This window comes from Prinia subflava, chromosome 2 (genome assembly GCF_021018805.1).
Source record: "Prinia subflava isolate CZ2003 ecotype Zambia chromosome 2, Cam_Psub_1.2, whole genome shotgun sequence".
Lineage (NCBI taxonomy): Eukaryota > Metazoa > Chordata > Aves > Passeriformes > Cisticolidae > Prinia > Prinia subflava.
Genome location: NC_086248.1, coordinates 23,511,535 through 23,648,845, shown reverse-complemented (window position 1 = coordinate 23,648,845; position 137,311 = coordinate 23,511,535). Strand labels below are relative to the sequence as shown.

Genomic DNA, 137,311 nt, shown 5'->3' with positions numbered 1-137,311 from the left:
CCAAGAGCTTGAGATGATGAGTGCCAGGAGCAAAGCTTGATGTGACTGACAGGGACTTCCTGCCTCAGCTGTCCAGTCTATAAAATGGGGGTAATATCTCTCTCCAGAATGGGAGCATTTCTGCAATTTCCTTATAGCTCCCCTTGCCCTTAGGTGATTGTTTTGGAACCCCCTCTGATTTGAGTGTTTAATCAGTACATTGCAACAACCCCAGATAGGCTGGTGATGGACTTATTGTAGGTGTCTTTCTTTTCCTTTGCAGGCTCTTAATACAAAAAGCATAGACCAGGGAAATGGGTTTACACTTGGTGTGAAAGTCTCAGAGGCTTCATGTTGTGCTGGTCTCCTCTGGGAGGGTGCTCTGAATGCCTGAGGTGGTTGTTAAGACAGTTTCCTCTTCTTCACATGCCAGTTCAACTATGAAAATGTGTGTGTTTCTAAGCAAGGCTCAGTAAGATGTTGTTCTTTGGATGTTAAGGCAAATCTCCAGGAAGTACCGAGAAGGCAGAAGCCACAGCACCAACCTGGCCTCCTCATGTGAGCCAGCAGAGATGGGGCTGCTGCACTGCAAGCCTCGCCTTCAAGGGTAATGGCATGTGGTGACAAAACCCAGTGACTTTGTCCAAAGCTGGCAGGAGATGTGACCTTGTGAACATCAGCGGTGTATCTTCACCTGTGTGGCAAAAACTGTTGCTCCTAGATACTCTTCTACAGTCTCAGCAGCAGCTGAAAAGCGTCTGAGAGCTGGATGGGTTAGATGAGACATCATCTTGCCATAATTGGTGGACCAAGGCAGGAGCCTTGGGTCTGCCCACCTGGCTCAGCTTCCAGTGCATCGCCTGACCTGAGGCAAGTACCAGCCTTTGGGTTGCCTCAATTCCCCAGTCACATGTAGTTTTCCTAATAGCTGGGATTGGTGCTTGGAACTATGAGAGAGTCCTCAGAAGGGACTTTTTTAAAGGGAGGAGAATTGAAAAAAGATGAACTGCTGCCAACAGGATGGAGAGGTTTCATGTAAAAGTGGCTGAGGAGAACGAGACAGTTCAGTTATTTGCAGAGAGAATGACCAAGCTACAAACCATTAGGTTAAGATCTTGTGCAGTTCATGAGCTGACCAAATCCTTCCCTTCACTGAAGCTCTACAGCCTCAGTGATGAAAAGAAATGTTAAGCTTTTGTTCAGCTGTGAATGGGATAGGTAAGCTCTAATGTTAGCAGCTTTTTTAGGGTGATCCTGCTATGAAGACACTGAGTGCTGCATCATGGATGTGCAGCCCACCTGTGGGACTGGGATCACTCAGGAACTGCGATTCTTGTGCTGGCAGGGAGAGGAAAAGCAGAGAACAATTCTGGAAATCTTTGTGGTTGATTGTGTATTTTATTTGATGCAGGAGAGATACGAAGTGTTGGAGCTTATGATAGAACTTACATCCCCAAAACTGGAGTAACAAAAGCCCCACACCTCACAGAGAGCTGTTCTGGGGGTTGCCTCTGCCTTTGATACTTGGTAGCTGTCTTAAGTTGGTAAAATGTGTGTTCCTTGAATGAGACTGGGATGTATGTTGTTAAAACCTATGCATTATTCAAAAAAAGATGTAAATGTAAGATGGATGGTGAAGAGAGGTATAAATAAAATCAGAGGCCAAATTACTTGAGCTGTGTGGGTTTTGCAGGGAATCCCTTTGAGGCAATGCAGGGAATGATGAAATACAGATAGAGATCTGTTAGAGAAATGCTGCTGTAAGTTGTATTGGTACAGAGAATTAATCTGTATTGTCACTGTCATCCTCTTGCCAAGAATTACTGCACTAACAAAAGTGATCAGTTGTGATCCTCAGGATGTTTCACAAACTGATTTATAAAGGAAACTTTGATTCCATTTCCAATTTTTAATTAATTTACTTTAAATGGATGGATAGTCAAAACAAGGTCCATATGTTTCTCAATTTTGGAAGCTGCAGTCCCCAGGGCCTCCCATGACATGACAGTAGCAGAGGCATCTCCAACAGAAAGGAGGGAAAAGAACAACAAATGTCCAGTTAAAAAGAAGGAAGTGTATTATGTTTAAACCAGTCAAACTGGGATGTGGAGAAGAAAGAAAGAGACATCTCTTGTATTTCAATGACATATAATGTAGCTACTGTGTTTTCTGTTGGAGGAATGTAAGAAGTCTCTGGTAGATGGTAGACTTGATAGTCTGATTTCAGTATGATCATAGGTTTCAGAATAAATGGGAAGAATGAGTACAAGGAAGTAAAAAGAAAATGGGAGAAAATGTAATTGCATTTCTGGAAGTAATCATATCTGATTGACCCATATTGGTTTTTAATAAAAAAAATACAGTATAGACAAAGGAAATACCTCTTCCATCCCTCTGGGATAGGTAGTATTTTAATCTTGGAAATTATTATGTGAACTAGAGGGTGTGGTGACCAGCAACAGGATCCATGGATAAGCAAGGTCAAGCTGATGAGCAGATGGTTTGTCTCAATGCTTTCAGCCAGAACAGAGCTCATTAATAACGTTTTAGGAGAAACCCTGGTATATAAACCAGGACTATTTGCAACAATGTTTGGAGATGACGACATCAGAAAGTACTGTCAGTGCCAGGGAATATTACATCTCCTACAGCAACTACCCTGATGGCTGGAGTAAGAAGTGGGATTACTCTAAATCTCCCTTAGGCACCAGAATTTCAGGTGCTTAAGCTCCCTTAGGTAATTTCAGCTGTTTCCATTTCTAGTTGGACATGACTGAAGAGAAGGAAGATACATTGTGAATCATCTTTTCAACAACTTAGAGCTGCTACTGTGAAAAAAAAAAAAGGGGGGGGGGAGAAATATCTTATTGGTCCATTTTTAGTAGGAGGAATGTGCTAACATGGGAGGATGAGGATGAGACTCTGGCAGGACTTCCTTTTGATGAATACATCAGCTCTCAAGAAAACCGTTTTTAAAAGATCTGCTGTACAGAAGAGTTACTGAGATAGTCAAAGAAATGGAGAAGTTCTGCAAAACAGATGTTTAACAAGAACAATGTTAAGAAGGAATGTAACCTCAGCCAACACAGGCATCACATCAGTAGATTGAATTTTTCATGAAGGAAAAGGAGCTATTTTACATATATGACACAAATCAAGTGGGTATAAGCTACCCAAGAGTCTTCCTAGGCTAGAAATAGGGAGGGTGCCTTTTTTAGTTTAATATGGCTCTGGAATATTTTTCCCACAAGAGTAGTGTGAAGGTCTGGGGGATTGCTTGAAGATTGGTCACTGACCACTTCTAAAGCTGGTAAGACCAGGGATAGGACACCCTGGTGTACTGCTCTGCATTCCGGCAAAAAGCAGCTGTTGGCGCCTCTGTGAAAGTATATCTGAGAAAGGGCAAAACAGAGAGGAGTGATGACAAAAGAGTGAGAAACAGCCCTGCAGACACCAAGGTGGCAAAGGAAGGAGGGGGAGGAGGTGATGCTGGAGCGGATTCCCCTGCAGCCTGTGGAGAAGCCTATGGCAAAGCAGATATCCACACAGGAGCCCATGGGGGACCACGTGGTGGAGTAGGGGACATGCCCTGAAGGAACTGCAGCCTGTGAGAGCCCATGCTGCAAGTTTTTCCTGAGGGACTTCAGCACATGGGAAAGACCCACACTGGAAAAGAAGTAGGAAGGAGGAGGGAGGAGCTGCTATGGACTGACCTCAACCACTCCCAGGCTACTTGGAGCATGAGGAGGCAGAAGGGGGAGTGAAGGAGTGAAACAGCTTTGGAAGAAGGGGGTAAGGAGTAGGTGTTTTAGGTTTTGTCTTTGTGTCTCACCATTCAGCTCTGTTTTAATTGGAAATAAATTCAGTTTTTGTTCCCAGAATTCATTTGGGCCATGACAATTGTTGCTGAGTCACCTTCCTGTCTTTATCACAAACCTCAATCTTTTCATCTTATTTCTGCCCCCAATCCTGTTGAGGAGAGGGAGAGAGCAGCTGAGTGGGTGTCTGGCAGGTGGCCAAGGTCACCCCTGCCACATGGACACTTTATCTTCTAACAAATCGCAGGTCAGGCAGAAAGAAGCTTCCTTGATCAGACGGAAGAGCTGCCAAAGGCTACAAGGTACCAGGCACCAGAAAGCCTGAAGGCCATGGTACAGCTGGAAGTCTTGTAGTCAGGGAAAACATGCTCCCTGGAGCGAACCAACTGCTTTGGTTTTGTTTGGTTTTGTTTAAATTTTTCTTATTTTTTCCATGTTTAGCACATGTTCACATGTTAAAGCAACACCTTTTCCAGGAATCTTAGCCATAATTCTTGGAAAGTTTTTAAAGGCAGTATAGGAGCCTCCTGTTGCTGACGGAAGGTCCCGCAGTGGTATGACGTGTGAAGGAAGCCTGTGTTCAGAAGAAAAGTCCTGAATTCGCTCCTCAGAGGAATTGCCTCACACCCTTCAGAGGCAGCTGGAGCTCCAGCTCAAACAGAGATGGTCCAGCCATGTGACAAAAAGAAATGCAAAACTGTACTCATTATCGTATTTCATTTGGGAGCAGGTGAAACTTCAAGTGAACTAAATCTGTTGATATAAAAATGCAGTTCCACAGATTTGATTACACCTGGGCATTTGCTGCTCCTGCGCTGCTTAATGGGGAATGCACAACCTCTGTAGCACAATTGCACTTTTGCTGCCTGAGATTTGCCTAAGTGGATATTCACAGTGTTTCCAGTAGGATTAGCCAGCACCAGAGGTAATTTTATGTGGTGATAAACTATTTGGTAAAAATACTTACAGTGAAATGAAGTGGATTTTTTTCCATGCATACTGAAGCAAAGTATTGTGGTTTTTGTGTAATTGATTGGACATACGGTGTCTCATCCCACTTAGCAAGCAGGAAGCATGTCTTTATCAGCTGTTCTCTCTGCTGCTGGAAGCAAAATGTTTACTAAATGCTACTAATTCAATTTTTACCAGCTATTGTAGAAAATCAGAATCTCAGCTCACCTACCAGAAGAACTTTATGAAAATAATTTTTTTTAAATCTGTAGCATTGTAGATATGTAAGTGCCTTTCTTCCTTTAAAATCAATGGCATCTCAAGGCTTCAGTGCCTTTCTAAGTCTAACACCTTTCTGTGTATTTAGAAAGGATTTCCTCTCTGAAAGATCTTCTGTTCATTTATCAAGTTACTTTGTTTCCCACAGCACTTGAGGTTGGAAGGGAGTGTGAGACCAGCTCTTGGTGTGCTGGGCTATTACGGACTTGAGACATCTTGGATGCAAATGCACTTTTGCTCAGTAGAATAGTGATGAGTTTGTGAGAAAGACCAGGAAATACATCCCATGCATATAGATGGCATAACTATTATCATCTAACTATTATCAGCTATGTTTCCTTTTAAAATTGTTTGCACAGATTTTTTCAAACCAGCATGAAAAGGACTCTTCTGTTCTCAGAAGTTTAAATAATAAGGGAAGAAGTAGTCTTTACATCTGACTGGTTTCCATGCTAAGTGGATGTGAAGAATCACTGCCCAGTCCTACTGTTATAAAGCTGTACAAGTAGATTTTTAAATGAGTGGGAACTCCTGAAACCAGACCAGGCAATTTGGTGGTGGATGCTCTGCTTCGTTTCCTGGTATTTTTGCAATGTGCAGTGTTTGCCAAAAGTTTCCTTGCAATATAGGAAAATATGAATAATTAAAAACTAACTCTCTCTTGGTCAGAAAGGAGCAACATACAAGGTTTCAGAAACGTCCAAAACTATGGGGCCAACTACCTGGCTGCATCCATCCACAGCACTTAGGAAAAAATTATAGTCAATGTGAGATTTTACTTTTTGAAGTAAAAATAAAAAAAAGTCCCAAAAACTAGACAAATACCACCCCCCAGCCAGTCACAACCAAACCCCATCCGTCTCACCTTGCCAGAATAATACTAAAACTAAATAAACAAACAAAACCCACAAACACAACTATGTTCAGCTTTGTCTTCTGGCCTCAAAATTGGAGAGAGCAGATACAAGCAGCATCTGCAGAGGTGTATTGTCTTCCATGCTGATGATTTTAAGGAGGTCCAAGAATGGTATAAGCGAGCACTGGGGTTTTAAGCCTAATCCTCCAATAGTCAAGTTTGGTTAAACCCAGGGCTGCTGTCAGCCTGGCTGGCTGAGACGTGGGGGTGGAGGAGTTGGCAGCGGGGCCCGATGAGTACGGGAGCATCCAGGGCCGGGAGCGGGCTGCGGGGGATGCCCGGGCGCTGCGCCCCGGGGGATGCGCTGGGAGCCGATGCCCTCTCCTGGCGGCACCTGTGAGGGGACAGCTGGGGACACGCTGCTGCTCCTGCACCCCGGAACCAGGATAATTTCATAGAAAGATGCAGCTGACACTGTGACAAATATGGTAGCATTTAGTACAGGCAAGGATGACACATCAGTATTTATACTGAGATAGAGATTTCACAGCCAGAGACTTTTCCCTTGCAATTGCACTGTAGTGTGTGTTCTTTGAAGACCATGTTTAGCCCCTTCTCAAAAGAGGAGGACTGGGCAGAGAGGTAAGAGTTACATCAACAGAGCTCCTGACCTGTGTTGGAAGCATCTACACAGTAGTTCCTGGTAGTAGTACAGATGATCAGAGTATAAATGCTTTTAAATACCACATACAAGAATAAACCACTGTGTTGTCTTTTATTTCACTGTCACAAAGACTTTGTAATCAAGAGCATTTCCTAGTGTGGAAAAGGGGGGTGGGTCATAAAGGGAGAGGAGATTAAAAACAAGCATTTCCTACATAATGGCTTTTATGGTGCACCTGACCTTGATTGCACAAATAACCTTGGGAACTTCGGCTTTCATGGAAAAGCAGGAGCTGTTTTGTTTTAAGTTATCAGAATACTGATCTGTGAATTCTGATACCCAGGAATATTTCAGGGCATTTTTTAGGTAGAGGTGAATTTATGCATTTAAGCAGGGAAAAAAAAACCCCAAATTTATTAAACTCAGCCCAGACCTCAAATCAAATGTATTTTCTCATTAAAGCTTAGCCTGTAATAGTTATTAACATAATACATCACCAGCTGTCCAGCACGTACAAGTGATTGGTAATTATTTAATAGCACTCGGTATTTATCATGCTTTATAGTAGATAAACCTAGGTGAGCAAACCCCAAAATGTCTGGCCTTGCAAGAAAACCATGAAGGGCCGTACTAGAACAGCAGCTCCTCTGTATTACAGAAGACAGCATCCTCCCTGCTCTGACGCCTCAGTAACAGGAGGTTAGTTTGGAAAAAAAGAGGTAACAGTTCAAAGGAAAACATATACAGGAAGCAGAAAACACACAAAATGCCAGGGAAAAAAGCTAATGGGGGGAGAGAGGCTCTGGCAGGCAAGAAAGAAGGATGCCCTCATGGCAGTTTTGAGAAGAGGGACAGGAAGAGAAACTGGAGAATATGAACCGAATTGCTCTCATTTTCAGCAAGGCAAGGGAGATTGTGCACAGCTGAGAACGCGACACCAGATCAGTTTTCTGATTGGCCGCAGTTACTGTCTCTCTCAGCAGTAGGTGTTTGATGAACACCCAAAACCATCCCTGCTCTCTGCAGAGCAGCCACAGCTCTGCTCGATACAAGGGTAGGTTTCCCTCCAGCAGCATTAAGAAATGTGTTCCCTGTCATTACTCCTTTCTTCCTTTAGCCTTTGTCGGAAGACCACAGTCTCCACCTAGGCATGGATTTGCTTCTCGTGACCTCAGTCTGGGTCTAAGGATTGCCAGGTCTGCTGGCCACCACGCTCCTCTCAGCCTCCTCCTTTCATCTGCACAGAAACATGGGGCTGCACTTCCACCACACGTGGGGATGTTGCTGTTTGCTGCAAGCATCTTCTGAACTAGACTACCTGGTCATGTTCTGTTTCGTGGGAGCTCCTCTGCATTTCATAACCCTTGTCTCCAGTCTTGATGGCTCTTGTTGAGCAGAATCATTTAAAGTATCTGTAGAGGGAGAAATAGTTTGACACTGGAAAAGCACGAATAGCATCCTAATACTGGTGTTGAAACAAGTGCCACAGATCTTTGTGGCCGTGTTAACCCTTGATGCCTTCAACAGCGCAGATTTGTGGGTTGTGTGGGAACATCTCTCTCCTGGCACCTGGCCTGTGTCCTGGGCAGTGGGAGCTCAGTAAAAGCTGAGACCAATCCTGCAGGAACATCAAAATGTAGAGCAGTATGGGAGCAGTGGAAGAGGTAGAAAAAAGTTTACTGGGCTTCCTCCTCCCCTCATTCCCCCTGATCTTCCTGGACCCATCCTCAGCACTATGCTGTGCTGGATTATCCCTGAGGAAGTGAAGATGGCCAATGTTTGGGAGTGAGTTTTCAGTCTCTCTCTTCGCTGATGCTCCTGCAGTAACATACTGTCCCTTCAGATGCTCTTGCTGCATTGGTCTGACAACTTCCCTGGGAACCCTTCCTCAGGGAATATCACATCCATTGCCTGAACACCAGGTGTCACTGAGGCCCTCAGGTGACATTTCCTTGCTTTTTATTTCAGATGGTATTTTTCAGTTATTTTGTTGAAAATATCATCGTTTTTTTTCCCTATGGAAAAAATACGTCTCCATTTCTGTAAAAGTGATTTATAGAAAAACACAACACAAAAATACTCTCCCATAAGCATAATGAAACATAACTTAAAAGAGACCACACAGACTTCAGTGTCCAGTGGTCCACTTGATGTTTGTCATACTAAACAGCCATTTATAAAAGTAAGCCTTGTCCCAGCTGCTGCTGAAAGAGCAATAAACTTCAGTGGAGCAACTTTTTTCTCAGAATATATAATGATCAGAAATATATTTATGACTGGACCAGAAGTGCACCTTTGTTGCAGAATTGTAATAACTTTTTGGATTGTTGAGATGCAGGATCCTCTCAAGGGAAAGGTTATACATTAATCATTCATAGTATAACATGAAGAAACCAGGTCATAAGGAGACTGAACAAGTTCTAAAAATAATCTGGTTAAGAAATGAAGAAGTCTGGAAGATGCAAAATTAGAGGACACTCTGACTTGACTCTTTTGTCCTTTGAAACTGAAGATCCCAGATCAAATCCTGACTGTGTCTTTAGGAGTATAATAACTGTAGATGTAAAGGTAGCATCCCAGGTTTCGCTTTTAATTGAGTGAGGCTGTGTATGCTGCCCACCAATGTTCAGCAAGGGTGACCTTTTTTACTAACTCCACTGAGCTTTTAGGCAATTTGAGATATTTGGAAGTGGCTTGTCTGTACTGAAGATGTCTGAAGTCTTTCAATTGTCCTCGCTTTTTAAGGCTGGCAAAGCACCTGTGTTTCTGGGTCCTCTGTCTGCCAGAGGGCACTGAGATTCAGGGAGCTGCACAGTAAAGATGGGGACACCTCACTGCTGTTCTCAGCTGCCTGAGGGTGGTAAGGAGGTGGATGGGCAGAATCCTCTTGACAGGACACAGAAGACCAAGAGGTGCAATGAAAGGACAAATGCATAAGTTGCAGCAAAGGAAAATCAGATTAAATGTACAGAAAAAAAATCCTTCAAGAATGAGAGCAGTCAAAGAATGACACAGGCTTTCCAGGGAGGCTGACCTCCACCCTTGGTGATGTTCAGCTGGTCAGGCCCTGAGCATCCTACTGTAAATTTGAAATTAGCCTTGCTGTGAGGTAGGTGCTCTCCAGAGGGACCCTTTATCCCAAGTTTTTCTGTGATTATGTCAGTGCGGAGAGACAGAGAAGACATCTGAGATCTAGTTTACATGGGGGAAGCAACTGTGATAAATTCACTACTCTGAAGAACTGGAAATGCAGTGCCTTGGACTCAGCCCAAACCAAGCATGTCTGAACAGGAGTTGCTGGAGTGGAAAACTGGTGACATTTTTGTAGATATGAACTTGGCATAGATGAACTCTGAGTGTGACTGAGAGAGAGCTTGGTTTGTAACCAGCACTACTGAACTACTCATTAGTAACCCAGTGGTGCTTTTTTGTTCCTCACTCCTACAAGGATTCAGTCAAATAGAGGAACAAGCCTTAAAGAAAGGCAAACACCTTTTATAAATATAAAAGAGACAACAAAGCTGGAAGAGAAGTGTGTTGCAGACCTGGGGATAAGGAGAGAAAATATTGCCAAGGGCTTCGGGAGATGTTTTTTGGAATTCAAGGGAAATAAAGGCATTTATCAAAGATATGTTGGGTTTTTTCATCAGTGTTCTCTTGGATTGCATCTGGGAGATGGTGCTGCTCTTTGTGTCAGAATCACGGCTGATGGGACCTATAATTCCCTCTGTTACTGATTACATGGTGTGCTAAACCATGCATGTCAACCATTATACTGGCACGCCTCTCAATGTCCTGACTGTCAATACTTGCTGTCTCCAGGTTAAAGTGGTGCAGAAGACAGCTTTATTCCTGCCCTGGGACACTTTGTTCTCCTGCTCTGCCAGAGCCCTGAGGGAACATCATTGCTGACTCCTTCCTGTAATTGCCTACGCATGGCAAAGTCAAAGACTCCCAAGATTAGGCAGACCAAATCATGTTTGGTGGGGTTTTGCACCTTTTTTTTTTTTTCTCTTTTCTTTCTGTGTTCTCGTTCCATACACAGACAGTAAAATACTCAGATCTCTATCAGTTTAATACTGTTAGGAAAGTAGAAGCACACAAAGCAGGACAAAGAGAAGAGAAGGGCCAGGGGAGGGGGCAGGTTGGGTGCGGTTCATGTTCACCCATGAGCACAGGGCTTGCAGTGACTCACTGATACGGCAATGCTGAGGCACGGGGAGCCTCTCCAACACTTCCAGCTAGCGAGATCATTTATTGTAGTGAAATGATTCAGTGACCTTAAGAAGCAGCCAGAGGCTTCCTCTGGAGACTGCTGGAGAGGCAAAGTAATCTAATAGATGGGAAACTGCACTGAATATTTTTTCTTGGTCTTGTTAATGATCTCAGCATGTACAGCTCATTTCAACACTCTGAAAATAGTTGGCAAGTTGTTCCTGAGACTTTCCAATCATTTTAGGGCTGATATTCAGTTACCACTGAAGATTATAAGAGATATTTTAGCTGTGTAATGTTAACTTCCCAAAGTGATTTTTGAGACTTTTGTAGCATAGGTGTCCATATCTTACTTATGAAGGTCACTACAGAACACTGTCCTCTAACAAAATAAAAATCCACCCTAAGGCAAAGCTGGAAAACCACTGTGAATTTGGGCACAAACTGCACACAGCTTGGAGCAGAAAGAAGCAATTCAGACAAGCAGTGGATTTAGGTGACTTCTGAAGTTTGTTACTCCTAATTTTACAATTCTGGAACATATTTTAAATTTCACACAGCAGTGTTAAACCTGAAACAGTGTTAAACAGCACATGAAATAGGAGCTAGTAATATCCAGCACAAGCAGACAGTGTCTGTCCAGAGAACAGTTTCTCCTCCTTATGTATGTTCCTTTCAAACCTGTGAGTTAGAGTGGTTGTCTGAAGTTCTCACACAATTCAAATGGGAATTTGCCCTTTGAGCAGCTCAGGTGACGTGGTGATTCCTAGTTATGCTGGAGCACTTGCAGCATTGTGGTGATGGTTCTCTGTTCCATCTCTGCAGGAACTGCTGATTTCTCAATATCCTGAAAGTCAGGCTAAGTCTTCTGCTGTCTGTAGACTACAGCAAAGCTCTGGTTTCATACCAATGAAGAGCCAGTACCAGGAAATGAATGCAGGAAAACTGACACAGGGAGGTGACTGCCCCACAGCATTTTACCTGGGGATACTCTGAGGCTGTTAAGGTAGGGTTTGAAGGTGGCTGGAAGTCTCTTCACCTTGTGAACTATTTCCATAGTTTGTCAAAGACAGGGACAGAAAATGGATGGGAGCAATGTGTAAGAGCATGTTGTGCATTCTGCACCTGCACAAATACCTTTCCCATCTTGTCCTCTGTTTTCCCTCTGTGTTTCATTACATGGTGGGTAGGATACTAACAATAAATATTTATGCCAAATTCAGCCATTTATTTTATTATTTTCCCTAAGAAGTTGTTTGCTCCAAATGAAATGACTGATTCAACTTTTTTTTCCCCCTTTTGAAGAGTTTGCTGAATGGAAGTGAAAGAGGCAGCTTAAACTTTGCGTTCCAAGTATCTTCATGTTTCTACTTTTTTTTCCTACTGTTGTGTGACTAATAGATGTTGTAATGATTGCTATAGTCATGGCTAAAAAGTCCCTTTCCACAAGCTCTTTGTATATAGATAAGTGAGTTTTATGGCTAAAAAAAAAAAGCCTTGGTGAGTTCAGCTATTGCTGTCAGCAGCAGTCCCCACCTCTGGGATGGTCACTCATTAAAGTGATACTCAATTTTCACTTTTCCATATGGGCCTCAGAGAAGCTGCATGACCATGTCTTAATGCCAGTAGCCAGTATTGCCCCTTTTCTTGATGTTGCTTTTCTATATTTTCTTGTACAAAAATCTTCTAGGGATTAATTTCTGTATTTTGACTGCCTTAAGGAATCAATACATACTAGTAATTTTGTGTGCTCACATATGCATGATAGCAGCAAAGTTAGAAGACACCATTTTTATGTCCAAGGTAATTTATAAGAGCATCTCTTCCTTGTACTTATTTAAAACTTAGATAGTTCAAGTATTTTACATTTTAAATGAAGAGGAGGGAAAGCAAAATTAAGTGTGTAAGCAGCACCTAAGAATGGAAATCATCATTTGCAATGCCAGAGGACTAGACCATAGTCAATACGTGAGGAAAAGAGAGAAGACTCACCAGATGAAGACAGGATAGTGGGAATTTGTTTCAGAGCAGGCTACAAAATTAGGTGACCCCCAGAGAAGCAAGAAGCTAAAACGCAGCAAGAAGAAAGGTAATTCAGAAAACAGCAGTAAAATTATTCTGGTCTCAGTGCTTTGAAGTGAGTTGCACAGCACCATGGGGCCATTGTTTCCATAAGGTTAAGATGAATAAGTAACACCATAAAATAAGTAGGAGTTCCTGCCATAAGCTGTGTGTGTCCCTGCAGGATTCTGCCCAAACACACAGATTCCCTGTCTGCTGCTTCTTCTCATTTGTTGCCTTCCTGTTTCTGGTGGCCCCATAAAAAACAAGGTCTGGGTTTTCGGGACAGTCAAGGACAACTTGCTTCTGGTCAATGGATACTGTGCTGTAACTTCTGTCCTTGGTCTCTGCTTTTCCATGTCGATGCCAGTAGCATGGTCCCTGTGGCACCAGGACCACATTGCACAGTGCCCTCCCTCAGTGCTGTCACAGACACAAGTCCAGAGACTTTTGTTCAGTACAGTGGATTAAAAGCTGCTGGGCTTCTTCTTCATGAAGGACAAATGGACAAGCAAAAGGAAAAGAGAAAGAAAGACAGGCTTGTCCTTCTGTGCTGAGAGGAACATGAGGTGTAAGGAAACCCAGTGGTGCTTACCACACTCCTGCTGCAGTTTGTGCCACAGCACGACAGCAGATACGTAGGCAATCACTGGAGTGTGTTATCAGATTACCTGAACATTGCTGCACTGTGTTATTAGATAGGCTGAAAACTGTACTGTATCTAGTTTCAAATGCACAGTCCATCTCCTGAGAGGGCAGTGGTTTGTTTGCAGCAGTCTCAGAACAACCTGCAATACCATGCCACTCATGTGGTTGGGCTTTTACAGCAAGGCTGGTCTGACATCTGTCCAGCAGAGCAGCGTCAAGAAGACATTCTCCTGCCATGATGCAGAGCCAGACATAAAAACTAGAGCCAGTAGAGCTAAGTAACCTTGGCAGAGCAACCTGGTAATGCAACTGCACAGCTTCCAGTACCTCACCAGCTATCTTGCTTTATGGAGGCTTACCCACTACTGGTGAAGTGGGGGATCAGGTTGCAGGAGTACCTGACAAGTTAGTCAGTCATCCTGCAAACATGATTCAATCATCACAAGAGCGCAGGTCAGCCTCAGAACTCAAGTAGAAACCAAGCATCCTGGGCTACTAGCTTTGCTGCCTATTATTCTATTCTAAAAAAACTACTTGGAAAATTTGTAGGTATTGTAGATACTGTATTGTGCACTCTTCAAATAGCTGGGGGCTAGGTGAGTGTGAATGGAGAAAGAAAGTGAGGCAAGGAACATGACATGGGGAACAATGCTGCTGTCATCACTTCTAGGAAGATAATCTCAGCATGTGAGGACCTTAGCTGCAGTGGAGAGTCCATTGTATTTTCAGAGAACAAGGTGTTATGCCATTGCATTGCATTATTGGAGTTACAGGTGTCCTAATATGAATCCATGCTGCCAGCGAAAAAAGTTCTGCAATGTGGCTACCACAGATAGAACCAGGTGAAAACACAGGGAGGGTGCACAGGCAAACATGGGAGTGAATTCCCACCCACACAGGTATTGTAGGTGTCAGACCAGCTCACAAGCCTGAGAAACCCAGTTGTGTTCCTTCTCCTGGAGGAGATACAATAGCAAAGACAAGCAAAACTTATAAAAAGAAGGATTTTCTCAAGCCAGTCTTGAAAAAGGAGTAGCTTAGATGTGCACTAATGTGATAGATGAACACCGAATGAGTAAAGAGCACACTGACCATAATATTGACAAGGAAAGATGCAATAATTTTCACCTGATCAGTACAGGCAGGGACTGCCCATGAGAGTGGACATACTTGTCTGGATTTGGCTTGTTACCAGTTTCCATAAGGCACAAGTGCAGCTGGCCTTTACAGATTTTGCGAAGGATTTACAGAAATAGTTGCTGGGGACGGCTATGAAGGCCAAGGAGAAAATTTTTGAATAGAGGATACTGGAGCAGCTTATGTTGGGTTGTAGCAGATGAGACCAATGGCATGGAGGGAGCTGAGAAATTCCAGGCTGTGACAATATTAGGAGGCTACACCAGACTGGCAAACACAGGCTTGTAGCTGGGATTCTTCTCTTCTAAAACCAACTGAAATAGGACATGGAATCAAATAGATAATCATGTGTGATCTGGCACTCCTCAAATTGTAAAAGATCTGATCTTGTGTCACTGTTAACATTTCCACCAGCCTGCTGCATACTGAGCCCAGACCGATAGGAGGAGTAGCTATGATTTCTGAGGAGCAAAGAAAGCTCTGCTCTGTTGCAAAGCAAGTGACCAGAACAAAGCTCAGCTTCCCCCGCATAGCGGTCCTTCCAGTGCCCAGGCTGTGGAAAAGTTCCTCTCATTCTTGAAAGTATGGCAGACCAAATTAGTTAAACTTTTACAGTTCTGCCTGAACACTTGAATCTGTGAGATAACATAGTCAGTAGAAAGAGGAACACACACAGGATCTCCACAGCAGCTGATGATTCCAGAATCTGGCTGTTCAAACCTAGGGCATGGTTAACTGATAGGAATTTATTTTGGAATTAACTGCAGCTGAGGATGGATTTGGTAGATATGATGCTCCACCTGACCATGGAGAATAACAGAGCACACTGTCAGAGATATCAGAAATTAGTCAGTTCCATCAACTCAAAAATTAGAATGCACATTGCAGCAACAGAGCGGGAACAAGGAAAACAGCAATCATAGTGACATACCAAATTCCTGTTCTGAGGCAGAGGGACTTGAAAGACAACTCATTTAGAATTACACAGTCTTTAAATCACAAAAGGGAAAAATCACAGAATTGTAAGGAAAAAAAAAGCACTACATTCAATAAGTGAGTGTCAATCCATGAAATGAGATTTTGCATGCACGTGATGTTTATGCCAGGCAGGACTGCGAAATTAAATGTATTTATACCAGATGCAAAGGCAAGATGAGAAATGGAATATCAGATCAAGAGACAAAAACACTGAATGCCTTAGGTTTTGAATACTAGCAAAATAAGAAAGCAGAATGTCCATAAACTAAGGTAATTTTTAAATTGCATCATAATACTGTCACTAAGAGATTGTAATTTTTAAACATGGCTCACAAAAAGCATTCAAAGTAAAATTTTAGATAATCCATAGAAACCAGCTATTCCATCTAAAGCATCTGAATTTATGATCTTAGTGAAAAAAGCCACAAAAACAACCAAGCAAACCAACAAACCCCACAAAACAGGATAGATAGTTTATATGGTCAGAAATATGAACAAGTTAAGCCAAAATTTTACCCAGACCCACATTTTTTACAGCATTAAAACATTAATGCTGATATATTGCCCTGGTGATTTTGCATCTGTGGAATAGCTATCATGAATTTTACCCCAGTAAATTAATATGATGTCTAGAGCACCACATGTCTTGCAGAGTGTCTGATATGTTAAGACAGAAAAATTAAAAAGGTCAATAAAGTAAATAAAAACTTAAACTTCACTGATAAGAATTATAGCTCACAGCTTTAAGAAAGACCTATAAATAAAGTGAAATATGTATTTGCATATACTTTAATAAAGTGAAATATGTATTTGCATATATTCAAGCATTCCAAACAATGATTAAAATGAACTCAGGCCCCAAACTTTTCACATGGAGCTATGTTCTTCACATGGCAGAAAAAGACACATTTCTAGAATTTGATACTAAAACACTGTTCTGGAGAAAAAAAAAAAAGTAACAGAATATTGATACTATTCTGTTCAATAGTACATCATTCGACTACAGGCTCGCAGCTGAGAACACAGCTTGGGAGGTAATGCAGACGTGGATGAATATCAGTTTCCTCCAGGAGAGAGACTGAGAGCCCTGGCAAAAATATTTACTCTATGCAATACAAGTGTGTGGACGTGAACCTCATATGTCAGAGCCTCTGAAAAATTATGCCCCCAAATGCATCTCTCTGCTGAAAATAGCCAGAAAAGTAAAATAGAAAATGACAAATGAGAATATTGCAGCCAAATGACTGTTCAATTGACACAGAGGAAAAACTGAGATGGTTGGAGGCTGTTGAGTAAGAGCTGCTCAAGAAATTACTATCCCAAGAGCAGGATTTGAGAATCCCTTCAGTAAGGTGCCACGATGGTCCACGTGTCCATCCTTGGTCTGTGCAGTACAGCAGGAATACATAGCACCTCCCAAGTGCTCTGGCAGAGACACCCCGAGTGTCTGCACTGAGCCCATGAGTGATGTAAGATATGTATCTGTAGCCTGACAAAAAAGAGGCCAAGGCATTAATCAGTGTTTGAGCTCTGAGGTGAACTCTGTGCTAATCTGTCTGGTTTACTATCTGTGGTGTAGATATGTCTGTATTACGTGATGTGACAACCGGAGAAGCCTGCAGACTCTGCCACCTGAGACAGTGCTCTAGAAAGAGCTTCTTTTAAAAAGCATTTTTTAAAAATTGATCACGGGATGTGACTGAAGCAGCAAAGCCAGAAGATGTACACCACCTACAAATGACTTCTTACCCAGAGCAGTCCCGAATTCAGAAGTATGGTAACTGAACAAAAATATGAGCTCATCTGCTGGTTCAGATCTCAAGGGATATTTAAAAAAACAGTTTTGAGAAAAGAAATAAAGAGAATCAACATATATATAAAACCAAACAAGGATTTAAAAGTACTTCCATGTCAAAATAAGTGCATCTTCCTTCTAAGACCCTGATCACAGGGGAGAAGCTTCCACTTTTGGATACTGAATGGTGAAGATAGCACAGGCATTTCAAATGATGTTGAATATAGAAGTAGCCAGTTTGAGGATATGTCAGGACAAGGTGAAAACAAAAGTTTGTCTCATTGCTTATTGAAAATAAGCATCATCCCCAGTGCATTTTTTCTACAGATGGAAACTGTCTTCTGATTATAAATGACATTATATGGTCTATTTGCAGTGAGTTTATGATCCGCATCTGGGAGATAATCCTATTGCTTCATCCTACTGCCACAGTTATCAAATAGAAAGGTTGAACTGGAAGATAAACGTGTTGTTGTTTTTAAGTTTATAGAATGTATTTGAAAAAAAAGAAAAAAAAAGGCCAGTCTGGAGGAATATTCCTCAAGGAGTATCAGTAGCATCTTGGTATAAATATGCATGCTCCTTGGTTCCTGTGGAGCAGCACCACGAAACTCTGGAGTGATGAAAGTGGGACAAGAAGCATGCAAAGGCAAACAGCTACAGTGGAGGAGAGGCAGGAGAGCTCCCACAGCAGGGTGAAACTTTCAGCGTCAGAGAAAATCACAGACTTGAGGCAAGGCACAAAGGCAGCCACAGAAGACAGTGCAACATCGGCTGTTGGTGGGACAGGTCACTCAGCCCATGCAAAGCGCCAGTGACTGCACCTGACACCATTTAAAGGTTGTCATCACTGAAAGATGACACCAAAGAGCAAAAGGAAGACTGATGGAAGCACTGACTGAAGAACCCTCTTTGTGTGCTGGTAAAACAATACAAGAAAGGAGCCTGACCTGGTGACGGCTCTGTGACAGGTGACACCCTCGTGCTCCTGCGCAGAGCCTGGCAGCTGGACAGCAGCGGGCAGCCCCTGCAGGGACAACTGCTTTCCCCAGGTGCTGCTTGGCTGGGTTTGCCTCTCCAAAAGGAAAGAAGTCTTTTACAGCTCCAGGTCTTTTCACAATCCTCAATATCTTGTTGCAGATGGTTGCTGAAGAACTGCTTAAATCTGTCTGTGCTTTTGGTCTGCCAGACTGCCCTTCCAAATAAGATTTCGCAGATGATATTGAATTAATTTAATGTAGAGGCTCATGTAAATTGGTACTATACATAATTTCTTTTAAAAATTCATAATCTTTTCCTTAGTAGTTAACACCCATTTCCATTAAGGAAAATAGAGGAAATTTTGCAAATCCTTTCTAATTAACCCATAAAATATATACCTTAATATCTCTTTCTAAATGCATTTTAACCTATCTCAGACATTATACAGAAATAAGAATTAAATAGCAGATCTTCAAGTATTATTTTTTCCCTATGTTTTTGATTTTGTTTTGCCTGGTGTTCAACTTCCATGACATATCACATCAACACTGGTAGTAATGCTGTAGCACAAGAGTCTAGAGAAAGAAGTAGTGGAAGGCTTTACCTGAAAGTAGTTAAATATGTGTGATGCTCTTGAACTTCATTTTTTGCATTATTTGCAAAATTATTTGCATTATTTGTGTGAAATTATCTGTCTTTTGTTAATCTTTAAAGTAATATTTCATTATTGTTTTAGCTCTATTAATATTGCATAAAGAAGAAATATTCCATCTTCTCTAATGAAGAAAATTAAAATTCAATTTCCAAGCCATCTCATTTAGAAAAGTAATTTTAAAAGCAATGAGACTATAATTTTGAATTGTGTAACAGATCCATTCATGTTTCAGAGCACACAGCAGTCAAGGGTGATTTGTTTATCAAATTCAACTCAGTTTTCTAATGCAGCTTGTATTTTGTTTGTCCTGACTTTACTATCTCCATTTTCATTGTAGCACAGTAGGAAAATAAATGAAGATCTAATGATTTTTACAGAGGTTATTTCTGATTTACTGTGTTCTCTTCTCCTTTGTACTAACATCTCATTTGAACCTGTTGGTTGTCCTCCCAGTACAGTGCCCTCAGTTCAGATTCCTGAATCTGGTGCTGACTACCAGGCCCTCCTCTGTGGGAGCCTGTTTCCATGGGGGATGTTTTGCTTCTTTGTCCCCCACAATCTGAGTCACAGCATGGGACAGCAGGGCTCAGACTATGCCAGAGAACCACACAGCCAAAGGTCTCGAGTGCTCTGCAAAAATCTGCAAAGTCTTCCTTTAGAGGTGATAATATAACATGAGGCAGTAAGATCACAGATGTTTTATAAATAAGTAAACTAAGGACATGGAGGCTAAATCACTTTCCAAGGGCCATATATGCAGAGCCAGAAATAACAATAAAATATATTATACTTTTAAAAGTCTAAGAACTAGACTATCAGGTAGATTTTACTTCTCTCAGTAGTCTTTAATAAATCCTTAATTGGCATAACTATAGTGACCTTCCTGAAAACACTGAAACTTTCCCAGTTTCCAGAAAGAGAAAACTGATTCACCTTAGCAAAGGAAACAAAGTTTTTCATGCATGGAATCCCTGAGGATCCAACCCCAAAACATCTCTATATTAATCAACCCTGTGTTCAGAACAAATCCAAAACAGCCCCATATCAGCCACCGTGAAGAAATGAAACTGAAATTCAGAGTAGGGCACCCACATACTTTAAAAGATTTTAGGGAAAACCTGTTGGTTTTAACAGACATACCTTGGTGGGTTTGGGATTTTTTTCAGTCTGCCACTGAAACAAGAAAATACAGATAGCTCAACCTCCTTTTCTATAATTCCCTGGTGCAACTGGTAAGCTCTCAGAGATACCAGCAATATTGGAAATGGCTGAGCACCATTTCTTCTGAAGTGATGGAGCAGACCCCTCTTTTGCTCATCTTTGTTACACACAGAACGAGAAATATCTAATAGGTAAGCAGCAACTCAAAGGTCCCTCAACAGCTGCTGAGTTGTTCAATCAGTTTGGCTCTGGGAATACAGAGCCAGAGTTGGATCAGATATACAAAGAGCCTGTGAGCAGAGTTACTTGGCTATAAACTTGGCACGAGAGGAGATTGAGCAAAGCAAATCAGATGCCACAAGCACGATTTGCTCGCTGCTAATGATGTCTCTGTAACATCATAGGCTATCTCTAAGCTATATTTTCCACTGCCTTGCTGGCTTGCAAAACTTTTAATGGAACAAGTTTTTCTGGCAGAAGAACACTGATTTTTATCTTTAATGAGCAGCCTCTCTATCATTTAGCTTCAGGGAACAGCTTCCTGGTTGTAAACTGCTTGAGACTGCTGACAGCCAGGCAACTTCAAAAGCAGCCAGGAGCGACTTCCTTGCTAACTTTGGGAAGGAATTCCAAAATGCTGAAAGGTGCACATGATTTTGTTATGGAGCAGGAGGACTCTGCTTCCCAACATGGAGAAATGATGAGTTGGGATATCAATGATATCAAACTTCCCCAGGTATGTGTCTGTGTCTTAGAAATTTATTTAGTTCTGACAAGTCATCTCCACCACTAATCTTCAATGCTTTCTCAGTCATCTCTGACTCATTGCCTTCATTCTCTTTGTCACCTTGAGGTACAGAGGAGTGTTTTGCTAGAAAATGTTGAGAAAATATTGACATTTCCATGTATTTCTCCTTAAGTGTATTATTGAAAGAGCTGTTGATGCATGAAAAATAGCAATGCTGCAGAAGCTATGTTTTCACTGGTGGATTAGGTGCAGAGAAAGCAGAGGGGAAAAAAGGTGCCTCTTGCTGTGGGCACTTAATTAGAGCTGTCCAGGACTTGCTTTTTGTCCTGGGTAGTGCTTTTTGAGAAGGGGGCACAGCACCCACAAGTGCCTTGCAACTGTGGGTGTTCAGTCTCACTGCAGATTAGGCTCCAGCTCCAGAACTGTCTTCCCACATGGAGGCAAGTCTTTTCAGGAGCACTTAAGGAAACCTTGCTTCATGTTTGCAGAGGTTTGCTGAGAGGCACAATAGTGATCTTCCCCTCTCTCTGTCCTTTTCTAGTTCTCTTAGCTGAAAGTTTCAACCTTGTTCTCCACTGAAGGCACACCCTGCACACCAATGTCACCTCTCTGTCCCTCAGCTCTGCATGTTTCTGCCAGATTCCTCCTGCTGCACTCCTTCAGCATCCAGCTCTGCCTTTCATCTCACAGCCCTGCCTTCTTACTGGATGCCAGCATCCACCCTACTGTGACAGTGCTGTTTGCCCAAAGTCTCCATGTTCCAGGATGTCCCCTTCCCTGCCCTTCAGCCCAAGGTCACTTTCACCTGCATTTCAGTCTGGAGGCTTCACTGACACCCTGCCCTACACTATCCAGTGGCTACCAGGGGAGCATGGGAGTTTTTCTCTTCTTGTTTTATGTTTTTACTGCTGTCATGGGTCTCAGTCCTGGGATTAGCAATTTAAAGGACATTTCTACTAAGCTTTTGTATCCCTTACTACATCTTTTCCCTCAAAATCATCATCAGGTATGGTAGATGCTTTACAGCTTACTGCATTTTACTGTATTGACTGTACCCACTGACGTACACTGATATGATATGTATTTGGGTCTTTGGGGTTTTTTTTTCACAGTTTTATTTTTATTGCTCCTTACTCTATTGTCCTTGAGGCTTGGTGTTTGTTCAGGTGTTTGTTCTTATTCTTTTTGGTTGGTTGGTTGGTTGGTTGGTTGGTTGGTTGGTTGGTTGGTTGGTTGGTTGGTTGGTTGGTTGGGTGAATGAGAAAAGCTCCTGGCCAGGCCTTCCTGATGCCATGGGCCTGTGGGGAGCCACAGAGATCTGTGTTTTTCCTGCCTTATCTTCACTGCTAGAGTCACCTAGGCTAGAGGAAAGCCAGCAGAGATCCAACTCTGCTCAGCTCCTGGACAAGTTCTTCTCTTCCCCAGCCTAACATGTGGCTTGCTTTGCTCTTTCCACAGCATGTGAGCCAGACAGACTGGTTTCAAGAATGGCCAGATTCCTATGTAAAACATATCTATAGCTCAGAGGATAAAAATGCTCAGAGGCACCACAGCAGCTGGGCAATGAGAAACACCAACAACCACAACTCTCGCATCTTAAAAAAGTCCTGCCTCGGGGTGGTGGTTTGTGGTAACGACTGCTCTACCTCGGATGGGAGGAAGATCTACCTAAGACCAGCCATATGTGATAAAGCCAGACAAAAACAACAGCGTGAGTATGAACACGGCAGTTCATTGCATGGCAGTTCATAAGTGAACACAACATAGCAGAAATCAAAGTACAGGACACCCTTTGGACTACCCACCCTTCCTCTGCCATTCCTTATATTCCAATGCAACTCTTGATTTGGAACAATGCATTTTACACTTCTTACTGTTGAGATGTAGTCATCTGCTTGTTTATTTTCTGGGTTTTTTCCTAACCATTTTTTAATCTCTATTTCTGCTGGTTAGGGATTGGTTCCCAGCCTTCCCAGCCATGAGTGAGGGTCCTGAGAAAGCTGTGCAGTGCAGGCAGCTCCCTGCCCTGCTGCTCTTGCGCACCCAAGCATTGGCTTCATTATTGCACTGGCCCAACAGCAACTCAGGAGGCAACTCCTGCAGGAAAGAAGTTGCTCACAAACTGTGATGACTGGAAAACAGGCCCCACAGTCACATCACTGGAGCAAGACAGTGTAAATAGAGAACATGAGCTGCACACACATTTTTAACAAGACCATTCCAAACAATTGTGATTGCTCAGTGGAGCTAGCACATACTGATTTCTGGATCTGATGCACATTTAGCTAAAGAAAGGTACTGCTCAGGTGCTCACTGAGGCCAAAACAATGTTCTCTGGAAATACATATGACATTCCAAACACTGACAAGAGAAAAACTAAAACTAAAACCATGATAATAAATGACAAAATTTTTATAACATTGCAATAGAAATAATTTCTGAAAGTCATATTTAATAATGGACAGAATAAAGGCAATGATTTGTTTGTTTATATTGATTTTTGCTTATGTTTGGAAGTTTTTTGCAGTTTCTCTCAGTGTAATTTCTGAGCACCAAACCAGTAGTAGAATCTGCCACCAATGAACCATTGGATCACATGGGATTCATCTAACTGGAGTTGTATAGAAACTGTTTCCCTCTATGCTTGCTCCAGGGAAATGCTGCCCAAACTGCAATGGTCCACTGCGACTCCTTTCCTGCCGAGGCCATGGTGGTTACCCAGTTACCAACTTCTGGAGGCATGAAGGCCAGTTCATATTTTTCCAGGTTGGTATAAAATTAACTAACATTATGCATGTTAATTTTAAAGACTGGTATTTTATGTTTTATTTAGCAATATTTTTTTTTGTTCCAACAAATAGGGGTTATTGAATATGACATGGTCAAATGACTGTAAGGAGAAAAAATTTTCACAAGGTCCCGAGCAACCTGATCTAACTCTGAAGTTAGTCCTGCCTGAGCAGGAGGTTGAGCTAGAGGGCCCTTCCAGGGCTTCCTAAATTAGCCTATGCTACTATGATTTTACAGCACAGTGTATGTTTTCTTTAGGCTTCTGTGAAGACTTGATGATTTTGAAGTGTTTTGCCTCAGGTACATAGGAATCAACAAATCCTCAGAAGTCCAAAATGCCATGTTATCTCTTCTCCTTCTCCAAGGCACTACACATAATCATGAGGCAATCTTGGAACAGGAAATGGTTGTACCCAAGGGACTGTCTATGGAAAATGCCATCTGTGTATTATATGTAACTTATATCTGGAACACAGTGTTTGCAAGTGTTTAAATAGTGGGCACTATTTCTGGAAGCTGTAGTCCTATTTGAGTGACATAAATACTTTCCTGCTTTCCACTCTTTCACTTATGTGCAGGCTAAATAAAATTAATTCTCTGTGGAAGCTAATGGAAATTAATGTTCAGATAAACATGTCTAAATTGTGAGAAGAATTAAAGTGACTGCAGGGACAGTGTAGCCAAGCTGCAGAAGACCTCTTAGATTCAGCTGGGGCTCTACTGGGGAGACTGTCTTCTGCAAATAAATGTGGTGCACTGATTTCATGATTTCAAAGGGTTTCTACCCCATTCCACTTCATCTGGGATATGTTTATTATTTGATCTCACAGTAACTAAATCCTATTAAATACAAAGCATTAAATTAGGCCATAATGTGTGATTTTGGCCTGTGATGTAAATTCTGCTCCCTTAAGGTTATTAACAAGATTGCTTCTACCTTTAATATACCACAATTACTTTCTAAAGTCCAAAGGAGCTCATGACCACCCACGTCCAGAAACAAAACTGGAAGCAGAAGCAAGAAGATCAATCCAAAAAGCAAAGACAGCTTTTTCTCCACCTTCTCTAAGACTAAAAAGAGTCCAGGAGATTGAGGTAACTCTTGCTATTGGTCAATGAAATTTTGGTCAAGTGCTCTGTGGTTCAAGGCATAGTGGGGGCTATCTGGGCTGTGGGTGTGGGTGGGAGCAGGCTTTACATCTCCTCATTCTGCATGCCCATGGTCAGCCCAAGAAGGACCAGGGCTGTCCTGAGCATCCTGCTCTCCTTAGTGCTGCCATCCACTGCCAGCACCCCCTCTCCAGAGCAGATTTGCACCTGGTGGCAGCAGGAGATTACGTCTACACTGGTAAACAAAGCAGGGCTGCAGGGCAGGCTAAGCTTCATCACCATTCATGTGGAACTTCCTGTACATGAGTTTCTGCCCATTGCCTCTTGTCCTATTTCTTGGCACTACCAAGAAAAGTGAAGGCATCCTCCACCTCTGCTTGCTCCCCTTGAGTTTCAGCAAGATTAAGAAGGGGAAGGTGCATAACCTGGACCTGGTTTGCCTGGTTTGAAGGCAGAAGAGTGCTTTGAAGGAATTTCTGAAGCACTGGTGTTAAAACATCAGCTCTTATGGGTGTGGAAACGCTTGTGAAAGCATCTCCAGAGATCCTTGGGATTGCTGCATGCCTGATGGAGGGAATCCCAGTGACCTTCCTTGCAAAGGCTGTGTTACCCTCAATTGTCATCACTGTATTCACATGCAGTTTGTCTTTTGATGTATTAGAGGTGGTGCATTCCCCCAGCCTGGTGTTAGGGATAGTGATCCATGCTCTTTCAGCCACAGACAGAAGGGACAATTGCTCTGGGTGGGGACAGATTTCTCAAGTGGATGACATGCAGAAGCAAGGGGATTTGGGAACCCAAGACGCAGATAAAATGTGCACACGGGAAGTTAAACCCATTTGAATAGAATGTGAATTTAGAAGCTGCAGCTATTTCTACTGGAAATACTCAGGAGGACACTAAAAACCAGAACCTCTTGACACAAGTGCCTGGGAACAAAAGAATGTCTAACAAATACAGCAACAATGTTTTTCCTATCACTGGTTTAGTTCTGTCCCCATGAACACTGAAATAGTTTCCACCTAGGAAATACTACTGAGCCACGTGGTTTTCTTTCTTTTATAACTGAGCCTACTGGTCAGCCTATTTGCTTAGGTCAAGTTTCCTGTAGACTTGCCTTCATCTTTCCACTTCTAAAACATCTTCCTGAGGCTTACACTTTCAATTGTGTGGGAGTAGAAACAGACTAAAGATGTCACAAATGTCCAATAGTAGAGCCTGCTCTTTGGCTGTTCTGACTGTACAGTCAGACTTAGACCATTTATCTTCATTGGCTTTCCAGTTCATGGCTCTCCAGCAGGTTTTCCTTGGGGATAACCCATCATATTTGTACTTTGCCAAACTGGCTATGATATAACTAACTCAGGAGTCTGATTTGACACACAGAACCTGTGTTGCTCAATCTGCAAAAATATATTTCAAAAAGATTCAGTTTTAATGTGTTCAATGTGCAAAATGTATTCTGAAGAGATTCAGCTTTAATGTGCTCACAAGAGATCAGGGAGGAGATCTTTAGAAAAAGGTACGAGCCCAAAATAGAGCAAGTTATATATAGGATGGTCTCTCTATGGCATCTATGGCACATCTGTAGCTGAAGGTGGGCTGGGTCCTACACCAGATTGTTGGAATTTTTTGTCATGGTGAGTGGAGAACAACTGAAAGGAGTTTTGCTGCTCCAGCAGTCCACAAAATCACTATCATTAAATGGATGAAAAAGCAGAATTATAAAGAAGAGAGAACTGCAAGCACTCATCAGAAATGAATGTTCTGAAAGGAATTAAAGTTTGTATAATTATAATCCAATAATTGGGGCAATTAAAGAAGTTGTGAAATATCCAGAACAGAAGACCCAGAAGAATAATTCTTGTGTGCTAATCCTTACCTGAATGAAATTTCTGTTTGTGAGATTAAAAAAACATAAAGATAGGAAAATTTATTAGTTAGAAATAGACTCTAGAAAAGCTGAAGAAGAATATTTTTGTAGTGGAAAGATCACTTCAAAACAATCAGTATAAAAAATCATACTTAGCTTTTCCAATCTCCACAGGAAAAAAAAAATCTGTGGTGTCAAATGTATTAGCACAATTTCATTTTTAGGTCCTTCTCCAGTATATGCTGGCAGTGGACCCTAAGGGCTGTGAATGCAAGGTTGAATTAACTCTTTCAGTGTAAAACAGGCTTTGGGCAAAACGCGCTGAAACAAACCCAGAGCCAAGAGCTGGGAGCCTTGTTTAGTTTGTCCCTACAGCCCATGGGATAGCAATGGGGGAGGCTCTGCTGTGCCATCTGCTTTGTTACCTGTGTTCACAGAACCACAGAGCGGTCAAGGTTGGAGGAGACGTCTAAGGTCATCAAATCCAACCATCGTGTTAGTTGAGTGCCTTTGTAAGCAGCTCACAGAGAGGTGCTACACTACATCTTGTTTTACTAACCCATGCCTTGCTTTCCCAAGTCTCTGACAGGTGCAATGCCGACACAGGAGCTTTTGCTTCTTTCCAGCCTGGATGCTCACATGCCACCTGCGGATTTCAGAGGAAATTTAATCAAAAGCTCCCACGAGCCAATGCTGAGCAGCTGCTCTGGGCAGCTTCCACACCCAAGGACAGCCGGGGAGGATGGGCCCTTCAGGGAGAGACCAGCCTGGAGCCGCAGCCTGTCCCTCAGGAGGGCCCCCAGAGCCGAGAGGCTGTGCAGTGTCCCTGCCGTGCCGTGCCCGGCCCCTTCTCCCCAGCAGTGCACCCACCTTAGCCCCCCGCACACCCTGCCCGTGACAAAGGGTGGCCGTGAGCCCTTCGGGTCTGACGCGGGCCCTTCGGGAGATGGATCCTACGGGGAGAAATCCCCGCTGGCCTTCGGCGGCGGCTGCCTCTCCCTGCCGCCCTGCCCCGCGCCTCAGGCGGGGCCCAGCCCCGCGGCGAGTGCGGCTCAGCCCCACCGACAGCTCTCGCTGCCTCCGAGGGGAAGCCAAGGAGACACAGGCGGGGGAGGGCACCGAGTCTGTCTCAACTGCTGCAACGACGACATGTTTTTTAACCTGTACCCATTACGGTGACTGGATTCAAACATCCCTGCTCGCCCTCCTCTGGCAGTGGCTCCCATTCTCCACCCCTGTGGCAGCACAGACATGAAAGTGCTACCACAACAGGTCTCACTTTAGCTGCTCTTGCAGGCCCCAGAAGGGGCTTTCGTACCTAAAGGCTTGTCTTTGTTCCTTTTTATTTAACAGTCTTCTTTCCGCCCACTGTTTCGTGGATCTAATAAAAGCTATCAGCTCCTCTTACAGACTGCTTCACTGCCCTTCTGGTTTGGTAGCATTTCAACGCTCCTCGATCCACGGCTTGTTCAAGCCTGTGGGACTGTTGGAAGGTGTAGATGGATGAGCTCAAGGACCACAGCTGTCATGTGCAACCTTCTGCGCTCTTCCAGCTCCTTCAGGCAGTCCCTCTCCAGACCTAAGTCCCTACACTGCACCAGCCTTGCACACGTCTCGTATAGAGCTGGATGCAGGACTTCACATGGCATGTCATGAGAATGGAGTAGATTCCTTTCTTTCATTGCAGACTGTAAAGAGCCCTTCAGCATCCATTCCATACATCACTCCTGTTGCTGACCACTACCATAAGCTGTATTACAGCAGGACCCATCAGTTCTCTGCATCTGTTTAAAAAATTAGGGCACCAAATAGGAATTTTCTTGCCTGAACTTAGTGGGTCAGACACCTTTGGCAAAGATTCCTTTACCTTTTCCCATAACAGACATCTGCACGATTTTGCTGCATGACTGGCCTCTGCTGCTCTCTGTGCTGGGTTTCAGGGGCCACCAACCTGCCCTGCAGAGGCAGGCACTGACACACACCCCTGCTGCCACATCTACAAGGGAGAGCTGAGGGATGTCATCTACGATGTATGGAGCCACATTTCAAGACTGGTTCCTTTAACCACCAAAGAGAGAAATATACCTTTCATTGGGATGAGTCTGGGAGGAAAGCGTTACAAAACAAATGGTGATAAAACCTTCATAGTACCTCAGAATGGGACGTATCACATGTTCATCAAATAGGTTCATTCTTAGCTTATTTATTTTTTTCCCCTAGTTTTATCTTTTTGGATTCTCCCTTTATTTATTTATTTGTTTGTTTTTTTAAGTCTTTGGAACATATTAGTTGCTAGGGAAACTACTCTCCTGGTGATGGGTGTAGTTCCGAGATATTTACAAGACCAGAATGAACTGTATTTATAGAGTGTTTCAAAATGTGTATTGGAATTTGTGAAACTGGATGCACAGTGATTTGTTTTAAGTGGAAAAAAACCTAAATGTAGATCACAAAATAACAGTGTACTATTGTACATGAAGGTCAACTCACCAATTTTTTTTTTTAGTCTGAGAGTTACTCCCACGCTAATTCCAAACTTGGCATGTTTTATGATTTTTCAGATCATTAACTCAAAGTAGGAAACGTTGATCAACATTTGTAACAACATCTAAGACAGAAAAAGAGAAAATAACAGGAGCCCTGAACACTTGTGCTCCAGGAGGCGAGCTGCAGGATTAGGGACAGGCAAGGCCCCTGGGGCTGGTGTCCCATAGCTGGGATTCCTCAAACCAGCCACACAGGTGAGAGATTGCATAGGGCACGGCCCCTGCCAAGGCCATCCGGCTCTGTCTCATCTTGTCTGTCCTCTGAATTCCTTGCCTCTCCACTGCAATGCTGCCAGCATCACCTCTCAGCAGTGGTGCCATTCAGATGTGTGGCTGGGAGGCTCCTTGGTAATTGTTTCCACACCAAAGTTCTATCAGTTCCCCTCACACTCACCAACCACTTCCTCTATTTTTAGAAACTTCCTGCAAAAAGGATTTGATAACCAATCCTGTTCCATGGCTTCTCTGTTCCAATTCCAGCTGTTAGCATTTTTTCACTAATCTGATTTTCTTTCCTGCAAATCAACAATTTCTTCAAGTCTTTTAAGATGGGTAGCATCCAGTTACTGTTTCACAGGCTTCCTAAAGGTGCATTACAACTAAAGCTCCCTAAAAGATAATTACTACCAACCTTTCTTCCTGCCTGAGAAGGAAGAGCCTTTTTGTTGGTTTGCCTTTGAGTCTGAATCAAAGATTTCAAAGGTTTCCAAAATGAAACCTACTCCTGTGATCTCAGCTCCCCTCAGTAGCTCCCTGCCATAGAAGAGCCATGCCTTCTTACAGCTTCCATGCTTGTATTCCTGCACAAGCAGGACTGTCCTGCAGTTTGGGGGGACCCCCAGCCCCTGTTCATGCAGTGTTCATCATGCCCAGCCTGTTCACAACAGAAACACATTGCAGGCTCAAGGAGGACAGGTTATTCATTTTTTAAAAGGAGGAAACTAAACTTTTATGATTTTTCTAAGGTTAAACACAGAAAGCCTTTCCAAATTTATAACCTGCCAGGGTCATTTTGACCTTTCCAAGCTCTTGAAGCAACTTCTGTGCTGGCAGCAACTCCCTCCACTTAAGGTACATTCAGCATGTTGGGTCTATATAGCACCAAATTTATCTCTGTTTGGCTTGAAATACAAAGATATCAGTCCCATATTTGACCTTCACAAAAGTTAGTTTTTCAATGTGTTTGGGATATGGGAAAAGAAGCATATATGTATCATTGCTTTAAGCCTCTTTTAACCAGCTCTAAGGTACTGTGCCCAGCTGGGCTGTGATAAGAATAGTAGATTCATAGAATGGTTTGTGTTGGAAGGGACTTTAAAGATTATTTAGCTCCAAACCCCACTGCCATGGGCCAGGACACCTTGACTAGAGCAGGTTACTTAGAGCCCCACTCAGGCCCCCTCTAGGTACTGGAAGGTGCTATAATGTCATCCCAGATCTTCCTCTTCCCCAGGCTGAATAGCCCCAACTCTGTGAGCCTGTCTTCATAGAAAAGGGGTTCCAGCCCTGTGATCAGCTTAGTGGCCTCCTATGGACTCATTCCGACAGGTCCATCTTTCTTGTGTTGGGAGCCCCAGACCTGGATGCAGTACTCCACTCTGGGTGGAGTCTCACCAGAGGGAGAATCAGAGGTGAAAGAACACTGGATGCATGATCCTCTGATCTTATATTTAAGAAAATATAATGAAGGCTCAGGTTATTAAGATTAGCTTCATGAAGAAACACCAATTGATCTGTGAGGCTCCATCCATAGGTAAGCCTGCAACCTTGTTCTCTTCTGCAGAAAATGGTTTTCTGCAAGGCCCAGTGCAGCAAAGCATTAGGATGCTAGCAGAGATGCAAGGAGGGCAGAATGTGGATGATTACTCAGGCAAAATGGTTTGTTCTGGCTTATTGCTGTTTCTGACAGCTGTAGCTACTGCCAAAACAAACACAAATCCCCATACATGGCATAGATGATCTACACTACATTCCCAAGGTCTGAAAGCTCTGAAAGCACTGCCCTCAGTATCTAAGGGCTAATTCTTTGGGAGCAATCTCTGTGCCTGCTCTGAAACTTGTATTTTTATATATAAGGGATCTTTTGAGGCCATCAGAGCACTATAATGTTCCTCAGAATCCTACATTAGCCAGGATGTATTTTACAGAAACATAACTTTTATATTTGGAGGATTTTGGCTCATGCAGCATTTAAAGGTGAAATAGACATATAATAATAAAGAACTACCTAAATCATACAAGGTAGCAACTGCATTTATCCTGAGAACATCAAATTGAGAAAGGGTAATGTTTTTGTATCAGTCACACCAAAGGGGAAATGAGAAAGCAGAACAAGGACTTGACCCACATCTCTCCAGCCCTGTGAACATACACTTCTGGCCTTGCTCTCCCCGGGACTCTGCCTTTGCATGTGAAAAGAATTGCAGATCAGACCGAGCAAAGGGAGATTTTCCTTTTCAATCCCTTGTACAAAGCTCCTGCCCCTGGGGAGACTGGCAAGGGTATGGACTATTTTCTACAATATGGTCCTAAATGCATTCTCTATATTTTTAAATGAAACAAGGTTGTCAAACTTCTGGTGGTAGAAAAGACTCCAGCTGAGGAAGCTTTAGGGGATACACCTCAATTCATTGTAGAGAGCTTTTCTTTCCTTGTGGTCTTTGGGATGTTTAGCAATCTGAGTGTCCTGGCAATTTTGCTCTGCTTTCTCTGAGGGTAATAACTTGTAGCATTTTAATAATTATGGTCAAGGAGTCAGTGTTTTACTTCCTTGCGAGTAATATGTAGAAGTGACCCCTGTGGTGGACCTCAGCAGGGATATGGCCAGGAAAAGTCACTGTACTGAATCAGGGTCAGTCAGCACAGGTTGCATGAGTCAGGTTCAACTGCTTCAGTGTTTAGATGTGCAATTCCAATTGCTATTCATGCTCTGCTTTGATTACTGATTGCATCTATTTTACTCTGGCAGCAACAGACTTCCTTAATTTTTGTTTTTAAATTATCTAAGTCATTTTCCCATCCTCCTCTGCCTCTCCTGGATCCCCATGCTGTGTAAATCCTCTTCCTCCCTCAGCTGCTGCAGTCCCTAGGCACTAAGGGGTTTTTGTGTTTTACAAGGTGACCTTCCCCAGCATTATGCATCTCCTGAAGCAAGGAGAACTCACCATCAACACAGGGGAAAAAGGTTAGGGAACACTTCAACAAACCCAACATAAGTAAGTCCATGGGCCCTGATGGGATGCACCCATGAGCACAGAGGAAGCTGGCAGATGTTATTGTGAGGTCACTCTCAAAAATCATTGAAAAGTCATGGTGAATGGGAGAGTTTGAAGACTGGAAGACAGCAATGCAACTTTTGTCTTCAAGGAGAACAAGAAGGAGGATCTGGGAAACTATACCCCCCAGCTACACCTTGAAGTGTGCAAAGGTAATGAAAAAAAAATCCTCTTCATGACTCTTTGCAAACACAGGCAAGACTAAAAAGTGTTTAAAACCAAAAGATTAAGGCCAGTCAGCATGGATTTAGGAAAGGGAAATTGTGTTTAACCAACCTCAGAGCAGTCTACTGTGAGAGGACAGGCTTGGTGGATGAGGAGATAGCAGTGGATATTTTTTATCTTGTCATTACCCTGCCTTTCAGCACAGCCTTCCGAAACATCTTCAGACACAAGCTGATGAAGTATGGGATTGTTAAGTGGACAGTGAGGTGGACTGAAACCTCTGCTGTTCTGTGATTCTGTTAACACTTTGGATCAGCCATAGCTCTTCTCATACCAGAGAGCTGCAGTCTCCAGATGTTTCTGTGCAGTGTAGCATATCTGGAAGGTCATCTGAAATGTGGCATATGGAAGACACCCTGGGGCAGCAGGACACAGCCTTTGGGGCCCTGAAGACAGCAGCATCAGCAATGTGATTGCCACAAGCATGCTTTGCACTCCTTGTTGGATTATTTGATTTCTGTGACCAATGTGAGATGATCTCCTGTACAGCACAGATAATCTCTTAGGGGACAAGGCAAGCAAGGAAGGTCTTTGGCCAGCTTTTCACTCAGAGCTCATTTCTGCTGTTTCCAGTTAGTAAGTGAGGAAGCAGAGCTGTCTTGGAGGGTGTGTCTCAGATGAGTGTTTTTCATTTCTCGAGATCAGTTGTGTCAAGATTTAAACTTTACATCTTTTGGCAATTGTATAATCAGTGATGTGGCTTAAGTATTCTGTTTCCAAGGATTGCCCAATCTGTTTGTTCGTCTGAGGACAGACAGTCATAAATAATACAAACCACAGCACAAGAGTGTCCTCTTTGCTCAGTGCTTTCTGGTGGGAACTGTTAAGCAAAGGTCAAAGCCACATGGCAACTGGCATCCAGCTCCTTTTTGCTTCTAGAGGAGATAGCAATTTCCTGTGGCAGGATCAGGTCCTTCACTCCTAAACCTGCAGCAGAATGCTCCTGCCAGGACATGGCATGGACCAGTTGGTGGGGCCTTCTGCCCCAAACACCAGGTGAGGACTGGAGGCACAAGGACATGCTGCTGACCTCCTGCCTGCAGCCTCTCCCCTGGCACCTGCGGGTGGCAAGGTGAGGTGGTGGCAGCACCTACAGCAATGAGTAATGACTGCCACAAGAACAGCTGTGACCAACCTAATGTCTGTGGATACTGTAGACATTAAGTGTCATGTCTGTTTGCCAAACATCCAGACTTTCTCTGCTCTGTACAGCAAGGACAGGAGGTAACAGCCCTTATCTTCAGAGCAGAACTTCAGTTCAGAAGTGTCTGTGGGCAGAGCAGAGAGGGGACAGGGCCCTCCAAGCTGACAGCAAAAGCAGCAGTACATTTAGGGCAGAGAAGGGCTAGTTCATGTTCACTGCCTATAGAATTCCCTGATTCCCCACAGAGAGGAGTGGGATTCCCTGCCTGAGAGGCTGGAGACGGTAGGACAAGGTGGTACACATGACATGACTAGAGACTCACTGACTCCTGCACTTAGAGGAAAATCTAGGGGCAGGAGGAAAAACAGGAGAAAAAATAATTAATATCTGGTCTTGGGATGGATGAATACAGGATGAACAAACAGATCTTGGCCAAAGTGAGTTAAAATAAAAAGTAAATGGATGGTGTCTTGCCAGTTTACTCCACTGAAGTCAATGATACATATTGATCTTTGTATGCACAGGAGAAAACTTTAGGTGACACTGTAATCCTGCCCCGACCTTCCTGCACTTTAATGCATTTTATCTCCCCACCAAGAAGGACAGAACTTTCCAGAAGCTCGAAATACCTGCCAAGGGCCACTCCTGGACAAATGAAACCCAAAACCTGTTCCTCTTTGCACAGATGAGTTGGTGCTCTGTGCTCCAAGGCAGGCAGCCAGTGGAAAGCCTCAGCCAGCAGAGCAGGTATGGCAGCTCCCTGCTGCTGGGGGATTCGTGGCAGAGTGCAGGATCACCAGCACAGACCACCACACCACCGGCACTACGGAGAGTGACAGATCAAAGCAGTGAAACACACAAAGCTCACCTGAGGAGCATCACCCAGCAGGTTACTGGGCTGCTGGTAACCTGCTTTCCTCTCTTCCTCTTGTTCAACACACAATGCCCCAGTGGGAGTGGGCAGAGAGAAATTTTTCCCTCCAGTTCAAGCAAGGTATGTTCTGGGGGTTTATTGTTTTATAGCTCAATAGTTAATAATAGTTGTGTAGCTAATTTAACAGAGATTCTGGTGTTACTTGACTTGCTCTAACTTAACTGAAGCACTTAGACGGAGTACTTCATTGCAATAATACTAAAATTCTTGTCCTGCACCAGCCTCCTCCTGTGAACTTCCAGAAAATGCTCCTTCAAAGATACTGAATTATTTACAGCTTAGCCCTGCTCCCTCCCAGTGCCTTGGGGAACCTTTCCTTGGGGACCAGAGGAGTTTGCCTTACTTGTTAAATTCCCTGTTAACATTCACGGTTAATGCCTTTATTACTGACAAATGCCAGGAAGAAAGGTTCATCTTCAGCCAGAGGAAACTAATCCCATAACCATGATTTGCACGAGGAGACCACTCCCAAGCCTGTGTGTGTCCCTCCTGCAGCATGGCAGCGAGGCCGGGAGCCGCAGCGCCGGCTCGCAGCCCTGGCAGCAGGAGCAGAGTGCTGCTCCACCACATGCAGCAGCTGGGCTGGGGTGGCCTTGGCAGCCTGCTGAGCTTGCAGGCTCTCCACACAGCACATCTTGCCTGACTCCATGAAAAAGGTCTGGTTTGCTCTTTCCTGTAAAACGAATGCTTTCTCAGAAGGTCCTTTCTAGGTGCCCACCAAGGAAGTGCTTCAGTATTTTTAAAAAGTTCATCTCTTGAAAGCCCTATTCTTGTAAGAGAAGAAAACCTCATTATTCAGCAAGAAGCCTGAAGTTTTTCTAAATAGATCTTTTTAACCTTGTCAGTGGGCTTTTCTTGGCCACCCACACCCCCTCAAAAAACACATAGCTACTCTTCTCCAAGCCGGATCGCTCCTTTGTACGGGAAACCTGGTGTCATGAATTACAGACAGCCTCCTCCCTCCCTCCCTCCTGTCATTGCACAGAGTGGATTTATGGTTTTCTATACTTAGTCTCAAAGTTTAATTCCACTTTTAAAAGCTCATGCAAAATTTTACCTACTTGATTAAAATCTTGGTCTTACATGGCAGAAATTGTGAAGCTGGACTTGGCTTCCTGTCCCAAGCTCTCTCTTGTGAATTCCTTGGGTTCTAGTAATTGAACTGTATTGAAGTATTATAATTTGTGATGATATAAATCAACTTGAAAATAGATGTTGTACAGCAGGCTTTCTTCCCATGGAGATACCAGAAATGTGTCCCTTTTTCCTATTGCCTACTTTCATCACCAGAACTTGGTGCAACTAAATCTGTCAAATTCATTTCAAAATTGGTCAGCAAGTTCAAAAGCTTTTGGTGCAATCTGTCAGGCATGACAAGATGACTGCTTAACATTCACTTTGTTAGAGAACTGTATAAAAGGCTCTACAGAGGGATCTGGACAGGCTGAATTGATGGCTCAAGGCAAATGGTCTGAGGATCAACAAGGCCAAGTGCTGGGTCCTGCACTGGGGTCACAACAACCCCATGCAGAGCTACAAGCTGGGGGCAGAGTGGATTGTTCTGTTAAGTCTTTTGGAAAACCTTAACTTAGGCTTACTGTAAACCTGGGGTAACCTTTTCTCTGTTCAGGAGCCATAAGTTTAAACTTGTTTTAGGTTACAATTTTTCTATAGCAAACCATCTTTAAGGCCTGATGAGAAGCTGAACTGCAATTTTAGGACAAGATGATCAGGAATGCTGCTGTGCTGAAGCTCGGTGATCACCAGTTGATAACAGTGCTCCTCGTTGTTATTTTTAAAATTCCTGTGGACATTAGTTATAGCAGGCTGACAATACACTGTATGATTATGGTCTCACAAAAGACTCAAATTAGAGTCCTTCAAGAAGAAAGAAGAAAAACTTGATTCACTGTGTTGCACACACCCAGACAAATATTCATCTTATCATCAGATTACTTTTCGTGGTAGTTTTTCAGGTTCTACAGACACTGCTGGGTTTTTATGTGAAATGTTTAAAAAGGCACACTTTTTAAAGAGGGAGCAGGTTTCAAACAAAATTGCTGGCAATTGTGTTAGTTCCCCACAGTCTTCCTCCTCTATTAGCACTGGGAAATGTAGCTGACTTTAGTATCTGTAAGTTTACTTTTCTCAGAATTTACTTGTCAGATCACCATCTGTCTAGACATTGTCAATTGCTAATATGTGTACTCTAGGGAAGTGTAAGGATATTCAGTATTTTCTTTCTCAATATTTTTTTGATTAAATTTACAGGGTGAACAGATCTAACCCACTATATTCATGTTTGTCATTTAAGGCAGATGCCAAATCATCCAAAACAAATTAAAGACCTTTGTATTGATTCAAAGTACAGAACTAGTGATAAGTACTCTGAATCTCAAGGATCTTCTTGAGGGTTGTATAACAGGAACAATATTTTCCTTGGGTATCCTCTCCACCCCCCAAAAAATCAGTGAGGTGTGGGTATGCCACACCCATTGGGATAAATCAGCTAGTAAAAAATCCCTAAAGATCCCTAAAGCCCCTGATAGATATACTCTTAATGAAAACTGGTTATAACTGATTATTACTTTCATACACATTTGTCAATTTTCCTTTATATGAAGACATTTGTGCATTTTACTCTAACTAAGCCATTGAATCCTACTCCTCAGCCCTGAGGTGTCTGCTCTTCAAGTTGTCTTGAAAGCAAAAGTCAGCTCTTTGTGTGAGCACTGTTTGAGTTAGGAGGCAACAGAAAATGGGTTCAAGGGAAAAAGGAGAAAAAATATTTTGTAGAGTTTTTTCCTTGAAATATGTAACTGAGAGCTAATAAAACTAAATATCCCTACAGAATACCTTAACTAGCCATCCCAGGTTAATAAACTGAAATCTGAAGTACTAAGAAATCTGAAGACCTAAACCAAATTTCCTGTCAGCATAGATAGAAAGGAGCTGCCTGAACACTTCTTGCAGTAAGAAACCCCTACAGTATCCTCTTAAAAATATAAGAAAGAATTGCTCATTTTTGCTCCCCAAAGACAGCAGATGATGCAACATCAAACTTTGGTGGAGATACACACCTTCAGCTTATGGATTCACTTCTCTGCTCTCACAGAGGCATCTCATTCATATTCATGTTTACCAGTTTTACAGGGGTTCTGGGGAGCTATTTGTTATTCCTTATTGCAGCTGTTCTATAACAAATAGATTACTTGCACATACTGCAAGGCAGGATGTCCAAAACCCCCAAAAGCATGTCTGCTTGGCCCTGGCTGGGGCCACCAACCTTGCCCCAGCAAACTTAGACTGAACACAAATGTTCAGAGCAGGGGCAGGGACTGAAATGATGACCCCTGCTTTGGGAATGTACACTCTCCTAGTGGCATGTCTTTTCAGTACATCATGCTTTATCATATGAATTTACATGTTAGCTGCCTCAGATCCCATTTGGAAGCTATGATTCTGTGATTCAGACAATTGAAATCCCTTCTAAGAACTGGACCTTCTCTTTATTCCCATTCAGTTATGTTATTGTAAATGTCTTCCTAGTGCAGGAACATCAGGAATGTTTGCCAGACTAAATGTAATGTGTAACGATTGCTTGGTCCATTTCCTCTATTTTTCCTGGAATGTTCTCCAACTTTAAGTTGTAGGGGAAAATAAATATGCTTAGTTTATAAGTACAAAGGAAAGTTTCACACTGGGGCAAGCCACTTCAGCACAACAGCAACAGTGTGCACCAGCACCCTGGGAAACACAGGAAGCTGCATCCCAAAGCTCTTGTTTAGTACTAAGCTGCAACAACCTGCAAGGGCAGCACTATCTCAGGAATAAAATAAAATTTAAAAAGAGGAAAAAATCAAGCAGGCAAATTCCTTTAAAAAAAGAAAAAACAACTTTGCAAACTAAACCAGGCAGAACTTTTGTTTTAGCAACTTTAGCAATCTTTTACCCTCATGGAAGCAGAATTAAAAGAAATTTACTTCGTGTGTAAATTTAGTAAACATAGGGGTCATGGTGCTTCTATGTAAGGGGAAATTCATTCCTTCAGAAATAGAACGTGTGGAAAAATTGTCTAGTCATCTTGGCCTTTCACATTAGAGAAGTATTTAATTTGGCAGGATTTAATAGTCTTAGTTTCCTTACCTCTGAATCATATCCAGCTGTTTCTCATAGAGCATTCTGAGGCTAAATTAATAAACGTCTTACAAGTATCTTCAAAAGATGTCAAAAAACTTGCAGTTGCCAAGGAAGGATGCCAGTCCCAAATGATGCAGGTATGTTGTCTTCAGCAGCAGTCATGTTCCATGCTTTTTTTTCTATTCATACTCTGAACATGTGTTCCATAGAGTTGCTCTACACTGTAATGTTAACATCTGTCTGTTACTGCCTTGAGTGAGAGCAGTACAATACCAGCATGATGCACCTTTCAAATGGGCTACACTACCAGAGCTGAAAGCAGTTTTAGCTAAGAGAGAATGCCACTTTCATATATCCTCTGAAGTTCTATTCAATAACAGAGTCTTGTTCCTTTTCCCAGTCCTTTGTTTCAGTCAGTATTATATAGGATTTCTAGCTCCAACAGTTATTTTAAGGACTCAGGAACTAGACTCTGGACAGGCCAGAGGCAAGGCAAAGGTACTAACTGTTCCTTTTAAGCAAACAATTATGCAAGTCATTTTAATAAGCAAGCTGCTAGTCTTAGCATAAAGGACAAAGCTTGAATGCAGATGGAGCAACAATCAAATGGAAATCTTTGATTTATCTACAGGTGCTAGTAATACTAAAGAGCATAGGTAACAGTGATTTCTGAAATCCAAATTTCATAAATGTATAGCAGCTTTTATGTTTTTTGTATACTGGACCATAGTAAAAATGGTGACCTCAGTACTTCAGCCAGTTTAAAGACAACGAAAGTTTCCAAATACCCTGGCACACATTCCAGGGAATTCTTTTGAATTAAAAAACACCTCCCAAAAAACAGACCCTATTGTTCTCTTCCATTAAAGAATCTCATGTAAACACCATATGTTTTTTATATCCTGACCAGCTTGACTCAGACAGAGCTGGACAATGCCTACTTGCGGTCCCTTGCTCAGGGTGCTGAGGTTACACAAAAGGTTTAACTGATGCTAATCTCCAATCAGACTGAGACAAATCAGTGTAACCTCTGATCAACTCAGCGTCCTCTCTACATGAAAGTGTGCACTCTGCTGTCTTTAATTCAATGCATACAAGAGATCTACAGCTCCAAGAATGATGTTTCTGTCACCTTTTGTAGCCCCGCTTTGATTTTTATAATGAACTTGTCTCAACTCCTTCAGTAAATCCTTGGGAAAAAGGACTGTATAGATGCACACCTTATTCTTTCAGTCAAGTAAATAACACACTTAGTAAAGGACAATTTCACAGCAATAAACTAGTTATTCCAACTAATGTAATTATATGATCATTACAAGGACAATAAAACTAAATTATAAAAACATAGAGCCTCTAGTAATTAGAGTCTTGGATTACTGAAAAACACTATAAATAATGAAGGAAATGCAACTAGTCACCAATTCTTTGCTGAAACAGGTGGGATTTTGATAGCTGCACATGAACAAACAGTAATAGTACCTGCTCGTGAACCATTTCAAAACAAAACTAGCTCAACTCTTAAATTGCTTAATGCAAGCATATTCATAACACCTCAGTCTCATATACAGAAGGCTCACATAATTTTCTTGGTGAAGGAATATTTCATATAATCACAAAATAATCATTACTTGAGAATTCTGTTGAATCAACATCTCTGTTTGTAACTAGCTATGTTTTTCTTATGCCTAGGCTAATATATGGCCAAGACAAGGAAAACACAAAAAGGTCAGAAGCAACTAAGTCTTGGTATAAAGAGCTCAGAGTTAAAAGGCTCCTCTATTACATCCAACTTGCTTGCTGGACAAGGCTGTACCTAAACTAATAATCAGTATCATCACCTGACTCTTGTGGCAAAACTTTTGACACCTCTCAGCAGGCAGAATCAGACCTTTACTTTTCACCCTCAACAAAAAGTGTAGGTAATGGACAGATTTTCCTGTTTACAAACTTTGCAATATTTCAAAACATGAAGCTGCTATTTTAAGCAGATGCTTTTCCTCTGAGCAGTGAGAACACAATAGACTCCTTATTAAACATTCTATTGTATTAAGTGATAGTGAAGCTGCACTCTAAGGACACAGACCAAAGTCTTGTAGACAGACCCTTATTATAGTAGCTAGAAACATCAACTTTCAGATATACACATCCTTATTGAGAACTCATGTACCTGAAAACTTCCCTACTTTTTTCAGATAACCTGTAAGCAGTGTAATAAAAAGTCATTAAGAGGTTAATTCTACCTGTCAATCTCGCCTGGCACGTAGTTTATGCATGGCAACTCATAACTAATCACCATTAACTGTATGAAAATAAAGATTTCTTGGGAAAATAAGAAATTGCAAGGGATTGCATGTTCAAAATCATGATTTATTGATGTATTTTTTAATCATGTAGCTCCTTGCAAAGATACAGTTTATAAATTATAGAACAAGTATGGTTCTTTCCACAACTTTCACATTTTAGTCCTCAAGTCCAGGTCAGTACTTTGAAACAAGATGGTCAAAGGTAAATGATGCAAAATGGCTTAAAAAAAGACACTAAAAAGCTTCAGTTCTTCCAGGATCCAAGATACACACATAATAAGCAGCATTACAATGTCTGCACTACACCCCCAAGCGATATATGCAGGAGAAGCAGCGTACAGTACCTGCACCAGACCTCAAGGAACACTTCATGATTAGCAGTACACAGCACCTGAACATCTACAGCAGCCTCAAAATTTATCTTAGTAAAACAAATGCTCAAAAGGTTTACAGCATGTGTGGCAAGGTTAGATGGCGGGTTGCAGCACATTACAATCATGTCCGAGTGAGCCCTGCTTACCTGTTTATTCACACCAGGCCAGTGCACAAGCAGCACACACCAGCATTTCACCCCTGCACTGGGACACTCCCCCCAAACAGGGCCACATGCCTGCAAACTCATCCTACAGTACAAGGGAACAACTCACTGCCTGTATCCCTCTCCCCTCCACGCACATCCCATGGGGAAGGCAGGCTCCACTGAACTCCTACCAAGATAAAATTACACTCATCACCAACTGACACCACTGCATTGGTGGGAATGTACCTCTGCCATTACATTTTGTATTTCATGCTTGCTCGCCCCTGACTGTTTTTCCTTAAGGTTGATATCAACAAAATGCCAGATCTTAAAGGCAAACAAAATAAGTTTAATTTATAGAAAACATTTATTTGAAGTTCTTTCAAGACACACAAACAGATAACAACTCTCTCCCTTTTCACATTTAAAGTCTTCACCAGAGACCATGCACACTGTCCCATGGACAATGAGATTTTCCTATTGATTCCTTTTGAATGAATCGGTGTCTAGGCAGATGACTAGCCACATTTTAAGCAAACTGATTTAAAAATATTTTTTAAAAAAACCCAACACAATAAAACTGTTATCAAATTCTTTTAACAAATAAAAGGTGAATAAGCTTGATCTCAACAAAATCTCAGCCATTCACAATCAAATAGAACATACTGCCTTCAAAAAATTTCCCAGAATTTTAAAATGCTCCAAATATATATACAACTTTATAACTTAAGTGCTTATTAGCTACAACCTTTTACTCATGCAAAAGTTGTGAGAGGAGAAGGTGTTTCTTAGAGTGGCTTTTCTGAATATGCAGTAAAACTCTTCACTCGTGCAAAGAACAAAGGGGTGTACATTTTGTCAATGTCGAAAGTAGTTACAGCTGTCTCACCAGTCGATCTGCAAAGAGCATTGTAAAAGTTAAATTAGACACAAGTTGCTGCTTGAATCCCTCATGCAATCATGTTCCATCGTACAGTGTGTGCATCAAACTACAGCTGGAATAGTCTTTTGTAATGCCTTGTTCTGAAAGCATTTGAGAATTAGCTGAATCACACTACACAGAATACACTTCTACATTCATACCTAAGAAACCAACTCCTTTCCACTCTTATGATGAGCTCCAAGACCTGAGCAGTACAGAAACTTCACACTGAAAAGTGTCTGCAATATAAATTAGGTATGACAACATCAGCTTTTACAAAAGCAATTTTTCTATTTATAGGTTATCTATACTTCCAACCCTCAGTAGTTTATTTTCTGCATTTTATATTCCCACAGCTCAACAGCTGAACTATGTTCCTATAAAAACACTGAAAATTAAGAACACTGGAAGACAAGGCCTAAGTCCACCCTAACTGCCAAAATCAAACATCTAGAAAGCCAAATTGCCAGTAATTTGAAGTGTCGGGTGCAAGAACAGTGGTAATGGCTCCTGCCTGGTGATCAGAACAGCTGGTCATATGCCCATATTCTGCACTGCTGAATTATATAATTAGTAACATTAGAGTTGTCACATAACAACATCTTTAGTCTGCACATCCACAGAAGAAAAGATACATATCTTAATGCAGACATGCTTTCCACACCCCCTCACTAGCACCACATTCAACCTTGATTCAGTTCTGAAATCAAACACTCAGTATAAATCCTTTAAAAAGCTAAAATATTACAGTTACACTACTTAGGAAACTTCCTATTATCATTAAAACAGGTTACTAAAATCTTGGGATTTCTTTACGTGAAAGTTCATGATGGTATTTCAAATCGGGACCAGTTACTGTTTTCATGACATTTTGTTAAAGCCACCTAAGTCTCAGACTCTTTACATTTTCTGTACTTAGTACTGAACAAATGAAGGTCACCTTTAATTCTACAGTTTAGTATCCCTCTTTGCTCTTGTTCTCCAGTCACTCACCTGCAAGTGATGTGACAAGAATGATGTATCCACACAAGTTTGTTGAACCTCTGGCGCCCACTGGAGCACAGCTGCAGTCCTACATGGAAACTGTGATCTGTTTCTTGAGCAGGAACTCGGCGGAAATACCTGTATTTGTGGTAATCAACTGGTTTCTGTACAGAGAAATAAGAACTTTCATGACCTACAAAGAACACATCGTGCAACTATTTATCCTAAGTAACTGTGAGACCAGATTGGTAAAACACTCATGCTTAAACACAAGTACTACTGCTCCTTCAAAATACATAAATGTATATATTAATGATGGAAGAGGTTTTCACAGAAAACAAAAGAAGCATGCAGGACACCACCCAACTGTGCATACCCACTGTAGCACTTCTTAACTCTTCACAAGTTTCTCTTGACTAGCACTTTGGTAATTAGAACAATTTTTAAATAAGTTGATTAAATCATTCAGTGTTCAATTAACAAATGCTGCTTATCTAGTTTTACTAAATGTAAGAACATAACTGCACACAGTCAAATCTGTTGTCAGAAAATGACCTATTCATCCTTCCTTCCTGTTAGCTATGTTGATACCTAATAGCACCACAAATGGAAATTAAGTGTAAGGGGGAGAACAACTGTTTAAATTCGAACCAGATTTTTATTTGCCTCAATGAATTATTACAGATTTGGGGACAAATGTAAGAGATATCACCATGCTTATTTATGTGCATTTCATTTCTAACCGGTTTAAAAAGAAAATTAATTTTTCAATCTTTTGGTGTAAGACAAACCTTTGGCTCCCTTAAAACACTCCTTCTGAGTAAAATCTTGTTAATCTATTTCTCCTCTATTCTATTTTTCTACCTACCTCTTCCTTTTTCTTCATTATTACAGCAAATACTTTGGTTTGATTGTCTGTTTCCTGGGAAAGGCGATAATGGCCAAGCAAGATTGCATCTGTTCTGGAATATTAAAAAGGAGTATAATGTCAAGTACATAAAAATATTCTGTCTCAAAAATGTGATGTTATAATACAAGTCTGAACAATGAAACAAAGACTGACTACACAGCATAATGATATAAACAGTTTCTTATTTCCATTCAGTAAAGGCTCACTGATGGTACTAAATGGTGAAAACATTTTGGAAAGTTGCTTCTAGCTTTCCCAAAGAGGACAGTAAAGGTAAGTTAGTTGGTTCTACCTAACCTACTGCTAAATATTTACAGATTTTTGGTCAACAGCTCAAACCTGTTTTCAAGTTGCACGCGATTTTCTATGTTTTTATGTCCAAACATCAAAAAGTACTAATTTCAACACATCCCACGGAAATCTTCACTTTCCTCCAGTTAAGGAAGTGTGAGAAGGCAGTCAGCAACAAAATAGTATTTTAAAAGGATTGTTCCATCTACTTGTCTTAAAAAATTCAAATCACGTAACCCACAAAGTATCAGGACCCTAAAATGAAAGATATCTTTGCATAGAGATCAAAATTTTTTGTATTTCTTAGGAGAGAATTATAAACATCTGTAACACAAGATAAATAACATTGCTTTGCTAAGCCAGGATACAGAATCTGAGACAAAAGTAAATAGAAATTGCTACGTAAAAGCAAAATGAAAACTGTAGACCCAAATACTTTATTTCAATAACCTTGTGTTTTTAGTCCGTAAGCGAGGAACTATAGATGGAGGATCTTCAGGAGTTGTTAGCATCATAACTTGACCATCTGGAAAGAATCTCAAATACCTGCAAAACAATAATTACACAATGCAAACCTAGAAAATATATCCTTTTCCTGTTTTGTTTTCCTGTTTGTTTGCTTTCTAAATCACTGAATGTTACCCAGAAGAATTTAGAACTTAATTTGTAATAGTATTTTAAAACACATTTCTTCACACGTAACAGAAAAATAGAGATAGAAATCAAAAGAGAGTTATGAATATTGAAAGGGGAAGTTATGAAGAGTTATGAAGTTTTGTCACCTCTGTCAAAGCAAGGTGGCTTCCCTGGGATCAAAACTGACCTCAAGTTTCTCCATTTCTATCCACTGTGACCAATGTAACAAAATCTCAATTACAGTATCAGAACAGAATCAGCAATGTCATACGGACTTCTTCAGGTTCTGGAATCTGATTGCTTTTTACAGTACTCAAGTACTGTGCTAATGTTTGAGACTACAGCAATAGCCATCAGGTTCAACAGTTTATATGAACAGCTTCCAGCCTCAGAAGGGACAGCAGAATGAAACAGTAAATGGTGGGAACAGCAAGATGAACAACAGCAAAAATCAGGCTGAGGAAACAAATGGCAAGGCATTTACAGCAAGATGAGAAAGCCCAGCCTCTTGATTTTTGCAGCTGATTACACATATGCTAAATGACCAGTCTTGTATAGTCACATGTATTCTCTTTGCTGAACTGTGTCATGTGTTGTATCAGACATGTAAAGCAAAAGCCATTTAGGAAAAGAAATCTGTAGATAAGTATTAATTGCTATAAGTGTTCAAGCTTTTGCCACATGACATGGTTTAAGTGAGGATGGAACATGTTTCTAGGCTCATTTCTAATTATCATAATAAATCCTATTTCTAAAACCCATTCTCAAAAAATACACATTGCTTTACACACTGTAGCAGTCCCATTGAGTTTTACAAAATTATTATTGTCTGTGATAGCCAGGGGTGGATTTAAAGAACTTAGAGAGAAACATTTCACTCACTCATTGTACTACAGCTCTACCTGTAATATTCCACTTGGTGCCATGCTCTGTAGAAACCATCAAGAGACTGCTCTCCTTGACGTATGTATTTTGTCTTGCTGACATATACACCTAAAGAAAAAGAAGATATATGAACAAAAACTAAGAACATAAAATATTTATGATGAAAAAGGCAATAATCTAAAACTTTTGAGTTTTGTTACTTAAATACATGGAAGTTTTTATTTTCATCCCTTGCACCTTTCCCTTCTCTTTGCAGATAAGCTACAAATTGAAATGCTCAAACAAATTCAGATTAGGTCTAACAACAATGTCATAAACATCAAACCCACCTGACTGTTTCTGTCACACACAGTTAGAACCATTTCCAGAAGTACAGCTTACCATCAAACCGAACACGAGGCCTTTCCAAAAACATGTCTCTCCAAGATGCATATGGAACAAGTTTATTGCAGCTCCTGCCCCATATTTTCAAACACACTTGATGCCAGATTTCAGGATCTCTAGTGAAAACGAGAAAAAAAGCAAACCCCATAACTTCCCTACAAACCCTGTTTAGCTTTTATATATCAAAGTAACTCTCTTAGTTTGGATGCAACTAAAAGAAACTTTCATGAACAAGAATAGCTCGTAATTTAAAACCCTGGACTAATTTACTTAATCCTGGAGTGTTTGATAGCCTTTTCCTCTCCCCAGTGAAACTGAAGAACAAAGTGTCATTTTTATCCAAGTACAGAACCACAACAGTGCAGCACCCTGGCACTTCTCTGTGTGTCTATATGAGGATGACAGCATAACAGACCATATTTTGGAGACCTGGAACACTAATTTGCAAACAAGGTAGAGCAGGTAATACTTTCTGCTAGATTTTTACTACAGTAAAGTCATCTATCTCACATACCATTTAGTAGTGTATTCAAACACTGATTAGCACTGAGCAGCTTAACATGAAAATGTCCATGGGAAAGAAAAGCAGAACAGAGTTAGTGCAAAGAGAAGTTTCACTCTGGATAAATTATCTACAATACCTGGCACAAATGTAAAATCCTCGACAAACAAGAGATAATTGCTCCAATGATCTCAGATCCAAGTCACTTGAAACCACCCACCGGAAAATGTACATTAGTACTTCCATAGGCAACGCTAAAAAGAGAGAAGAAACCCTTGTTAGATGCAACCTGTAAATCAACAGGTTGTTTATAATTCTAGGTTTGGCTTTTGACTTTCCATTAAAAAATCCTACTTTTCACATTGTAGCCCAATGCCAGACAACAAAAAAAATTAACTTAAAAGGTCACTATAGATTAGATGTGATATCCTCAAAGGATCCTTTTGATCCTTTGCAGCCTACTAACTTCTGAAGCAGATGTGATTTTTTAAAAGTTCTCATTCCACTAGAAAAAAGTCAGTAAAAATATGCTATAACACAGGACTGGCTGGAAAGTAGAATACAAATCTAGAAAGAGACCAACATTGCTGCACAAAGGACACACCTCCCGAGATCATTTTAGAGTAATGTCTGCAACATCTTGTGTTTACTGGCAAAAAAGGAAAATATATTTTCCCAAGTGTTCAATGCACCAGTTATTAAAATAAAATAATGTTTAAAACCTTGTTTTCTTTATGTTTGGATTTGCTTCACTTATGTTATTTTCTTTCCTTAACCAGAACAAAAGAGATCAGACCAAGATTTCCAAGTGCAACTGGTAATTTAAGATGCAGAACAAAGGCATCTGTTTTCAAGAGAGATCATAGCTCACATACACTCTCTAGAATTTAGATCTCATAAGAAGTCTCAGGATAACTGTCCTAGAACTGAAGCACTGAAAGTCATTAATCTTCAAAACTTTCCAGTTTTATTATACTGTCTTTCTGACCCAGGAAACACTTGTTGCAAAAATTTCATACAGAATCGGATAAAATCAAGAAATGTAAAAATGCATAGTCTACAAAACAATTGTCTCTTACTCACACTTAAAAATTGTAATAATAATTGTATTTGGAAACCAAAGCAAAAGAACTGGAAGGAAAACTGGAATACACTTACTTCAGCTAGCCCACTCCTAGAAGTTGCTACTTTTAAGTATTCCTCTAATCCTGAAAATTCTACTCAGAAATACTACATGGAAAAAGGTTGTGTGATAAAGACAAGATCTTGTATGAGAACCACATTTGTTTACCTACTTGATCATTTTTCTCCTTTGTGTCTAACTACAGATGCAAACAAAGTGATAATGTATGCACCTCTTCAAAGGTGGCTTTTGAATGAAAGAGACAAACGTTTTAATAAAGTGAAATGTCTATATAAATTCTGCCTCTCAACTCTTACAGCGTATCTTAACTCTTACCTGAGATGTGGGTCTGGCTGACATAAACTTCAGGCTGACAAAGTTTGACTGAAGATTCCTGAAGAGCTAACTGCTGCTGGAAATCCGTCAGGAGATCTGCCATTTTGTCATCCTCTTTGCTGTCCTCAGCACTAGAAAAGGGGCAATGCCAACACTGTAATATTGGGCAAAACACACCAACAGATGTCCTCATCTTGGCATCAATCCTCTGCCTTACTCTCATTCAATAGAGTTGTTTCCTGTATGCTTTTAAAGCAATCTCATTTCATCATACAATAAAACAGCTACTGAAATGATCAAGGTCATTAAGACATTGCTGGAATGCCTCTGAGAGTAACAACTGGGGTTTTTTTATTAAATTCCCATCCCAGGTTGTTGTTGTTGTTGTTTTTCTGTTTGGTTTTTTTTGTGGTTTTTTTTTGTTTTGTTTTGTTTTTTGTTTTTGTTTTTTGTTTTTGTTTTGTTTTTTGTTTTTGTTTGTTTGGTTTGGTTTTTGGGGGTTTTTTTTGTATTTGAGAGTTTTTATTGAAATCACCAAATAATTTCTTGACCTCATGAAAAGACAAATTTCATCTTTTACTCTGTCTAAAATATGGCATACGCAGAAAATAAAGTGTTGTTAATGAAAAGTTGTATTTTATTATCCTTCTCATGATGTAAGATACTGGAAACAATTAAGGATTATTTTTCACGCTTGTGTTATTCACTGAAGAGTGATCCTTGTGGGTTTATTCAACAGTAATGAAGGAAAACTACTTTTGTACCTATTCTGTAAATAGGCAGAACAAGAAAATTTCAGGAGCCAGAACAAGATAGTAGAACAGTAACAATAAGCTTGCTACTCATCAGCAAATTGGAAGGACTACTAAGTGATAAAAGAACATTACTATATTATAAAACAGAATCTAAATTTAAGTTGTATGTCATAATATGATCTTTTAACAGCTGCCTGCTTGCTTGGTCCAAACAAGAAATGACACAAAACTCCTTGAGCACATCACAAAACACTTTCTTTCTCTGACTTGGTATACAAGCTAATTAAGGAATCTTCCAGTCACTTTTTAATACTATTTAATTCTACTCTAAACAAGCTACTAGAATGAGCTGAGAATATAAGCAAGCAACTAGTAGACCTACCAATGGGTTTTGAAGTATCATAGAGAAGACAATTAGGTTTGGACCTGTCCTAACTAAGACTACAGTAAGATGTTGCAATGAACATGCTTTCTTTTATTTTGATGAGTATGATGGTCAGTCCCAGTACCTACAGGCCACACTGTAATCTGTTTTTTTCAAATCTAATTGTATCATTTGTTTTTTCTCATCAAGACTGTATGAAACACCTACAACAGTAATTCAGAAAGCACAAACACCACAACTAAAATCTCTCCAAAAAACCCCACATCTCTACAAATACAGCTTTTAAACAGTAGAGTAACAATAGAGACTACTGGTTGTTTTTCCCTCACTGCCACAAAGTGCTAGGAACAGTACAGCAACGTTTAAAAAACCAAATAAAAATCCACAGAATTGTAGAATCATTTAAGCTGGAAAAGACTTCTAAGTTCACCAAGCCCAACCATTAACCTGGCACTAAATCATCTAACTGCCACATGTACACATCTTTTAAATACCTCCAGGCACAGTGATTCAACCTCTTCTCTGGGCACCCTGTTCAAGTGCTTGACAAGCCTTTCTGTGAAGATTTTTTTCCTAATATTCACTCTAAAGCACACCTTGAGGCCATTTCTTCTTGTCCTGTCACTTGTTATTTGGGAGAAGAGACCAACACCTACCTCAATACAACCTCTTTTCAGGTGGCTGCAGAGAACAATAAAATCTTCCCTGAGCCTCCTTTCCTCCAGGCTAAACACCCCCAGCTCTCCCAGCTGCTCCTCACAGGACTTGTGCTCCAGACCCTTCCCCAGCTCCGCTGCCCTTCCCTGGACTCACCCCAGCCCCTCCGTGCCTTTCTCACAGTGAGGGGCCCAGAACTGGACCCAGCACTCCGGGTGTGGCCTCAGCAGTGCTGAGCACAGGGGGACAATCCCTGCCCTGCTCCTGCTGGTCACACTACACTGATACAGGCCAGGATGCCACTGGCCCTCCTGGGCACCTGGGCACACACTGGCTCATGTTGAGCCAACTATGAACCAGGACCCCCACCTCCTCTTCCACCAGGCAGCTTCCCAGGCACTCTGTGCCCAGCCTGTAGCTCTGCATGGGCTTGCTGTGACTAAAGCACAGGACCCAGTACTTGGCCTTGCTGAAATTCACACAATTGGCCTTGGCTCATTGATCCAGCATGTCCAGATGTCTCTGCAGAGCCCTCCCACCCTCCAGAAAGAACCACTCCTGCCCAACTTCAGGTCAGAGTCTCAATGGAGTAGAGAAAATGATACTAAAGTAAGAAAACAATCCTATGAAAACCAAGGTTTTTACATGACTATAGCACAAGATTCAATAGTTTTCCTAGTGCACAAATGCACAGCAAAGATTTCATACCAACCAACAATCAGAAATGAAACTAGTGGATGTAAATAAAGCACTTAGCTCATCTTGCACTCTTTTATATTAAGTCAACAGCTGCACTGGAGCTGTACTGTCCTGGGGCAACAGGACTGAACTAGTAATACCATAGGGACACGGTTGTGCTTTCCTTTTTCATTCCCCATGTTAAAACTCTTGATTTTTTGATGTAGCTATCAGCAGCACCAATGGCTGCTATGAGAAAGCAAGAATTTGGAAAGCTTTTCCATAAGCTTGTCTATGTTAGGCTGTGGGGGCTGGAACAGAAGCTTTGGCCCTCCTTAAACTTGAGTCTTGGGCTCAAGTTCCACCAGCTGTAAGCCACTACACATCAAATGTACTGAGGCTAGGGGCATTCTGATGTGTAAAGACAAAAGACTAGATACTCAGATTGCAATCTTTGACCTTCTGAATCTATTGCTCTACTGGAAATGCTATCATCTGGCTGTGTTAGCACAAGAACAGATTATTCCTTTGCTTAATTAAGATGCTTACTTTATTAGTATGAAGCTTTAACTAACTCATCTTTCTGCCATCTACAACTTTGTATATGATCCTAAATCTGAGAATCAAAAATCAAAATTGTGACTGATGGTTTTTTTAAAATTAAGCAACAGCATAACTATTTGTAATCCATCCCTCTGAAATTAGCTAGCTCCAAATAAGCCTGTTACTGTCTTTGAAAAATATAGTCTGCTCAAGTGAGAGTGCCTATGTTTTCCAGATGCTAAGAGACTTACAACTGCATATTACAGCAGAATATTGACAACCTTCCGAAACATGTCATCTTTCAGTACTCCTATGCACTTCATTAGTAAAACTTCATACTTACCACCTCTTTCCAACTCCATCAGCATCTGGAGATCGTGTGTAGGTGATCTTAAACTCTATATCAGGTACAAGCTGCATGGCTAGACGATAAAACTTGATGGCTGAAAACAAAGGTTTGATGTTCAAACATATCTGATGTCCATACTAGTTTATCAAAGCAAAGAATGTTTTCAGAGAGATGCTTTCTGCTAAAGTCACTAAAAAGGTGGAAAATGTCTTTGCCTAGGAAAGCTTATTTAGTCTAAACTGTTAGGTTTAAATTCAATACAGAAGAGAGGAACAGTAAGTAACTCTTTTCAAAACTAAAACCTTCATGTACTTTTTCAGAATAAAGAGTTATCTCAGATGTGTTTCAGCTTTTACAAATTTACCTTAATTACCACAAATTCAACTATGGATTAGAAAATTTTACGTTAAAACATTACTAACTCCTGAAGGAAAACCTGACAGCCTGGATTCTGCACACTTTTCTCACATACACAGAAATCCTTCTGCCTTTAGCACTACAAAGATCATACAAACACTGACTACAGAAAGGGGTTCAGGACTATCACTGTGGCAACAAATTGTTATTCTTCTTCAGCCTGCACTCTTAAAACCAAAACTCAAATAAAATGTCAATGAGTGTGGAGCTCAGAATTTGTCTGATGAGTCTGAGAAACTCGCGTTTAGGGCTAGTAATTGTTCCTGTTTCCTTGAGTTCATGTCAGGGCCAGTGACTGATAAATAGTATCCTTTGGCTGTTGAGCATGAGAAATACCAGCAGCCAGCTAAATAGAGATCAGCCTCAACTTTAGCATTTAATCTTGCAGACAAGGCCTCTACTGTACTTAAGCAAGAACAAGCTGCAGCAAATGACTGTCTCACAAACGTCAGGTAGCAGATTCCAGAAGCAGGCTGGATTCTGGTGACCTGGGCCAGGTCAGCAAATAAAAGCCTGGTCTGAAAACAGATGTCCCAACATGTGCTCAGTAATGTATCTGTGCCTGGTGTAGGACCATGCCTCTAAGGTCTCATATAGATCTATGTGCAGAGATAGTTCAGTTTAGTTTCTCTAAGTCTCAAATCAAATTCAATTGAGAAAGATGAATTCATATTCATGTAATCCAGATGTCTGAAACACTTTTGTGAATGGAACTGCTAGATACTATTTCTTTGCTGCTATGTTTAACATACAAGGAGTGCACTGAAGCAGATGAAGCCACAACTTTCATTTTATATACACTGTGTTTAAACAGACTGCTTTGCTCACCTTTTTAAAAATTTATTCAGAAAGAACCTTCACAATCTATGTGATTTCCTAAATATGTACCAGATTTTTAGTTCTGACATACTTTTTACTGTGCATTTAATCCTTTACTGAACACCCACATCTTAGCCTGAAGTAATTTTGCCCTGTAAAAACATATAACAAATTAGAAACTGAGACAACTGATTTTATTAATTACAGGGGACTCATATTTCTCTCACTTAATATGAGATATGAAACAACAACCAGAAATCCCTTGAAAATGAAGGAAAATTTCCATGGTGGAGTGGAAATTTTGTATTCAGCAGGTGGCTGAGTTCAGGAGCTTCCAGAGTTCTCTCAGATTTCTGTATCTTAACTTATTTTGCACCTGTACTTTAAACACGGTGGCCAAACCCTCTGGTGGATGAGCAGGATGGCACATACATTCTGTTTCGCTTTCTTTCTTGCATGAAAGGAACAGAAAATTGGTATCTCCACTACTGACCTACAGGACTTGGAAGTTAGGACAGACTTCTTACCCCCTAGATTCTGAAAACTAAATATGAGAAAGAAAACTTTAATTTTCCATTTTTACTACTGCTGATAGCAAGAGTGCAGGTAAGCAAGCTAAGCACATTAAATATTTATGACCAACCTCAAAGACTACCAGATTTGAATGTTCACTGCAGGAACTCTTGAAAATGCTATTTTAACATGCTGTGTTAATACAAAAACAACAAAAACACCCAAACCCAAACAGACCTCTCAAAAAAAAACCAAAAACAAACAACAACAACAAAAAACCACAAAAAGTCCAAACCAAACCAAAAAAAAAGGGCACCAGGAAACCATCACAACCAAACAACAAAGAATTAAAGCATTCCACAGATTAAGTAGTTTTGTTCACAGAGGAATGATGGGAACTGTGAGCACAGGAAATATTGTTTATTGCCTTGATTAATTATTAGGCTAATTTCATGTTACAGAAATCACATAAAGAGAACTTCTATATGAAGAAGCAATCCAGTGCTCCATTCAACTGCAGTATTTCAAGATACTGTTATTTTGCCTTCCTTGATCTCATTTTTGCTTTACCTCAACCTTAGAGTTGTGATGTGATGGTTCCTTCTATGGCATGTTTGTTTGCTTATCTGAATGACAGAGCTCTCAAACCACTGTTAGCCTGTAGTTTAAGTTGACTGCCACCATGCAGATTTGCCCACAAATCACAGGGTGTTAGATTGCTTTACAATAAGGGTGTTCATTCTAGACTTCCACATTACCTTCATAAAGGGCTCCATTTCTTTCTTCTTCCACTGCCTTCAGGAAAAGTTCTTTTGCCTGCACAATAAATTACACAGAGCACTTCTTTAATTCCTTATAAACACAAGTGCAACATCACTTGACTTAGAATTATTTTTGATCTTACCTACTGTACCTATGACAGAGATAAAATAATTCCATAAATAGAGAAGACATACCCATGAGCTACAAGACATAACTGAAATTCCCAGTCAAACAACTGTCTATATTCATGCTGCTCCCCCCTACCCACAGTCTTTCAGAAAGCAGACTGTGAAGGTGACACCAAGGCAAACATAGCACTAGAAAAATCAGTGTACGATTATGTAGACATTAGTATGGAAAGAACGAGATAGTAATTTCTGTTGTTTCTCCAGATTTAATTCATCATTAGCTTTTAGGAAAATTATAGTGGAACAGTAATACAGACAAATAAAACCTCAAAATTATGGATATTTTTCTGTACCTTTTCCTCTTTTGCTATCTCCTGTTTTCCTCTGGCATCAACAGACTTTAGTCCAGGTTCTCTCGATGATGCTTTGCATGGTACAGGTTCCAGCCCACTAGAACTCACACCTGGGGCAAGCTCAAACATCCATTGAGCTCTGAACATCTGGAGCTCTGCCTAAAAACATGATTAATTCTACTTAGTATTACATATTCAGACAGTATATCTTCTGAGAAGAAATTATAAAGTACAAGCATAAAGAAGAATTTCAACTAGGCTTTACACTTCCAAGACTTAGATGGCTTTAGTGAATGTAGGCTCTAAGAGTTAGCAACTGTTTTATGGTAAATTAAAACCAAAAAGTGCACAAGTAGTTTTTCAGACTCATTCAACAGCAAAAGTGCTTTTTTCTGGACTGTTCACCTCAGAAGAAAAACTTATGTTTCAAGAAGTGGTTGTTAGTACTATGGTTATGATCTAAGATCCGACAGAAAAGTGATCTTTCCAGGCATTATCGTGTCTGTTCTTGTTTATGCAGAATTATCATAATTATCATAAGAAGTCAATTAGCTCTGATTTTAAGAGCTAATTTTAAAATTTAGAAAATCCAGGGTTTTGTACACAAGCATTCTAAGATATCTAATATAAAAGATGGTCCTTTATATTATATACAAATAAGACCTTACTCCTTTCTCTTTTAAAAAGTATGGACTATGCTCTGTGAAATAATGCAAGTTACAATTCCTGCCATGCTTTTTTTTCAGCATCTTTGAAGTTACATTTTACATGTCTCTTGCAAACATCACAACTTTTGGGGAGCAACTACACAGAAATCTAGTCTTTAAGAGAACACATTTTTCTACTACACCGCTTTTATCAGCTTTCTGGTCCAGTAGAGAGTGACAACTTAAACTGGAGTTTGATCACAGAAACTGCTGTCCAATTTCTACAGCTCTTCAAAGAAATTCCAGATCTGTCACAAGCTTTCTTTTCATCTACACAGATAGCTGAAGACTGAATTTGACACTTGGAACACAATGCAAAATTTATCTCACTTTTGGAGGGGCAGACAGATTAAGCATTTGTCAGATCAACAAATGTGTGGTAACCAAATGAGGATACGTGACGCAGTTTAAATCACAGTAGTACTATGTTTGTAAAAACCCACTAGCATGAGAGACATACCTGAAGATTTGCTTCACCAGATCTTTCACTGTCATCGGTTCTTACCAAATCAGTGTGACAATCTTCTTCAGCTTCTGCCTAGTAGAGAGCAGACAAATGTGATTATAGGGTCTGCATAAGTCCCTACAGCACATTCACAAAGAATGACTGTCATGGACTCATACTAAAAAAAAAAAAAATAGGCATACTTCCCTTTCCACGATAAAAATTAATTTTAGAACTACTGAGATCAGTTGTACTTCCATTTTAACTCAATGAAGATGGGTTTTGCATTTTAGACATGTTAATCCAACACAGATTAGCTGTGTATCACTTGAAGGTTTCCATGCTTCAATACACTGGCATACCTGACTAAATACACTCAGTGTCTGTATCAAAGCACAGAGCAAAAGCTTCAGTATTAAACAATTATGTGCTTAGTTCAACAAATTAAAATTTAAACACTATCTTCTTATTGTAAAGATAACCAGTAGTTTTGATTTGTTTCATAGTTGCTACAGAAAAAAAGTGCTTTGAATAGCAATAGATATTCTATATATACATGTGTAACTAAACAAGAAATGTATTGGAAAATAAAACAAAAAGCTAGCATGAGAGCTTGACAGTTGGTTTTATCTACAGTACAGCTGTGAGACAGGTTAAACAAATAAAACCTGAAATAAGACCTTTGACTAAACCTTACATGGCTCTACCTAAGGAAGTTAAGCCGACTAGTTTAAGCGGAAAACTTAAAAATATGCACATTAATTATCATAGTGAAATATACTAAGATTTATGGAATCTATACTAAAACAAAAGAAAATTAATTCTGAGCATCAGTGACAAGCCACTACAATGACAACAGCAAGACGCCAGCAAGGGGGAAAAAACACCCCAAAATCTCAACTAAGATATTTGTTAAAGGTACTTCCTGCAGCTGAAGCAAACCAACTTTTCTACCATTCTGCACTGAAATTCACATCTACAGTTCTGCAAGTAGATAATGCAAAGAGACATTACAAGAAGGTAAACCTGACATTAAGATTATCACTACTTTTTCCCAAAACAAAACTTTTTCCCACTCCTTCCTATTGTATTCAGAGACTTCAAGCGACATTGTCAGTGAGATTCTACCAAGCTCTCAAAAAGGAAACTCTACCTCCTGCACAAAGTGCAGAAATCAAAGTATTCTTGTATTCAGAAAATTTATACCATTTTTAGAGCACCTGGAAGTTCTGATCAAACTACAGAATACTAGCAAACATGATGGCAAGGCAACCTTTAATCTCTTTGTCTTCCTGACGACCACCTCCCTGGAGTTAGCACGTCTTCAGATTTCCCAAGGACCACAAAGTTACTGGCTCCTCATCTGTAAAAGTTTTCCCTGATGTCCCAGATCATTCATCATTTACAACTGATAGACATGGTTGGTTGGCTGAAGATAAACAAACACTGCATCTATTTCTACATTCTCATTTTTAATTTTCGTGCATTTTTAATTTCCCAGTAGAGGAAACAGGTAAGCCAGAACACTATAAAACACTAATGACATTAAATTTCAGCAAGGAGTATAAATAACTTGCAAATTTCATGGGCTTTGGTTCCAGAATTTAATTGTAGACAGTTAATGCCCTGTGAGTTGTGACAGACCTACTACATTATTAGCATCCAGGAATATTTTGTTGGCCAAGCAGAGGCAGCCTAGGAATGAGGTAGCTCTGAAATGGGTGTCTGTAAGTGCATTATTATGACACTGGGCTGACAGAAATAAGGTCTAATTCTGTCTGTGTAGAGTGCAGCTTCTGGTTTGCAGCTGAATTATGACCAGTCAGCTCTCTAGTTTGGGCAGAATAAGCCTGGTTTTATCTGCAAAATGCAGAAACTAGCAATTTCTAAACTAAATCAACACACTATCTTCTTGTGCATAAAGGCACGCCCATTAAAACCTTTAATTCCTGAAGTCTGTAAACAAACTGATTTAAGCGTTGAAACTACTTAGAATGTTAGAAAGCTGGATGAAGTTTACCTCATTCAAAAACTTTATATTTCACTAATCTGTTCAACTCTTGATTTTCAACCTCTCCTCTCCATTAAGCTGCCCTACTTCTTAATTTTTGAGTCACAGTCAGACATGGTAGTGGACCAACTGCATCCAAAATGTCATTTGATGCTCTTTGAAACCTAAATACACTCTCAACTCAAACCAAAAATACTATGAAGACCTGGCCCACAGTCTAAAAGCTGTCAAAAACCATCATGAAACTGATAACAACCGAAGTTTTGTCACTACCTTCCCTATACTGTGTACACATTCTGCAATCTCATATCAAAGGTCTGTCTTGTGGCAGTAATAGCAGCCTAAGTGGCCACCCCTTTAAATTTACCAGTACTGTAATTCACATTGCTACTGCATAGGAATGAACTAGAAAACTGATCTCTATTAATAACTTTTCCACTATTTATTTGACCTGCTGAAACACTACGATTTTGCTAGGACAAGTGAGTAAACACAGGTACTATGAAGCAAGGACCTTCACCAGCAGACAGCTCATGAGATCACACCTAATGCACTTTGCAATGTGTACAAATGGGCTCCTTGCCCCCACTCTGAGAATACCTGCATTGTGCTTATAGTTCCTAAAATTCACAGAACACTGTGCTCTAACTGCTACTTAAGGGATAAATCTAGATTGTTCATCGTTGTGCTGCTGGCCTTTCTCCTGACACAAGTCAGCTGTCACGGTGACTTCATCCTGACTGACAGGAAGACATCCTAGTGCACTGGCTAATTGGCTTGATTAATTTTCCATGAGGAAAGCAGTCAAGCCACCAAAAGGTAACATGTCAAAAGTAACCATCTGATTTAGGCTGCAACTTGTAAAAATTGAAGTCAGCTGAGTAGATTCAATTCTGATTTGCTTACAAAGCTTTAGAAACCATTTGCCAAATGCAGAACTAGTTTATTTGCACAGTTCAGTTTTGTTTTGCAATCAATAACTGCATGCTGATTTCCTCAGAGTACATTAACCGCTCACTAAACTGCCTGTAACATCGGGTCCTTTAACAGTTCTGATCTCTGTTTCAGTAAAATAAAACCAAGATCAGAAAGAGTTCGAAGCTGAGTGTCACCAGTTGAACAGGGCTATGTATTATGTGTGAACCATCCAGAACTCAGGGGGGAGCAAGCATGGCAAAGCGAAATAGTGACTGCCAGGCAACATTACTCCTGGTTTTATAAAAGAAATGAGAAAGCCACCCTATTTTTCTGTAAATGTGGTAGAAACAACACGGTGTTGAAAAATACGGGCTTTTAAAACCATGGTGAGACATTTTAACAGTTCTTGTGTGATATAAATGGTTTAACTTTGAATGATCGAGTTCTCGTCATGGATACTTGAATCCATATTGAGACGCAGTCAATAAAGCAATACTGAACCAAGGAGTATTTCTGGTATGTGAAATGACTAACTCAACTCGAGTCCATGGCCCACGGAGTCCTTTATATTACTGAGTGATTTTATGGCAACACGGTTTTTGAGGGAAGAAAGCGAAAGGAAGGGCACGCTCCCCTATAATGACACAGGGATTTTGTTCAGGCGCTCCTACGGAGGGCTAGATCGCTCCAAACCCAAGCAGCCCTCATCAACATCTCTGCGGGAGGCGGCCGTGTCTCACCGCGGTGGGGCAGGATCACGGCACGTTTCCCACAAGCATTCCCCGGTGCCCGGGGACGGACAAGCAGGGCAGGGCAGGGCAGGGCAGCCTGCCAGCGATTCGGCCAAGGGGCCGCTCCTACGCACACACCCCCTTGTCCCGGTCCCGTCCGGCCGTCCCTGCAGGGCGGCCGAGCCCCCGCCGCCCGGGCCCGCTCACCATACTGCCGACGCTCGGGCGGCGCTGTTCCGTTCCGGGGGCTCTGCCCCCCAGCTTGGTCGGTGTGTCCTCCCTGCCCGCGGGGGGCACTTAGCAGAGTTCTCGGTCGGAGAAGCGCACCACGCAGCGGGAGTCCCTGCGGGCCCTGCGGACGGCAGCCATCTTCCCGGCGAGCAGAGCCGGCGGCGGGAGCGGCGGGACACGGCCCGGGCGAACCCGCCAGGTCAGAGCGCCGCCTCTCGCGCGGGCCGCTACGACGCGCGACCACACAGACTCCCCGCCCCAGTGCGCACCGCGGCCCGTGCTGCCTCTGCCGCCCGTGCCGGCGCCGCGCAAGGCCTGCTGGGGAGCGTAGTCCGCGGCGGCACACCACGGGAAGGGCGGCAGAGCAAAGGCTGCCGGGAACTGTAGTCTCCGTGAGTGCCAATCCTGGCAGGCGCGACCCCAGGGGCGGGAGCCGAGGTAAAGAGGCGATGTCCGGGGGCCGCGATTTCTGCTGTGACTGCGGTCAGGCCGGGACCCTCGCACAGGCGAATTGCCGACGGGGTAACGGGAGAGCGCTCAGTGCCGCGGCTGTGGAGATAACAGCTGTGCCGAGGCCATTGAATCTGGTGGCCCTGGTGATTTGCCCGTCCAGTTCAGTGAGCACAGTTATCACCTGCTGTCAGCACACGCCTCCTCAGGTTTTCTAAAAAAAATTTTTTTAAAGCGTATCACAGTCTTTTTGTTCCAGAAGAAAACCACGTGCATGGATCTGTGAACCTTTGTGCATGTCTTCTGCCCTGAGCGTTTGCAGGAGGAGGATGAGGAGACGCGTCTGCTCTGGAGGGTAGGTGAGCGCTCCGGCTAGGGCAGCGGGGCAGGAAATGGGGATGCAAGAGCTGTGGGAGCCGGCATCGGCAGTGGGTTTCAAATCCAGGTGACTGTAGAGCTGCTCTGTGGAGAGGAGACAGTGAGAGGCAAGGGGCAGGGTGCCGATCGCTGGCCGGGCAGCCGGAGGTGGCGGGGGGCAGAGGGGACTGGGTGCTGCTGGTGGGCAATGTGAGCAGTGTGAGCAGTTGAGATGACACGGCATCACCACCTGAGGTTTTGAGATGGGGTGTCGTGGCTACAACTGGTTACCATTGGTGCTGCTGCTCGGAGTTGGACTCAAAGCTGCTTTTTTCCTTCCTGGGTGTGACTCTTCGATATTAAATGTGACATATTAGTAAAAGATCATTTACTGTGAGGGCAGTAAGGCACTGGCACAGGTTGCCCTGAGAAGCTGTGGATCCCCCATCTCCGGCAGTGTTCAAGGCCAGTTTGGGTGGGGGTCTGAGCAATCTAGTTTACAAAAGGTGTCCCTGCCCATGGCAGGGGGATTGAAACGATATGATTTCTAAGGCCACTTCAAATCTGAATAATTCTATGATTTTTTTGGGACTGAAGAAGCCTTGCCTGTAAAAACGGGAAAACGGTGTCCTGTGGCTGTGGCTGGACTGAGTGTTCATGTGTGATTATGCACGTGGTGCATAATATGGATGGCTTAAAGCAGAAATCTCATGTAAGTGTACACTGCTCCTCTTGGCTTCACTGAGAATCATGCCTGTCTGTTGGGGGGAATTTGAATCTGTATCATATAGTCATGTAAATATAAACATTAGCCTCTGACTAGATGGGAGGTGGGGTGGCACCCAGAGCTTTGTTTTTCCCTGCACCTGTTTTAGCAGATGAATGTCTTGTCCTACACTGTACTCCTGAATTACAGCACCAGCTCATCCCGTCTTTCCAAACCCTGGGAATTAACTCTCTGCTTTAGTTTTAAAACCTAAGGGATGAAGTCTAAAAAGCTGACACTTACTGAATCACTATTACAATCCTGATAATTAATTGTTTTAGAACAGGTTTTTTTTTTCCTTGTTTTCCTTTTTCTGCCCTTTCTGTTACATCTTAGGCTGACCCTGACCCTGACCACCATCTGCTGGTGCTTGGGTGAGGAAGGCAGGCTCCTCTAGCAGCACTTAAAATGTCGATATTCTTCCCATTTGTTCACAGTTTGGTATTTTGCGTTCTAGTTTTGTTGTTTAAACTCCTCTCTGAGATGTGAGAGAGGCCTATCACCATTGTGGGATTTGTGTTTGTTCATCTGGGTTTTTTCACAGAATCCCAGAACTAATGGGTTGGTAAGGACCTCTGGAAGTCATCTAGCCCAACCCCCTTGCCAGGGTCACCTAGACCTGGTTACAGAGGTACATGGCCAGGGTGGGTTTTCAATGTCTCCGGGGAGGGACACGCCACGACCTCCCTGGACAGCCTGTCCCAATACTCTGCCACCCTCAATGTAAAGAAGTTCTGCCTCACAGTTAATGGAACCTCATGTGTTTCAGTTTGTGGCTATTGCTCCTCATCGTGTCACTGGGCACCATTGAAAAGAGTCTGCCACCATCTTCTTGGCACCCATCTTTGAGATATTTTTTAGGCATTAACGAAATCCTCTCCCAGGCTTCTTCAGACCGAACAGGCTCAGCTCCCGCAGTCTCTCGTAAGAGAGATGCTCCAGAGATGGTTTGGTTTTTTGTCGTTAAAACCCAGCTCAGCGCGCCCTTTGCGAGGGACGCGGCGCGGCCCCGGCCGCAGTCGTGGGGCGCTGTCCCCCCGCGGGGAGCCCCGGCGGGCCGAGCCGGGCCGGGCCGGGGGCGCGGGGGCCGGGGCGGGGCGGGGCGAGGCGAGGGGGGGCCGCGCCATGGGCCGAGCGAGGCCCGCGCGGGGCCGCAGCTGCTCTGCGGGGCGGCGGGGCCGCGCCGCCGCCATTCCGGGCCTGTGCGCAGGCCGGGCCGCGCCGGGGAGACGCGTCCGCGGTGAGTCCCGCCGGGCACGGGCACGGGCACGGGCACGGGCACGGGCACGGGCACGGGCACGGGCACGGGCACGGGCACGGGCACGGGCACGGGCACGGGCACGGGCACGGGCACGGGCACGGGCACGGGCACGGGCACGGGCACGGGCACGGGCACGGGCACGGGCACGGGCACGGGCACGGGCACGGGCACGGGCACGGGCACGGGGGAGCGGCGTTCCCGCACAGCGAGGAACGGGAGCGGGGGCACTTGAGTGTACAGGGCCGAGGCTGGGGATGAGGCGCCGCCGCAGCGCGGAGGCCGGACGGGAGCCGGGACCTGGCCTGAGCGGCGCACCCGCCATCGCACCTCTGTCCCTGCCTTGGTGTGCAGCTCGTGGGGCACCCCCAGAGCCCTCTGTAACAAACGCTGCAGCCGCTGGGACCGCACCCATGGACACCCAAGGCTTTGAACCGCGCCTTTCTCTCTGCTTCCTGCCAGTTATACCTTGGAGTAATTGCCACAGCACAGGACAAGTTTAAAAAGGCACATGCTGTTTGTTTACTGTCTGCGTTTCTCGGCTGTGGCAGAGCGAGCCAGTTTCGCTTTCAGTTCTCGGTGCTTTAGCACTTCAAACAGGAGTGGATACGTGTTTAAAGGGTTCATAAACAAAATAGTAGATTTCAGTTGTACTCAGTCAGAAAGTACTCTCGATACATTGAATTAGGCTTGCTATTAAAGGCGTTTTGCTGTTTCACTTCTGCAAGGGAAAAGGTATATAGGTGCTGTAGAGTATGAATACGGTGTTACAACATGGTGAAAATAAGGGGTGTACATTTTACTCGTTAGTATCAACACACTTTTTACTTCAAGATATTTTCACAGTTTATAGTTACATCCTCTAACGATGTGAATTTGTGTAGATTGTACTTTTAGATTAGATGATACATGTTGTAGTTCTGAGACTTGCAGAACTTGTCGGAGACAAGTGGTTTCAGTGGGACTCAGGCGAAACAGTCTGAAGGCCGAGTACAGTAGATTTTTAAAACAACCTCACTATTAAGTTCAACAAGAAACGGTGCTGATTGAGCTAACCAGAGAAGACTTCGTTTAGATTTTGTGAATGAGTTTTCATACAGGTGGATTTGTGCTTCCGTGGGAGCTGGGTTAACTTCTGTGCATCCTGACATGCTTTTTAACATGCATTCTTCACTGAAAGAAGTGTTTTCTGACTGGTTTGGTTTTTTGTGTGGTTTTTTTTGTTTGTTTGTGGGTGTTTTTTTTTGGTTTTTTTTTTTTTTTTTGGTTTGTTTTTTTTTTTTTTTTTTTTTTGGTTTTTGGGTGGTTTCTTTGTTTGTTTTTGTTTTGTTTTTGGGGGTTTTTTGTAGTTTTGTTTTTGGTTTTTTGTTTTGTTTTTTGTTTTGGGGTGTTCTTTGGTTGTTGTTGTTGGTAGGGGTTGGGGCGGTTTTTGTTTATTTTTGGGGGTTTTGTTTGATTTGGGTGGGGATTGGTTTTTTGTGGGAGTTTTTTTGTTAGTTGGATTTGGGGGGGGTTGTTAGTTTTGGATTTGGGGGGGCTTGTTGGTTTTGTATGTTTGGGGGGTTTTGTTTGTTTTTGTTTGAGGGGGGTGCATCTACTCAGTTTTATTCCTCAAAAATATTTCAGTTAATCTGTTTTGGTCCCATTTGACACCAGAGCTGGAATTGCAAAGATAACTTCATACAAGTTTTGTGAAAAATGGGGGCTATGGAAAGGAGAGGGACTTAAATCCTAAGTAAGGAATAGGCAGTTCGGTTCACCAGTTCATCTGTTCAAGAGACATCAGACAAGCAATCTATCCAGCCATTGATGATTATTGCCAGTAGTGTTAAGCATCTTAAGTTTTGTGGTGGTTATCAAGTATGAGGCAAGTGTGCTCCTCACTCTTCAGTCACAGTTTTCTGAAAGGGGTATGTGAATGATAAATCATGGACAGCGTAGGAGTCTTTGAATTTTAAGACATCACAGCTGTTAGGATCACAGTTTCAGAACTCTGTTGTCAGGGCAGTATGTGCAGAAAAGTCCACAAGTCCCATCTGTGTTGATTTGAAATTACTGTATAAAATTGTTTGCATATTAATAAATTTTAGATTTTCAGACTAGGAGAACATACAAGATGTTGTCATTGTTTGAAGTCTTGTTGCCAAGGCTCTGAATAAAGGCTTCTGAGTTGCCGTCCAGTCACTGACCAGTTGGAGTAAGCAGGTAAAAGCTTTTTAACCTGGATGCAGAGCATTGAACATAGCTTTGTGCTATTCAGGTGCTCAACCTGCAAACCAGCCAAAAAGGAGCTGGTACTCCAAGCTGCTGTTGTTGCATACAGGCTCTGTGTTCCTTGGCAGGTGGTACGAAATGTGGGATGAGGTCTTTCATGTAAGGTGCTCAGTCCTGGTTCTCCATAGTAGTGAGTGTGTGGAAAGAAACAGGTACTGCTAGAGGGCAGTTCCTCCTGCCTGTCTGAGACACTAGCAGGTGTCTGAGATAGATTTAGAGACATGCTGCACAGTGCTTAAATTGTCAAAAGGTCTTTTAACTTCAAATTTCCTGGCCTTTATTCCTGTATCAATATTAGTAGGGTTAGTAGGCTTAGAAGATGGAAAATAAAGGATGTCCACAACATCTTGCATCTACAGGATTCTGGCTCTGCATTGATGTCAGTCCAGAGTTCCAGCAGCATAATCCCATTATTTCTAAAATCATAATACAGCTTTGTGAAATACGGGAGATAAAAGGCTATTACAAGAAAATTGTGAAAATGTAGTTAAAATACACGTTACAGAAGGCAGAAGCCACAAGCCATGAATATTGTTGACTTTTTAAGAGATGAAGAATAAGACAATGCAGTGACCAAACCGTCATTGCAGGGGAAGTGTTTTATTTCAAATGTATGGTTAGTTTACATAGAATAGATTACATTTTTTCTAAACTATAGTGGAGCAACAATTACATTAAACTAGAAACAAGAAGGTTTTTTGCTTTATTATCCAGCAGAGATTCTATGGATGCCCCATCTCTGGAAGGATTCAAGGCCAGACTGGGTCAGGCTTTGAGCAACCTGGAAGGTGTCTCAGCCCATGGCATAGAGGTTGGAACTAGATGGTTTTTAAGGTGCCTTCCAACGCAAACCGTTCTGTGATGTTTTTGTTCATGCAGTGTCACAACAAAAGATCAGATAGATAATCTGATGTAGTCACTACTTCTAGAGACTAATTCATTCAGTTACTGAGGTAAAATACATTTAGTCTTACCTGACATGAATGTGATATTCTTCCTCTGCACACTTTAAGGGAATGCATATGGCTCTGCTTTCTCACATAGGACCATATGGAAATTCAAGATACTGGTTTAACTGATGGCAGTGCGACTTGTAAGATGGTGACTTACATACCTAAAAGTTTGGCTAGGACAGATCCTGTCCTATTATATTGTAAAGCTTCATTTTTTCTGCTGGCAGACTGTTTTCTCCAGGCTGTGAGACTTTATCCTGTGACTTTATCATAGTGTCTCCCATCAGGGCTGCTTGCCAGCTTGCTGTAAGTTACCTTTAGCTTTAGCATGGGACTGGCTTTGGGATTATACCCACTTACATCCAGATACAGGCTGGCCCTTTCTGGTGAGAGACCAGGACGAGTGTTTGTGTATGGCTGACAGGGACTGTTCTCTTGGAGGAGAATCCGCAAACAATCTCAGAAGGGTGCAGAAATCAAATGGATTATGTTCTGTGCTTTCAGACCGAAGGCTAAGTCTTGAAATCATAATTCCTGCAACTGTTCACACTGTCCTGAGTGCTCTATATTTATGCTGCCACAGAAAGAATTGGTTACACTCGGAGGAGAAAAAACCCAGGAAATGCCAAGGACTGAAATGCACTTGCAGCTGAAGTATCCTCATCATGAATAGGTACAAAACTATCAGACAGCTTGGTGATGGGACCTATGGCTCTGTTCTCCTAGGGAGAAGCATTGAATCTGGAGAGCTAATAGCCATTAAAAAGTAAGTGTTTTCATACCTTACTTAATAATGCATAGTCCAGGTTTTTCCTTTCTAGGTCTGCATCAACTTGGTCGTGCTGTTTTGAGTACTTCACATTCTGTCCAGCTTTGTAATCTGGAGCTGTATTTGGGCAGCATGAAAAAGTTTCTTGTATCCTCCAAAGCCTCAGCAGGAGGTGAAGAGGGTGAGATATATAGGCTTGTTGTGTAACAGCATTCTACTGCTAAGTGCAATCAAACGTGTTTTGTGTATTATTTGGAGTATTCTGCAATGCTGCTTTAGAATCTGTAGCCCTTTCACTGCTGCTTACATGGAACATATATTTTGTAGTCTAATTTTCAATGGAATATTAATACTGATAATTAACACAACTGATCTCATTATCCATTATAGTATCTTTTATGCTGTTACATATTGGTCTTTTCAGCTTAAGATTTTCTTGAAATTCCTTGAGAAATTAGCTTGATTTTTTTTTTCTCTTCTGTTTCAGCAGTGACTTTAGTTTGTAAATGGCTTGTTTGTCCTAGCTATGGCAAGAGACAGCTGTAAAGCGTTGCAGGCACCTTCCTGAAATACCAACCATGACAAGGGACAGACTTGTCAAAAGAGCTTCAGTACAATGCTCTTTTTCAGTACAATGAACAGTCAATAGCTGGCTTTATCAACTTTCTAAATCCCCTGTGCTGAGGGTATTTTGCCTGTATCAGACCTTGCTAGAAGCACCTTTAATTTTCAGTTTGTAATATAGGAAAAACTCAGAAAAATCAGAACAAGCCAGAGGTATTCCTTGAGCTTAGGTTTTAATGCTGGTCCTTTGTTAAAAAGAGAATTGGCTCGTTAACTGAGTGCACAAGACAGTAACTGCAAAAACACTGCCCCCATCCAAAAAAAAAAAAAATCCAGACCCCTTCATGATGTGAAGGGCTTGTAGTTCTTAAAGTACTCTAATTGTAAGAGCTGATTTCAAACTGGAAACTTGCTACAATAATAAGTAATTCTGAATTATCATTAAAGGCAAAGGCTCAGATCTTTAGAGAGTGCCTAACTCCCTCTGAAATCCAGACTCTTCTCAGTTGAGTATTTTTGTAAGTTTTAATCTGTGCTCTTCTGTGTGCAACTGTGTGTGAGCCTTCATTCTTTTGGTCCTAAAGCATAGAGTTACATCTCACAGAACTGGTAATCAAAATGTGTGTGAACACGCAGGACCATATGTTACACACAAATACTGTGTTCAGAGTTACAATCTGTCTTAGGAGAGAACTGACAGAGTTTGTTTCTGTTAGAGCAGAGTTGCTTTTAAGCTTGAAGGGGAAAGCAGAATTTGAAAAGCAGTTGCCATGATAGATGCACCTTGCAAGGGAAGGAGAAATATGGGGAGCAGTGGACAAAGGAAAATGTGGAAATGCAGCAAGATACTAAAATTACAGAGAAATCAAAATATAGAGAAGAAGGGCAAGGAGAATATGATAAAATTGGAGACCCAGTGAAGTGATTAGATCTTCATTTGATTTGTTTCAAAACCTTCCTCTGAGTTGCTCATAACTGTCAAAATTACCCTTGTTCTTTTTACAGTTAGACTCTACTCCACCACATTGTCATACCTGAAAGAAAAACAGCATACCTGGACTTGTTGAAAGCTCTGAATTATTTTCAGCAAGATATATATACAGAAAAATGCAATCCTGTGTAATCCTGGATTACACAAGATTGTGTAATTGTCCTGTGATTCTATTTGAGTGTGTATTCTAGAAAATCAATTTGACTATACCTTGTCTAGAGATGTAAAATTTTTTGACAAAGGAACTAACATACTACATTTTGGTGAAAGAACTGAATTGTTAAGGTGCAGTGAGGATATTGGTTCTAAGAACAGCTGATGTTTTCAATGCATTAGTCATTGTTTTCCCCTCTACTTTTGTAGAATGAAGAGAAAATTTTATTCCTGGGAGGAGTGCATGAACCTTCGAGAGGTTAAGGTAACTTGTTTTGTTCAATGATTTACTTCAAATTAGACGATCAGTGTCACCTTTGGTGGTAACCATCAAATTCTTTACAACTGTTTCATCAAAACACTACCCCCAAAGTGAGCTGTAGCATATGACATTACAGTTCTGTTTCCTGACTCTGCACTGGAAGGCAGTGTCAGTAGTCTTATAAAAATGCTTACTGAAATTCTGTTGTCTTACAAAAATTATTTGGTTGTAGAGAGCTGATTGCTCCCTGCAGCGAGGAGTGTGTGAGTGAGAGCTTTCCTGCCACAGCACCTGGAGTTGATGGGTGTTTGTTTTTCAGAGCTTGAGGATACATGCCCTTTGTGCAGCATTAACTTCTGTATGTGCAATAGTTTCTCTCTAGTTGGCTTTGGGACACACATTTAGCATGAAATTCTGATGCCGATGAAACATTGAGGGTAGGCTCTAAAACATACAGAAAACCTAGGTCATTTTTCTTATGGTACCATGTAAAAATGGACATCAAATACACTAAAAATCTAAAAAGAAAAGAAGGAAGACCCAAGTTTGCTAGTTTTGGCTAGGGTAGAGTTAGTTTTCTTCATAGCAGCTTCTCTGGGTCTGTGTTTTGGATTTCTGCCCAAAACAGTCTTGACAACACAGGCATGTTTTAGTTACTGTTGAGCAGTGCTTTCACAGCCTCAAGCCTTCTCTGTTTTTCATGCTTCTCTGTCAGTGAGTAGGCTGAAGGTGGGCAAAAGGGTGAGAGGGGACACAGCCAGGACAGCTGGCCAAAGGGACATCCCATGTGACATTGTGCTGAGCAACAAAAGCCGGGGGGGGGGAGGAGGAAGCTGGAGGCCTTCAGAGTGATGGCATTGGATTTCCCAGTAACCATTCTGTGTGATGGAGCCCTGCTGTAGTGGAGGTGGCTGAGCACCTGCCTGCCCACAGGAAACAATGAATGAATTCCGTATTTTTCTTTGCTTGCATGCTTGACTTTTGCTTTACCCATTAAACTCTGTATCTCAGCCTATGAGCTGTCTCACTTTCTGCCCTTCTGAGTATTTTCCCCATCTCACTTGGAGGTCTGAACAAGCTGCCCACAAAGGTTAATCCACAATACCAAGGGAGTCTTTCCAGGGTTGTTTTTAGTCTTGACTCTAACCTGACTGTTGGCAGTGCAGGTGCAAGAGGAGTGTGAATTCTGCCACTGGGAAGTTTATTATAGAGAAAATGCAATTGTTCTGGTGTTTGCTTACTGTGATAGCAGAGAGCTGGCTTTTGAATGACCAGCACATTAAATTGACCAGCTGCATAGACTGTATATGTATGTGGTAATACTTGGAGATCTGGTCTTTGTTCTCAGAGCTTGTCTGATTATTTAAGACACAAAAGAGTTTTTGAAATTAATTCTTCTGCAACAGTGAAATAAGTTGGAGGGGTTTTTTTTCCTCTTCGCTCTATTAAGACCCTTGTAAAATTCTGTTTGTATTTTCTGTTTCTAGTCTTTGAAGAAATTAAACCATGCTAATGTGGTAAAGCTGAAAGAAGTTATCAGGGAAAATGATCATCTGTATTTTGTGTTTGAATACATGAAGGAGAATCTTTATCAGTTAATGAAAGAGAGGTATGTAACAGCATCATGCCTTTCTGATATAAATTAATTACTTGTGCAATGTGCTTTTAACACCCCTGATACTGTTCAGAGGATTTTGGATAATTTGTTTAGGCTTGGATTACTACAGCCTAAAGCTGCAGGCTGCAGTAGGAGTTGTGACTGTCACCTTTGAGCACATCCCAGCCAATCTAATGAGAGCTTCCAGTGTCTTGTCCCAGATTAGTGTGGTAGGGGAGTAGGGTGTTCTTTTGAGAGGTAGGAGAGTGGGCTTTTAACAGCCCTCACACTGAGGAGGCATTGGACCTAGAACCTCTGGTTTCTATGTAGGTACTCCAGTGGTGCTTTTTTATAAGAGAATGGTATCACCACCTCTTCTTTCATGGCTTCGTCAAATAAATGAATAAATAAAAAGTAGTTGGAACAGTAATCAAGAGGTGTCAAATTTTGAATTGCTTCCAGGAATTATTTTGCCTTCTAATTTGGACTGACATGACCAAAGACTGTTTGTTTCATCTGTCAGTATTCTGAATAAGATCTACCTTTTTGATATTTGCTGGAGCATTAATAACATCTTAATTTTAGCCTTTGGGCCATAATAACATCCACCAGAAGGTAACTGGGCAAAATTTCCTGCTTTGAATTTTTTCTCTCTATGGACCATAGTATCAGCCTGGCAGATGAAAATAATCTTCCTTGATTTAACAAAGTAAGCTTATTGTTACTTTATGTGGCATTCAAACAAATATATTACACCTTCTTAAGCATAAATATAGTTATTATGCATACACAGGTATAGAAAACTGTAATTTAGTTGAGCACATATATGTGGATATACATTATATGAAATCAAGAACTTTGAAAAAAAATGGTTTAAGTTTATAACAGAAAATTAAAGAATTTGAAAAGAATTTCACAGAAATGCCTTATATCCTACCTTCTTATGAAAACAAAAAGCCCAGATGTCTCTAAAAGTACACTTTGCATCATACTCTCTACAGTTTAGCTAGGGCATGGACTTGGTAAACATTGTGTTAGTCAAACCTTTAAGAATGTGATTTATCTCCTTAATTCTTAGTTAAATGGCCAGTTCTGTGCTATGGGACTGTAGAGGAAATAATTTCTTCTGTAGCTAGAAAAGAAAGTAGGCAAGTATGAAAAGCTGACTAGCAGTTTTATTTGTCATTGCTACCTTTTATCTTTGGTTCATTAAATAGCATAAGCTAATGTATTAATTTAATCATTAATATTTATTTCTTTGCTTTTATTCCACAGAAACAAACTGTTCCCTGAGTCTACAGTTAGGAATATTATGTATCAGATCCTGCAAGGGCTTGCATTTATTCATAAGCATGGTAGGTTACATTTTAGCTATAAACATTCTGAATTAGAGACAGACAGTGTTTTTTAAGTTTTTTGATTAATACACAAGCAGTTACATTACTAACTTTAGCAGAAGGAATGCTCGAAAGAATGGCTCTGTATGAGAGATTCAGATTACTGAAAACACCTGCATTTTACAGTTGCCTAATACTTCATTCTGGAGGTTTACTCAGTTCCTTTTCTGTAGATTGCAACTTCGGCAGTCGGGCAGCTGGCCACTCTCAAACTCATTGGATGTTAACAAACAAATTTCTTGATAGATTTAAAGGTCCCCTGAGACTGAGAATAAAGAAGTTACTCTTTTCTCAAGGTACATGCAGATGCCTGAATAAAACACACATTGTCTGTGAGATACATTTAAAGGAATAAAGTCCGATTGACAAGCAGCTTTGTTACGTGGGCTTCCAACTATTATTTACAACAGTAATAAAAGCTAGTAGATGTACCAGCCAGTAGTAGCAAGACAAACTTACCTCATAAAAACATCTCAAAACAAACACCTTATTTTAACAACAGCTTCCTCACCATTTGTTGCTGACTCTGCGGTGCTGTCCGCTGGATACACTGTGGGGTCTGTTGCTGGGCAGCTCTCTGGGTTATCCAAAGAGAGCTGACATTGGTGGCCAAAGTCCTGGAAGCGAAAGGCTTATAAGGACCAGCATTACAGTTCACTTGAAAAACACATCTAACTGTGTTTTGCAAAACATTTTCCAGCTAATGACTTTATTCACTCTTCTAACGTGGCTTGGTTACTCGTCTGAAACCTGACTATAAATTCCAGTCTGTTTCAGTGACATATGTGATATGTAAAAACAGGAAAATATTATGATTGATTTGCAAAAATGTAAGCCAGCTTTTTCAGTAAATTGTCAAATTGATCACAGCCTTTCAGAACAGCTTTTATTGCTGTTTCTTACTGTAGCTGTGAAGACTAAACAGTTCAGTGTTAAACTGTCTTTTTCACTGACCTGCTACCACACTGGACTTGTATTTCTACCAAGATGTTGCAAATGTGGAGTTAAGAACACCTGGAAATGTTTGGCAAGCCCAACAGGATGGTTATGATGGTATTGTGGCTCACAGTGTAAGAATGAGTGTCCCAAGATTCTCTCCACAACAGTTTTGGAAAAAATCACATGAACATTTTTTCCCTCTCTGTATTTCTCTGTTCTGCTCCTGTGTGGCATAGAAATGCTTGTCAGGTAAACGTCTTACATTGTTCGTCCATCCAAACTCTTAAGCATCTTTTTATATTTCAGTACACCACAGATTGCTCTTTTTACAAGTTTGTCATAAAACAAATGGCCTCCAGCATTCTGTTGGTGCATGTCTGTGCAGCAAAATACAGAAGTGATTGTACTAAATGCTAAGAACAGCCTTGTTTGCTTTACCTGGTACCTTTCACAAAGAAGCAGTAGTTCAAGATGGCAGTAGTTCAAGTAGTTCAGAATATCAGCTCAACATCCCTAGGAAGGATGCAGTCTTCTGCTTAATAGATACCTACAGCACTATGTCTTCAGTGCTGTTATGCATTAATCTAACAAACAAAAGCTAATCTAGTTCTACTGGACAAAGTAGACACATCCTATATCAATATTTAGTCCATTCTCTGTGGGAGCATATTCAAAGCCATGGAAAAAGCAGGCATATTGTACTCTATGAAAAGGAGCTCAGAGAGCTCTGGTAAGGTACTAGGGGAGGGAGCTGTCTCTAGGAACAGTGGTTCAGATGCTTGCAAGAAAGAAACATAAGGAAAAGATTTCCAGGCTAATGGTGGAAGCAAATTTCAGAGACAGTAGTCAGTGATATTCCAGCCCTCTTCTCTGCTTTGTATTCAAAGAGCTCTTGCCAAACATTCATTTATGATCAGTTTTTGCTGAATGCAGGGAGCACTAAAAAAATACACTGAGATCCTCTTACATGGTGTTAAGTAGTTGAGTGCTTGCAGATTATGTTCTCAGATTTAAAAAGAAGTTCAATGTGCAAAAAACCCCCTTGTTTTAATTTATATTCTGTTTAAAATAACATTTTATTTAACTTCATTGGACAGCTTCCAGTTAGAATGAAACTAGCATTAAAATGGTGGAAACTGTTTTAATGTTAGAGAACTGTCACTTGAAAGAGAGCTGTATGAATGAATGCTCTGAGTTGTTACAAGATAGCAAATTTGTGCATACTATTCTTCACAATCTAACCGAACAACATTGTACTGATCAGCTCTGCTGATCACATAAAACTTTGATGTCTGTGTGGTGCTATTCCAGCTTCAATGCTAAGAACTAAAGCAAAACAACTGAGTTAGAAAATAAAGGATACAGCTGTGAGTAGCATTGCAGTCCACAACAGTATTTCATTTGAATTTCAGGGTTCTTTCACAGGGACTTGAAACCTGAAAACCTGCTTTGTATGGGACCAGAACTTGTGAAAATTGCAGATTTTGGCTTAGCCCGAGAAATCCGATCTCGACCTCCTTACACAGATTATGTATCCACAAGATGGTAAGTGCTAGTACTCACCTACATTGTAGGAACTTGCAATCAACACTTGAAAGTAGCACTATACTGAATTTGTGCTGGTTGTTATACTACTGTTGATGCCTCCTCGTTTTGAAACTTTTATTTAAGCTTGGTGTAATTTAAAAAGCTTCAGTTAGTGCAAGACAGTATACAGATAGCAGCAGCACAGGAGCAGAGAGGGAGTGTGGTAAGGCAGGTGGGAACATGCTAGGATTGCTGTGTGTCAGAAGGGAGAGTTTACAGAAGCTTATGTAGTTTTAATCAAAAAAGTCTGTGTACAGGAGAGGAGGTTTTTAAAGAATGCTTGCTCTCAATAGCAAAGAATGAAGAGGTGAGCGATTTTGTTTATGTTGGAATTGTGTTGATTGGTGGGATTTCCTTTTCTTTCTTTCCTCTACAGGTACAGGGCTCCTGAAGTACTTCTGAGATCCACCTGCTATAGTTCTCCAATAGATATTTGGGCTGTTGGCTGCATAATGGCAGAGGTTTACACACTGAGGCCTCTCTTCCCAGGCGCCAGTGAAATTGATACTATATTCAAAATTTGCCAAGTCTTAGGAACACCAAAAAAGGTAACTGAAGTGATATGACAGATTGCAGTAATTCTGGAGCTGTTCTACAATACACAATGGCATGGTAGCAGTGAGCATAAAAGGAATAAATTTTCCTGCTTACTCTTTATGTATGGTATTGATCTCAGATATAATAAACTAAATTAAAACTTCCATGCAGTAAGCATTTCTGTGCAGTAATTATGCCATAAAAGCTGATGTATAGAGGAGGAAAAATACACCCCTGCACAGCAAACGAAGTCCTTAGACCTAATGATTTCATTAGGTGGGAATTTAATTTTCTCTTGTACATTGTTTATAAACCTGTGGTTTAAGAAGTTAAAAATTGGGATCATGGCAAGATTCCTATTCCCTGATTCCATTTGTGCCCTGGACTGTCAGATGTACAGCAAGACTCACCTCTCACCAGAGGTTTGAGGTGAAGATTTTTAGAGAAATTTTCCATATAAGACCAGAATAAGCTGGACACAGTCTGTTACTGGTAAAATATGTGTGTTCAGGCACTGATGCTTTACAGCTGAACTTTTGTTTGGAAATCTTTTTCTTCCAGAATGACTGGCCTGAAGGCTACCAACTTTCAGCTTCCATGAATTTTCGCTGGCCTCAGTGTGTACCTAATAACCTAAAATCTCTTATACCTAATGCCAGCAGTGAAGCAGTGCAGCTCATGAGAGACATGCTGCAGTGGGACCCCAAAAAGCGGCCAACAGCTAGTCAGGTTTGATTTTGTTGTCTTTTTCTCTGCTTGTGATTTTTTTCTGTTACTGCAAGGAACAGTCATTCAGCAGATGCACAAGGGTGCAGGAGAAGAGGAGAATCCAAGAACAGTTTGCAAGACAAAGGAGGGTAATTAAGAAAGAGTAATCAGTCTTTGCATGAAATATCAGCTGCTTGGGGTATGTGCTCAGTGGTCCAAGGTGTGACTGCAGCGTGTAAGTACACTTGAATTCAGTGTAATCCAGTCACTGTGAGTACAGCAGAGTGAAGGTAGGATGTGTGGCTGAAGGCTGTGTTGTTCTGCCATTGTGGTGCACCACAGAATGACTGGAATTTGGTTCAATCACCTTTCCCTAGGTTCAATCACCTTTCACCAGTAACCTGTGCCAGTGCTCAGTTACTTTGGTAACGCTTCCATGTTCAACTTTGTGTCTACCAGGTCCTTTCCTGCAAAGCTGCTTTCCAGGTAGTTGACCGCAGCATGCACTACTGCATGTGGTTATTCCTTCCCAGGACTTGGTGTTTATCCTCATTAACTTGATGAAGTTTCTGTCAGCCCATTTCACCGGCCTGCTGAAGTCCTGCAGGGTGGCAGCACAACAAACCAGTGTGTCAGCCCCTCCTTCACTTGTCAGCAGACTTGCTGAGGGTGCATGATGCACCACCAGCAACATCATTAATGGATGTGTTGGAACAGTATTTGGCCCAATATTGACCTCTGGGGAGGACAGATACTTCCTGGCCTCCAACCAGGCTTTTTTCCACTGATTGCCAACCTTTGGGCCCGGCCTTTCAGCCAGCTGTTAGTGCAGCTCGCTCTCTGTTCCTCCAGCCCAGTGTTGCCTGGATAAGGCTTTTGCAGGGCAGCCTCAGCTCAAGTGCATTGCAGATATGTTCCAACATCCTGTAAATAAGCATTGCCCAAGTCGTCAGTATTGCACATACAGGTGGTGGTAGTCACTGGTTTCAGGCAGTACTCAACTAATGCAATGAGCAGGGCACCTTTTGGAAAACAGATGTGATTCTGAGTTCAAATCTGACACTTAACTTCAGGGCCATAGCTGAACCTTTGTGATTTAATTAGACCACCAGTACAAATTGGAATGAAAAACTTGAAATTTAATTAAACAGTTAGAAAGTGAAATAAATTAAGAATTTTCAAAGGTAATGAAGAACAAAAAAACACTGACTGTAACAGTATTAAGAGCATTAACAAATGTTTTACAGTAAAGTTCAAATAGAGGGAGGAATCTGAGCTTTTAGAAGCTTTTTGTAGTAAGAAGTCTTTGGGAAGGAAAGATGAATACGCATGAAGCAGCAAGATAGATAAATTGCCTTTACTGACAACTTCTTAATTACTTGTAAGGCAGGATAAAAGTACTTTTACTAACTAACTTTACTAGCTTGCAGAAAATGTAGAGGGTAATTTCCATAAGGGTTGTATTTCTTTCACTTAATTCCATCTTGGAAATGGAGAATGGAAGAGATGGGATGCCTTTGGGGTCATAGAGTTTTGCTACTGAATCTGTAATGGTGAGGGGGATGTGTTTGCACATGAAGAGACAGCATATAATGAAACATGCCTTTAGATGCCACACACCTGATTAACTGTCTTAATTCTACAGAACCTTTCCTTCTGTACTAGTCCACAGAGGATTTGATAACTCAGTATCTCTTGAAACTTCTCTACTATTGCAACATTTTTTGAAGTGGATTGTGCTCACTAGAATTTAGTGTTGAGAGAAGGGTCTTCTGCTGTTTCCTACCCCAGAAAAAAAGGAAATTAAATTTGTACTGACACATAGGACTGGGGAAATGAAAACTTCGGTTTTCTAAGCCTGTTATCTTTATTACTTTTCAGGCACTTCGATACTCATACTTCCAGGTTGGGCATGCCCTGGGCATTCAGGAACTGGGAAAACAAAAGGAACTGCATAGTAAATCATCTCTGCATATTAAGCCTGTCCCTCCAGCACAGCCCCCTCTGAAACCTCATGCCCGAATTTCATCAAGGCCTTTCCAACAAAGCCAGTCTTCTCAGCACGTGGTGTACGCATGTAAGACAGACAACTCTGGGGCTGAGCACAGTAACTGCTCACAGGAGGACAAATCTAACCAGGTTCTTCTGCCTGCAATTCACAATAAGGTTCCTCAGCAGGTAAAGGTCCATCTAACGTAAGATAAGCTTTCTGATATACTGCCCGGCTTTTCTCCTTGTGTTTCTTTTTCTTGTTCTCTTTTAAGGTTCTTGTACTTCACCAAAAGGACAGTGAATGGAACTAAAAAATGGTTCCAACGTTCCAACTTTCTGCTAGAAAGTTCCTCTATTGAAATCTAAATACAGTTGCTGTAAACCAAGCAAGTCAGTTTCCTGTTTTAGAGCCATTTTGTGCTTCCCTTTTTTGTAAAGCACCACTTACAGGATGACACTGATTTCATATGAGTAGAAAGGATGTATACAGTGTTCAAAATATTAATGAGACTGATGCCAGGGAGAAAAGTATTGAGCTAAACAGTATGGAAATGAGGGAGACTATTCCCTTCATCCATTTAAGGCATCCAATTTATTGGTGGGGAATAAGAGTCCCCTTGAGTCTTCCATACTGGACATGGAAACCAACAGATTTTTCTTGCAGCATGAGAATGTACCCTTTCTGTCTACTAATGAGGGGACTGGATTCATAAAACAGGTGATGAGAGCAGACAGTGCAAATGCTGCTGCTACAGGGTCAGACATAAGCAAGGTCTGTACTGGCCAGTGTCACACAAAGTCAAAATGTACTGCTGAGCCTGAATGAGTGAAAAGAGACAAATTTGTACCCGTGCTGTCTTGCAAGAGAAAAAAAATTTAAATGGCTAGACACAGACTTGTGGAAACATAAGCGTTCATGCAGTTTTATACTCTGAACATGGGTCTAAAAGTAAAAATTGAGCATAAGGTAGTGATTTGGGAGGTGCATACTGAAACAGCAATAGAATTGAAATTGAGACCCAAGAAATTTCTTCTTCTGTCAGTTTAAGAGGCTTTATTACAGGACAAAATGTAGAAGATACATAATGATGTCAGCAGGCTACAGCTTGTGTTCTTAGCTTGTTTAATGGAAGTTGAAGACTGTGTTGTTACAGCTCTACTACCACTATTACTCTTTGAGATAGAGGAAAAAATATACTCTTTTTTCCTATCCTTTCACCTAGTTTGTGGTCTAAGCATGTGGGTTTCTTTTCTAAAGATTCTTTTCAATCTTTATGACAGAAAACATCTGCTGTGTCTGAGAATATAAATGGTGAACTTAAACCAAAACCTAGGCGAAGATGGGGACATCTTCCCAGGACAGTTAAGAGTTCTGAAGACTGGGATGACTTGGAAGACCTTGATTTCAGCTCTTCCATCATGAGAATGGACTTGAAAAACAAGAAAAGGCAGAATGATGAAACTCTTTATAGGTAAGGGGTTTTTTATGTGTATGTGCTATTTGGGCACATACACATAAAAATATATTTCTTTGGCCTTTTCCTCTTTCATAGTGATGTCTTCACGCTTTCTTTGTATCTAGAAATGTATATCTATACAATTTAGAGTTCTTTTTTTTTTCCCCACTGAAAATGATCCCCAAATTAATTTTTGAATATATACTTTCCATGTGGGCCATTTTGACATACTCCACACATACAGACTGTTTTGGACAAGTCTGAGCTGCAGTTTCCATGGATGTTATACAGAAGAGAGAAACTTACTGAGTGATTTATAAAAACTTTAAAAGCAGTATATAAGGGAACTAGAAGCATAAATCTGCTTTTCAGGGGCACTTCTATGAGTTCAGATTGATAATATTCCCTGTTGTCTGTGTGTTTATGGTGTAGCAAACATGTTATAAGGAAATGATTCCTGGTGATGGGGTGGAGTTGAGAAAGTCAGCTGTGAATAAACATGTGCTATAAGAATTGGACTAAACGTCCCAATTTTTGAATTGCAGGTTTGAAAGCATTTTGGACGTGAAGCCTTTGGATGCTGTAGGCTCTGGCAGCAGTGCACGAACTTCCCATGGGACCTTTTTGCGGCAGGACACTCCCACATTGCGAGTTTCAGCAGCAAAGCAACACTATTTAAACCATTCTAGGTATCGACCTGGTTAGTAAAACTTTCCTTTTCTTCCTGCAAAGCCAACAGGAGTATGAAATAGTCATTGGTATGTTAGCTCTTATCCTTTGAACTTGTGGAGGGGGGCTACTGCTCGAAGAACATGAGGACAGAAAGAGCTTTCCTAATGTAGGTGGCCATGGCACAAACTACATTCTAGTAGTCTCGCAATTGAGAAGGGCTGCTTACAAAGAAGGGGACAGGATTGTTGCTACTTCTTCCTCCACATGGGTACTCTTATACTTGGAAGTGCATTAGAAAAGGTCTGTATATGTGTCAAACTATTCCCTGTCTCCCTAAATGTAGAAGACCGGTCTTCTAGACTGGAAAAGAAAGTGCCATGTGTTTACGTCATGAGTGTATAATACCATGAACAAGCAAACTAGTAGCAGGAATATGCTTTACTGTAGTTTGAAGTCAAGTAAAATGCAGATCCATATCTCCATAGAGAATTACATGCCTGTCTTCATCATACCTCTGCCATACTGACACCAGTGCTGAGGCAGGATGAAGTACAGGAGGCAGACTGTTAGTATTTAAAATGAGATGAATATAAATGTATTCTTTCTCATAAATTCTATTCATAAAGGTAGTGTTAGCTATTCATTCACTTGTAGTACTACTTCAAAATTAATTAAGTAAACTAGAAGGTATTGTGACAGCAAACTTGGGGTTTTTTCCTGAAACAATGAATTGACTTTCGAATTGTCTCACTTAGATAGAGTTTGGTAGCTAAAACTTGTTTTACTTGAGGAGATTTTAAAACACATTGATCCCAAGACTGCTTTAGACATATCATAAAATGTGAGTGCATCCTTAAATGTTAGGCACCCTGCTTAAATATGGGATCTAAGTTAAATACAAACAGTAGGGGTCATATGAACTGTAGTGCAAACTGTTTGCATACTCTGAGGTTTCAGTAGAGACACCAAAGAGGAGTACAGTACTATGAGAAATGGAACTGCCATTATTGCCTCTCGGGTTACCTTGTCACTGTTAGGCTTTTATAGGAAACACAGGTTTCAAGTACATAGCAAGGTTCACTTTCTGTGACATGAGATTACTTGTGGCCTTGATGTAAAGAGCCTGTCCTGTGATATAAGCAGCCACTGATGCTAGTGGATCTACTTACATTGTGATGTTTGCAGGATTAGGGCCTCTGGCTTGTTATGGTATTCCTGTATTACAAGGGGATGGAGAGTGACTCAGAGAGTTACTGACAGGGAGAGGTTTTGGTTAAGTTGAACCAGACATCTACTCTAAGATTGTTCATCAAGTGGAATGAATGCAGGCCTGTGTGGCAGCAGGGATTTTAGTGAAGTAATCTTTGCATTTTTTGCAATATAGGAATAAGCACCAGGAATAGCATAGTCTCCACTTCAAACAAAGAGTCTGTTCCATCTAATCACTGGCCCGGTTCTGGCTTGTCTGAGAAAACTTCTGGTTTGGGAGGAAGTACTACCAACAGGATGAATTCAGGTAAGAAGGTGTGCTTAAGACTCTGAGAAATTATAAGTAATGTCTGTGCAATTCCCCACTGGTGTATTTTGGAGTCATCTGTTTTCAAAACGTTGTCAGCTCCAAAGATACCTGCTAGCCCTGTCCTTTCTTTGTGTTAAAATCACTTATGAGGACTCTTCTTTGGGAGACTGCCTTAAACTGAAACATAGTAATTTCTTCTAATGAATCCTCCCAAGTCTGAGATGTCCCATGCATAGAAGGCTGGATGGCTTAGGTCTGTTCAACCTAAAATGCTTCATCTTGCTTTCAGTTTCCCTCTTCAGTTTCTTTAAGTCATATTTTCTGGTTTCCAGATTATGTTACTCCACCTGGTGCATAAATGGCTGTCATCACAGGAGTAAGCTGGCATAAATTGAACTAGCCATACACATCACTCTCATTATATGAATTAAGCAAAGAAAATCTATCATTATGTCTTTCAATTGATGTTGTTAAAAATAATGTAGTAATTGTAGTTTAAAAATTTCAGACAAAAAGCAAAACTCTTCAATTTTTTTTCTTTAGGTTTTTTTGGCATTTGATATTTCAGGTATTTAGTCACTGTTGTTTGAGTTGAAGTAATTAATTTGTAGATATAACATGTTGATAACACATTGACGTTTTTAGATTGTATCTGTGTACTTCCTCTCTAAATTGTGGCTTTAGGTTTTCATGTGATACAGTTCTTCAGTGCCATACTTCTTTTGCATATGTTGTTTTGAAAGTGTTTTATTGCCAAAGTTCGTGTTGAATCTTGGCCCAAAGAAACATTTGGGTCTCTAGAAACTCAGGTTAAAAAAAACCCCAAAACTTAGTTTTGGATTCAATTTAATTAGAAAATTGTTTTTTAAAGATTCAAGATGGGAGGACACTGTAAACAGCTAAACTACATGAGAACCTTTATATACGTAGCATGTCTCCTTCCTGGCTCTTGTACCAGTTTTTGCTTCTTTTGTAGCAGCATAAGATGTAATTCGATTTCTCTCTTTTTTGTTACCATCATTTCCCACAATAGGCTTTGCCACTGCTCTAGTGCAGCGTAGGTGTATGTGTGATGGCTCTGCTCTGTGCATGATCTCTAGTTTAGTCTTGTGCTACTCTAGACTGTTCTGTTCCATTTCTATGGCTTATCCTACAGATCAGTCAAATCTGTTCCTGCTCATCTTAGGGACAAGTTTTATAGCTGGCTTTCAAAATTTGAAATGTGAATCTGTACCACATTTTTAAGTTGTGCTCTCACAAGCTTCATTAAGAGCCTTGTGTAGCACCAAAGCCCTAGACTTACTGTATAGGAACTGAGAGTCAATATATTCTCAGCATATAGTTGCTGAAAGTCAAGCAAGATAATTCCAACTGAAATGATAAGTGTTAGAAGCTTTGAGAAACCTTGAAAAAGCTGAGATGTCAGTGAGAATTGCCATTCTTCCTGACAGGTACAGTTTGTACCTGCTTTCCTTTCATCTCTAATGCAGTCTGATGCTGACAGTCTCCTGAATGCAGTTGTATAGATAGGAGCTGTGGATTTCAAGTGTCTTCAATTAAGTTGGTGTTTTGATCTGTCCATGATCAGGCTTGGTCTTGAGCAAGATCCCTCAGGGCACACCTTTGTCACCTGTCGACAGTATGGGAGATCCATTGTGCTCAGGTGTTCCTTGCCATTTCTTTCAGGGCCCATAGGATCAAGCAGTGTAACGAGTGCTTATGTCCCTTCATTTCTGAAGAAGGAAGTAGGTTCTGCTGAGCAGAGGGTTCAGTTAGCACCAGTTGTGGATCCATCTTCTGGTAAGTCCAGCACTGAAGTTCTCTTGGTCCCTTGGTCAGTACTCCAGCAACGCTGTGTGTATGCAGCACTAAACTAGTTCTCTTTGCTTTATTCTGTTTGTCAGTATATGACTCTCTGGAAGTAGTATTTGTAACCTTGCAGAACTTCATACAGAGAAGGATTTGGTTTGTGTTTACTTCTGTTTAATAAATATGTGGGTTTATCTGCAGATTATTTCAATTGGACCTAGAGGTTGGTATGAGAGCTGACACAGAATTGTCAAATCACTGATGTGAATACTCTTTGTCTGCTAAAGTTTTAGGGATTGGATCCACTGTTGTTTTCACATCAGCAAACCTTGTTAAAAAAAGAGGCTTATTTCCTGAAGGATTAAACCCCTAGATCACAGAATGTTTTTGTCCCTTAGATTTTGCGTCTCTGACATCAGTCAGACCCCTCCTTGGATGGCCATCGTTCAGCTCACCTGCCAAAAGCTCGCCGAGGCTGGTGCCTCTCCCGCCAGCAGCGGAGCCGATCCACGGGCGCGTTGACTGGTCTGCCAAGTACGGCGCTCACCGGTGACCTGGGACACGCCCGCTGAGCAGGGCATGCTGCCAGGAAAGGGTGGCCAACGTGAGACCCTTTCATCCTGGTTTACGTACCTGGACATTTAAAAGGAGCAGATCTTCTGTGAATGAGACATTTTGAAGGGGTTTTTTTTACTTACCTGCATTAATCTGAATGCAATCTTGTACCTTTTTGTATAAAAATATTTTGTTATATACTTGGGTCCAGTTATTTTCATAAAAGTGATACATTTTGTATATAAGGCTTAGGGGATTTGGCACTTTTATACGGCAAATTTTTATAATGAACTTTTAAAAAAATTAACTTTCTTATTAGATTCAACTTTTTTATAGAAGTGGATAAAAAAACCATGGTGCAATATTGCAGTGAAGGAGAAGTACTGAGGAAGAGGCATTCGTTAGACGTTTTCTGAAGTTCATGTGCTAACTGAGGCTGTGTAATTTCAGGAGATGCCATGTCTCAGTGCCACACTTCTGTTGTCCCATGCTCATTGCTTTGTCCTGACATCAGAGGACTGAGTGACTTACCAGTCTAAACTCACCTTTGCAGTCATTGAGAGACTGCTGAAAGATAGTGGGAGGCACCTTTTTTAAAATTTATTTTTGCCTTTAAAAGGTTTTTTGTTGGACAGCTATTCAAATTTACCAAATCTGAGGACTCTTGTTTGGTGAAGGGTAAATTCTCTTCAGTAGATCTGTTTTCTGACACAGTGTTCCTTTTTCCTGCTTAAGAGTTCTTTGGCATTGTTCACTGTGAAACAGAATGTGGACCTACCTCTGTTAAATTCATGTAAATGGTCTAATGATTTCTAAGGAGATAACGCAGATTCTGTTTCTTCTTTTTCTTTTGTTGCAAATGTAAGATCTGAAGACATATTAAGCACCATATTAACAATTAAAAAAATCACTAAAACTAATAAAACTGATTTCAGAGTAATAAAACACTAATGATATACCAGCAACATATTTTAAGGAAACAAGATCTATGCAGCTGACTTACTTTTCAAAACTGTTTTGTATCGCTGCTGTTTTACATCACTTAAGGGAAAAAACTCAGAAACCAAAACAACCCAGAGGAAATTAGTCAGTCCGGCCTTAGTTATGTTTATACTCAGTTCTTCTTCACTCAGTACATCTTCATTTACAACGTGAAAAATATATCAGCTTCCATAAATCAGGTCCAGAGGCTCTACAGGAAAAAATGGGATCTTATGTGGTCCTATTAAGAAAACGTAAAACTGTGGTTGATTTCACTGAAATTGATACAGTCCTTTGAAGAGCAGTTTAACTCGGTTTATGAGAGTATGATTTATATCAAGTTACAGAGAAAAAAAAAGTAGCGCCATAATCTGGTTTAGTTCTGCTCTGGAAAGGAGTGCCAGAGTCCAGCCATCAGCAGAAGATTCTTTTAGATCACAGTCAGCATTTACCTGTTCCTGCACCTGCATAAAACTGTTCAGTGCTGTGGGAGAATACCTTCCATAGCTGTGATCTGGAGCAGTGCTGCCAAAGCTGAAGTGTGCTGAGAAAATGCATCTCCTTGCAGAAGTGTGCAGAAATGCTCATCTTTCTGAGGAAAATCGTTTAATTATGAGACTTAAATCCAGCCTAAAGGGGTCAGAGCGAGTGCAGTTCTCAGCTTCCAGTCATTTCACAGAAACTGAATGGCTTGTGTGTCAGCAAGACTCTCTCCATGGGATCTCCTGGCACACACAGGGGCCACCGCTGTGGTTCTGAGACTGAGAACAGAGTCTGGCCTTTTTGGTGCTTCCCACGGTGAATGTGTGGGATTTGGAGGGAGCTGTACCCCAGGGTAGGCTGCTGGCTCAGTGCTGCAGGGGGAATCACAGGGAACGCTGGTCACTGTTTGCTTTTATGGGCCCAGCCCACAAAGAGACAAGACTCTGTTGTCTGGGCATAGCAAGTACTAACTCCAAACCTAACTGCTTCCACAGCAGTGATGCCAATTCTTAGCAGTAAAGTAAAGCAGCCATTTGATTTCTAAACCACACACTGATGGGTGTCTGTGGGTAAGTGGAAAGGGAAATATGTATATTTGTGTTAGAACTGGAAAGAGTTGTTTCTCTTGGTGGAAATAAATGCCTGTATTTATGTATACATATCATTTAATTTATTTTATCACCAAGTAATTTGTCTCAAGAATGAACACCCTGAACCCATCCCAGTATCCCTAGACCTAAGCAGGCTATTTAAGTAGTCTGGTCTGTACACTTAGTTTCTATGAGTAGAAGGAGACAGGTCATGAGAACAGGTAGCTGAGGCTTGGATTCATCATACCTAAGGGTGAGCTCCTTTGTTGTGAGGTGACTCACCCCTGGTGAGTTGAAGTCAGGTCAAGAGAAATCTGTCTCATCTGAGAATATATTAACATTCTGGAGATACCTGAGTCTCTCCACTAAGGAGGGGGACAACTCTGTGAGAGTCAGGTAACACAGGATGAATCTGAACCTGGCCTGTAATCTCTGAACCTTTATCAGACAGTCAGTGATTCTTTTGACAATAGCATCCAGGCTTTAGTCAGTCCAGTGAACAGATTATAAAAATAAGTTTTATTTCTAATTTTCTTTTTTTATATCTCCTCCTTTCCTAAGTTAAGGCCTTTTAGTTTTGGGGAAAAAAAGTTAATAATCTTGACATGCAGAATCACAAATAGTTTTAACTTAGTGAGACAAAATTAGCTATATGTAATAGCTGTATCCTTTACTCAAGCAAATTCTTACTGAAGCTGGAAAAGTTCTTTTTAAACAGGATGGAGCTGAGTTTATGTATTTTACCATGCTGTCTCTGTGCAATACGGATATGGAAATTTATATATTGAAATTTGGACAAGCGGAATATCTGATAATTTATGACATGTAACTTTATGCTTTAATATTTAGTCATATATTTGTGAAAAATGTTTTTAGAATTGTACTGTTTACACTTTCTCAGGCTTTAGCATAACATGTAATAATAAAGGAGTCTGACAGTGGAATCATTCACCCCTGTAATCCAGATTTTCCAAAACAGTGTAAGTGCCATGATGTTAGCAAGAGAAAAAAAAAGAAAAAAAAGAAAAAAAGCCAGAAAACCCACTCCCATTGTGTTCCTGTATATGGTATGGCTGTTGATATGAGTAGGAAGTTCCATAATGTGAGGAGGAAAACATACACTGAAAGAACATTTTAGAACTTAATATGGAAGGAGGGGGTTGAATTGTCAGAGATGGGGAGAAGTAATGGTTCTTGTTTGTTCAGTATTTTTGTTCAGAAACATTCCAAATGCTTATTTCATTCCTTCTGTGTCAAATCTCCTGCCCAGAATAAAGTTATCCATGAAGAAGTACTGACTGACTGGCTTGCTCTTCTATTCAATTTTTAATGAAAGCACTTTAGTTTGCCTTGTGTTTGGTTGGGTTTTTTCAGTTGGGGTTTGTTTTTTTGGTAAGCTGCCTTGGAGGGGCACTGCGTGTTCACTGGCCACGTGGTTTGAGCCTAAGCGTGTAATTTCTGCAGTATACTGTGAGCTCCATGTAAAACTGATGGCTGAGCCTTCTTTGGATGTCAGCTCCTCTGAAACTACCTGCAAGACTGAATTGTAATATGCATAACACTTCAGAATGACAGCTAGCTGACCTAGATTTTGTGGGTCACTTCCAAGGGAAATTATTCTATTTTGTTCTGTTCCTGTTCTATTCAAAATTTTTCTCAGTATCTTGTGTCACCTCTTCAGCCTTCTCCCCTGGGTTTCAAGGCAGTAGAAGCTGAAGGCAGTATGTAACTTACAAGCCCAGCCCTTTTGTTAGCTGTTAAAGTGGGCTGAAAACCCCTTACACAGGTGAAGAACTAGGTGGAAAATACACTAATATGTGCAATGATTCCAGTTTTATCAGGGAAAGGGGGCGAGGGTGGTGTCACGTGAGGAGCTCATGGACTCGTAGGTGACTGGGAAATTGGAGAAGCGATGAAGTGAAATAAAAAGGCAGGATTTGCACACCCTTACTGCAAGGAATGATCATCGTGTACGGCACAAAACAATGGCAGACTGCCCCATGCAGCGCCTCACTTGGATGTGTCTGCAGTCTTGGAAGCTTGACTACCCTACGTTCTCCTACAAATGGACCCTTGAGCTTGTTTGGAGGTTCTAGCAGGGGAGCGCAGCTACCGTATACCCTTGACCGATGAACGGTACCGTCTCTATCGGGGAGGTCGTCCTCTTCGACCGAGCGCGCAGCTTCGGGAGGGACGCACATGGAGCGTTGAGGGAGGAAGGGGACACCCGCCTAGCCAGCCAGATCAGCCGAATCAACCCTGGCGATCAATGGGGTGACAGATGTCGCAGCCAGATCGCCCTCACATCCAGACATGGAAGGCTTGCAGGCGGTTATTTAAAGGTCGAAACTGCTGATTCCCGTTACGTCACGGCTAGTGGCAACGGCCGAGAACTCAGGGACACACGCATGGAATCACCACTTCGCAGCGAAAAAACCTTGCGGCAGAAACCGCTTCTTGACCCAGTTCAGAAGTTTCAGCGAAATTCTTTGGGGTGAGATGTCTTTCCAGAAGCCTTTGCGAAACTTGCAAATTTACGGCCTCCCATTGGCGGCTGCTCCGCTCGTCGCCGTCCCGTGGCCTGAGCGGGGCGGGCCCGGCGCTGCTGGCGGCTGCAGGCGGGGCCGGCGGGAGGGCTCGGCTTTGGACGTGGTGTCCTCGCTCGGCAGCAGCGCTTTAACCTCGGTCAGTGTGAGTAATGCGGGCCCCGGGGATTTCTCTCTTCCCGTTCCCCCCGCCGAGCAGTGCCCGTGGCTCGTTTGGCGCAGGTGAGGCGGGGAGGCTGTGGCGGCTCAGGCCCGAGCCGTGGATCCGCTCTCCCTGTGACGGGCTCCCCGCGTCACAACGCGGACCGCTCGTCATCTCCTGTGTGCCAAGAGCCCGTCCCGGGACGGGTGGGAGCTGGTGGCGCCGGGACTGCTGCCTGGCACACGCTGAGCACGGGCAGTGCCCCCGGGTTGGTGTTGCGGCAGCAGGGTGGAACCGCTGTTGTGCTGTAGAGTGCGGACAGGGAAAATCGAGCCCTGGAGTCCTGGATCTGCGGGACGTGCGGAGCACAGCTGGTCCCCTGGGCCTCTTCACCGATGTCCTTCTGGTCCGTGTTCACCTAGCGTGGGGGCAATCTCTCCTTACACCGATATTCGTGTTCCCTCAGTCCCCCTGTTAGCCCAGATGGCCTTTATAAATCACAGCAAATTTATAACCAAGTCTCTTTTCCTGTTGAAGTGTCAGACTGAGGGGGAATGGACAGCAACCTACCAGCAATTGCGGCTCCTGGCTGCAAATCGCCACTTTACCTCTTTCTGATGAAGGGCGGAGAAGGGAGAAGCTCTTTGCCCATCACCAGCATGCTCTTTCCATCACATTTTAGTTCACAAGTTGGACTTTCTCTTCCAGTATGGCAAAGCAGGCTCAGTCCTAGGAACCTAGAATGCTACAGCTCATTTCAAAGTTTGTCGATTGCCCGGTATTTACAAAACAAGCACCCCCCGTGCCTTTACCTTCCTTTTGCCTCTGCTGCATTGACATGCCTTGGGCATCAGTGACTTGCCCATATCCTGTGATCATCCACTGGCCTGCTAAGAGCAGGTCTCTGGAAGTGGCAATGAGGAAAAGTGACACTGTCCTGTTTTTTAGTTTTTTACACTACAAGTTAAAAATCGCCTTTGGCTTTTTGCTTCTTTCTCTGTGAATGTAGCTGTATTACAAGCAGATCCTGATTGATTCTGTTCTTTTGTGTAGTTCACAATGATACTTCAGTCTTTTAGTGTGTTTCTAATTCACTGCTATATTTATCAGCGGTAGAGATACGAGATACTCTTGGCAGAGTTTTAGTTGCCTGTGACTTTCCTAAGAGCAGTCGGAGGCCCCTGAGCAGGCGGGGGTGGAATAGCCTGGCTCGTTGGAATTCCCATGGCCTGATGCAGTCTCATGTTTTGTGTTCTCTTTTCATGCCTTTTGGCTAACAAGCGGATCACTTTGTGCGTGCTCAAGGTCTTTTTTCCCTCTGCTTATGAAAGAGCTCTTGGAACATTGGAAACTGGAGGTTATTGTTCATGTGCCAAGAGCCTCTTTTCCAGAATTACTTGAACTGTGGATTGAAGTGACAATAAATCACCTTACAGAGGGAAAACAGCTCTCAGTTGCAGCAAGGACTTGCTCTTAGGGAGTTCTGCATGTGAAATGCCAGCATGATTAAATTTGATTGGTCTCTTGGCTTATGGCTCTGCAGTGGAATCCAGTTCCTGCTGAGGCGTAAACACTAGTCTATTCAAAAAATAACAACTAATAGCCTCATTTATGAAGTCATTGAAGAACTAAAATGCTGCTTGCAAAGCAGCATCTGATCACCTGAAAAGTCCATAAAGTTTTGCAGAGCAACAGGGTTTAATAATAGACAGAAATCGGCCTGTAGGAGGATACACAGTGCTACACTCTGAAACTGTATTTTAATCTGGATTATTACAGAAGAAACAGGCTGTTCTTCTGAAGTTTCTGCTGATCCCGGATTACATACTCTGATACTTTTGAAAGTTTCTACTGATTTGCTGGATCACCACGGGTAGAAAAAAAGTGAAAGGCTTAAAAGTACATTCGCATGCTTCACCTAAACGTGTGGAATTAATAGATACTACAACTATTTTAACTCTACTAGTTTAGATACTTTTGGCATTCCTTGATACAAGATCTGCCAGTTTTGGAAACTTGGTTTACTGCCTCTTCTCTGTGATCAAGACTTGGCTTTTAGTGGTGTCTGTGTAACTTCAATGCTAAAATTTACATTTTGTAAAAGTTTATGGATTTTCTTCATGGTGATTTTTTATTTTTCACATTATCTCCTGCTTAGCAACTTGATGCTTACTTTTCCTGAATTTTAGGAAGATGAAACGTCTATGAAATAGTTTGACTTGGCTGTATAGCAACAAAATCAAATCAGTTTAGACTGAAACTTTGCTAAAACATTTTGTCAAAAACTAACGTAAATTTTTGTTGTGTGAGTAACCTGTGAACCATTATTCCAGCTGCCATCAGATTTTTGTATAACTACTAACTTACTATCTCTTGTAACTCTCTTAGGTAACAGAAAGTTTGAAGTCATGTCCACAAAACCGAAACTTTATTACTTTGCTGGAAGAGGCAAGATGGAGTCGATTCGTTGGTTGTTGGCTGCAGCTGGGGTTGAGGTTTGTTTTAGAGTTTTTAACTTCTAGCTGCTCATTGGTAAGCTTGTCTTTGAAACAGATCACGTTATTAGTCAAAAAAAAAAGGCATCCCAACATGCAACAGTAAATGAATGTGTGCTATTCAGTGTAATTAAATACTTTTACTTCAGGCACACAAAAGCATGGCTTCAAGTTACATGTTTTCTGAGCAGTGACACTGTGAGCAGTGACACTTGGTTAACACAAGCATGTGGAATCCTTAATTAAGCATTTGATTACTGACCTAGAGCTGCTGAACTAATAGATGTGTTCCTCACATAACAAGTGTTATCTGTGCCCAGTAAAGCAGCAATTTACTTTCTCTAGTCTTTCTGTTTCAAGCTGAATGCTCACAGAGATTTTAGTTTTATTTTTCACTCACATCCTCCATAATAAGCTGTAACACAAAATACGTTGTGTCTTGCATCATGTAGATGATATTTAGCAGGGTGAAGTGAGCAAGTTGAGCCACATGTGTAGGGAAATTAGAAATCTCTGCCCAGGAGGAAAAATACTTTGGTAAAACAGAGAAGGAAGATACCACTTTAATTTTTTCTGATGTTATGTAATTTACCTACTAGTTTGCTGTCCATCTTGGTGGTAAACTGGTAATAGAGTTTGAGGACACAGAGGACTAGTATGTGCTCTTGAGTGTCCTCTTTTACACAATAAGTTGCTACAGTACATACAGTTACTTGTGTACTAAGCCAAGGAATACAAATTTTATAAAAAGACCATCAATCTTTTATTGAAGGCCTTTCAGAAGACAGAACTGTCTGCTTCCCTCCATCATTTGTTCTTATGTTTTAAGTCCCTCTCTCTTCTTTTTTTTTTTAATTTAAAAAAAACCCTTTTGGTGGGCACCAATTACTGCATTTTTTCCTTAGAATAGTATTTTCTCACCTTCTTATCAGCAGAAACCTGGGTTCTGAATTTTAGACTGTGATCACACTTGCTGTGGGTGAATGTTGGCAGTGTGTTAATATGCCTGATCTTCTGGGGTTTCCCTAATGTAGCAAATACTAATTACTAACATGAGTGGCTCAGATGTTACAAGAGAGGCTGACTGAGCATTTAGGGATTGGTAACATTAACCATTTTCTAGTCTCCATGTTCTGCACTGATCACAGACATGCATTGCACATGCAAACACATACATGCAGATGTCTAACTGGTGTCTTAATCTTGGACTGAGTTTCTCCATAAGTAACACTGATTGGACTGGCCATCCTCAACCATATTGAATGCTACTATTGAAAACTACATCCTTCTGATCACCAGCGTTTCTGTATCTTTTTGTTTCTCATCTTGTGGATCATTAATCTTTAGATTCCTGAAACATGCATCTGTACTAAACTTCCTGCAGGGCTTGCTACTCGTATATTATTATATATATTATTTTGTAAAAGCTTTGTTTTAACTTCCAAAATATTTGTTCCTGCCTAGCTCCCGAATCAAAATATCGCAGAACAGATTTTTTCTCCGTTCCTGAAAGCATCTTAAGGACAGCTTAGATTGTACTGTTGATTGTTTAACATAACACTGCCTGTTTAATACCAAACAAACCATCCTCACTCCAGTTCTTATTGCCTGTTCTTCTGCTAGTGTTGCCCTTAGTAGCATTTGTCAAGTGTGACAGTCCAGGAGATACTGGATATCCACTTCTATCCTTGGTGTGTTCTCCCTTACAGTCATATCTGAAATTGAAAGAACTGTGATGTATATTATTTTCTTTTTATGGTGCTTTAAAAGTTTATGTCTTCTAGAAATGTGAAAAGATTCTTATTTCTTCTTCTTCCTCACTCTCTTTTGTCAGTTTGAAGAAGAGTTTTTGGAAACCCGAGACCAGTATGAGAAGCTCCTGCAAGGTGAGTCCTGGTGAAACCTCAAGAAAAGTGTAACCAGACTTAGAGAAGATGTATGAAGTCTTTGAAGACTGTATGTGTCTTCCTTTCCACACAGAAGAGTAAAGCTGAGAGCTGTGAGCAGCTGCAGAGGCTGCTTTTTTCCATATGTGGACAGATGAAATTCCAAACTGAGTATCTTTCCAGCCCGCAGAGTTTGCCAGGCCTCTGGATTCTTCTGTTCTCCATTTGTCTGTGCGTCCCACATGGTCCCAACAAACTTAACCATGGGCTTCAGTAATCAGAAAATATGTTTATTTATCCCAAAATTTCATTTAATGTCCTGATATAACTTATAGATTGATCATAAGAGAGAAATCTGTGAGTCTAAATGTCTGTTTTAAATAGTGTTTGACTAATGGAACAGAATTTTTTTTACACTGTTTAGAAATAGACACTTTTTACTCAGTTGAGATGTTTAGTGTGATTGTGGTTTAATTGTGGTTTTCAGTTTAATTTGTCTGCACCACTGTAATTTATTCTTTGCATGGAAGAATTCCAGTTTAATACAATGACTATCCACAGCAAGCTCACCATAAAAGCATTGTTCCTCTGAAGACAGCAAGAAATCTGACATAGAGTTATTAGATCAGTCAGATAATGTGTGTGTTTCCTTTCAGGTGGATCCCTGCTGTTTCAGCAGGTGCCCATGGTGGAGATCGATGGGATGAGGATGGTGCAGACCAGAGCCATCCTGAACTACATTGCAGCAAAGTACAACCTCTATGGGAAGGACTTGAAGGAAAGAGCCCTGTATGTAACACTATTACTCTTCTTGAATTCAGTATAGTAACTCAAGTGCATCTAGAATTAATTGCATAGTTGCACACACATCTATGCACAGGCACCTGTGGGCATCAGTGATACACAACTTGCAGTGAGCCTGAGAGGCCACAGTTAGATGCAAGCCAACTGATTTGTTCTAACTCAGTTATTTTTCACATAAGAATATTTGAGTTATGGGTTTATTGTGCCTTAGTGAAAGATTCATACAGCCTGACACAGATATTCAAGAGGTGACTGGCATGTAGATGCTGAACTACTTTTGTAACCAGAAAACTCTGGAAAGAAATGGTTAGTTTCTAACTTTTGGCTGCAAAATAAGAGCTGTCATTGACATTATCTGTGGTTGTGTGATGTCCCACTGCACTGTAAAAAGTGCATGGTTTAGATCTTCAGGAGCTGGGGAAAGAACAGCAAGAAGCTGTTGAAAAACTATTGGCTTCATGTGAAATTACATCCATGTAAATTACATCCATGTGAAATTACATCCTTGATGTTGTGTGTGTGAAGGAAAAAAAAGTATGATTGAGCTGTCTTAGTATGTAGCATTTTAAATGTCCATTTACAGTTCAAAACCTGGTCTCACAGCTCTGGAAAAGGGATAATGCAAAGAATGGCTGTACTGATCATTTGGCTGGGTGAAGAACCTGGTATGCTTCAGAGTTCCAACCCCATTACTTATGTATTTGGCCCTCCTTGGAGTTTGGATGAAATTCTGAAGGTGGGATACATCCAGACAATTAAGTCAGTTGGGAGTGGCTCCTTGTGGTGCTGTGTGTTTCTCTGGTGATTGTGAAGTGATCTGTAACACCAAGGTTACACTCTTAACCTCTGTGCAAGCCTGTTTAAACCTGCACAATGAAGCAAGTAAAGAGCCGAAATCACTACAAATACAAGTAAGACTCACACTGTGACATATTTTTTAATTGCAGAAATAATTTCCATGAGGGGGTGTGTTTTAGATTGCTTAAAAAAGCATTTCTCAGATCACACTGCAGCCTGGAAAGGGGGTGGGGGGAAGGCAGCACAACAGGGGGATGGGAAATTCAGTGTTTACTATCCTAAAACAAATACAAGGTAATTCTGCTTGTGAAGGTACCTTCTATTTAAGGTTTTTGTTTGCTTTGGTTTTAAGGATTGATATGTATGTTGGAGGAACTGATGACCTTATGGGCTTCATTTTGATGTTCCCTTTCTTATCAGCGGAGGATAAAGAGAAACAACGTGCTTTTATAGTTGAAAAGGCAACAAGCAGGTATTTCCCAGTGTATGAAAAGGTATGGAGGAGGATCATTTTCTTCCCTGATTCTGGAGGGATAGCAATGGGAACACTGGGTATTTCACCACAACCAGAAGCAGAAGTGTCAGTGCAGTAGTTTACAGCAGGACATTCATACTGTCTCTTGGCTGGAGGGGAGTCAGAGCAGCATCAGACAAGTTGGGGTAGGTCAATCCAAGAGTCTTTCATGTATTTTCTTCCCCTTGTCCAGGTGAGGGAGTGGTAGAGCAGCTTTGATGAGCACCTGGTGCCCAGCCAGGGTCAACCCACCACAGTAATTTGCATTGCAAAAGCAGTGCTAGTTGTCTTCTTTGTTTAACATTTCAAATACATCTCGTTTGGTTTTTGTAAACACAGTGAAACACAGCTATTGCTGCTGACTTCTAGCCATACTGGAATCTTGGTGTTTTTCTGACTGATAATGTGAGAAATAGGACCCAAGAAGTAGTCTCAGTGGAAATTAATATGCATGGACAGGATGATCTAGCAGGAATAGCTCCTCCATTTTAAAGACTAAAGAGAAGACAGTTTTTCACTTTGCCAGGTATCCTATAGGTGGTTGCCAGGGTGCATTCTGCCCTATATTCCACTTGTTGCATCTTAGCCCCAGTGCTTTAGGCTGATCATCTCTCTTTTATTTTCCCATTGAAGCTGTAAAAACATACAGAAAAATTCCGGATAAATTAGAATTGAAAGGTGTGAATACCAAGAAGGTATCCAACCCTACAGTCTAGTACACAGGGTTACCTAGAGCTATAGGAAGAAAAGGATCAATAAGAAAATCCCTGGGATTCTAGATTTCTGCTGTAAAGTGATAGTGACTGGTGGCACATCCCCTGTTCCCCCTGTTAGCTGCATGGGAGAGAAGGGTGAAAAGGAGACAGTAATATTGTCAGAGGGTGTGCCTGAGCATTTTGAAAACATGAGCCTCAGTTGGCTATTCACATCTGAGTGTTTTCATCTATGACATTTCTAGGTTTTGAAAGGCCATGGGCAGGACTTCCTTGTTGGCAACAATTTTAGCTGGGCAGATGTTCATCTTCTTGAAGCCATTTTAATGGTAGAAGAGAAGAAGTCAGATGTGCTGTCAGGCTTTCCGCAGTTACAGGTACCTTGCACTAACAAGATGCTCATATGGCTGTAAATGTAATAAATGATATTTCAAAGTCTGCTATGTGTAAACAATTCCACAAAACATTCGTTACTTTTTCACTGTAGTCTTGCTTTTCCTGCTTTAGGAAGAGCCTTGTAAGATGTTTCATCCAGAGAAACTGTTATTTTCTGGAGTAACCCCTGTACACATCTGAAGAAATGCACCCTCCCTTTTTTTGACTCTCATCAGTTCTGTGATACTGTTAAGTGGAAGATATTTTCTGGATCACAAGAACTGATCTGAGTAATGTACATATTAGAAACCACAGGTAACTGTTAACACTTCATCCCATATCAAGACAAGACAGAGGGTGAATTTGTTACTGTGGAAAATAAAAGGGTTGAAGTGAGTGGGAGTAAAACTCATCCATGGTTAAACCATATTTCCTGTCTTGTCTCCACATACAGCTTGTTAAAGGATGTTACACAAATCAGTAAAATGGGATTTTTTCTTGTGTTACTTTCTGTTCTTTAAACACTGTGTTCTTACTGTTTGCCTTTTAGGCATTTAAAGCAAGGATAAGCAGCATCCCCACAATCAAGAAATTCCTTGAGCCAGGAAGCCAGAGGAAGCCTGTTCCTGATGATAAATATGTAGAGACTGTCAGGAGAGTTCTGCGCATGTATTATGATGTAAAAGCAAATTAGTTTGTTTGGCCACAGGCTGTAAGAGAGCTGCCAGATTGAACAGGTCCAATTACACCGCGAAGGAAGGAGAAGGGGTGTTGGAGAGGTGTTTCCAGGGGCAGGAGGCTGTGCCCTCATAAAACATACACTAGGCAGGTATCTTTTATAACACTTCAGTACTAGCCTAGTTTCTATTTCATTCATCTTGAGATTTTTTCTGCTAATTTTAAGCAAGTGAAATGGCATCAAGCACACTGTCTTCCTAGAGACTTTGTGGAACAGCAGAAAAGAGAAATGGGAGTTGCTGACTGATAGCTTCAGTACGTCGTGCTATTTCTGAGGACTTTTTTCTAGATCAGATTTTTATATGATGATTGCTTCCAGTGTAGGCCTTTATTCTTTACTATCACTGTTGGCAAATGAAACAAGTAGTTTTTAAAGAAAGCAGGAGTGAGGTCTTTCTCTTGCCAGTTCTACTGGACATCAGTGACTTGCCTAAATGTCAACACTGTGCCTTTATAACTAAGATGCACTTTTATTACTTAATTAGGAAATAAACTGACTGTCAAATGATGTTTTTGTTTAATTTCTCTATCTAAAGGGCCTGTACTAATCAAATAAAATTTTAATGTAGTCACATTGTCCTGTTTTCTCATGAATGAAAGATGGGGCTTGCAAACATCATATTTACTTTTCTTGGAGGATAAATTCTTTATATTTGATGTGAGGAGGGTTGTTGTTAACCCACATGCCTCATGGACAGGCATATTTTGTTAGTGTTTATAAACAAGAGAATGGAGATGTGAAGGAGAGGTAGTAAAACATCACACAAACCTGATATAACTTATCTACTACCAACCAAACTCAAAATGTTGTTTCTTTTCCTCTTTTTTTTAACTCTGTGGTTTCCACAGACAGCTAGAGAAAGGAACTTAAAATGGTTTTAATCATTTCAACAAATGGCTTTTAGATTTTGAAAAGCTTCTCTGCAGGACATTACCTTGGTGTTTCATACCTGTTATTTATATTTCTACATTAATGACATAGCTTACAAGAAAAGACTTGCCCTCAATCTCTGATGGCCCTGGTTTATTCCTGTGTTAGCTGTGGGTTGAGAAATAAGATGCTACTTGACACTGGGATGTAGTAAGTACACTCATCTGTTATTTGATGAACAAGTTGCCCACCTGAGAGCTCATCAGACTCCCCAGCTTCAGCATGATTGAAGTTTGCAGTGCTACACTTTTCCCCTCGTTGCCAGGTATACAAAGTTTGTACTGACCTACAGTAATTTATCAACTAATGTAATGTCAATTGCAATTACACTTCAATCCTTGGTTTAATCTCAGATTAGTTTAATAGAAAATTTGGAAAACGCTGTAGTTAATCATGATTCCTTTGCTAAGTGAACTTTTTCTCCACAAAATGAGGAAAGTTGTGGTATAATGCTGTTCAAGAGTTTCACAAAGATGCAGCAGATGTAGGAGGTGCCTCTGCCACTACTTGTTGGTGACAGGCATAACAGCTGATGGTTATTCCTATTATTAAATAGAGTGGTACACCAGCAATGAACGTGAGCAGAATAGTTGGCTCTGAAGCCTTGTCATGAACACTGTATCTGTTTATGACACAATTAACTTCAGCATAGCTCAAGTGGGTTGAATGACACTTAAACAGTATTTGGTGCACTCTTGGAGCACATTTTTCAGTTAAATTCATCCAGAAAGAATCCAGTTTGTACACTCCAAGACCACACTGTAATAGGAGCCAAAGCACAGTTAAGAAATTAAATTTTAAAACACCCTCCTGTTCCAGACCACTAATGCAGACATACTCTGTAAGGCTCCAAGTCTGGCCCCAAGTGATGGTTCATTTCCTGATATTTCAGTAAATTGTTGATAAGAACTTCATTTGGTTTCATTATTTTTTACTTATCTTCTTGGTTTGTTTTGAAATGAAAACACTCAGCAGTGTTTATACATCGTGTGGACTTTCCATACAAAATCTACAGCCATATTTGCCTATGCTGTGGTGGCAGGGCTACATGGTGTGACACAGTGCTGTGGGTAAACTCTGTGTGATAACCTTCTTATGTTGATGTTCCAGGTTTGCCAATTTACTTTCTAACCTGTAAAGAGCAGCAGCTTTGCACACTATTATTGTGATCTTCCATATTCTGGGCAAACTAGGGATGAAATCAGCTTAAATATGTCTTTTACAGAATATCTTTTTTACTGAGCAACCTTGAGTCCTGGTAAGCACTCTAGCAGTAATTATTTAGGGTGTTAGCTGACTTCAGTAACACTTTTATAATACATAAGAGCTCTTCAGTTCTGTTACTAGCCTTCAAGACAGTAGTAAACAAGTGAAATATACAGATGTTTGTTGCTGTGTCTTCTATGTCTCTCAATGCTGTCAGCCCAATAATTCCTGGCTAAAAATTGGTTAATGCATAATAACCTCAGGATTTGTTTTAATCTTCTGTGTCACAAAGCACTTGGATGTTAGGCAGTTTCGATGTGTTCTCCAAGAAGGACTAGGGGTTTTCTTCAACTCTTGCTCTGGTAAGACCTATTTATGTACAAATCAGGCTGAGCATCATTCTAGCATAATGTTAGCAAAGTAAATTATGCTTAGTGGAGGTAAGGGCTGTGATCCTATACAACCATTCTTTTGGTTTAAAACACTCTGCCGATGGGATGGCAAGTTCATTTCCATTGAAAATACTGGGATAATTCTTACTGATTTACTAGTGAGTACAGGATAGTTGCTTTAGTACAAGTTATGGTTTCTGATGACTGTATGCGATCTTTACTTGTGCTTGCATTGTGCTTGCTCATGTTTTGCTAGATTGCAATAATTCCAGTGGAACTCTTACTATTTGGTTAAGCACATATGAACGTGCAGTAAGAAGCATCAGCTATTCATAGCATTTTTTCAAGTCTCCTGCAAGTTTCTTAGGGCACTTCTTCACACCTGAGTATAGCAACACAGACAAAAACAAAACAAAACAAAACAAAACAAACAAACAAACAAAAAGTTAGAAATCTGGATTCCTAACACTACTTCTAGCAGGCACTTGATATTCCTATGCTTAAGATCACTTGCCAATTGCCACCATAGGCAAAATAGACTTGATTTGGGGAAAATTTCTTTACCAATTAATATAGTTGCTGAGAAAGAAAAACAAGAACTTAAAACACCTTCCTCTCATTCCTATTCCCAGACTCAACCTCCCTCCTTTGTTCCCGACTCCTCTGCCTTCTCCCCTCCTTCTCTTCGTATGTTCCCTAGGCCTTTTCTCCATTTTTTCCCTGGCACGCTGCCGTGTTTTGCCCCTTGTTAAACACGTTCCCCAAGGCTGCCCCTGCCATGGCTCAGCCGCGCCCTGCGGTGGGCAGCCGTGTCCGCCTGGAACTGGCTGTGTCTGGCTGAAACCGGCTGTGTCCGGCTGGAACCGGCTGCGTCCGGCTGGAACCGGCCGTGTCCGGCTGGAACCGGCTGTGTCCGGCTGGAACCGGCCGTGTCCGGCTGGAACCGGCCGTATCCGGCTGGAACCGGCCGTGTCTGGCTGGAACCAGCTGTGTCTGGCTGGAACCAGCTGTGTCTGGCTGGGCAGCCCCGGTCTCCCCTCACAGAGCCGCCGCTGGAGCCATTGCCCCGTACGGCCGTGCCTGGTTCAATAAGCTGGTCCCCCAGCGGGTTTCCAAGCAGGTCGCGGGGATCACCGGGACGTGCCGGTGCTGGCCACACATTTGAGGTCCAAAGGGGAAAGTTCGCGTTCCGCAGGCGTGCAGGACGTGGACAGCGGGGCTTCTGGACACTGCTGGTGCAGGGGAGTTCTCAGGAGGCTGCACTCGGGACCCAATCTTGCTCCTAGGAAAGGCTATTTTATTTGCAGCTGGGGGGAAATGTGATTCGTAGGCACCTCCTCGGCGTGTCCCTGGGCTCCCTTTCAACAGCTCGGGAGCTCTGGGCATGGAATTAGGCTGACATTACTTTTCCTGCCCCCAGGTGGGGCCGTGCGCTTTCCGAAGGTGCCCTCGGCGGGGGCTGGCTGGAGGGAGGCAGTGCCATCCTCAGCCACGGTACACCATACCCGCCGTGGGAAGGACCTGGAGGACAGATCCTGGCAGCAACTTCAAACTTCTAAGCACCAGATGCTCGTTTTTAACATGTGACTACTTTTGAAGTCAGTGGCAGCAAATAATATCAGAATGCAATTTATCTGTAAGGCATGGTTAAACTCTGAGCACCTGACCGGGAGCATGTCTGGAAGCCACCTTGGAGTGCACGGCAGAGAAAAGGAGACATATGCACATTTCCAGCAGCTCCTTCCAGGCTTTGTTGCAGTGCTGATGTCTGTTGGAATTTCTGGTGCTGCAACCTATGCCTGTTTTTTCTACTTTCACCATGGTCCTCTGAGGAGAGCCTGGTCTTGGCCCCTCTTCAACTACATATTAGGTAGGTGAAGAGAGAAACCAATCCTTGGCACTTCACAATTAAACATTTTTATCAAGGGGCTCAATGAAAAATTAGCACATTTCATAGTAAATAAAATGAAATGACAATAGGTAGGAAAGTTGAAACTCAGAGATTTGAACCAGTATTCCATACATAAGAATTAATAAACTGTTGGAGTCCAGGGCACATGGAGAATCCCTCGGGCTGCCCTGGGGGGTCCGAGACCCTGGCTGGGACCCCAGGAAGGCACTGCCTTTGACCTTGGTCCATGGGAAAAACTTCCAACACTCAGAGATGAACTATGAACAACAAAGATTTGAAATAAATAGTAGTTTAGCTTGTCACAGGGTGAAAATGTGTAGTTTTGGGTTTTTAGAATGGAAGTTGATGAGAGCAAGATTGAGAATTTTGGGCGGTGTCTCCTTTTTCTTTGACTCCATCTTCTGCTGTGACAGTGGCACAGAGACATTGGTAGAATGGGTTTGAGGCAGAAATTGCATGTCTAGAATAGGTAGTGATTATTGGCACAGAATTGTAAATATAGTAAATTTTAAGAGTTAATTGGACTAGAGACCTTTAAATGACCTTGAATTTTCTGTCTGGGGGGCTTGCCAACTGTGTTTCTTCAGCGTGTTAAGCTTGCAGCAAGCAGCATGTAGACCTTGAGGTAAGAAACTGAAAAAACATCTCTAAAAACTGAAGCTGCGAGTTCCGTTCATCCTTTCAAGCCCTGGCACAGGACTATCAGAAGAAAAAAACCTTAATTAAAAGATCTTGGAAGGGAAAATCCAAGAATAAACCAAAAGCATTTAGTCTAGTTAAATGCAAATTGCCTAAATTCCCACTCATGTGAGAAGCAGGAACTACGAGGAGGAGGAGGAGCTGAAGAACACTGTGGATAATCAACCATATGCCAGCTCCCAGCTTGGCACTGACATCTGAAAACACTAATGTGACCTTGGAATGTAGTGGAAATTTTCAAATAGCATCATTGTATGTCTGACTCTGACACTGACCCAAGAGCTACCTAGCTGTAGGCATCACTTAATCCTAATGCGGAACTGAGGACAATTTTCTGGTTATGCTGCAGATTTGTGTTGCTTACTCTACAAGAGCTGCTTTTCATTTCAGACCAATTTCAACACTGCAGCAGTACCATTTAATCTTACACCTGGAACCATCATCCAGGAGAAGATGGAATGGAATGTTAGCCTTTCTGGCAAGAGAAAGGGAACTTCACCTCATTGTTCAGCCTCAGATGCCAGAGTTTAGTACATATTACTCTAGCTCTGCCAGCCTACTTGGATAGACATTAGTTCAAGCAGAGAATATCCTTCCACTTGCTTTCTCAAGGATGTAGTTATCTAACTCTTGCTATTATTCAGCAGAGAGTTTTGCTGCAGAATGCTAGTCAAGGGGTGATCTGGGAGACAATTCTTCTGGATTCCTTTGAAAACCTGATTTGAACAATTATTTCTGAGGAGCTTCAGAACGGGTTGCACAGACAGCTTTACAATAAGCAGTGTAACTCTCATACTTTTCAGAGCATCTTCTTGTTCTACATTTTCCCAAAGTATGCCACACAACAAAACAGAGGTGTAACAGGAGTGTGTGTGTCTTAATTAAACAGGCACAGTATTTTTCTGGTGCCATGGTGCTTTTTTGCTAATAGTGGCAAGTGCTAAAATGAAGGCAGTGTAGGGCTGAGGCTGGAGAATATGTATCTCCAGGATCTGGGGGTCATTTTTACCCTACAAGACACCAAGTAAGACACTAGTTGGACAGTGTCCTGGCTCTACTTGAAGCAAGAGGAATGCCTCTTCCAAACAGACAACTGAACTGTATAGGTTTGGGCCCCAAAGATTTTTGTGTCTTTTCTGCTCATTCCAATTTAGAAGATTAGGAATCTCCACTTTTGGCAGTGAAACATATCCCCATCAACACTTTTCTAACATGAGTGTACATCCTGTATTTTATTCTTACAACCTTATTGCCTTGTGTATAAAGACCACAGGCAGTTTCAGCATGGTTCTCAAGCACACCAAAGCCATTTTTCAATATTCATGCTATGGTGAGGACAGTCCAGGTCTCTGTGTACATCCATTCAGTTTAACCTCTCCCCATGCAGGCTGATGAAAAGAGGCTTATGTGTATGTAAGGGAGCTGTTGCCTTTGTGAACTGGGCACTGAGGGCTATAGTGCTGCTAACTAGCTGGGCAAGATGAACCAGATTCCTATTCCATTATCAAACGTGCATTGAGAGCTTCCCCTTGAGAAAAAGAGAACAAAAGCACATGAAGGTTTGTATCTGACCCAAAGCACTTATCTTTCCCTTCACTTTTTATGTATCTGGTACATAAAAGCACCATTTTCTTCTGATTTTTTTTTTTGGTAGTTTTTATGGAAATGTAACAACTGTTATACATGTGCAACCTACAGAACTGACTAAGGATGCAGAAATAAACCTGAAATGAAGGTTTAGATTGTTAATAAGTTCATCCCCTCTGTTCTGGAGCAAAACTCAAAAAAGTCATTAGGTTTTTAATTCCTATAAACATATTTCCTCTTGAATCAAACTGGTTACAATCTTTCATATCTGTCAAACTTCTGTGGACGGAAATCCAGCAACTGATGGGAGCTGTCCTGATGGTAGAAGAGAAAATGCCCTCCATTCTCTCCAAGTATCCTTTTCTGTGGGAATTTTGATCAAAGAGTTATACACATATTCATTTCAAGTTTGAGGAAGACAGAATGCTTGGCAGTTTCTCACAGTCTTACATAATGCAGATGTAATCAAGAGAGAATCAGGAAATACAACCAAAAGAGTAAAATACAAAGGATACAAAAGCAAAAAGCAGAGCTGAGAAATGCGTGTGAGAAGTGAATTACTTCTCACTGAATTATTAGACAGATTATTTTTTAAGCATGTGATTTCAGTATGAGACAGAGAAGGGCTTTCATCTCCCCTATCTTACAACAGAAGTGAAATAACAATTAAATAAAAGCAGCAAAATACAAGCAAATAAAAGCATCGTTTTCACACTAAGACAGTGGATCTCATTGTTAGAAGATGCCATTGAGGCCAGGAATTTAAACGGATGAAAGCAGTATGAAGGATACAATGAATGCGGTCAAATCTTGAAACATATTGAACATTTAGGGGCTAAGCAGCTCTCCAGTGCAAAAAGTTTGAACTGTGAAAGGCAGGTGATCCCAGTATTGATCACTGTATGGTTTTATACCTTGCCTTGTAGGCTTGTACCATCTGACTCGCATCTGCTTTTCTCTGAAGTTGGACCATCTGCTCTTAGGAAATTGCCTCCTCCCTCATCATCAGCCCTGAGCCACCATCTGATGAATCTGATTTCACAGGCTTTTGTTGGCTTGATTAAAGATTTTCCCACCCCTATTCTTTGTAGTAGAAAATAAAAAGATTCTTTAAACCTAAGTTTAGGTTATTAGTAGTTTTAATAATGCACATAAAGTGAGAGTCCTAGAAAGACTCCCAGAATATAACAGATACCAAATAGAGAAAACATACACTAATACAAGTTTCTATCAAAATATGAAGTAATTACAATACGTGAGCTATTTAAGTTAAATATTTAAAATTAAATTTGTACTACTAAAGATATGTTTCAGTTGTCTTTCAAACCTTGATCTTACCTATCTCGTGCGTTGATAAATCAGCCCTTTGACCATGTTGGAATAGTGAGATCAATAAAGATTAAAGATCCAAATAACAATGAACTGAAAAGCAGCTCTCCATTTAAACTTCCCTCAGAGCATTACAGTGGGTGTAAAGCAGAATTAGGGTTATTGTTTTCAGACTTTCGTGTGCCAGTGGTCCAGCTGAGAGCCAAAGAGCTCGGGGAAATATGTGTGAGGGTTACTACAGGCTTGGTTAACCTTGCTTTGGGCAGTCAGTAAAGCTTCCTGCACAGAACCAGAGCAGTCACTGAAGGTTTGGAGCATGATTTGTTCAAACTATTCATGTGGACTCGAATTATTTTTATCACAGTAGTTTTGTGCTTCAGTCTAGGAGTGCAGTAAGCAGCGTGGAGAGAATCCCCCTACCCTTCTGTGTTTAATTCTTTGGTGGCATTTAGTGAAGTACCTTGTGCTCACCTCTGAGAGGATGCTGCAGTCCGGCATCGTTCCCCAAGCCAGCTGCTTAGTGGTTTGTGAGGATTGCAGGAAGGTACATTTTGAGAAGACTTTGAACTTTCCTCACCTACAGCACAAGGAAGTGTCTGCAGAGCACAGTGGGAAGGTGACATGCCAGGGCATGGTATACTCACTAGTTAAAATCTGCCTTTGCCCAACCCCAGATCACTTCAGTGGCACCTGGGCCCCATGCCTGCTGCCTGAATACTCATGGGTGTGGCTTAACAAATCATGTGTAAAAGAAACTTCTTTTCTTTTCTGCTCTAGAAGTTTACAGAACACCAGGTTATAGATAGCAGCAACCTCCTCGATATGATTACCTTCAGATTCCAAAGGAGCTTTGTAATTACATTATGAAAGGCTGTGCTGGAAGCAGAATAAAAAGAGAACAAGGGAGAAAGGCTTTCTGTCAAACAGGAATGAGTAGAAGGGGAACAACAGTCAAATCTGGATGTGGCCATATTCAGCAAATCAAAGAAACATCAGAATGCTTTGCTTGACCACTTGACCACTCAGTCATCCCTGACCCTTAAATTAGGGACCTCTCCCTGCCAGTCTTCTTTGCCACCAAGCCTACTGCTGCTCTTGGCAGCATTTGAGACTGCAGAGAGGACAGAGACTACAGTTACATGCATGCTCAACTGTGGTCTCCGTTCCTGAACCAACCCTTGCACTCCGGTGCATGCTGATATCAAAGACCTCAAAACCAGGAACAGATTAATCTTGATTCAATAGTGCCATCATGGATAGGTGTGAACAAATGCTTCTTTGCTACTCAGCTGTCTGGGTATGTGATGTGTTCCTACTGGAGCCACATCCACATTACACAGGGATCACTGTGCCCGTGCTTGGTACAACATGCATTTACACAATGTTCAGATCTTCCAAAATAGGGTACCTATTCTGCCAGCTGGGGACTGCTCTGGGCCTCTGCTGGACTTCTGACCCATATTTAGGAATTTTCTGGGGGGTAGTCTGTTAGTAATTGGGTTTGACATAGAAAAAATACAGTCATGTGCATTTATTGCTAGGTTTTATCAGTATATTATTCACTTAAGAGAGAGTTAGAATTAGGCAAAGTGTTAAGAAGCACCATACAGTTGGGTTTTGCTTACAGCAACCTCTGAAGCACATAAATTACAAATTTGCAGGAAGCCTCTAAGGGAAGCGCATCCTCTAGAAGAAACTGCCAGCAGTTGCCAGAAGAGAAACCATTACAAAACTCCAGCTGTGAGGAAAGTTACCTGGAGACTTCTGTCCTGAGATTCCCCATAGTGAGATGCTGTGTTCATACAGCCATGGCTTTAGACAGACAAATACAATTTTGATAACGGTGTGGGTTCTGTGAATAGCTTCAGATCAGTTGTACTGATGTCTGCTGCAGGGTTGTTAAGCAATGCCCAACATCACAGGTGGGTCTGTGCTGGAGCAAAGAACCTTATCTTGGCACCTAAATCCCTTTTTCCATTTGCTAGGCCATCTTTATTGTCTGTTCACATCCACTTTCAGTTTGGGGGTTCTTAGCTGAAATACAGATTAAAAAGCTGAAAGAGTTACTTTTGTGGGTAAGAAAAATCATAGTTTATTTAATCTCGGAGTATTAGGCATGTACATTCAATTTCAAAAATTAATTCTATTGACTTGAGACATAGGATGGGTTGTGACATAAACTGCTCATCCATTTTATATCAATTAAGCGTGATACTGTATTTCAAAGTAATTGAGACCTGTTATCCCATACTTTGAGTAAGTTCTCTATGCCATACAGCAGCAAAAACAAAAACCTGCCCAGTAATTAAATAAGCCTAGAAACCTTAGTGAGTTTTCTTTAAATGATTACTATTACCTTAAATATGACCTAGAAAAAAAAAAATCTGTAATTTTCCCAGTGTCTTGCTCTTGTATTTGGGTAAAATGCTCCCAAAATTCCAAGAGAACAGTTTGAGTAGATGGGTATCATAGAAACTATGAGGTTAGCATCATGGTGTAGTCAAATCAGCAAAGACTGTCTCTACTGGGGAGTCAGTTTTCAGAGCCGTACCTCTTTAAACTGGATAGTATCAGTTTAAGAGCTTTGGGAGGTTTTTTTCTCTAATTGGGTATGGCTGGAAACTCCCCCAAGCTGCAGAGTTTAAACAGCCCTGGGGAAGCTGCCTGTGCTGGGTGGAGTCTGAGTTAAGGTCGGAAGGTAAGAACTTTTTACTTTAAAGTGTTCTAAAGTTAAAAATTACTAATTTTAAGGGAAACACCTAAATTTTTTTAGGGCCTCTGCTGGTGTAATATACATTCTCTGCTCTCCTTAGTTATTCTGTGTGCTAGGTAGACTAAAAATGGCTTGATAGTTGTTCACCAGCTGGAAGCTGCAGGAGAGAAAATGCCAGAGAAAGATGTATTTTAACCAGGAAGTTAATTCTGTGGTGCAGTCCAGAGCTGACCAAGGCAGGCATGAAACAATCGAGGGGACAAAGTGCAAGCCTCGAGCAGTGTATTGTTTCTTCTAGGTTTGTGCAGGAGAGCTGGTCTGTGGGATATGCTGGACTCTGATCCCAGCTCCAGGGCTAAACAGCACTTCAATCTGAGTGCTCCTGTTTGTGGAAGAGATGATCTCTTAAATTGTTCTAGCATCCCTGAGATGCATGCTCAGAGAAATTCTGGATGGGCATGTTATTAAGGCTCATAAGGCAGTAAGAAATAGGATAGAAATATAGTTTTTAGACAAAAACAGTTAAAAGAAATAGTATACAGTAAAATTTTGTGTTGAGGCTTTTGCTAGGTATCAGGGCAGTGTATATAAGATGCGATTATTTATTTCGCTGCAGCATAAATTCATGGCATGAACCGATTCTTCAGCAGTGTTTGGATTAGTGCAGTAGTCTCCAAATGCCCTGAGTAGTGATGTATTTTGATTATAGAAATCAGATATTACTTAATTAACATTAGAAGGTTTTCCATGTCTGTTCTCAAGAGTCCCTGGACATTTGGCCATTTGTACCCTTTGCAAGAGGCAATTTCCTTCAGCAGGAGCAGTCAGACATAGCTTTTCAGAAGCACGCAACACCAGCTCAGACCATGAGGTCTACTTGTAAGCCTGGTGGTTTGTACTGCTGTTGTGCAATATATGTTAGACCATTTCCTATCTCTTTTTTGTCCTTCTGCCATATGATCTGGCTCACGAATGATAGCACATTTCTCTGGCAATTGCATAACTTTAACAGTTCAGTAGTTCATGGAGCATTTGATATTTTACTTCCACTAGAAATCATAAGTCATCCACACAGCTTCCATAGCTGCCCAGTGGCATGGCATACTCCAAAGCCATATTGAGAATCAGCGTGAATATTTACAGTCTCTTTTTTGAACAGCTGATAAACCTTTGTTAATGAAGTTAATTCAGCTGCTTGTGTGCTCAGCTTTGGACTGAGTGGTGACGCTTCCACTGCTTCATTCACAGTAGTCAGTCAGTTACCTGCATTTGAGTTGCTGCTCAGATAATATGACCAAACACAAATAACAATTCCAGACTGGTATTTAGAAACAGCGCATCTGTTAAATCTGCTCGAGCTTTTTAGGTTTTATGGGTGGTTACTGCACAGCCGTGATGTCATTCCTTCCCTAGGTTGAAGGAATAATGTAGTGGGATTCAGCATATCAGTTACTATCCCAGAGGCTGTTCCTTGCCCTCCTTGTCCAAACAAGGTAAATGGTTTACCAAAGCCTGGCAGTCCCAGGGCAAGTGCAGCTAGCTTCAAAGTCCTGAGTGTCTACTTTGTGTGTTGCCCAGGGAATGGGTTCTTCATCACCTTAGGTTTTCAGTATCAGGTTTTTTTCTATTTCCTTGAAAGAGCTGTCTGATGGTGGCAGGATCCTACAGCGGCTGAAAAGAGTTTGGTTTTAGTACCTGGTCTTGGAAGATTTTTAATTATTTTAATATGATTTTCTGATAATAGCTACTCATCTTGCTGAAGAATGTAACACAGATATTCTACATTTCTCTTACACAAATTGTAACTTACACAGAAAGGCCCAATGACCATTTTTAATTAAGGCAAGCAGTAAGGAATGGGTGACAGCTATACAACATTACTTGGCTACTAATAAAGCATCAACATATTCTATCAAAAGTGGATCAACTTTTCTAAACAGTACATCCTGAAAGTCTCTTAGTTAAACTGGAAGAATAGTGGAGGTCTGAGTGAAATCCTGAGGCCTTGGCTCTGTAGGTTGCATCTTTCCCCAAATAAATTTAAAAAGGTGTTGTGAGTGTGGATGAATAGACTGGCTTTTTTAAGGTAGAGGTTGCCAAGTTTTTAGTTAGTCGAGGATTGTATCTTCTGATCTTTAGGGAATCTCAGGTACTCACAGGGGAATGAGCAGCTAAACTGGGCCCACCAGACAAGACTCAGGTCCAGACCTGTTAACTAAAGGTAGCTGCCTGTATGTGAGCTACAGGTGTCAGGTCCCTGTATAGTCAGTGGGGATACATTCAGCAGATCTAAAGATTGAGGCAGCTTTTAACAAATCTCAAGAAGGCTTTTTGGGGTTATTTTTTAGTCTTTTTTTTTTCCTGTGTTGGCAGCTTAAGGTAACTAAAATCCACTCAGAGCTGACAGAGTTATTTTTAATTTAAAAAAAAATCCTTATGGCAAATTCTAATTCTGTTTCTCTTCTCACGTAATTTAATGCCACATAGAATCTCTTGTTCATGTGAAATGATAAAATGATACCTGAGGCTTCTTACTCCTTCTACTCTTCTTCTACAAACAAAATATAATGTTTCCAGGAGGATTGAGGTTCATTTACTTGATACTTCAGTTATTGGTTTTTTAGTTGAAGGAGAAGTCTTATTTACTGTAAGTTTCTGTGCATTACAAGTTGAGGCAATGTGTGTTGAAATGATACAGATGCAACGAAGCTGAAAAGTGTGATAATGAAAGAAGCACCAGCTAGTTGTTGTTAACTATGTTGATAAGCTGCTCTGCAGTCAAAAGTGGTCACACAAGGTGCGGAAACTAGAAAAACAGTCCCTAGAGCCAAACATTGTAATTAGGAACAGCTATTCACACTTTAAAATGGAAAATACTTTTTTCCATAATGTATATCTGGATTATAGTTACTAAATTACCTCAAATATCCCTATTTATCGTAGTAATGTTCTTACTGGAATTGCTTAAGGGAGAACTCTCAATCTTGTTTTTAAAGTCAAGTTTTGGCAAAATGTGTTCCAAATGTACTTTATTTTAATTACACCTACAAAGCACTGTGACTTGAAAACATACCACTAGAGTTTACTGAGCCTGATTCAAATAAGAAATGTCAAGTGGATGCAAGATTGACAGATTTAATGTTGCAGCTTTGGCTGTAACTCTGGGAAAACTGGAGTCATCTGGGGTTTTTTTTTAAGTGAGGCACTCTGAGCCATTAGGCGAGATTAGGAGATCGGTTTTGAAGGGTTTTTTCCTTCTGATCAGCAGTGTATGATACAGGCAGCTTTGTGAAGGGGAATGCTATTCATGTTCTTTTAGTAACTGGGGCATGAAGCACAGGGGAATGAAGGCCTGGGTGTAGAAATGCTTGTGCTCACATATGAGCACTGCTGGCTGTTGCTGTGTCCGGAAGCGCTCGGTGCGAACGCGCTGTCCGTGCCGCACGCTCTGGGAGAGGCGCAGTGACGGAGAGGCGTTGGTGGCCTCGGTGTGCCAGTGGGACACGCAGGGCCCCCGTGCCTCAGGGGCACTGCTGAGGGCACGCGAGGCCAACACATCTAGGGGCCACACCTGGCCTCAAGGGACACCTCAAGGCTGCCACGAGCAGCAACGGGCTGCAGCCATGCAGGATGGCCAGGGAAGCTTGTCGTGTTTCATGGAATAAAGGGAATATCAACAATTCATTCGCCCCTATTTGAGGAACAAAATGGACTGCATGGGAAGCTGCAAAATGCACATGTGGCAAACAAAGCTAGACAAATTTCAGCCTACTGGTAAAACATGTTTTCCTCTCCTTCTTTTCATCTTTTCAATGATGACAGCAATGAGGCTGAGTAATTTCCTGGAGGATGTGGCAGGATTTTCAGTGGCTTTGTATAATTGTCTTCATGGGCAGCAGTGTTACCCCTGTAGCTGGGGACTCATACCACTTGTTTAAACATGTCTGTGTTTGCTTGCAATCATAAGAAACCTCCCTGGCAGCACTGGGGAAGGCTTTACAGATTCACACATCTTTCCTTTCCTACCACTGGCTGTGTGGTGTCACTGGTCTGTCTCTCCTTTTATGTTTTGAACCAAATGAAGTTTAAACTTCAACAGGCATGGTGAGAATAGAAGGATCACCCCTCAAAATAGTGGTGCTTACACCAGTCTTATGAGATACTGTTTTCTGCTTAATATCTTTCAGGGAACCAGGAGCTCGGGAACATGTCGGGGAAGCCCAGGCTTACCTACTTGAACGGAAGGGGCCGGATGGAGCCCATACGATGGCTGCTGGCAGCAGCTGGAGTGGAGGTGGTTAGACTTTTCCAGTAGAGTGTTACAGACTGGTGTTCTCAGCTTTCCTCAGTGTGGGACAAGTTAACATGCATGTGGCACATATAAGCTGCATGAAGGTGGCTAAATTCAGTTGTCTAGTGGCACTGGATGTTTGTAACTACCTTGTTCCATGGTTGACACTTGGGATACAAACTCAATGGCATTCAGAGTTTATTAGAAGTAGTAGCAATCTCCTGAAGTGATTAATCGTAAGGGGAGAAAATAGGGATTTATTCAAAGGGCCTTCATTAAGTTATCTAGCTGTGCTAAGCCACCTTAACTCAATCTTACTAAATTTGCAGTTAGAATGTGTGTAAGCTGGGGTGGGGTTAGAAATATTTGATATATCTTGTGCTTCCCTTGGCACTGGCTCCAACCTGTCTTGCTTCTGCAGATGCCTTTACTTTGCTGGGTTATTTCTGAATTAGTGCCCTGATGCAGAAGTGTCCAGGCTCTCCCTCTGCTCCCCATCAGCTGTCAGGGCATGTGTGGGATCCTCAGGACATCTGCATGTAAACAGTGCAGTTGAAGATCTGGCCCATTGCCTATTGCTTCACTCAGTAATTCTGGGTATGGTTACTGTGCTATCGCTTAACAGAAAAAAATATTCAAATACAGCAGTGTGACACTATTCTCACTCCTTTTTCAGTTTGAAGAGGTTTATTTGGAAACAAAGGAGCAGTATGACAAGTTAATCAAAGGTAAGAATCCCGACACCAGAGGCTTAGTCCTTCAAAATAATTGTCCAGCCTATCTAAACATATAGTTTGAAAATAGTTTATATAAACCAATGGAAACTTCTGGGTGCACACCTTGAATACTGCAATGCTAGTTTTGAGTGACCTGTTATTTCCAGTGCCAAATAACTGCTGTAAGCTAAAAGCTAGGGCTTCTGTGATTGTGTTTATTGTACATTAAACAGGAAAACGCTTCTACTGAATACCACTTACTTACCTATGCTGTTGAATTGTTACCATGGTACCTGGCACATTTTTGGTCCAGGGCAAGTAGAACTCCCTGAGCCTGAGATGTGAAGCTTCCCCTAGTTAAAAAACATGGAGCCAGCAGGGATATCTGTGGAAAGCCTGGCATGGTCAGAGCAGCATGCCACAAAGGCTTCATGCCAAGCTCTACAAGCAGAGTTGGAAGATGTCTTGCCTGCATTGTGTCTGAGCTCAGAAAGAAAAAGCTGTGTCTAAAGGAATTCTGTCAGGGAAAACTAAAATGCACAAGAATAAGATAGAAGTGGTAGATAGTAGATAGATTAAGTAGATCAGAATTAAATTTGCAGGTCTGATTGGCTGGGGCTCTTAAAATGTGGGAGGACAGTACAGTGTTCACAAACCAATTATAGCTCTAAATTAAGAGCACAGGTACTGAAACCCCAAATCTATATATCCTTCACAAGAACAGGTTATCTAGAAAGAGTCATACTGTAACCAGAATCTTATCAGAGCTCATTGATATCCAGAGAGAAGAATTAAATGGTGGTGAAAAGGATATGGAAGTTTTATAAAGATCAAACATTTAATGTCTATATATTGAACTTAAGATGGTGAGAACACAAAGAAAAAAGGTGTGGTTAATAGAATGGGTTGAAGAAAGACAGATAAATTAGTCATCGTGATAAAAGGACCTCTGGAATGTTGCCAGTTGTGCAGAGCAGGACTCAACAGGAGTAACTCCACATTACTTCTCCCTTAAACTCTTTTTCTCTCGCTACCAATATGATTTTTGACAGTTTCCTGTGTTTAGACACTACCACATCATGAGACTGGCTCAGGCATGACTTTGGCCTGTGCCAGCTGGTGATCCTCCAGGCAATGCCCCAGCAGTGTCAGGATGATGCCTGGGCCAGGGGCTGTTCCCAGCAGGCAGCCTGCAGACAGACAGCTCTTTGGGAGGCAGAGAGTTAAATAGCTTTGGCCTGGGCAGACCTGTACGTGTTGGCCTGAGGGATGACTAACCTGGCACAATGCGTGCTGCCAAAGGTTGCCCAGTAGTACCTGGGTATCAGTGAGCCCTGCTGGTTGGTTACAAATAGCAGGTGAATGGTTTTTAACTTGTGCTCCACAGACCACCTTTGGACAGCACAGTCCAATTCCTGGAATTACTGGTATGCTCCTTTGAATCCTGCATTTGTATTCTGTGCTGTGGTTATGTGAAGTGGTTTTCCCTGCAAAACGAGGGAGGAGAGGCAGTCCACTACTGATTTTAAGAGGGATTCCTTGTTTCTGCAGATAAGAAACAAATGGTGTATTCAGTTCAGTCATATTTGCTGCATTGCTTTTTGTCAAGGGCCGGAAACAAAAATTTTACTTTTCACTTCACATTTTTCTGCCGAAAAATATCCTTCCAGATCTATTAGTTTTCCCATTCTGTTGTTTCTGCTAGATAGATACCAAGTAATGTCTCTTCCTTAAGATGCAGAGGTGTGTTCTGGAAAGACAAGAACACACATGATCTTTCTGTGAATGTTTACAAGAAGTAAATGCAAGCTATTTGTTGCTGCAGAGGGGACTACTCTTTGGATTTTAACTGTAAATTAATAATATGGGACAAGTGAAGAATATTAATTCTAGCCTAGCAATGTATTTTAACAGCTGTATTTTAACAGCTCTGGAGAAAAAAGCAGGCAGATGTAAAATGAATCTTCATATCTGAAAGAAGGATTCACCAAACAGATGTAAATTGAGTGATTAAAAGAAATCAACTTTGAGCAATGCAAGTGGCAGCTGCTTATTTGGATTTGGGGTTCTGCTGTGATTATAAACAGGGCAGGATTGTTCTTTGCATGCCCTTAGTATGTAAATGGAGGAGGGAGTGTCTCCAAAAGCAGTGAATTAGTGCAGCAGAAAACTCGTCTGGAATAGACTGACATTGCAGTGCTAAATTTCTGTGTGTACTTGGCTCTCAGAGCTGCCTCACTGAAAGCTCAAACAATTGTTCCTACCAGCACCAGCAGAAAATGGGACTACAGAGGTGTTTCTAAATAGGCCTAAATTGTTGTAGAATGGCATTGAGGCTAGGCCTGTAAAACCTATGGGGACACCCAAATTGTGGTCCTGGAGTGACTGTGTGAAATTTATTCAAAAACCAACAGCTGTCCCAGGCTCTGCCTCTAGCTCTGTAGCTTCAGGATGTTTAAAGTGGCCTGACCTCTTCCTGTATTCCAGCAGCTTGGTCTTGCTGCAGTACTACTCGTGTGTCCCTGACAAGGAACTGATAGCATTCAAAGCAATTGGATTTTTTTAAAGTTCAGATTTACCACATATCTTTATTTTTCTCATATTCCTTGGGTTGGAAGTACTGGTTCAGGCTTTTCCTGCCAGCATGAGGCAGGCTCCAGATGTGCAGAGGTACAGGCAGGGCCAGCTTCCACCACTCAGTGAAGCTCTGGCAATGCTGTCGAGACCAGGACCCAGCTGTGCTGTGGTGACCTCACTACAGGAGTGTGATGCAGGCTGTTTGGTCTTCCCCACAATGTTAGTTGAGTTCTGTGAGTTTTACACTTAGAGCAAGACATTGCTGGTCTCCTACACCGCAAGAGAAATGTGCTCAGTGCCTCACTGCCCTGTACGCTTTGCAGTCCAGGAGGAACTAACAGGCTTTCCTTCACTTCTCCACCCTAGATGGAGTCCTGCTCTTCCAGCAAGTGCCCCTGGTTGAGATCGATGGAATGAAGATGGTGCAGACCAGAGCCATCATGAGCTACATAGCAGGGAAATACAATCTCTATGGGAAGGACTTGAAGGAGAGAGCCCTGTACGTAACACCTCCTACCACTAACAGAGCAGTCTGTTACTTGATAGCTACATTATATAAACCAAATTCAATCCTGTAAATCCAGTATAAAGGCATCAAAAAGGCTAACAATAAGATTTAACCACTGCTTCTGTAATGCTCCCAACAGAAACAGGCTTTTATTCTCTTTGAAAAACATGCAGGTTTTGTTCATGCTTAGTTTTGGCTGTGAAAATTTGCACTGTGTTGGTGATATAAAATTCCTGTAAGTTGTCTTAGTTAATCGGGACACACATGAAATAACTTCTGTGCATTTTTCTATCTTCCCCTGACCAATAGGATTGACATGTATGTGGAGGGAATATCAGATCTGATGCAAATGATTTTGATGTTTCCTTTCTCTCCACCTGATGCAAAGGAGAAAAATCTTGAGGCAATTAAGGAGAGGGCTACTAACAGGTACTTCCCAGTCTTTGAAAAGGTAAGTAACAGCAAGTATGTGTCTATCAAACTTATGATTATACAAAAAGTTTCTGCAGAATAAGAATGTGTTTGTAGTGTAGGTCAGTTCCCAATCCTCAGCTTTTTTGGCTGTCTCAAAGAAGGGGAAATACAGCAGCAAATTTTCCTCTCTTTGTTTGTTTGTGTTGTCAGGGCTGTGGCCTTGAACCATTTGCAAAGCAATATGTTCCCAACTGTACAGAAAAAAATAACACTAAAGTGAAAGCAAGTGCATGTGATTATTTTTATTGAAGGAACAGCTCTATACTTACATTTGTTTAAAAGCCATCTCTCTGCCATACTTAATTTCATTTGAAAAAGCTTCACTGGAGCAATGCAAAAATCCCTTGCACACAAGTCAGGTAGAGATATTAAGAGTACTTTAGTGAAACAACAGTTACAGTTTTATAGAACAACAAACCCAACCCATATGATTCATCTATCTGGCAACATTTCCCACTTTTCTAATATTTATCTAGTTTTCTTGGAAAATCATATCAAAGGCTGAACATAACACAAGACCTTAGCACTAAAATAACTTGTTCCCAAAGGCAGGGATTTTCTTTACTTAGCTGTTGCAATTCTGCATTTCTAAGTTTGCTTCCTGATACCAGCACTGGACATCACTTCATGTGAAACATCTAAATGGAGTTCTGTGAATTCTTATATTGCTTGTTCCTTCCTCCATTTTCCCGGTTTCTAATTCTTGGACTGTTACTAGTCTACTTAAGCATGTGGTTTTGTTTCTGTTCCTGGTGCCCATCATCATTCATTATTACTGAGTGACCAAAGTTTTTAGTCTATGTACTAGAACATGAAATGAACAAAACTTCATTTTTTTCTCAGCAATAATGAAATGATTTAGGCTCAGCTTCAGCTGAAAAGTCCGCTCTGAAATTTCAGATAGGACTTCTGCTCAGCTCTGCAGCTGTGCTGTGAGGCTTAGCTGCTGAGGATGCCCATATGCCCCACTCTCATCTGCGGCCCATGTTTTCTTGTCTTCTCCAGGCTTTGAAACAACATGGCCAAGACTTTCTTGTGGGCAACAAATTCAGCTGGGCAGATGTTCAGCTAATAGAAGCCATTTTAGCAGTGGAGGAGAAAGTTCCTGCTGTGCTCTCAGGGTTTCCTCAGTTGCAGGTAATTAAATTACTGAGCATGCTGTATTCAGGAGCTAGAGGTCAGCCCTGAAGTAATCATCTCCCCAGCCTGGGTAAATCACATTGTTGTGGCTGGAATTTCTCTCTTGTTCTGTTTTTTAATTTTTTTTTTTTTAGGTGTTTAAAACCAAAATGAGCAATATGCCTACAATTAAGAAGTTCCTGCAGCCTGGTAGCCCAAGGAAACCCCCACCGGATGCCCATTATGTAGAAACTGTGTTGAAGGTGTTTAAGAAATGAAAGCCTTGCCACCTTTGGTGAGACCCAAAATGCTGGGAGAGCGGGGGAAAGCAGAGCAGCAACCCGAAACTCGAAACCAAAGGAAAAGGAAGCTCAGCAAATTAGATTTGTTTTAGTTAAAACCAGTGCTAGAGAAACAAAGCAACCGATACCAGAAATAAAGCATCTTATTACACTGGCAATGTGACAGCAGCTTTGTCTTTATTGATATCGAATGCTTGACAAAACATGAAAACAAAGGAGTGTGGATGCAAAGAACTATTTGTAGGTTAGGGAATTTATTAGCTCGGAAAAAGAACAATATAGTGTTAGTATTGTCAGAATGTAACTTGTTGGAGAAGGTATTTTCTACATGAAAAGCTCAGAGTCACAGCTGTGGAAGAGAAGAAAGACTTGCAGCATCACTTACCCTTTAAAGAAGTAAACCTGTTTCAAGTTTTTATTCTTAAATTTAAAACTTGTGGGTGAATTGGATTTTTAAGGTCTCTCAGCAAAGTTTTTGCAAAACTGATTATTTTTTCTCTATAAATTAGGTATTTCAAACCTACCTAGTGTATAATCATACCAGCTACTCACAAGCTGGTTACAAATACATTACCTCTTGAGAGCAAAGTGTTGTGAAAGAAAGGTGCAGTCTGTTTTGCAGACTCTGGCAGGGCAGAGGAGGTTTATTTCTACACATTTACAACAGAACACAGAACAACAGATACTCAGGTTCCAATGAATTTCAAATAAAAATATTTACAGCAGTCAATAACAGCCTTGTGAAGTGGCCTGATGCAACAGAGAGCAGCTGCTAAGAAGGAAACTGTTCCAACAACTATCAGTAAGCAGATCTAGCACTTAATAGTCTATGACATGAGTGATCAAAAAAAAAAAAAAAAAAAAAAGAGAGAGAGAAAAACGAGAAATTGAAGCTGAGGGAGAAAACAGAAAAATACCATTTCCCAAAATAGCTCAGTAAAATGACATTTCCAAAAGTCAAGTTAGCAAACAGACTATATTGGACTTAATTGTCTCAAATCTCAGTGGATACTTGTGACAGGACAAGAAATGTTAGTGTTGGGCTAAATCACCCTCTGAAGTGTTGTACTCCTCTCCCCTACCTCTAAGGGAAGGCTAAAGGCACTGGCTTCATAAAAACATTTACCTACCCCCGTTGAGACAATCATTTTGAGTAGTTCAGCTGTAACTGAAGAGCATGCTGAGGGATTCCTCCTGAATTTGGACCCTTTGAAGGAGACTAGGCAGCTAGACCAGATGTAGGTGTCTACAGAGTTAGGTGAGCAGAGCTTTCCCAAGTTGTCTATGCTGTTGTTAACTTCCAGGGTAGAACTCATGTTTTCCTACCAGGTGGTGACTAGACGTGGGATGTATCCTAGAGTTTATCAGGGGCAGGTCTATGAATGGTAAATCCAGACAAGCTACCTAAGAGGGAGTTTGGGTTTGTGAAACCACCAGATGCACCTTGGTGCATGTTGCTGTATGGAGAGCTTCAATCTCCTACATTATCCCAGATTCTGTGTCATAAGCCATATGTGTCCAAGAATGGGAGAAACAATTTTTCCAGCAGTGTCAGAGGCTGGACAGAAGAACTTCCTGAAATGCAGGGAGGGGGCAGAGGGACATAGAGCCCTAACCAGAATGGGGAGCTACAAGAGGTGCTCTCAGTTAGGGGGTCCCCTTTTGTGAAGCCTGGCTCCCCTTATGTGCCATATGGGATACAGAGTGTTCCACCTGGGGACTAGGCACCTCTAAAGGACTATACATTGCAGTGGTGACTCTTTTGATGCCCTGTCCTTCTGTGTTTCTAGCTCTAAATAAATTATTAAGCTTATTTTATTGTCAAGCATGGCACATGTCGATGTATCAGGTACCAACAGTGAGGACTGATAGGATAAGGATCAGGTCCCAAGCAATGAAGTATGCATGCAGGAAGGACCTGAAGGACCTGCTGTACTGTTACTGCAGGTGATGGCTACAGCAGTATTAGCTGTGTGGATTAGATAGGCAGGAGGCTGCATGGGAATGTATGATGTACTGACTTTTTGAAATCAGTACAGTTGACCAAAGAAAGCAGTCAGGAGTGCAGAGTGCAGTTTGCCTTCTGATGGCACTCTTCATTCACTGTCTCTCACAGTTGTCCTTGGTGTGTATTTTCAGTGAGTCAAATTCAGGGAAATATTTCTCACAGAAAAAGAAAAAAACAACAACCCAGATGTCCAAGGGTGATTCTGCAGAAGTGTCCTGAAGGAATATGCACTAAAGAAGGCATAGAAGCTTGTGGAAGATTGGAGCTGAATTAGTTGATGTGATTTATGGAAAAATGGCAATGTGTTAAAACTAAAAAAACCAGAAAATATTAGAAGAAAAGTGTGATTGCCATAGCAGTATTCTTTTAAATTGAGTGAGCTTTTCAGCCGTCATAATTATTCTTAAGTAGCATGGTACCAAACAACAAAAATAGGATATTAACATTTTGTGATGGCACCGATGTGTCCAATGATCATGACCTCTCATCTATCTTCCATTTGTACACAGTCAGCATTAGTCAGGAATTTATTTTCTGTAGGTGAGAAGGAACTAAACAGAGCTGATTGGTTTTGTTTGCTTAAGAGAGAGAAGTTTCCCGTCTGCACAGAACTCTGTGTAGGAGGGGCTACAGAGTTATATAATCTCAAGGCAGAACTGCAGAGAGTTTAGAGTGAGTTACGCTGTGCACAAGGTAAGTGGGTTTTTCTCTTTATTTTTCCCTAAAAATGAAGGGAAAGGTTGTATGTGAAAATCAGTCAGTGAAAGGTTTTATAGATTAAATGTGTGTATGTACATTTTTTTCTAACATGGTTTATGGGTATCAAATGTTAAAATTTTAATCAGCTGCTTTTGAAGAGTACAGCTTTAAGAAAAAGGAATGTAGATCTCAAAAGTGGGGAGTGTTTCCTCTGACCTCCTCCTTCCCTCTGCAGAGAAGGTGGAATGTTATTTACAAGGGAATATGGTGGGGGCTTGGGTGTTTTCCTTTTGCTGCTGTTAATGCTGCAGCTTTGCTGTGACAGGGTGTCAGTAGGTGTGAGGCTGGCATAGGCTGGGCACTGTTTGTGTGTGTTTGTGGCTGATGTGCACACGTGGTTCTGAGTGGGGTGGGTGACAGTCTGCCTAGAAGCTCTTGTTGCTGTAAGTTCCTGCCTGGAAACTGTTGTTGCTTGAAACTCCAGCAGAGCTGGAGCTGGACCAAGCAAGTATTGCCCTCTGGCTGTGCCTGTGGTAAAGGCAAATCTGATATTACCAGAGGCAGAATTCATTTCTATGTCTTTAGAGGCTTGTCTAAAGAAATTACAGAAGCAGGGAGTGTTGGAAAAGAGGTTGACTGGCGGAAGAATTCCTTCCTGGCCAGTTATATTGGAGCATGATGGCTGCTGGAGAAAGCACAGCAATTGCTGAGTTTATAGCATGTATTCTGATTAAACAGTAAACTGTATTCTGAGATAATGCCAACATACACAGAGAGCACCCTCTGCTTTCTGGTCAGAACACAACACTTTGGATGCAAATGGTTTTGATTCTCTGACTGGGCCAATTGCTTTAAGTACAAAGTTCTGCTTAACTCTTCTGCAAGTGTATGAAACATTTGAAAGCAGAATGATACAAGGCAGTGTCTCAATATAATCTTTCAGCTCCTCTGTTAGTTGATTAAAGTCTTGAACAATAAATGATGATTCCAAACAAGACAACTGTGAAAAAGGCATATTGTATATGTGGCTCTACGCAGATATTTACTATATGTAATCTGATAGATAGAAAAGTTATACTATATTAACATTAGAATAATGTAGTGAATGTAGTTTTGTAATTAACAATAAGTTATAGTACAATAGAAGCTGTGTATGTGTGTTATATTTTTTTGCTCAAGAAGAAAAATTCCTCAGCACAGAGATAACATTCACAGAGGCCCCTAAACCTTACAGAGGCCTGTAAACCTTCTAGTGAAGAAGAATTTATGGCCTCTTATCCACAGAACCTAACTTTCTCAAGGACGTATGCTCTCATGCGTTCTTTTAATTAACAGAAAGCTTTTGTGACAAGAAACAGCTGAAAATTACTTGTTTTACGTAAGATATGAATAGTCATAAACTGAAGGCTTAAAAAAGAAGACTTCTCTTTGTTCTGGGCCCTTCTCCTTCCTAGCCTTTGTCTGGGAGGGAGGGGGGACAAAAGCCCGGGCTACCTTCTTTGCTCTTGTTGTCTCATTATTTGTCCTGTCTCTGAAAACTTTTTTTAAAACTTTTATTATTGTATTAATATTTTTGTAACCAATTTTTATTCTTTATTAAATATTCATAAATTTCAAAAAACGAGTGATTGGCGTTTATCACAACAACTTTGAAAGCCAGGTAAATACTCAAAACTGCAAAACTGATTTCTTCATTGCAGATCCTAGGAAATCAGGCAGTGGAAACATGTCTGGAAAACCCAGGCTGCACTACTTCAATGGACGGGGCCGAATGGAATCAATTCGGTGGCTGCTGGCAGCAGCTGGGGTTGAGGTTTGCCTCTGGTCTTTTCTACTGAGATCCTGTGACACAGATGTGCTTTTACTGTTCCTTATGAAAAGGGTGACTGAGCAGCAGTTTCATTTCATTCCATTCAATGCATTTAGTGCATTGCTGAGCAAGCCAGCAGTGACCACGAGCTCACCCTAAGCAGGGGCAAGTTCCTGTCTCACTTCCACGCATCCTGTGCAAAGCCCCCTGGTAGCACCACAAATGCTTCTCCCCTGGAGCTAGGGAAAGAAGAAATTCAAACCTCCAGCAGCAGAACCTGGCTTCTTATCTTCTGATCACACAGGTCAAGCACCTGCAATTCTGAGTACCTTCAGTCAAATTACAATGTCCAAAATAACAAGAGATTATTATTGCTCCTACACTGTAGTTTACCACTGAAGGTACTGCAAATTGTAAACTGAAGTGTAATATTTTTTTTAACCTCTGACAGATTCTGATACTAAACCAGAGATGGAGTATGGCAATCTGGGTGTTTCAGGAGCCATGGGTTTCTGTTATAGTGGTGGCCAATGTGCCTGACAGCTTTCAAGTATGATTCATATTTTTAAAAATAAAATTGCCCAAAACACATCCCTTCAGGCCTTCTTTACCTATATGAGGAAGAAGCTAAATCATGGATTGACAACAGAACTTTTCTTCTCTGCTTCCTACAGTTTGAAGAATCTTACCTGGAAACAAAGGAAGATCTGATAAAATTACAGAAGGGTAAGTTTTCTTTACTTTGAAAGAATAACAGCAGCAATAGTAATAACAACAATCAGAATAAAAATTAGAATCACTTGTGTGAGAACGCCTAAGAATTCCGAAGTCTTAATGTCTCAAAATGAAAATCTCTTAACTGGATTGTACCTGAGGTCTCAGAGGTGCACACTGCAGTGTGATAGGCAGTATCATCCACCCAGTTGCTTCAACCTTCACTGACTCACAGAAAGGCTGAGGTCAGAAGGGACCTCTCAAGACTCTCTGCTTCACCTCCCCTCTTCAAGCAAGGCCACCTGCAGCCAGTTACCCAGGACCATGTCCAGCTGGGCTTTGAGTATCTCCAAGCATGGAGAATTTACAGCTTGTGTGGACATCCCCCACTGCCCAAGAGCCTTTCTTTCACTTCAGATGGTTGACTCTCCTTTGCTTCAGCTTGTGTCCATTGCCTTCCATCCTACTGCAATACAGGCTGCTGTCATCAGATCCTCTTGAAATTCATTGGCATTTTAGGTTGCCTGCAAAGTTGTTGTTTTATAATCCACATGAAAACAGAGTTCCAGATTTCTGAGTTGACCTCTGCTGTGCTCCTGCCTCCCAAGGCAACCCCCCACCGTGCCAGCTTCAGCTTCCATCTTCCTGAACATGGCAATCATGTTTCCTCCACACCAAATGGCCTGTCTGTGCTCTTCACCTGGCCTGTCAGCAGCAATCTGAGACAGAGGTAGCACTTGCAGTGCTGCCGTCTTTTAGGAAGAATGTCTTGGTCCCCCTGTTACAGGCTGCCTTTCAAAAAGTATTTTGGGACACAAGCGTAAAAATAAATGCACCCTTGTTACTAGCAGACAGTTTCCCTGCATGATTGTCTTACAATGGTTACAAAGAGGGACATTGCTGATCAGTTATCTGAGTCAACGAATATGATTCCCTCAACAAAAACACTTCCTCACTTATCTGATCCCTCTCTTTCTGGAGGTATTTTGACTTCTTTCCTGCTAGGACAAGGCTTCTGCATGCCAGCAAAAGAGTTGCATGGCTCCAGCCTCTGTCCAAGTGATATTTGGGTTTTGCAGGAATGTCATGGAACTCAGTCATTGTTCCCCACTTCATGCCTGTACCCATGAGATGCCATTTGAAAAGTCAGTAAAGTAGTATCAAAGACATTTGTTTCTTTTTATATTCGCTATTTATTTTCCTTCTCATTGCATTGTGTGTTGGCCAGTGCTTAGAAAGTCCAGATACACTTTGCAGAACATGACAGAAGCTGGATGGACCAGATCCTTCAGTCCTTCTCCTCTGTATTAACCTCCATGAAAATCACCTGTGTTTGGGGACATGCAGTGCTTGTATTTTTCAGTGTGTGCCAGCTAAAAGTTCTGCAATTGGCTGTTTCCTCAAATCTGAAATTTCCACAAGATCATTGCTCTAGTGTGAAGTAATTAACATGTCTCTAAGAAAAGGCTGTTGCATGGGGAGCATTTTCCATGCCTTCTTGTAGGAATGAGGAAGGTTGCCACCAAAAGGGTAGTCAAGCATTGGAACAGGCTGCCCAAGGAAATGGTGCAGTCACTGTGTGTGGATGTGCACTTGGGGACATGGTTTAGTGGTGAAATTAAGGAATTGTTGGCTTTAAAGCTGGATTTGATGACCTTGGGATTTTTTTATCCAGCCTAAGGGATTCAGGTTGTAAATAAAAAGTAATACATGTGGTTAGTGTGCCTAACACACACTCCTGGTTCTTGTGCAGGGACTGAGAGTCTCCTTGTGTTTTTCCCTTTCCCCTAGATGGATCCCTGCTCTTTCAGCAAGTGCCAATGGTGGAGATTGACGGGATGAAGATGGTGCAGACCAGAGCCATCCTGAACTACATCGCAACGAAGCACAACCTCTATGGGAAGGACCTGAAGGAGAGAGCCCTGTACTGTAACAGTACCACCTCTGCTTGTTAGAGCCCAGCTCACTCTGTAGCTCAGTGTGACACAAGGACATGCCAGCTCCCAGGCAGATTCAGTGGGAGAGAGCAGTGCTCTGTGCAGCATGAGCTGTCTGTGACTGCAGGTGATGCCTACAGCAGTGACAGCCAGCTGGATTAGACAGGGCAAGCAAGGCCCTGCATCATCAGTCAGAGGTCAATGCAGTTGTCCGAAGAAAGCAGTCAGGGGGGCAGATTGTCTCACTGATGCTGCTCTTCATTTTCTGCTGCAGCTATCAGCAGCATCATTTTCTCCTCATCTCATTCAGGGCAATGTCTTTTAAGGAAAGAAAAGCCCTCCTCTCTCTAATGACCAGGAATTCGTATAGAATTGGAGTTCATAACAGGTTGTTAAAGGACAGGACTCATAGGGCACATGTTTTGACTTGAGGTATTTTGGAATGCTTCAAATTAATAAGCACTGCTAAACACATGTCAAGATAGTTGCTAGAAATGGTATGGACCTGCTGCTCAACTTATCCTATCTGATTGGTTTTCTGACACAACTTTGGATGACACACATGACAATTTTGTAGTCAGGTTCAAAACCCCATAGTCCAGACAGGTTTCAGCCCCAGAAAGAAGTGAAAGGGGTGCAGTCTTTAGGTTTTGCTGAGGACTTTTGCATTTGTCTTTCAGCCAAGCTGCCCCTCTGCCTGCCCCAAATGCAACTGCATTCCTGGAGGGACTTGGCCAAGATTTCTGTGTGTGGGAGAGAAGAGGCAGGAATTTTCCAGCACCTCAGTGAGGTTACACCAGGAGTTGTTGTGCTGCTCAGACCTCCTGTGTTTGACCTGACCAAGTTTTTGTTTTCCTTTCAGAATTGATATGTATGTGGAAGGAATGTTCGATCTCAATGACTTACTCATGACATATGAAATCCAACCAGCTGACAAAAAGGATCAACATTTTGCTAATATGATGGACAAGGCAGAAAACAGATACTTCCCTGTCTTTGAGAAGGTATGTGGCAACAAGATTGTTGCTCAATTGATGCTGTTACCTTCAATATCCTGTATCCAGAGGTTTTATGGTGGAACACAGAAGGAAAACTAGCACAGGAAAATAAATTCCCTGGTTTTGGTGGTGCTGGGAGTAAGATGGAGACTGGACACTACAGAGGGGACAGAAAGCACTTCAAAGCTGGGAGAATTGTAAAGCTGCAAACCCCCAGCACACACTGAGCTCCCCAAATATCTGTTTCAATCTGTGTGTTGTTTCAGACAGTTTCAGACATCAAGTTTCCTCCTGAAGTGCAGATGCCCCTCTACCATACATGCTCTGTAAAAGCATTACAGTTCCTCCTATGCAGGGTTGTGAGCCTACTTCATGGAATGGGACCTCTACTGGCCTAGTCTAGCTGATGCCCACAGGGACAGCTGCTGAAATTACCTGCAGAGATCCCTCTCTTGGCTTAGTAGCTGCGATCTGTTACACCTGTGCCACGTGTTGGCCCAAGTCCTGACTTGTCCCAAAGCGAGAATGGATGCAGTAGCTGCAGACCCCCAGGAACCTGGGCAAAGGAGATCGCTTTCCTAGGTGTTCGCTTACTGAGAAACTGGACCAGGCAAAAAGAGCAGGAGCTGGATGGCAGGGGGGTTTTCTTAGTTCAAAGTTTATTTGAGCTCCAGCTTGAGCTCTGAACCAGTCAAAGGAACCCCGGCTGACCCAGACCATGTGGCCTGCTGTCCCTTTTATTTGGGGAGGAGTGGGAAGGAACCAAGGGACCACTAATGAGAGCACAGGGAAGGAGACAATTCAGGTAGAAGCACATTAAGGGGTGCCAGTGTTCTTCTAGGGGGATGCACTTCCTTTGTTTTTCTCCTATCACTCGAGGCCCCTCTCTGGAATTCCTCCGAGGGCGTAAAGCCCCTTTCGTTGATGCACATGTCTCTGGGGAGGGTGTAGAAGGTTCTGGGGATCTGGGGAAAAGGGAGGACTGACCCAAACCTGGGGAGGGGGAGGGGGGGCAGGGAAAAATCATTTACAGGAATGAAATCTTACCTCATAAAACACAGCGCAACACTTCTGCATCTCATACAGCTTAGCCTTGAATGCAGCTACAGCAGCCAAATCTAGATGAGCACAACTGAGCTGCCAGACAGAAATGTAAAACAGCTGATAGATTATGCCTAGGATGACAGTGCCATCAGATCATTGTTTGTACTACAGGTGTTTGAACTGCAGTTCCTTCTTTCACAGACAACTCTATGTAATGTATGACCCTGCTTTGAAAATATCATGCTAAGTAACACAGAGAAAAGACATCATCTCCTTCTGGTTTTGTGTTTTTAGGTTTTGAAAGACCATGGGAAAGACTTTCTGGTTGGCAACCAGCTCAGCAGGGCAGATGTTCTGTTACTTGAAATCATTTTAATGGTAGAAGAGTGGAAGCCCGATGTACTTGCCAAATTTCCTCTCTTGCAGGTAAATGAATGGACAGTTTGAATGGATAATGAATTAGAAAGGAACACTGATTTAAACTGGCTGACAAATATGGGGGAGTGGGAGGGTCAGAAGTGACATGGAGAATATTCAGGCACCCTAAGAACTTTTGGCTGGCCTCCCTCACATACTCACTGTTATTGCCACGTTCTGTCACTACAACCCCAGAAGCAGAAGAGGAGGAAGCATGTAATTTCTTCTGCAGCATCAAGCTGGAATGTGACTTTCAGAGCATGGATAACATTGAAATGTGTGACAGTTGCAATGATTCTTAAGCACTGTTCTGTTTTGGTTTTGTTTTGTAGAGCTTCAAAGCAAGAGTAAGTAAAATCCCCACAATAAAGAAATTCCTACAGCCTGGAAGCCAGAGGAAACCACCATCAGATGACGATGTTGTGGACAAAGTGATGAGAATTTTCTACTCCTGAGCAGCACTCTAAAGCTACAGAAACACTATTTCATCGTATTTGCATACACGTAGCAAAGTGAAACTCATGAAAAATGTGGCAATGTCAAATTAATAGAAGGAGTGAAAAAAAGGGGTTTGATCTCTCTTTCCCTAGCTACAGGAGTGGTTTTAGCCTACTGCAGACACTTCAACGTAAAGCTACATGAGCCTACCAGCAAAGGAAATAGTTCACTGATCAGGGGTATATTGGACAACACACGATGCCTTAAATAACTAAAGAGAATACCTAAATAAAGTCTCATATTGATACTCAAAGCCCAAATGTTCATTGATTTCTTGCTGCTACTCCTGTGCCTGAGGTCTGTCTGAGTCTGTTTTTCTGGCATTTCCAGGAAATGTTGGAAAATTAGGAGAGATTATCCCAAACAGAAGGTAATCTATTTTTTTCTGGGGAATGGCAGGAAAAGCCTGCAGGTTCTGGTTAGCTGAGGATGAAGGGTTTGGATTCAGCCTTCCTCTTAGCTTAACAGGGAATATGCTTAGACCAGATGTCCTTCAGCACTTCTGCTTTGTCACTAGACACTGAAACTCTTGTACTGCAGTTTGACCAATCTTTCCTTTTTCAGAAGGTCTCTTGTAGCAGCTAAAAGCACTTTGCAGACTCTGAGGAACAAATGCTTGTTTCCAGTGTAAAACTTATTGAGGAAGGAGTCAGGAGAGTGTCAGGTGTTAGTGAGACCTTGGAATGTAGGAATCCATATTGACTTACACCACTGTATATTAAACCCCATTTTATACTAGGTGTACTGGAGTTGTTCATTGTAATCACTTAAATCAAGCTCCACTACTGAGGTTAGCAAAACTGTTGAACTTTGATAGAAACGTGCATTTATGTCATGAAAGATGTTCCTGCAGGAGGGTTGGAACTAGATGATCTTTAAAGGTCCCTTCTAACCAAAACCATTCGATGATCCTGTGATATTATTTAAACACCGAATACACCAGGTTCAGAAAAGAAGGAGCAAGTGCTCTAAATCTAGCTAAAACTAGTGTCAGTTTTCAGCTGGGCGAACTCAGGACACTTTAGCTCTTTCTAAGGCCAATTGTTTCTTCATAAGAAATGTCATGCAGCTGGAACCAGTTTTTGTCATCAAAAAAGGATATGAACTCATGTTTTTCAGCAGCAAAGCATGTATTAAAGAGAGTTGTTACTCAATCTGCTTCCCTTCTGCCTCACTGAAGCATTCAGACAACACTTGCAACTAGTGTACAGGAAGGACATGAAGGAGAAAGCCCCTCGTACTGCAACAACCAATTGTATTCTGTGACACACTGCAATTTATACAACCTCCCTGTGTAACATTAGAAGAATATCCCATCTTGCAATTATGTTAAGGGCAATTCAGCAAAATTTTGAACGTATATATTGACCTTGACTGGAGGTAATGCCTACATCAATATTTACTATGTAGATTAGATAGGCAGGATGGTGCATGGGGATTATTCTGTATTGACTTTTTGAAATCAATACTGTTGACCAAAGAAAGCAGTCCAGAGTGCAGAGTGCCGTCTGCCTTCTGATGGCACTCTTCATTCACTGTCTCTCACAGTTGTCTTTGGTGTATATTTTCAGTGAGTCAAATTCAGGGAAACATTATTGTCCTGGTTTAGGGCAAATTTGGGAGGAAACTTCTGAATAGGGTCCTTCTGGAAAGCAAACTTAAAAGCTTTTCTCCCCAGCCGGTCTTAAAAGCTTTTCTTCCCAGCCGAGATAAGAACTTCTTTGGAGAAAAGTGGAAAAAACTTAACAACAAAATGTCCATAAGCATAAAGAATGAATAATATGAAACAATAAAACCTCTCGCTGCTCTGAACAGAGATGGTAAACCTAAGAAAATCCTTGTCGTGGGTGGCTCAGGTCACTCAGTTCTTTATCAGTCCCAGTCCCTCTGGAGGCCCAGGCCCAGTGGGCCGCAGGTGCCAGCCCTCGGTGCTGCTCTGGGGTTTTCATTCTGGAGCAGATTCAAAGAATCCCAAGAAAAAGGGAAAAAACACAGTCCAGGGAACTTCTCTGCCCTAGCTAGCTAAAACTAAGTAAAAAGCAAAAAAAGATCTCTATCCCAGCAGACAGTCTGTGCCTCAGATGAACACAGTCCAGAGAGGAATGTGCAGGAGTGAGAGCTGTTTTCAGAACAAACTTGGCGCTTCTTCGTTCCCTGCTTTGCTCTCAGAGCCAGTCTGAAAGGCACAGAACCCAATATACAGTACAGACAGGACAGACAACTGGGGATACAAGCATCATAAAGTCACCCTAGAACCATGTTTTACAGAAAAAAAAATTCTAAAGTCACCCTGATGTCCAGAGACGAAACTTTGCAGAGGTTTCCTGAAGGAATATACACTATAGAAGGCAAAGAGGTTTGTGAAAGATTAGAGCTGAATTAGTTGATGTGACTTATGTGGCAAAATGCAAAAAGTAAAAAAAAACTTCAAATAAAAGTTTGATTGCCATGGCAGTATTTTTGTTTACACTGAGTGAGCTTTTCAGCCATCATAAACATTCTTAACTAGCATGGTACCAAGCAATGAAAATAGGAGGCATATTACCATTTTGTGCTGGCACAGATGTGTCCAATGATCATGACCTCTCATCTACTGTTTGTACACAGTCAGCATTAGTCAGGACATTATCTTTTGTAGGTGAGAAGTAACTAAACAGAGCTAATTGGTTTTGTTTGCCTAAGGGAGAGAAGTTTCCTATTTGCAGAAAAGTGTTTGCAATTCTTTATAGGAGGGGCTACAGAGTTATATAATCTCAAAGCAGAACAGCAGAGCGCTTAGAGTGAGTTACACTGTGCACAAGGTAAGTGGGGATATTATTTTGGACATGCAAGGAATTGTTGTATGTGAAAATCAGTCAGTGAAAGATTTTATAGATTAAATGTGTGCATGTACATTGTTTCTAACATGGTTTATGGGTATCAAATGTTAAATTTTTAATCAGCTGCTTTTGAAGTGTACAGCTTTAAGAAAAAGGAATGTAGATCTCAAAAGTGGGGAGTGTTTCCTCTGACCTCCTCCTTCCCACTGCAGAGAAGGTGAAATGTTATTTACAAGGGAATATGGTGGGGGCTTGGGTGTTTTCCTTTCGCTGCTGTTAATGCTGCAGCTTTGCTGTGACAGGGTGTCAGTAGGTGTGAGGCTGGCATAGGCTGGGCACTGTTTGTGTGTGTTTGTGGCTGATGTGCACGCGTGGTTCTGAGTGGGGTGGGTGACAGTCTGCCTAGAAGCTCTTGTTGCTGTAAGTTCCTGCCTGGAAACTGTTGTTGCTTGAAACTCCAGCAGAGCTGGAGCTGGACCAAGCAAGTATTGCCCTCTGGCTGTGCCTGTGGTAAAGGCAAATCTGATGTTACCAGAGGCAGGATTCATTTCTATGTTTTTCGACGCTTGTCTAAAGAAATTACAGAAGCAGGGAGTGTTGGAAAAGAGGTTGACTGGGGGAAAGAATTCCTTCCTGGCCAGTTATACTGGAGCATGATGGCTGCTGGAGAAAGCACAACAATTGCTGAGTTTATAGCATGTATTCTGATTAAACAGTAAACTGTATTCTGAGATAATGCCAAAATACTCAGAGAGCACCCTCTGCTTTTTGGTCAGAACACAACACTTTGGATGCAAATGGTTTTGATTCTCTGACTGGGCCAATTGCTTTAAGTACAGAGTTCTGCTTAACTCTTCTGCAAGTGTAAGAAACATTTGAAGGCAGAATGATACAAGGCAGTGTCTCAATATAATCTTTCAGCTCCTCTGTTAATTGATTAAAGTCTCAAACCTAAATGATGAATCATGGTTCCAAACAAGACAACTTTGGGAGCCACATAGAGACAGAAAACTGCAAAACTGATTTCTTCATTGCAGATCCTAGGAAATCAGGCAGTGGAAACATGTCTGGAAAACCCAGGCTGCACTACTTCAATGGACGGGGCCGAATGGAACCAATTCGGTGGCTGCTGGCAGCAGCTGGGGTTGAGGTTTGCCTCTGGTCTTTTCTACTGAGATCCTGTGACACAGATGTGCTTTTACTGTTCCTTATGGAAAGGGTGACTGAGCAGCAGTTTCATTTCATTTCATTCAATGCATTTAGTGCATTGCTGAGCAAGCCAGCAGTGACCACGAGCTCACCCTAAGCAGGGGCAAGTTCCTGTCTCACTTCCACACATCCTGTGCAAAGCCCCCTGGTAACACCACAAATGCTTCTCCCCTGGAGCTAGGGAAAGAAGAAATTCAAACCTCCAGCAGCAGAACCTGGCTTCTTATCTTCTGATCACACAGGTCAAGCACCTGCAATTCTGAGTACCTTCAGTCAAATTACAATGTCCAGAATAACAAGAGATTATTATTGCTCCTACACTGTAGTTAACCCCTGAAGGTACTGTATATTGTAAAATAAGGAGTAATTTTTTTTACCTCTGACTGATTCTGATACTAAACCAGAGATGGAGTATGGCAATCTGGGTGTTTCAGGAGCCATGGGTTTCTGTTATAGTGGTGGCCAATGTGCCTGACAGCTTTCAAGTATGATTCATATTTTTAAAAATAAAATTGCCCAAAACATATTCCTTTAGGCCTTCTTTACCTAAATGGGGAAGAAGCTAAATCATAGACTGACAACAGAACTTTTCTTCACTCCTTCCTGCAGTTTGAAGAGTCTTATGTGGAAAAAAAGGAGGATCTAACAAAGTTACAGACGGGTAAGTTTCTTTTACTTTGAAAGAATAACAACAGCAATAGTAATAACAACAATCAGAACTAAAATTAGAATTACTTGTGTGAGAACACCTAAGAATTCTGAAGTCTTAATGTCTTAAAATGAAAATCTCTTAACTGGATTGTACCTGAGGTCTCAGAGGTGCACACTGCAGTGTGATAGGCAGTATCATCCACCCAGTTGCTTCAACCTTCACTGACTCACAGAAAGGCTGAGGTCAGAAGGGACCTCTCAAGACTCTCTGCTTCACCTCCCCTCTTCAAGCAAGGCCACCTGCAGCCAGTTACCCAGGACCATGTCCAGCTGGGCTTTGAGTATCTCCAAGCATGGAGAATTTACAGCTTGTGTGGACAACCCCCACTGCCCAAGAGCCTTTCTTTCACTTCAGATGGTTGACTCTCCTTGGCTTCAGCTTGTGTCCATTGCCTTCCATCCTACTGCAATACAGGCTGCTGTCATCAGATCCTCTTGAAATTCACTGGCATTTTAGGTTGCCTGCAAAGTTGTTGTTTTATAATCCACATGAAAACAGAGTTCCAGATTTCTGAGTTGACCTCTGCTGTGCTCCTGCCTCCCAAGGCAACCCCCCACCGTGCCAGCTTCAGCTTCCATCTTCCTGAACATGGCAATCATGTTTCCTCCACACCAAATGGCCTGTCTGTGCTCTTCACCTGGCCTGTCAGCAGCAATCTGAGACAGGGGTAGCACTTGCAGTGCTGCCGTCCTTTAGGAAGAATGTCTTGGTCCCCCTGTTACAGACTGCCTTTCAAGAAGTATTTTGGGACACAAGCAGAAAGATAAATCACCCTTATTACTAGCAGACAGTTTCCCTGTATGATTGTCTTACAATGGCTACAAAGAGGGACATTGCTGATCAGTTATCTGAGTCAACGAATATGATTCCCTACAGACAAACCACTTCCTCGCTTCTCTGAGCTGATCTCTCTCTTTCTGGAGGTATTTTGACTTCTTCCCTGCTAGAGGAAATGAGTCAAAATGCCAGCAAAAAGAGTTGCATGGCTCCAGCCTCTGTCCAAGTGATATTTGGGTTTTGCAGGAATGTCATGGAACTCAGTCATTGTTCCCCACTTCATGCCTGTACCAATGAGATGCCATTTGAAAAGTCAGTAAAGTAGTATCAAAGACATTTGTTTCTTTTTATATTCGCTATTATTTATTTTCCTTCTCATTGCATTGTGTGTTGGCCAGTGCTTAGAAAGTCCAGATACACTTTGCAGAACATGACAGAAGCTGGATGGACCAGATCCTTCAGTCCTTCTCCTCTGTATTAACCTCCATGAAAATCACCTGTGTTTGGGACATGCAGTGCATGTATTTTTCAGTGTGTGCCAGCTAAAAGTTCTGCAATTGGCTGTTTCCTCAAATCTGAAATTTCCACAAGATCATTGCTCTAGTGTGAAGTAATTAACATGTCTCTAAGAAAAGGCTGTTGCATGGGGAGCATTTTCCATGCCTTCTTGTAGGAATGAGGAAGGTTGCCACCAAAAGGGTAGTCAAGCATTGGAACAGGCTGCCCAAGGAAATGGTGCAGTCACTGTGTGTGGATGTGCACTTGGGGACATGGTTTAGTGGTGAAATTAAGGAATTGTTGGCTTTAAAGCTGGATTTGATGACCTTGGGATTTTTTTATCCAGCCTAAGGGATTCAGGTTGTAAATAAAAAGTAATACATGTGGTTAGTGTGCCTAACACACGCTCCTGGTTCTTGTGCAGGGACTGAGAGTCTCCTTGTGTTTTTCCCTTTCCCCTAGATGGATCCCTGCTCTTTCAGCAAGTGCCAATGGTGGAGATTGACGGGATGAAGATGGTGCAGACCAGAGCCATCCTGAACTACATCGCAACGAAGCACAACCTCTATGGGAAGGACCTGAAGGAGAGAGCCCTGTACTGTAACAGTACCACCTCTGCTTGTTAGAGCCCAGCTCACTCTGTAGCTCAGTGTGACACAAGGACATGCCAGCTCCCAGGCAGATTCAGTGGGAGAGAGCAGTCTTTCAGCCAAGCTGCCCCCAATACAACTGCATTCCTGGGGGAACTTGGACCGGATTTGTGTGTGTGAGAGAAGAGGCAGGGATTTCCCAGCACCTCAGTGTAGTTACACCAGGAGTTTTTGTGCTGCTCAGACCTCCTGTGTTTGACCTGACCAAGTTTTTGTTTTCCTTTCAGAATCGACATGTATGTGGAAGGAATGTTCGATCTGAACGAGTTACTCATTATGTATGTTATCCAACCAGCTGACAAAAAGGATCAACATTTTGCTAATATGATGGACAAGGCAGAAAACAGATATTTCCCTGTCTTTGAGAAGGTATGTGGCAATGAGATTATCGCTCAATTAATGCTTTTCCCTTCAATATCTATCCTGCATCCACACAAGTTTTATCATAGAACACGGAAGCAAAACTACCATAGGAATATAAATGCCCTGGTTTTGGTGGTGCTGGGAGTAAGATGGAGACTGGACACTACAGAGAGGACAGAAGGCACTTCAAAGCTGGGAGAGAAGTAAAGCTGCAAAACCCCAGCACACACTGAGCTCCACAAATATCCCTGTTTCAATCTGTGCGTTGTTTCAGACAGTTTCAGACATCAAGTTTCCTCCTGAAGTACAGATGCCCCTCAGCCATACATGCTCTGTAAAAGCATTACAGTTCCTTCTGTATCTCATAGAACTTAGCCTTCAATGTAGCTACAGCAGCCAAATCTAGATGAGCACAACTGAGCTGCCAGACAGAAATGTAGAAGAGAAAGAGCTGATAGATTATGCCTAGGATGGCAGTGCCATCAGATCATTGTTTGTACTACAGGTGTTTGAACTGCAGTTCCTTCTTTACAACTCTATGTAATGTGTGACCCTGCTTTGAAGATTTCATGTTAAGTAACACAGAGAAAAGACATCATCTCCTTCTGGTTTTGTGTTTCTAGGTTTTGAAAGACCATGGGAAAGACTTTCTGGTTGGCAACCAGCTCAGCAGGGCAGATGTTCAGCTACTTGAAATCATTTTAATGGCAGAGGAGCACAAACCTGATATACTTGCCAAATTTCCTCTCTTGCAGGTAAATGAATGTGCAGCTTGAATGGATAATGAATTGGAAAGGAACACTGATTTAAACTGGCTGACAAATGTGGGGGAGTGGGAGGGTCAGAAGTGACATGCAGAATAATCAAATGTCCTAAGTACTTTAGCTGGCCTCAGGTACTGTTTGTTTTATGCCACCTTTTGTCATTACAACCCCAAAAGCAGAAGAGGAGGAAGCATGTAATTTCTTCTGCAGCATCAAGCTGGAATGTGACTTTTAGAGCCTGGATAACTGAAATGTGTGACAGTTGCAATGATTCTTAAGCACTGTTCTGTTCTGGATTTGTTTTGTAGAGCTTCAAAGCAAGAATAAGCAATATTCCCACAATAAAGAAATTCCTACAGCCTGGCAGCCAGAGGAAACCACCAACACGAGAGGAAGATGTAGCCAAAGCGATAAAAATATTCCGCTCCTGATCAGCAATCTAAAGCCATACAAGCTGTATTTCTTTGTGTTTCCTCATAGTGACAAAGTCATATGAATGGAAGAGTGAAAAAAAGGGGTTTGATCTCTCTTTCCCTAGCTACAGGAGTGGTTTCAGCCTACTGCAGACACTTCAACGTAAAGCTACATGAGCCTACCAGCAAAGGAAATAGTTCACTGATCAGGGGTATATTGAACAACACACGATACCTTAAATAACTAACAAGAATACCTAAATAAAGTCTCATATTTATACTCAAAGCCCAAATGTTCATTGATTTCTTGCTGCTACTCCTGTGCTTGAGGTCTGTCTGAATCTTTTTTTCTGGCATTCCCAAGAATTGTTGGAAAACTAGGAGAGATTATCCCTAACAGTAGGTAATCTATTTTTTTTTCTGGGGAATGGCAGGAAAAGCCTGCAGGTTCTGGTTAGCTGAGGATGAAGGGTTTGGATTCAGCTTTCCTCTGAGATTAACAGGAAATATGCTTAGACCAGAGGTCCTTCAGCACTTCTGCTTTGTCACTAGACACTGAAACTCTTGTACTGCAGTTTGACCAATGTTTCCTTTTTCAGAAGGTCTCTTGTAGCAGCTAAAAGCACTTTGCAGACTCTGAGGAACAAATGCTTGTTTCCAGTGTAAAACTTATTGAGGAAGGAGTCAGGAGAGTGTCAGGTGTTAGTGAGACCTTGGAATGTAGGAATCCATATTGACTTACACCACTGTATATTAAACCCCATTTTATACTAGGTGTACTGGAGTTGTTCATTGTAATCACTTAAATCAAGCTCCACTACTGAGGTTAGCAAAACTGTTGAACTTTGATAAATATGCGCATTTATGTAGGGGAAGGTATTCCTGCATATGGTGATGCGTTTTTCATGATTTTTTTCCCTTAAATGGTTTGTTCTGTAACCTCCCCTCTCCTGCCTTGTGTAGTTTGGTTGATCCCAGCTACATTCCCGTGTGCTGAGGTCACTCCCTCCTTGAACTCCTCCATTATTCCTCCTGCCCTCCCCCTTGTCCACCCTACTCTGCCAGTCACTCCCACTTTGGGTTCAAGGTACCCCCTGCCCCCCGTGTTCCCACTGATCACTGTGTTTGCACCCTCCCCTGAGACCCCCCTGCTTATAACTGCCAGCAAGGCCCACCTCGGGGCTCCACTCTGCCAAGCCTTTGAGCAAGAATAAACTCGTGACTTGGAGAGAGCACATGGAGTCCACCCCATCATTTCCTACCCCAATGGGCTGGTGGGTGCCAAGGACATTCAGAACGCTGGGGAAGGGTCGCCGCCCCCTTGCTCATGGCCCTGGACTAAGGCGGAGCTCACAACACCTGCCCAGGGCAGGAGGGATGGATCTAGATCATCTCTAAGGTCCCTTCTAACCCAAACCATTCTATGATCCTGT

General features: G+C 41.7%; 7 protein-coding genes across 14 annotated transcripts; 6 read left to right on the top strand and 1 right to left on the bottom strand.

Moving 5' to 3' along the window:
• Window positions 1–20,711: 20,711 nt before the first annotated feature.
• On the top strand, window positions 20,712–28,106 carry GCM1 (glial cells missing transcription factor 1). Of its 3 annotated transcripts, none has more exons than XM_063389370.1 (5): window positions 20,712–20,914; window positions 22,385–22,637; window positions 23,580–23,692; window positions 24,683–24,811; window positions 27,279–28,106. In XM_063389370.1, the coding sequence occupies exons 1-5, from the start codon at window positions 20,813–20,815 to the stop codon at window positions 27,876–27,878; spliced, it is 1,197 nt and encodes a 398-aa protein (XP_063245440.1). In that variant the 5' UTR covers window positions 20,712–20,812; the 3' UTR covers window positions 27,879–28,106. The 3 variants fall into 3 exon arrangements, with proteins under 3 accessions (XP_063245440.1, XP_063245439.1, XP_063245437.1); XM_063389367.1 differs by lacking the exon at window positions 20,712–20,914 and adding an exon at window positions 21,773–21,932; XM_063389369.1 differs by lacking the exons at window positions 20,712–20,914; window positions 24,683–24,811 and adding an exon at window positions 21,766–21,932.
• Window positions 28,107–42,134: 14,028 nt separating this feature from the next.
• On the bottom strand, window positions 42,135–60,340 carry FBXO9 (F-box protein 9). The gene is made up of 13 exons (XM_063389366.1): window positions 60,138–60,340; window positions 56,286–56,363; window positions 55,119–55,277; window positions 54,634–54,691; window positions 52,121–52,220; window positions 48,760–48,890; window positions 47,440–47,554; window positions 46,796–46,914; window positions 46,432–46,522; window positions 45,344–45,439; window positions 44,561–44,654; window positions 43,702–43,856; window positions 42,135–42,683 (listed from the first exon to the last, which is right to left on the bottom strand). The coding sequence occupies exons 1-13, from the start codon at window positions 60,138–60,140 to the stop codon at window positions 42,575–42,577; spliced, it is 1,308 nt and encodes a 435-aa protein (XP_063245436.1). The 5' UTR covers window positions 60,141–60,340; the 3' UTR covers window positions 42,135–42,574.
• Window positions 60,226–87,075, top strand: CILK1 (ciliogenesis associated kinase 1). Of its 4 annotated transcripts, XM_063389365.1 has the most exons (15): window positions 60,226–60,360; window positions 60,871–60,966; window positions 66,803–66,985; window positions 68,907–68,961; window positions 70,446–70,567; window positions 71,831–71,910; window positions 74,304–74,436; window positions 74,855–75,026; window positions 75,577–75,744; window positions 77,605–77,901; window positions 78,997–79,187; window positions 79,718–79,872; window positions 81,229–81,360; window positions 83,050–83,163; window positions 83,571–87,075. In XM_063389365.1, exons 3-15 carry the CDS (start codon window positions 66,885–66,887, stop codon window positions 83,723–83,725), a joined length of 1,875 nt encoding a protein of 624 aa, XP_063245435.1. In that variant the 5' UTR covers window positions 60,226–60,360; window positions 60,871–60,966; window positions 66,803–66,884; the 3' UTR covers window positions 83,726–87,075. The 4 variants fall into 4 exon arrangements, with proteins under 4 accessions (XP_063245435.1, XP_063245434.1, XP_063245432.1 ...); XM_063389364.1 differs by lacking the exon at window positions 60,226–60,360 and having other exon boundaries at window positions 60,546–60,966; window positions 66,724–66,985; XM_063389362.1 differs by lacking the exons at window positions 60,226–60,360; window positions 60,871–60,966 and adding an exon at window positions 62,837–62,974.
• A 1,277-nt stretch (window positions 87,076–88,352) lies between these two features.
• Window positions 88,353–97,364, top strand: LOC134546536 (glutathione S-transferase 3). 2 transcript variants are annotated; one of them, XM_063389355.1, is made up of 7 exons: window positions 88,353–88,472; window positions 90,858–90,964; window positions 92,799–92,850; window positions 93,507–93,639; window positions 94,805–94,946; window positions 95,925–96,056; window positions 96,605–97,364. In XM_063389355.1, exons 2-7 carry the CDS (start codon window positions 90,878–90,880, stop codon window positions 96,746–96,748), a joined length of 690 nt encoding a protein of 229 aa, XP_063245425.1. In that variant the 5' UTR covers window positions 88,353–88,472; window positions 90,858–90,877; the 3' UTR covers window positions 96,749–97,364. The 2 variants fall into 2 exon arrangements, with proteins under 2 accessions (XP_063245425.1, XP_063245424.1); XM_063389354.1 differs by having other exon boundaries at window positions 88,357–88,466.
• A 10,056-nt stretch (window positions 97,365–107,420) lies between these two features.
• Window positions 107,421–117,706, top strand: LOC134546537 (glutathione S-transferase-like). The gene is made up of 7 exons (XM_063389356.1): window positions 107,421–107,546; window positions 111,749–111,855; window positions 112,529–112,580; window positions 115,512–115,644; window positions 115,963–116,104; window positions 117,133–117,264; window positions 117,402–117,706. Exons 2-7 carry the CDS (start codon window positions 111,769–111,771, stop codon window positions 117,522–117,524), a joined length of 669 nt encoding a protein of 222 aa, XP_063245426.1. The 5' UTR covers window positions 107,421–107,546; window positions 111,749–111,768; the 3' UTR covers window positions 117,525–117,706.
• A 2,412-nt stretch (window positions 117,707–120,118) lies between these two features.
• Window positions 120,119–127,926, top strand: LOC134546538 (glutathione S-transferase-like). 2 transcript variants are annotated; one of them, XM_063389357.1, is made up of 7 exons: window positions 120,119–120,249; window positions 121,956–122,068; window positions 122,740–122,791; window positions 124,571–124,703; window positions 125,579–125,720; window positions 127,053–127,184; window positions 127,508–127,926. In XM_063389357.1, the coding sequence occupies exons 2-7, from the start codon at window positions 121,982–121,984 to the stop codon at window positions 127,628–127,630; spliced, it is 669 nt and encodes a 222-aa protein (XP_063245427.1). In that variant the 5' UTR covers window positions 120,119–120,249; window positions 121,956–121,981; the 3' UTR covers window positions 127,631–127,926. The 2 variants fall into 2 exon arrangements, with proteins under 2 accessions (XP_063245427.1, XP_063245428.1); XM_063389358.1 differs by lacking the exon at window positions 120,119–120,249 and adding an exon at window positions 120,475–120,495.
• Window positions 127,927–130,346: 2,420 nt separating this feature from the next.
• LOC134546539 (glutathione S-transferase-like) lies at window positions 130,347–136,175 on the top strand. Its single transcript, XM_063389360.1, has 7 exons — window positions 130,347–130,474; window positions 131,530–131,642; window positions 132,311–132,362; window positions 134,151–134,283; window positions 134,566–134,707; window positions 135,325–135,456; window positions 135,774–136,175. The coding sequence occupies exons 2-7, from the start codon at window positions 131,556–131,558 to the stop codon at window positions 135,894–135,896; spliced, it is 669 nt and encodes a 222-aa protein (XP_063245430.1). The 5' UTR covers window positions 130,347–130,474; window positions 131,530–131,555; the 3' UTR covers window positions 135,897–136,175.
• The last annotated feature ends 1,136 nt before the right edge of the window (window positions 136,176–137,311 follow it).

Coding starts and splice junctions, on each gene's coding strand:
- GCM1 (XM_063389367.1), top strand. CDS start 21,798: ATGGGAGTTTTTCTCTTCTTGTTTTATGTTTTTACTGCTGTCATGGGT. Junction 22,638..23,579: donor AGCCAGACAAAAACAACAGC/GTGAGTATGAAC, acceptor TGCTTGCTCCAG/GGAAATGCTGCCCAAACTGC. Junction 24,812..27,278: donor AAAGAGTCCAGGAGATTGAG/GTAACTCTTGCT, acceptor TGCTTTCCCAAG/TCTCTGACAGGTGCAATGCC.
- FBXO9 (XM_063389366.1), bottom strand. Junction 55,278..56,285: donor CTGGTGAAGCAAATCTTCAG/GTATGTCTCTCA, acceptor TCATGTTTTTAG/GCAGAGCTCCAGATGTTCAG. Junction 46,915..47,439: donor GGATTTTACATTTGTGCCAG/GTATTGTAGATA, acceptor CGTTTTCACTAG/AGATCCTGAAATCTGGCATC.
- CILK1 (XM_063389365.1), top strand. CDS start 66,885: ATGAATAGGTACAAAACTATCAGACAGCTTGGTGATGGGACCTATGGC. Junction 79,873..81,228: donor CCATTCTAGGTATCGACCTG/GTTAGTAAAACT, acceptor TTTGCAATATAG/GAATAAGCACCAGGAATAGC. Junction 81,361..83,049: donor TACCAACAGGATGAATTCAG/GTAAGAAGGTGT, acceptor CATTTCTTTCAG/GGCCCATAGGATCAAGCAGT.
- LOC134546536 (XM_063389355.1), top strand. CDS start 90,878: ATGTCCACAAAACCGAAACTTTATTACTTTGCTGGAAGAGGCAAGATG. Junction 93,640..94,804: donor GACTTGAAGGAAAGAGCCCT/GTATGTAACACT, acceptor TTTGGTTTTAAG/GATTGATATGTATGTTGGAG. Junction 96,057..96,604: donor CAGGCTTTCCGCAGTTACAG/GTACCTTGCACT, acceptor TTTGCCTTTTAG/GCATTTAAAGCAAGGATAAG.
- LOC134546537 (XM_063389356.1), top strand. CDS start 111,769: ATGTCGGGGAAGCCCAGGCTTACCTACTTGAACGGAAGGGGCCGGATG. Junction 112,581..115,511: donor GTATGACAAGTTAATCAAAG/GTAAGAATCCCG, acceptor TCTCCACCCTAG/ATGGAGTCCTGCTCTTCCAG. Junction 116,105..117,132: donor ACTTCCCAGTCTTTGAAAAG/GTAAGTAACAGC, acceptor TGTCTTCTCCAG/GCTTTGAAACAACATGGCCA.
- LOC134546538 (XM_063389357.1), top strand. CDS start 121,982: ATGTCTGGAAAACCCAGGCTGCACTACTTCAATGGACGGGGCCGAATG. Junction 122,792..124,570: donor TCTGATAAAATTACAGAAGG/GTAAGTTTTCTT, acceptor CCTTTCCCCTAG/ATGGATCCCTGCTCTTTCAG. Junction 124,704..125,578: donor GACCTGAAGGAGAGAGCCCT/GTACTGTAACAG, acceptor TTTTCCTTTCAG/AATTGATATGTATGTGGAAG.
- LOC134546539 (XM_063389360.1), top strand. CDS start 131,556: ATGTCTGGAAAACCCAGGCTGCACTACTTCAATGGACGGGGCCGAATG. Junction 134,708..135,324: donor ATTTCCCTGTCTTTGAGAAG/GTATGTGGCAAT, acceptor TTGTGTTTCTAG/GTTTTGAAAGACCATGGGAA. Junction 135,457..135,773: donor CCAAATTTCCTCTCTTGCAG/GTAAATGAATGT, acceptor TTTGTTTTGTAG/AGCTTCAAAGCAAGAATAAG.